The sequence below is a fragment of the Micromys minutus genome (assembly GCF_963924665.1).
Source record: "Micromys minutus genome assembly, chromosome: 6".
Taxonomy (NCBI): domain Eukaryota; kingdom Metazoa; phylum Chordata; class Mammalia; order Rodentia; family Muridae; genus Micromys; species Micromys minutus.
In genome coordinates, this window is record NC_137975.1 from 49,360,462 (window position 1) to 49,482,357 (window position 121,896).

General features: G+C 39.8%; 1 protein-coding gene across 6 annotated transcripts; it reads left to right on the plus strand.

Annotated features, from left to right (window-relative positions):
- The first annotated feature begins 31,431 nt into the window (after positions 1 to 31,431).
- On the plus strand, positions 31,432 to 101,821 carry MINDY3 (MINDY lysine 48 deubiquitinase 3). 6 transcript variants are annotated; one of them, XM_080917572.1, is made up of 15 exons: positions 31,432 to 31,713; positions 40,657 to 40,736; positions 44,200 to 44,260; positions 45,946 to 46,116; positions 49,120 to 49,171; positions 50,080 to 50,194; positions 52,565 to 52,638; positions 53,815 to 53,894; positions 63,375 to 63,445; positions 67,610 to 67,690; positions 77,825 to 77,897; positions 92,535 to 92,607; positions 94,254 to 94,341; positions 98,080 to 98,151; positions 100,882 to 101,821. In XM_080917572.1, the coding sequence occupies exons 1-15, from the start codon at positions 31,620 to 31,622 to the stop codon at positions 101,029 to 101,031; spliced, it is 1,335 nt and encodes a 444-aa protein (XP_080773698.1). In that variant the 5' UTR covers positions 31,432 to 31,619; the 3' UTR covers positions 101,032 to 101,821. The 6 variants fall into 6 exon arrangements, with proteins under 6 accessions (XP_080773698.1, XP_080773699.1, XP_080773700.1 ...); XM_080917573.1 differs by having other exon boundaries at positions 45,994 to 46,116; XM_080917574.1 differs by lacking the exon at positions 67,610 to 67,690.
- Positions 101,822 to 121,896: the final 20,075 nt, after the last annotated feature.

The window sequence follows — 121,896 nt, forward strand, 5'->3', positions numbered from 1 at the left end:
CCCTCTACTGGTGATAAGAAGGAAATGCCTCCAGTAATAGAAAAGACAGGTGGTAAAGACTTAACATTTCATTTTTTTAAAAATTAGTTATTATTCAAAATTTTCTTGGAATATAGTATTTTAATCTGTAAAAGTGCTAGTTTTTAGAGACACCACAACCCAGAAATTAATTAGTGAAAGAAAATATAAAATAGATTGGGGGATACATTTAAAGTTGTTACATGTTATCTGTCAAGTTGCCTAAACAAAGCTCATTATAGTCCTGAATCTTCTCCCCAAGGCTATACAACTCACCCTTGCATAATCCAAATACAATTCCCCATGGAGAAAATGCAAAAACTGTTATTGAATATGTTTTCTAATTACCTAGAATACAGCTATTTACACATGAATAAGATTCATCCCTTCATCCCGTGAGCTTGGTGGTGGTGGGGGGGGGACTACTTCTGGTCTGGAACCTGGAAGACAAGCATCACAGAGAGGCTTAGATCTCCACTTGCTGCGGTGGCCTCCAAGTGGCTGTTATCAAGCCCATTCCGGGAGCACTTCTCCAATCCAAGCGCTCCTTAATAAATTAAAGCTTCTTAGCTGCCAACTTATTGCTGAGCAGTTGATTGACTCCTAAGTACCCTCAATTCATTAGCACCACCTGCTTGACAAATGGAAATTGTTCCCTGTTGTCTATTAGAGCAACTCTAAAACCTCTGTTAGAATTTTATTCTCTTCACCAGCTGGGCTTTCTCTCAGCTCACATCCTGACGAGGGGTCCTGACTTCAGAAATGTGTCCCTCTCACTGACTCTTTCTCCTTGCATTAAAAAAAAAAAAAGTGATTTTATCTTTTCTAAGACCTGCCTCGAGTTTCAGAACCTACCAAGGTAACTTCTATGTCTGGCCATGATCTTTCTTGCTGCATCCTGTGAGTTCTTTGTCATTTGGGCTTGCCCCTCTAAGCTCTATAGTACTTGCTTGGGTTCTGTAACTTAGAGACTGATTATGTGTGCACATAACTGGAGGGCTTACCACTGACAGCCCCTCCAAGCATACTGGTTCACTGTTGCCTCAACAGGCATGGATGAGATAGGCTGAAAAGTCAAAAGAAGACCACAGAAGAACCACAGAGATCAGTGACAACCTCACAATTTCCAAAACTTTCCCAATGCACCCACTCCCTGGGGCCATCCCTACAGTGTGTCCTCTAAAGAGATAGATCATCATTCCTCTCTGATGGAGAGAAACTACATAAAATATTCATGGCAACCACACAACATGCATACCATCCAAAAAGTTGTTAGGGAAAGTATCTTCTTGGTCTTGCCTTTTGATTGATGGTTTGTAAAGCCCTTACCTGGTGACTGCATAGTAACTTGTCTAGCCTACTCCATGGTCATCTCTCCACACCTTACAAGTTCTTAGCTATTGCCTAGAAACTGTACATATTCTGACCTTCCGTACAACCCCTGGACTCTCACAAGTCATAGCATGGTAAACCTATTGATAAAGACTTAGGGGATTCACTATCATCATAAATATCCACTATCAGTTTGTCTGATTCGTCTAGTTTAGAGGTTTTAAAATGCAATAGGCTCAGCATATAATTGCATTGCTATTTAGGTTATCAAGATGCTGGTATATGATTCCTTTCAACACATATCATCACTTCAACAAAAACATATCTCATGAATGTTTTCTTAGAAATTTGGTTGTTATAAGATTCATAATATTTACACTTCTGGCCTCATGATTGACTTGCAGGCGTTCTTAAAATGCAAAAAATAGGATTTGTATGTACAGAAGAGAAAAAATCAAATATTCTTTAAAATTCAAACACTGAAACATTTAACCAAGAAACAAGCAGAATATTAATTTAAAATGCATATACTCCCTATTGCAACTATAAAGCATCTGACTTTAAAATTATCGTGTTCACTTTTTGACATATATTTATCTCTGTCACCATGTCTTTGCTATTTATTATAAGACACCCCAAGGAATGAATGTCAGCCTGAACTCAGCACAGAGCATGATATAGTAACAATTTGTGATCTGATTTGAGATGACTGTTCTAATCTGGTTAACAAGCATGGGTTTGACTTAGGAGCAATTATAAATTAAACAGACAAGTAAATTACCAAAGGAGAGAAAGTCATGTTCAGAGGATTTAATTGGAGATGAACTGCAGAAGCAGCTATAAACTCTTTAAACACTCTTTTTCTTCACTTATTGGTGGCTCAGAAGTCTGGAATGTACAAGGCTGAGGGCTTCTGATCACCAAAGACTAAAAATCAAGGTGTGAACATCTCTGTTGTTCTTTGTAGGATCTGGGAGGGTCCATGCAGAAACCCACGCAGGTTAGTGAAAAAAACCCGTTCCAGATGTTAGCAGTTCTTGTTTGTCAGGAGATACTCTTGACTCTGATAGTGTCCTTACCATCCAGAAAACAGCAGAAGAGCGTCCATTCCTACTCCTTCAGTCTGTCTTCTCTGACTGTCACCAGCTAAATGTAGCTTCCTCTCTATCGGAACTTCCCCCTCCTTATTTCCTGCCTTAGCCAATAGGCCAACAGCATTGTATTGACAGGCGATACATTGCACCGATGATTCTCCGTTCAGCTCCTATACAAGACCACACACACGCAGGCAATTTTACGTAGTCAGTGTAACATGATATATACTTACCTCTCTATCCATAAAGTGGGAAAGACGTTTACGCCTCTGCAGAGACTTCCTTATACCCAAAGAGAAGCAGGTGGCACCAAGGTGAAATTCAGTGTGATCGTTCATAGAACTTTTCATGTTACACATGTCAAACAGAATATTTCGTTGATGGTTGTGGTTTATTTAAAAGGATGAGCATCTATTTATTAACTAACAACTCCAAGAATGTACCCATGCTGTTTTGGGGAACATTGTAAATCAGGCATTCAGCTAACTTACTAGTAACCCTCACTGTGGTGATTGGTGTAACAGATGTGTAAACACAATCGTGGCACAAAGGAGGGAGAAATGGCTTTGAGTCTAAACATAGCAGAAATGGGAGACATTTCGATCCAAATGGCAGTGGCCTTGCAAGTCATGCTGGCCTTTTGCTTTATTCTGTAATTGATAACACGTGTCTATTACTCAGTCAAAGAAAGACACAAGATCTCTGCAAGCACCAGAGAGCGAGATTTAGCCTTGTCAATAGCAATAACAGTACCATGGCATCCACAACATGTGCAGGCCGTTACTGGCCCTGCGTTGGGAGGTGAGAATTTGATAAACCTGGTGGCTAAGCATGTTAATACAATTTTACCATCCCAAAGGCACTAGAAAATCTGAGTCAGCCTGGCGTCTCTTCCATCAGTCCTCCGTGACATCAGTCCTCCGTGACAACTTTCTAATTTGTCATAATCCGCTGTGTCACACTTCCAAAAATCCTGAGAGTTTCCCACCCACCCTCTGCCAGACTTTTCAACTCCTCACAAAGAATTTCCTTTATAGACCCAGAGTTGAAGCTTTGCACACATTTAAAAAAAAAAAAAAAAAAAAAAAACCCTGCACCTTTTATGCCTGCTGTTGCTTCCTGAGAAAAGGTTACAGGAATCGCAAGGAAATTGTAATGAGTGAGCTTCTAAGTTCTCAGAACTGACTACGTGGGGAAGCATCTGAGGTTCTGTAGAAAGTGCATGGCTGACATGAATTATCATGCAGATGTACACCATTCCACATACGCCGTCCTCTTGCTTTAAAGAGGAGCTTGGAATCATTTTTAAATGTCAGTGCTGGATCTGCGCTAACTACAAAGCGCTAAGCATTTGAAAAACTCAGCCTCTCTCTCTCTCTCTCTCTCTCTCTCTCTCTCTCTCTCTCTCTCTCTCTCTCTCTCTCTCTCTCTCTCTCTCTCTCTCTCTCCGAGCATCGGGTTATCATTAGGCTATAGGGAATATATTGCTTTAAATTGTGAACACGTGGAAGGGAAATTATTTCCTGATCAAGGCGAGGAGAAGATCAAGTGACTGACTGTCTCCGTCCTTCCCATGCTGTCTATCTTTCCTGTTCTTTCTGTGCTCAGACCCATGAGTGACTCAGGAGATGCTCTCTGAAGCTTTACCTCAACTGATCTCCTCATGGAATGGAGTTTTCTGTCAAAACCCATGAGCAAAGGGAGAGAAGATGTGTGAGCTTCCACTGTTCCTGGCTGCTGAGAGGACAGGCCAGTGGTATATAAGATGGAGCAATGATCAAACTATGGTTTATAACTTAACATGCAATGATCACAATATGGTTAATAACTAATAAACATTGATCAAAATATGGTTAATAAGCCATAGTTTCATTCTTCTAAATGCTACAAAAAGGGGAAATTTGGTCTATCAATTAATTCATGAAATACTGAATTTCTTTGAAAGAATTTGATTTTGAGTACCTACTATGTGCATAGCTATCATGGACCTCATTGATAAGATGGTGAGAAAGGCACCTTTGTAGATTCCACTTGAGCCACAGAGTGTGATAGGAACCCGCACTGTCTCCAATCTTCAAATACAAGCCCACTCCACATGTGGGAATTTTGGAACTGTTTCCAACATTTCATGGTGTATCTTCTGGTGAGTAAGCAAATTTACTTTTCCTTCCTTTGAGCCCATTTGCTCATTTCCCTTTATTTTCAATTTTTTTTAGAGGTGACTGTCTCTTTCTGAAACCATTGTTGTTCCAACCGTATTTACCATATTTACACTCCAACTCTACTGACTTTAAAGCCTTCAAGATGAAGACTGTGCCTGCAGCTCTTAGTACACAATGTTTTCACACTTGTGAATGGGCACTTGGCAGCCTGAAACGTTTCTGTCAATTACATTCAGCTGTGGGTAAGTGCTAAGGCAGGGTGATGATGCCAGGTACATGTCAAGGGAAAAGAGACAAGGTCCTTGGGTACTTTGCTGAGTCTCATACACCAGTTCCTATGACCTTGTAGAGCCATGGGACAATCTACTACTTTTGCTTTTCCAGAATTTCCCAGAAACATAAAGCCCATTGAATTTTGCAAAATGAAAATGCTATGTCCTGCTAACATATAAAATGGATTTTCCACAATTTAAGGGCTGTTTTCCTTGTTTCAAAAATACCTCTCCATCCCGCCAACTTCTCCGCAATAAAATCTCATTTCTGTTTTGCAAGTTGAAAAATTGACTCCTCTTTATCTTAAAAATACAATATTTAGTTCATTATGAATTAATCAACATGCATAAGAATAGTGTAATCCTAAATTTCACTGTAACAGCCGAGTGACAGATCTATTGGAAAATTAGGTTAATTAATAAACAAAATGCTTTCTGGAACTCTGAAGAATTAAATAATAGTCCTCAAGATTAGAAATCAATTAATGGAGTCTACCAGCCAAATCCAAGTTTATTCACCTGACTCTGGTGGAAGTTCTATGACAGAGCAAGTGGCTCTTACATAGTAAGAGCCACATGAGCTAGCCTGTGATGGTTTCCTTGGTTATATGACCCTCTCTTGCATTTCACACATAAAATCTGGACATACTGAAAGCATCCTTCACGAGTATATTACAGATTCCGGTTTTGTGTTTTTAGGGGATTCCCAAGTGAATGAAAATCTGTGTCTCTGTATTTATATGTTTCTTGTGCTTTTCTTCCTCCTGTTTCTATTTTGATTTGTTTACTTTATCTCATTTTATTTTATTATTTTTCTTCAGCTGCCTATTTGTTTTCAAACAACAGAAAGGAACAGTGTGGATTCTGATGTGAGGAGAGTTATGGAGACTCTCAGAAGAGTTATAAGAGAAAAAACTGTCATCAGAATATATTATATTAAAATCTACTTTTAATAATAGAAGGAAAATAACACATATAATTACCATGGTCAGCAATACTCAATCATTATAATATATCATAGTTCTCATTACATCAGTAAGCTTGCTAACAATGTTCTATTTTTACTTTATTCCCTTATTATTAATTATGATTTGTAATTTAGAAGAAAACCTGCAGAGCACTGTGAAACAAAAGCCTGATCCACTGATCCCTAGGGGCTGATGATTTCTCCTAGAAAATAAAGCTCTGACAGCACGGTTTCATGATGGAGTCAAGAGTAGAAACACTAGGGTTAGGGAGATAGATGGCTCCATAGTTAATCACCCGTGCAAATATGGGGACAGAAGGAGCCGAGATCCCCAGAACCTATATAAAGGCAAAGCAAGCATGGCACATTGCCTTTCCAGCTTCAGAAGGCAGAGACACAGGATTTCCAGAGCAAGCTGGCTAGTAAGGTTAGCCATGTCAGGAAGCTCTCCTTTGCCTGAGAGCCCCTGCCTCCAAGAATACAGTTGGGAAAATGATTGAGGATGATTCCCCTTATCAACCTCCAGCCTCCAATTACATGTTTACCCACATACATATGTACAAAACATTCATGCATGCTCATGTACACCCTAGCCGTATGAATATGGGACGTGGGAATAAAGTAAAAAAAAAAAAAAAAAAAAAAAAACTACCCTGTGTCTTAGTAGCCACTGTTTGATGACTTGACTTGAGGAAGAGTGGAGAGGAACTGTTTTGGGTTAAAATAATGAGAAAGAAGGAGCTCTCAAGGATAAAGAAGAGTACTTTTCCTTGGAATACAGCCTAGTGCAAATCTTTCTCATATCAGTTAGTATATGTAAAGTCTAAAGAAAATAATAAAATCAGCCTTTAACATGTGTGTAAGCCCTTCACGACTGTGACAAGTAATGGAATAATCCACCTTAAAGGAGAAATGGTGACCTTGGCTCACAGTTATTGAGGTGTTAGTCTATGAGCTAAGAACTTTTTGGTGAAAAGCATTTACCTCATGGCTATCAGGTAAGAGGGGGAGAGATTGAAATCCCACTGCTCCCAATAAACAAAATATCACCCACTAGGCTCGAGTTCCAAGTTCAGCCTCCCTCCCAAAAGCACCAAGCTTAGAACTAAGCCTTGGACAAATGTGCCTTTGGGGGTTATAAGCAATGAGCAACAGTCCACAAAAGCCCGTGTTTCACTGTTCTTTGCCACTCCAGTATTGTGTATTCTATACGTTATAGCCCATGTTTATATACATATATGTATGTTATGTATTAGTGTATACAGGCATAGATATATATGTGCAGATTAGTTTATATGTATGTATAGTGCAAGGCACATCATAGTTCATTATGTAATAACTACATTTTGTTATACTTCTATGTATAATGATTGTCTCAAAATTTTTGCATTGATAGAAATAATTCCCGGTTGTGGGCTGGGGAGACAGTTCAGTAATTACAAGCACATAGTACTATTGCCGAGGACCCAGGTTCAATTCCCAGGACCAGCATTGGATGACATAGTACTATTGCCGAGGACCCAGGTTCAATTCCCAGGACCAGCATTGGATGACATAGTACTATTGCCGAGGACCCAGGTTCAATTCCCAGGACCAGCATTGGATGACATAGTACTATTGCCGAGGACCCAGGTTCAATTCCCAGGACCAGCATTGGATGACTCATAACCACTGGTAACTCCAGCTACAGAAGAGACTTAGATGTCACTGTCACCTACACGTGTGTGGATATATTCCCCCCCCCCAAAAACCCACACACATAGCCAAGTTTTTAACTAAAAGAAAGAAACCGATTTCCTTTATTAGTTACACCAGGCTTTTCTGTAATTGGAAACAATAATTAGGCTTGGTGATATGACAGTTACAGGTCTCAGCTCTCCATGTAAACCACAGCACTAATTTTGTTCCCTGTATCATGTGGTTTTTGTTGCTCTTCTCACATAATTATTTATAAACCACTACTGTATGTAAAGTGATTTGCTAAGACACTCTAGGAATGACTATACTTAGGATGAAATAATAATGTTATCAATATTAATGAGAATGATTTGCACAAGGAAAGTGTATGCTTATTCTCTGTACCATATATAGCTTTGTTTAACATTCATAAATAGTTACTTCAATATATGACACATCATTTCTGGTGTTGAAATGTACAGGACTGAGCCAGCAGATACGTGTGATGTACAGGGTCCTTCAAAAAGGATGGGAGAAAAGATTTTGAGTGTTTTTTTCCACAAAGATTTTTTCTTTAATTCAGGCTGGTAGGCATACTCATCCTAATGTGTCCTTGTACTGAAATAACATACAGGCTGAGAAAGCAAAGTGTGTATGAAATCTTACAACATGGGGCTAGAGAAATGGCTTAGGGGTCAAGAGCATTGACTGCTCTTCCAGTGGTCCTGAGTTCAAATCCCAGCAACCACATGGTGGCTCACAATCATCTCTAATGAGATTTGATGCCCTCTTCTAGTGTGTCTGATGACAGCTACAGTGTGTGTGTGTGTGTGTGTGTGTGTGTGTGTGTGTGTGTGTGTGTGTGTGTTTGTGTGTGTAATCTTTTTAAAAAAAGAAATTTTCACAATCTGATCCACTTCAGTTTTTTCAAATAAACTAATAATGTTAATGATGAAAAGAAAAAAAACACATAACACATAACACCCAGAAATGTGTATAATTTTGTGTCATTTAAGAAATGAGTAATTAATAGGAAATTTTCAAAAAGAGTGATGTGAAGACAAAAGCTAGGGAAAAGTAAATGAGAGAAACATTTTCAATTTTAAAATGCTCCATCATTGTACCTTCTGGTGAGAACCAGCATTAAGATATTGTTTTACATCTTTCCCCCCTTTGTTTCACATATGTGTAAGTGAATCATAGATGGTTGAGAAAATACAACATCTGTCTGCCTGTCTGCAGAAAGTCTCGGTGCTTAGTCTACTGATGATATCTAAGAAATGGGGAGTAAGGACAAAATTAGCTTGAATTGTTCACATGTCGGGGGTCAATAAGAAAAGAATAAAATAGATCTGAGATATGGAATAAAATGGGAAAACTGTAACAACAGTGCTGATAATTGAGATGAAGGTGTTGGCTTTAGTTGACAATTTGACACACCTAAAGGCATCCGGGTGATTGTGGCTTGTGACTATGATGAAGTTTGTTATGGGCGGACCCAGCCTATTATGATTGGCACCAGCTCTAGGCAATTGGGCCAGGGCTGTATAAGACTGCAAACTGAGATATATAAGAGGTATGAGCCTGAGAGTGAACCAGCAAGCAACCTTTTCTATTCTATCTCCGGGTTTGTGCCTTAGTTTCCTGCCCTGACTTCCCTTCATGACGGGCTGTGACCAAGAAATATAAACCAAACAGATCCTTTCCTCTTCCCCAAGTTGCTTTTGGTCAGTGTTTTTTTTACTGTAACAAAATTTAACTAGATTAGAGAGAAAATGGGGCTATGGAGGAGGGAAGGAGAGAGAGAGAAAGAGAGAGAGAGAGACAAAGAGAGACAGAGACAGACAGAGAGACACAGAGAGACAGAGAACAAGACAGACAGAGAAAGAGAAAGAAATTTTTTGTAAGCTTTCAGCATAGTGACACATGCCTTCAATCCCAGTACTTTGAGACTAAGACAGAGGTCAGGTATGTGCCTAGTCTTCGTTCAACCTGATACAAGCTCAAAAGAGAGGACCTCAGTTGAGAAAATACCTTTACCAGATTGACCTATATACAAGCTTGTGGGGTAATTTTCTTGGGTGATGATTGATGTGGCGGGGCCCATGCCTATTCAGGTGGTAAAAGAAATTAGTCTAAACAAGCAAATGGAGAGAAAGGCAGTAAGCAGCATTCCTCTCTGCTCCATGCTTCAGTTCCTGACTCCGGGTTTCTGCCTGAGGTCTTGCCTCGGAGAGACGATGGACAGTAACCTGGAAACCAAATACACTCTTTCCTCCTGAGACACTGTTGGTCATGTTGTTTATCACAGCCATCAGAAACAAACTAGGACAGCAGGTGAGTTGCTAGTGTGTTCCCAGAGCACTCTGAACTTCATATGGCCCCACCCATCTAACACCCGTAGATCAAACATTAAGGGAACTTTTGGCAAATAAAGATTCCAATGCCACTCTTGACTTAAATGAAGACAACCAGTCAGGTCAACTGTATATTAATGTGACTGCATGAGTATAAGACCTGTGTCCAGCCATGGACATCCTTCTTTTTAGTGGTAACATCATAAGATCCCCAAATCTAGTGGACATCTAGCAGTTACGTTTGCAATGCCAAAACTCCGATCCTGAGGACAGGCATATATGTGTTTATCCTTGTCCCAAGTCTCTCCAGGAATTTAGAACTATAATTTACAGAATGCCAAGTGGTTTCTAGATACAGCTTGCTGTGATATATAATGCTGGAATCCTGGTGTCAACATAATCCATAACATGGATCATGGAATTAAAAAAGAGAGATGAAAGATGAAGAATGCTGACAAATCTTTAATAGCATCTAGTCTTTTAAAAATTTTTCATGTAGTATTGGAATTGAGGTATTCTTTATTTTTATAACAAATAGCTATTTCATTGGTTGATTGGTTGGTTGGTTGGTCTTTGTTTTTTCTTAATTTGGCTAGTTCAATTTCTATCATCATTTACAAACACATTTACAGTCTCTCTCTCTCTCTCTCTCTCTCTCCCTCTCTCTCTCCCTCTCCCCCCCCCCTCTCTCTCTCACACACACACACACACACATACACACATGTTTAGTAAACTGCATTTTCTCATTCGGTAATAATCAGAAATATTTTACATTAGTAAATTAGTTCTATATCATCTACATTAATTATTCTAATAATTTATTCTACATTGATAAATGTTCCATAATTTATTCAAAGAACTCCCATTCTTGTGTACTTCCTGCTCTCATAAACAATCTTTGCACATATTTCTGCATGCTTATTGGTAATTTTTCCTCAGGATAAATTTATAGCATCCCATATGCTGGATCAGAGAGTATGTACATTTTTTAAGGCTTTTGAAGCACATTGCCAATTTGCCCCTCACATGTGCAACAATTTATCAAAAATAACCACATATATTTAACAGCTCAGCAGAAGTTCAGATAAGTATCTTGCTTTATGGTTCAGTATTTTAGGCACTAGAGCAGGACAATATCTGTTCACACATGAGTTACTTCAATTATTTGTAGCTGTAATTACACATCTATATTTTGAACTTATTTTTAATGAGGACACAATTTTCATCATTGTTGTAAATGCTACTCTAAATATAAAAATGTCAATTTCTTGCTTTGCTTAGGTGTTGCTCATACACTTCCTGGAACATTGTTTGTTATACAGTTTTTAGTAGGTTAATTTAGTGACATTTGTTTTAATTTTTTTATGTTGTCATAATGGATCGGTCTTTACTTCTACATTTCTACCTCTGGTCATAGATTTAGAAATTCTTCTTGGCTGAGGAATAGGTCAGTCCACAAAGTATTTGCGGTACAAAATTGATGACCCAAGAGTTACCCAAAGAACCTACTTAAAAGGCCAGATTCCATAGCCTGCTCTACAACCCCAGTGCTGGCTGATGCAGAGATGGAAAGCCCCCTGTGACTTACTGGCTAGCAGAGGAGGCAAATCAACAGGCACCTGATCTCAGTGAGAGATTCTGTCTCACAAAACAAAGCGAAAGGCCCCTGAGAGGAAGCACCTCTGTTTGATCTCTAGCCTCACCCCCCCACACACACAATTGTCCCCATTAGTCCTAACAGTATATAATCATTCAATGAATAGTCCTGTCTGCTCAAGAAAATATTGTTGGACTTTTGGACCACACTGTTTATGACAACAAAGTGACTATTTTGTCTAGGGTTATTTAATGTATGTTGTGTAAGGAATAAATGAGCACTGAGATCTGTTCCAGGGCACCACACCACACTACTCCCAGCTAATCTCTGTCCCTGTAGTCTTTATACCCCCATGGCTAGGTGCTTGCCCTGGCAGCTGTCTCCTGGCTGACTCTGCTGTGAACTCTGCTCACATTCCCAGCAACTGCCCCTTATGGTTATTGTTACAATTCCCACTAGCCCAACAAAATCAACTCCAGAAACTTGTAATTTATCAATTAGATTTATATCAGTAAATTCCCACTCCACAAAATGTCCACACAATAAACTCAGAGACAATTGATATTGGTATAAACTGCCCAATGAGATAAGACACATTGTCCTGTAATAATCCATCCTTTTTAAGATATTCATAGCTACCTGTGGCTATTTGAAGCCACACAGATATGAGTCATCTTCTTCCTCCTCCATCTTGGCTTCTGCCTTCTCTTGGTTTCTCTCCTCTTCTCCAAAACTCTCTGTCAGTGCTTTACGTTTTCACTGCCCAATCACAGGCTTTGCCTTATCTTGTGCCTACCCTCACCTTAATATCAACCACAAATGTGAAATAGAAGGTTGAGTTTTTCTTTAGTATATTCCCCAATAGCCTTACCCACACCGTAGCTCAACCCAGAAAGTTGTGGGAACTTTAAAAAGAGGGCCCTAGCAGAAAACTTTGGGATATGGAGTTTGCCCTCTAGGTAAAGAGTGGGAGTACATCACTGTCCCTGTTTTCTTTCCATTCTTAAGGCAATGGGTTTGCTCTTCCTCGTAATCCTCTAATGTGCTGTATCACCCCAGACCCCAAAGCAGCAGGGCCATTCTATTATAGACTCAAGAACTGTGAGCCTAACACATTCTTTGCCATTTCAGGCTGACTAACACAACCTTGTTCTAATGCCATTCAGCATATATGTGGTTCTGTTTTTTTATTCTTGAACCCACTGATGAAATGTATTATATTAATTGATTTTCTAGTATTACATCATTGTCAAAATACACTAATAAATCTAATATGTATTGTCATTTTTAAAAGTGCTAAGATCTACATTAATAAATGATACTGGGCTTCAGTTCACATTCTGTATGATTGCTTTTCAGAGTAATAGATACATATGCTAGCTACAAGAAAATTTCACACACAGAGTCTCCTACATCCAATAACATGAGTGGACTTCTGTTTTACTTGTTATCTACTCTCTGGTGATAGAAATCACTTCTCCTGTGTTCTTAGCCTTGTGGTTTTACGGTGGGGAGTGTTCTTTTCATTTAAAAAGCTGTTTTACTTTTTCATACTTGAAATTGTTAAACATACAGAAAATGTGAGATTCTAAACGAAACACCCTGAGCAACTTATTTAGTTGAAACTTCAAGATTGACCATTATTTTACCCCTTTATTGAAAATCTATTCTTTTCTTATACGGTATATCTTTTCTCCTTCTTCCATTCTTACCAGTTCCTCTCCATCTCCCTTCCCACCCAATTCCACTCCCTTTCTGTCTCTCATTAGAAAAGAACAGACTTATAAGAGTCAACAATAAAACATAACCAAATAAAATATAATAAAATAAAACCCATCACATCAAGTTTGGACAAGACAAACAAACAAAAGGAAAGCATTCCTAACAGAAGGCACAAGAATCAGAGACCCACTCATTCATGTACTCTGCAATTCCATACCAAACACTAAACTCATTTCTATAATATATACACAGAGGACCCGGGGCAGACCCATGCAGGCCTGTTAATATTAGTTTATATGAGCTTTGTTCAGTTGATTTAGAAGACCTTGTTCTCCTGGTGTCCTCCTTTTCCTCTGGCTTTTATACTCTTTCTGTGTTCTCTTCAATGGGGCTCTCTGAGCTCTACAGGGAGGGAATATCATTAGGTGTTATATTATAACCACTTTAAAAAAACAATTACACAGAATATATATGTTCAATACAACTACAAAAGCCACCCTATTTGACTTTACCCTGGGTCCTTTGACTATTTAGTTACTGATTCTTGATCAGTCAGGCAGTGTTGGATAAGGGGTCCATCTCAAATTGGTTGATCACTCCCACAACCATTGTGCCCCCATTGTTCTAGCATATTTTGCAGGCAGAACTGTAGATGTAACTTTTATCTACCAGATGTGATTGTGATCTTGAAGGCTTACTGCTGAAAAAGTTCAGCCTTTTTAGTTCTTTCTGAACTCTGGCTGACTGGTTCAATTCAGCTGTTCTGGTTCAAAACTCCTCCCTAAGCTGACTGGTTCAAACTAGCTTCTCTTGGCCTCTCACTGAATTTCTCTGCTTGGCTTCAAACTAACTCTTGAAGTTTGTTCTAATCCTCTGGCTCCTTTTCATTCTCTGGCTTGTTCTTTCTGTAACCTGTTTCTGTAAAACTGTACCAGTAAAACTGCCTCAGAACTGAACTCAACTGAACTCAACTGACCCACCAGAACTGAAACAAACAGCATGAACTTCACAGACTCAACTCAACTGAACTTCACTGCATGGCCTGAACTCAACTGAACTGCACTCCAATGCTGACCCATTCTTTGTTACTCCTAAGTAGCTTCTCTTTTTTGCTTGCTCCCATTGGAGTTGGGTGTATCCTATCACTTACTAATTCTGTCAGATCTTTCTCTGATTCATCACTTTTTCTGTCTCTCCATTAGATGTCACTTTCAAACATGGCTGTTTCCTTCTACAAACTTTACCTTTATTGTTTGGGGTTAAAGGTGTGAACTAAGCATTTCTATATTCCAACCATAGGGATTAAAGATGTGTGATTCCAGTTAGATCACATAGAACCTATAATGTTTTTGAATACGTTGCCTTGCCAGGGAAGCCTTGTTGCTTAAAATTCTTCTACACATAACATTATTATAGTTCCATATATGGTACAATCTAGTTTTCAATGTATCAGCTCTCTTTTAACTTACTTGTTTTGGGGGAAATTAAATACCAAGTATGTCACTTAATTGTGACATTTTAGAAAACATCTCTAAATATTATAACAGGATGCAATGTGATATTTGTGCTTAAAAAGTTCCTTCAAGAAGAGCACCTTACCTGACATGGAGCCTAAGGCCATACCACCATCCTGAGTACAGCTGATAGTGTCCTGCTGGTGTAGATGCAGCAGTCTATGCTTAGAACATTTGGCAGAAATTATCATACATCTTAGTCAAACACATCTGAGATCACTCCTCCAACATGCTTTTCTCATTTCTCTTTTGGTCGACAATCTGTGAGAGTCCTTATCACATGCTTGGTATGTTCCTTCAGAACAGGTCATCTTTTCTTGTCACAGCTTTTAGTTCACTTGCTTACCATTCCCTCTCCAAGACTTCCCCCATAGTAGTTATATAAGTTAATTAAGACTTGAATGTTATTTTCATTGACTTCTGCTGCTTGGAGCTTCTTGTTTAGTAATAAACACCAAAGTCAATATTTCCTGATGCTAGTGTTAGTAGCTTATCTTGGAAGCTATAGAAATAAGTGTTTTAATCAGACAATTTTTAGTCATAATATTATTGGTCTATATTTTGTGCCTTATTTAGTTAAAATGTGTCTTGTACAGTCTGGGAAAATGGATTGGCCAGTTAAATGTTTGACATATAAACATTAGAGCCTGGGTTCATATTCTTGTACCCATTTGTTTGTTTGTTTTATTTTTTCATAAGAGCCAGGCATTGTGTCATGAACCTGTATTCTGAGTGGTGGAAAGGTAAATACAAGATCTGTGGAGTTAGAATATCCATACTGCAAACTGGCTACTAGCAATGCTAGTAGCTCTGTGTTCACTACAAGACTTTGGCTAAAAAACAAGATGGAAAGCAATTGAGAAATATTCCTCAAAGTCATTTTTGAGCTTCCAAGGCACATGTACATTCATGCAGTCACTAACATGAAAACACACACACAAACTCAATATCAAATCCTGCTTCCCAGAAAACCACTCTAAGCAACAATACCACCCAGACTAGTCACTGAAACAAAAAACAAAAACAAACAAACAAACAAACAAACAAAAAACAGAGTTGATCCAAGAAATTTAAACAATGGTAATTTCAACAATGTGTCTCACAGCTATTTTAACTTCAATAAGCATATAGTTTACATAAATTCATATATGTACACACACATATAAAATATTAGTTAATTAGTCAGCCAGTTTGTTGGTTAGTTAATTTTAAAATCAAAGATGGAGTTTGAGAGAGTTGCAGTATCCCACACAGTCTTACAGCCAAACAGACAGTTAAGTAGGTTGATTGGAAAACTCTAATTGTTATGGCCTTTCTTTTGTCTGCATACAACCTTTCTTCAAAAGAAAAATATCTAAAATTATGTCTTTATAAAGTTCAAAAACTCTCTCATGATAAAAGTCCCTAATGGAGGCTGAAACAGAGCCCAGAGGTAAAGAGCACGGTCTGCTCGACCAGAGGTCCTAAGTTTAATTCCCCCAAACCTCATAGTGGCTCATAACCATCTATAATGAGATCTAGTGCCCCCTTCTGGCCAGCAGGCATACATGAAGACAGAACACTATATACACAATAAATACTCTTTGAAAATAAATGAAGTCCTGAAAAATTAAAAAACAAGGAACACACCTCAACACAAGATTATTTATTACAAATGTATGCCAACATTTAGAACTATCATGTCCTTGTAGTATTGGTTGTCTCAAAACTGAACTTCATGTGCTGTGTGAGGACAATGACTGGCCCCTCAAAATCTACTCTGGCATCACTATTAAGCACAACATGGCTGAGTCGGCTGGCCTAGGCTCCAGGTAGTAAGAACTAAAGTTAGGTGACTAAACTAAATTACCCAAAGTGTAATGAAAAAAAAAACTTTTTGACAGCTTGAGGAGGTGATGTTCTCTTTTTCCAGAGGATGTGAAGGAGGATGTGTGCATCATTCTGTGATAAGAAACAGCTCCTGCTTTTACTTTGTTTAGGTTTGGGCCTTGAATTCCTGAGCCTTCCAAGGCTTTTAACATGAAGAGGTGTTGAATTTTGTCAAATGCTTTCTCAGCATATAATGAGTTGATCAGGTAGGTTTTTTTTTTTCCTTTGAGTTGGTTTATATAATGGATTGTGTTGATGGATTTCCATATATTAAACCATCCCTGCATCCCCGGAATGAAGCCTACTTGATGATGATGGATGATCATTTTGATGTGTTCTTGGATTTGGTTTGTGAGAATTTTATTGAGTATTTTTGCATCGATATTCATAAGTAAAACTGATCTGAAGTTTTTATTCTTTGTAGTGTCTTTGTGTGGTTTAGTAATAAGTGTAATTGTGGCTTCATACAACAAATTGGAATTTGGTAGTGTTCCTTTTGTTCTATTTTGTGGAATAGTTTGAAGAATATTGGTATTAGGTCTTGTTGTTGATTTTAACCCTGAGTTTGATTATTTCCTGCTGTCTACTCCTCTTGCATGTATTTGCTTCTTTTGTTCTAGAACTCTCAGATGTGCTGTCAAGCTGCTGGCGTATGCTCAATCCAGTTTTCTTATGGGGAACACATAGGGCTATGAGTTTTCCTCTTAGCATTGCTTTCATTGTGTCCCATAAGTTTGGTTATGTTGTGCCTTCATTTTTTAAGACGTGCAGTCAGCCATCCAGAGACTGCCCCAACTGGGGATCCATCTCATATGCAGCCACCAAACTCAGTCACTATTGCTGATGCCAAGAAGTGCTTGTTGACAGGAGCCATCCAACCCTGTACTGATGAGTATATAGTCTATCATCCTAAACAAGTTGGGTTAGGGACTGATATTCAGAGTACAATGGCACAATGGAATACTAACCAAAGACTTCTGGAATTTTCTACCATTCTCTTTTCTGTCAGGCAAAAGTGTATTTCACTCTTTTCACATGTCAATTGAATTAGAAAAGAAAATCCAGATCTGAACACCAAAGAGATTCTTGCTTCTGTATATCACTCCAATGAAGATAGTGAAGTATTGTGGCATAATTCATGGAGAGCAATACACAAACTTTGATGTCACTGTCATAATAAAAAATGACATTTGAACTATATTACTGTCTCATTCTCCAAATTCCTTCCCCCACTCTGCCAGGAAGTAAGCATAGTTAGTTGCAGTTAAAATTCAATCTGCCCCTAAACATTGTGTAACAAGAAAGCACATGATTTGGAAAGACTTCTTAGTGGGTGTTCTAATGTTTCCTTTGAGTGTAACTTCTGAAAACTCAGTTGTGAAATGAGAGCTTTCAAAGAGCTCAAGTAACAAGAAAATTTGAAAATAAATCCTAACATAGCAAAGGTGAAGACAGTGCCTTTAAGATATTCACGCACTTTATTAATAAAATGAGTCCAACGTGTTGATTACATTATATAATGTGTAGCCCATAACTCAGGTTTCTGATCCTAAATATATCTTGTTCATCTATTTTGAGATTGAATTTCCTATATGCTTACATGTTCATCTAATTGATCCAAATGCTTCTATAATTATTTTGGATCATGTCTTGGTATTGTTACTGTTGACAGTTCTTGGCTTGCTAAAGAACTTTATTGCTTTCAATTACCATTTTTCAGATCACCCAGATCAACAACACAGGACTAATTAGTGTGGAAGATCTAGTGGTTCCAAAAATCCCCAAGAATCATCACAAGATGCCTCAAGCTAATCTATCTATGACTTATACCAGCTCCTTCTCACTGCCTCTGTGTTCACAGTGTGGCTCTGAAAGCCTCCTTAAACTGTTTATGTAAGGACGGAAGGCAGAGGTCTGAGCAAGAGAGAGCTGGTCTTCTTTTCTCTGTGTTCTCTTTATGGCCAGGAAGATGGGGTAAAGGGTCCCAAGCAGGTGTCTTGCAGCAACATGAAAGTCATCTCCACAGTGCTGGGCCTAGGAACACTTAACTACAAAGAGGTGTCTGACAGAGATAATATTAATATTATATTTAACAGCATTTTAAAAGAAGAAATGTAAGTATGCATTGGATAGATCTTTGTTTCCTCAGAACGGGGAAAAAAACAAACAAACAAAAAAACCAAAAAACCTAGAGTTTTTTTTTCCCTAGCGCACAGCAATATTTTAAAATCATAAAAAGAAAAAGAAATGAGATTTAACATGACCTCAAAATATTAAAGCAAATATCAGGATATTTTTCAGCCTACTAAAATCTTTTGTTTGTTTGTTTTGTCTTGTTGTATTTTGGGGCTATTCATTTCTCTTCACACAGAACATTCACATGTCCTACAGTTTCTAGAATTTTGTGTTGGAAGGATTCAATTATTTTATAATATAATGTAACCAGATACGTTTTCAAACCCCCAAATCAAATCTTGTTACAGAGCAAAAGCAAGTAGCTGGATTCTCTTTAAGTGTGGGGTGCTTATAGAGCCAACTGCTGCTCCCCCCCCCACTAAATTCAAATTATAGTCCAATGGCACCACCTGTTGTTGAGATGGCAGAATTGACCTAAGTGACAATATCACATACTGAAATTCAAAGCCAAAAGACAGAGCCTAGGCCTCTACCTGCTGAGCAGATGACATAACAAGACAGTTAAGATATATGGTGAATGATTTATTCAGATGCTGTTCTGGTCGTGGCCTTTGGTAGACACGCCCGGGATGCCTTAAGGACCCATCATATTATGCCCATATGAGAATATATGATTAAGATTAGTTTTCCTCACACATTTAAGTGTAAGCCATAGAAAATAATTATTGGTAACATTGATTGTATGTGGGGGGGGGGGGGTTCCATGTCCGTACAAGAGAGCATAGAAGCCAGAGGGTGATATCAGGATGCATCCTTTATCATGTTCCACCTTATCTTTTGAGACAAAGTTTAGTGAGCTCTTGGAACCATGTGTGTCCCACCCCAACCCCAACTGTGATAGGATTATAGGCATCTGGGTTTGGGGAAATCTGACACAGGTTCCCATATTTTTGTGGCAGGCACTGTAGTGACTAACCTATCTCTTCAACATCAGCATTGATTTTTTAATACAAAATGAATCAAATTGCTCTGAACATAAAGTTCTGCAGATCACGAGTTTTTGGAAGCATTTATTTGTTCTTTATTGGAAACATGATGGACTGAATAAGTAACCAGTAAATGCATTTAAAATTAGTTTTTATGAAATAATAAATACATGCACACCTTCATATACCTAATGAATATTCTCACCAGAGAAGTCAGGCAATAAGGCCAGCGAGATAGATGAGTTTGTAAAGTGCCTGTCGCTGAAGAAGGATGACCCCTTTGGCCCAAGATGGGTGTTGTAACATAGTCTTGTGACTCCAGCCCTGAGGAGACACAGACTCCTCCATTCTGCTTGCCAGACTAGTTAAATTGGTAACCCTCGGTTCCAGTGCGAGACCCTGTCTCAGGAAACAAGGGGGATGGGTCCCACAGAAAAAAAGATGCCTGGAGCTGACTGCATGTCTCCCTGTGTGCCTATACACACAGAAATATACACCACCACAGGAACAGGCACAGGTGCACACACAGGCACATGCACACACGAGAGAGAGGGAGAGAGAGAGAGAGAGAGAGAGAGAGAGAGAGAGAGAGAGAGAGAGAGAGAGAGAGAGAGAGAGCGAGCGAACAGAGACACACTAAAATCAATTTCCTTAGCTTTCCTGGGAACTTACGGGATGTCACCAATTAAAACTGAACTACTTTAGACCAAACACAGCTATGATAGAGCCCTGAAGAAAGTTCCACTGAAGATGAGTGTATGTCTAAAAATATTTACAATGTTAACAGGATGATTTTTTATAAAGAGTAAGTCAGGAAACATCATAAAATCTCAGGCACAGTCAAGACACAATTAGATAAAATTTGTATCATCTAAAAATTGATTGAGATTTGAGAATCTGTGAGCTTGTCAAAAGTGGGAATAAAGAAGTGGGCAGAGGCTTAAAGAGAGATGGTAAAGAACAGAGAGAGGAATGGGAAGTAGGAATGCAAGTGATGCATGGGAGACGGGATGAACAAATGGGATAAACTGTTGTATTTATAAAAATGGACAATAAATCGTATGATTGAGGAAAAATATTAAAATTGAAATAGTCAATTTCCCCCCAGATTGGCAAAACTTTTAAATCTTGTCATTAAAAATTCAAAAGTTCCCTGTCCTTCCCTCCCTCCTTCTCTTACTATCTCTATCTCTATGTCTCTGTCTTTCTCTGTCTTTATGTCTCTGTGTCTCTCTGCCGCTGTCTCTGTGTCTCTCTGTCTGTCTCTCTGTCTCTGTCTGTGTCTGTCTTTCTCTGTGTCTTTGTGTCTCTGTGTCTCTCTGTCTCTGTTTCTGTCTCTGTATCTCTGTCTCTGTGTCTCTCTGTCTCTCTGTCTGTGTCTCTGCCTCTCTCTGTGTCTCTGTCTCTCTCTGTGTCTCTGTCTCTGTCTCTGTCTCTGTCTCTCTGTCTCTCTGTCTCTCTCTGTCTCTCTCTCTCCCTCCCTCCCTCCCTCCCTCCCTCCCTCCCTCCCTCCCTCCCTCCCTCCCTCCCTCCCTCCCTCTCTCTCTCTCTCTCTCTCTCTCTCTCTCTCTCTCTCTCTCTCTCTCGCTGCTTCCTGCTGCCTCACTGCAGACCTCAAACAATGGCCAGAAGTTTCTCAACTGGCCAACACAAATCCACCGCCCCCATTTATAAGTTGTTTACTCCACAGTGTCTGTCAGGGTGGTCTAAATGGAGCAGAAATAACATATTTGCAACCTAAAAGCATGAAAGAACAACAGCAGGCTCTGTGCCTTTCTACTGCAGGCTTAAGATGCCACTAACATGAACCGGGCCACACTCAACTGTCCTGACTAATCTCACCTAAAGCTTCTCTCCTTCATGCTGAGGAATGTGTGGGATCCAAGTGCAGAGAGCATTCATCCTTTGGCAAACATGGCATTCTTTGATCAAAGGCCACCGTGGTGAGCATGACCCACACTGAACCAGAAAGTTAATGATCACACACCTCTCCCACCTCTAGTTTTTCCGGCAGTAGTCCAGCATCAACTTTGAACCAAGAAACATTTAGTTTTGTGTTAGCTTCTCACTGCACTAATATGTAAGAAATGAACTTAAAAAGAGAAACTGCTCTAGCTGACTGTTTAAGAGAAGGAGAGGGAGGTAGAGAGGGAAGGATCGGGGAGGAAAGAAAAGAGGGGGAGGGAGGGTCTGGGGTCCTACAGTCCTTTTCAGGAGCACAGTGTCCCAATGACCTAAAATTGTCCAATTAAGGTTGTTTCCTAAAGGTTCTATTCTCTCCCTAACGCATCATATTGATGACCAAACTCATCTAACATATTGGCAATTGGGACATTTAAAGTCTGGACTGTAGAAAGCTCCTACTTAATAGAACCACGGCACATGGACAGAAAGACTTAGGAAAGCCTCTCAGTTAGAAAACCAATATTTGCTTCCATGCATACTGTTGTTGACTTAGCTCAAAGCACAAAGAACATTACCTTCTGACTGTCCAAATCCATCTAGATTCAGAGACTGTGCCCAACTGAATTCGATATTCCTCCTCCTGACCGTGGAAGGCTGTGTTATTACAAAACTTAGTTCCCTGTGTATTTACTGAATCCTTAACCTGTCCAGAGAGGGTGAGGATATGACAGACTTATAGAAAGACAGTTACCAAAGTGGGGGAGAACATGAGAAGCTATAAGAAAAAAAAAAAACCCTGAACACCAAAGGCTAATAAACTACAGAAATACAGACAAGAGAAGCTAGAGAGGTAGCTCGGTGGTTAGGAACATGCACTGCCTTTGCAGAAGACCAGTTTGATTCAGAGCACCCACATCCTGACAGGTGGCTGACAACAGCCTATAACTCTTGGTCTCCTTCTCTACTTCTTCCTCCTCCTCTCCCTCCTCTTCCTCCTCCTCTCACCTCCTCCTTTTATTCTGTTCCTCTTCTTTGATTTCTTCATCTTCTTTGCCCTTTTTTCTATCAACTTGCCTCACTGAGTAGAACCTCTTTCACGATGTTAAATCTAAGTGATTTTATGGACATCCTCATTTTGTTGGTGATCAAAAGGGAGACAATGGATGTGGTGTCATGTGCCTTTAATTCCAGAACCTAGAGAGCAGAGGCAGGCAGAACTCTATGAGTCTGAGTCTAACCTGGTTTACACACACACTGGTTAGATCTTCCAGAGATACACAGTGAGACCCTATTTAAAACACAAAATATAATTCAAAATTAAAAATCCTCTAAGTTTCTCATTAAATGTGACTTGGCCAGTAGTAATTTACAAAAAGTTTCTTGATGACAGAAGCTACAACTCATTGCTTATATTCTTCTCTCTGATTCAGGCAGTCTATTCACCCTAGATTAATGTAAGTTACTGACAGTTAAGTGGACAACTGTCCCTTTCTACAGAGTTACCATTGAAAAAGTTACAGCTGAATGCTTGAGACATCACAGTTTGTTATTGACCATTCCTATTTTTTTATGGCTGGTGGCAAGGTAACACATCATGGAGGGAAAGAGGCAACCAGTTGATAGAATCTGAGATCGATAACAAAGACCATCTGCTTCATCAGGACCAAGGAGATGTTGGCAGAAAGAAAATGATGAGCTCATCCTTCGTGTTTAGCATTTTAAGACAAAGTGTGAGGTTTTAAAAAAAAATCTTCTTGGTAGCACCTAGTTAAAAAAATGAGAAAAATCTTTAAATTCATTTCTTGAAATTAAAAACAGGACCATATAAAACAGAAATTAAAGAATAAAGAAAGTCAGCCAGAATTTAATTTTCAGGTTAGAAAACTTAACTGTCAGTGCCAAGTCAGACATAGTTCCACTAGTCAACTGCTTTTCCTACTTAAATGACCTTACGGTATGGCATTTGGACTCCAGCAAAGCAAAACAGCCAAACTGCCAGCAGAAGTGACCATATCTATAGTAACCCTTTTTTAGGAATGTATTCTCTCTGCTGATTATTCAGCATTGCGATGGCCACACTATTCAGTGCTGTTATGGGAAGAACGGTCAAAGGCATGTGTCCTTAACCTCCAACCTGAAGGCTGAATACCACATAGCGGTTAATTACTCAAATCCCTAATGTTGGGAGACTTGTTAGTCCACTGCCCAAGTATCCCAAGCGTCTCATTTTGTTAATGTGTCAGCTTTAAGTTAATTTTCAAAACCAGATACAAATTCAGATAAGTGACCTCAAGGGCCATTTCTCCAGGAAGAGCTATATATGGCCTCCATGGCTTTGGTAGAGCGTATTTCTCATCATCTGAGCCCATCACAGAATAGCTGGAGTGGCTCAGTGTCATCAAGAATAGAATGTAATGGAGAACAGCAGGAAAAGCTAGAAGAATGTGCACTTCGAAGGTCTCAGCTCACTTTTCTAGCAGTCTTTGTTGATTCTGGTGGCTGCTATAACAAAATCCCTAAAACTGAGCAGCTCACAAACAACAGACAGCTTCTGGCTTTGGTGACTTAAAGAATATGGTGAAGACACTGGAAATTTGGTGCAATTATCAAGGCCTGTTTCTGATTCATAAGTGACACGGTCATGTGTGATTGTATGAAAAAGAGCAAGTTCTTGGGCCCTCTTTCATGAGCATGCTCATGAGGAGAGTGCTACCCTCATCACTAAAACACCTCCTCCAAACTCCATCTGCCAGTATCATCATCATGTGAGGAGAGAACACTGTCAGATAAATTCAGAGGAGGGAACAAATGACCATCAAAGTTGCTGAACTAGCAGAGGAGAAGGTGACATGCCAAGAGCTGCAAGAAGCCCTTTGGGACTGGAAAAGTAAAGTAAAATAGTATTTCTTTTAAAAATATAATACTTTAAATGTTTGGAAATTATCATATATTTATATCATTTCCTTTCTTTATTTTTCTCTCTTCAACACCACTCATGAGCACTCCACCCCTTGCTCTCTCAGATTCATGGCCTTTTTCTTTAATTGTGAGCACATACATAGGTGTATATACATATTCATACATACATATATGCATACACACGATAGATAGATAGATAGATAGATAGATAGATAGATAGATAGATAGATGGATGGATAGATATTCTTCAGTCATAAATAGAGCCTGCTGGGTCCATATTATGTTATTTCTATGTATATAATCTCAGGGCTGACCATTGGGGTTGAATAACTGTTATAGGGCTTTTCCCTGGGTAGGATGATGTCTCCTGCTGTCTACATTCCTTCCTTCTTTGTCTAGGGTTTAGACCTTGTGAGCTTTCATTTTCTTCATTTCTTCCTGTTAGGAGGCATTATAAAATACAAACATGATCCTCCGGATCAAAACTCTTCTCAAGCTCTTGTTATCTTTTAAAATAACATTTATATTAACAAACAAGAACTGTTAGCATGTTAGCGTGTCCATTGATGTCATCGTTGCTCAGGGCTTGTTTGTGCAGGGGTCACAGAGCAGCCTGGGTAGGGGTGGCATTATTGAGGAACAATAAGGAGGGAATCAGAGGGTACAAGTGGTTTGAAGGGGAGAATGTATGTGTGTGTGTGTTTCTTTATATACATAGACGTATATAGTTTGGCTGAAAGTCTCATGTTTGGGCTGGCAATGCTTCCCCAGAGAGCCAGAGACTAGCTAATGTAGCCTCCACCAGCAGGCATGGGCTTTTCTACTCGGCTGTCTTAAAGCCTGCATAAGGCAGCATGTAACTGCTGCTACACTGTCTTGGTACCCCACACTGACTTAGTCAGCCCTCTATTTCTCTTCACTTCCTGCAGTACGAGGGTCATAGCTTCATGAGGTGCTCATAGCTCTTCTGGCTGACTTTCAGGGAGGACAGAGAGGCCCCTCGTAAAGCCCAAATTTTACACTATGGCTTCCATAAATATTGGATTTTCGAAGTCAATGACCTGGTCTCTCAGCCCTGTCTCCACACATGGAGCAAGGCAGGCCTGACACTTTCATCTGCATGTATGTTTGAGCTTTGCTTCTGTCCACAGAGATGCTGGTCCTACATTTAGGTAGAGTTGTGTCTCAGCTAGTTAATTAGTTAATTAGTCTACCAAGTTCTTTCACTCTGCTTCCAAAATGCCTGAGGAATCTGCTGCTCCTGAAACTCACCTCTGATATGGGTCTGATTCAAACCCTAAGCTTTTCTCCTGGACCATTGCAGCCACTTTGGAACTGGTTTAGCCACTTTTGGACTCTTCATTAAGTGTCTGAGCTCCTCCCTGCCAGGCAGCATCATGGAATACAACTAGTCCCTTCTCCATGGCCGCCCAAAACTTTTCTAAGGTTCCTGTTAGTTTTAAAATGAAGTTTATATTAAAATCCAAGCAGTATTAAACAAAAGGATTAAGGGACTAGGCTCTGAAACCAAACCTCCTGTCTTAAACCATCCCATGGTAAGTCCTAGGTTTAGATCCTGATTTTTTTCCCCCAATTTTTGCCTGATATGGAACAAAGTACTTATCCTTTCAAGAGATCTAGTGATCTACATGACAGGATGTGAGAACTATTCACTGCACTATACACACACACACACACACACACACACACACACACACACACACACACTGACCTGCATAATGCTAAGGTGATAAATATAAGTAGCTGCTATTCTTACTTAAGACACTGTCCCATTTTCGTTTATTGTTTATTAGTATTTATTATTATTATTTTGCTTTAAATTGTAACCCCTCTAATGATCAACTACTGATGCCCTAATGAGATATTTCTGACTAGATGGTTTATGTAGCTGCCATCTTCTTTTTCTTTTTATAGTTCTGGAAGCTAGATTTCTAACACCAAATATCTCTTGGCTTAGAGCAGTGGTTCTCAATCTTCCTAATGCTGTGATCCTTAATACATAACCACAAAATTATTTATGACTATAATTTTGATCCTGCTATGAATTGTAATGTAAAAATCTGTGCTTTCTGGTAGTCTTAGGTGACCTCTGTAAAGTGGTCACAGCCCATAGGTTGAAGGTTCCCTGCTGGGTCACTGGTGGCTCATTGCATCATGTGGTTGCAAGCTTTTCTCTCTGTAGATGGGGAGAGAGTGGACGGAAGAAAAAGAGGGGAAAGGAGTGAGATAATAAATGAATGAATATATGTATTCTGGAGTGTACTTGCAGCAAATAGGATGCTGGTCCCCTTAATTAAGGCCTAATCCTGTGACTTCATTGGACCAGAATTATCTATGAAAGGTCCCACCTCCCAGTGCCTTTGTGTCTAGGCTTTAATTAGGAAATTCAGAGAGAGGCAGTTCAGCTCCTGACTTGTGTCTTTCTCGTTACAGAAAAATCAGAATTGTTCCACAATAGTATTTCATACCTAAAAGGCATATATGTTATCCAATTATAGATATATGCACATATACCCACATACATACACATATATAACTTCTTTTTTAAAATAACATTGTATATACAGTGTGTGTAAAGATGGCTGTCCCGTGACATATCTGTGGAGCTGATTGTCCCCTTCACACAAGACCCAGGGAATGGGCTAAGCTCATCGTGGTTGCAGACAGGATTATTGCTCAGCCATATCGGCAGCCCTATCAGTCAAAGTCCTCTCCAGCCTGAATTTTTCTAGTTTCTTCCGAGTGAGATGAAGAGCCAATTTTTATCCCACCTTTGCTCCTCCCTTAACATTGTTCTTCTCAATCAATACGCTGTATAAGAAGGGTATTTTCATTACTCATATTTTTACACCCAAAGTTCACGATTACTTACCACAACAGTTTGTTTACCTCATTTTATTTCTCAGCCATTCCGAACACCTGAAGTTGAAGACAAGCAAATTTTGAAGTCATGTAAGCTTTCAGATCCTGAGTGGATGAGAACTTGAGAAGTTATGGAAATGTAGGCTTTGATTTGCTTGTGGATGAAGAAGGCAGACCGTGGGGTGATGTCAACAGTGCTGCAGCTGAAGCATTTAGATCTTTCTGCTTCCACTCTAAACTTTATTCTGTTCCGCCATTGGTTTCCTGTCAGGCTTTTCCAGAACACAAACTGTGCAAGAGGGTGCCTCTAATGCTGCCACTCCTGGAGCATTGCAATTAAACAGCGTGTTAAACTTCAGTGTTCATTAGCTAGGGGCTTCATTCCTTTTCTCCCATCCAATCACATTGCCAGGCAATGCTGACATAGTAACACCATACCTGAGTGTAACTGTGAAAGGTCTGAGAGAGTCTCATGGACTCAGTATCATCAGCTGAGCAGAGGTGAGGATTATGCAAAATAAAATTAATTAGCTTTGTTAAGACCTCTGGTTTTACCAGAAAGGAGAGGGTCTTATAAGGAAGCTTTATAAGTCAATGAAAGATGGGATGTAGGATTTATTAATCTTATTGCAGGGTAAGTTTCTGAAGGGTTTTTAAAACTTATTTTAGTGTAATGAAAATACACTAACTTTGGATGTAAGGATTCTCACTGGAGTCTTGCTCTTCTCATGGCTGTTTGTGAACAAACAGAAAGTGAAAATGTGCTTCTTTCATTTGAAAAGAAACTTGGAAGATAAACAGGAAAAACAATTTAACAGGTTAGGGAATTATAATGAATCATCCTCTTGCCATGAGATAGTACATATTATTATAAAAGTACTGGATAAAAAGCCTTTGAATAAATAATAATTTGTATTTCCATTGTAAAGGAAGATCACAATTTAGATGTTTTAAAGAATAAGCCACTAAATAATTTAACATTAATTAAATATTACTTGATAAAATATGTGCTGCTAATTAAAAGTGTAAAACATAAAAAAGAATAAGTAGACTATAAGAGAAGTGACAAGGACATTAATCAGTATCTGCTTGAGGTATGCTTCCATAAGTGTAGATTAAAATTTAGGGAAAAAATCACAGATTAAGATATTTTCCTTTTATTAAAACACACTTTTTATCTTAAAACTGCTACAGAAAAAATAGGCAGTACTTTACAATGTGTGTGTGTGTGTGTGTGTTAAAAGAATCTATACCACACACGGTAATAATGCTCTCCTCAGAGCCATAGACTATCTAACAAAAACCCTAATGCCAAGCATCGGAAACCTTCCATTGTTGGTCACTGGAGTCTAAGAGACTCCCCAAACCATATCAGCTACTATTGCTCTGGCTGCTCTGGCTTTGCCTCCTGAAAGTGAGACCATGCTGCTGAAAACACCATGCATCTCAGATGCTATACTGAGAAGAACTGAGTGGAACAGACCTGGAAACCTCCTCCCTGGAGACTAACTTACATAGTATTAGACGGTGCTATGGAGAGGAAGAAAAGCAACCAATAGTCCTATAAATAGTCCGGAAAAGCCAACAATTTATAACACTGATTAGCCTGAGAAGATACCCCAATATGGCCATTAGTGGCATTTTTATCTTGAAGGTAAGCAACAGCAGAAGAATTAGACATAAGGTTCCCTCAATAGGAGAAAATTTATGCCTGGTACTGTAAACATAACCAACTAACTGTCCATGGTTGGATAGATCACAGACTTTAGAAGAGAACCTTTAACTACTATTTTCACTATCAAATGTTTATTTTTATACTTTCAAGTAACTATAGCTCTTCATGCTTACCAAAGAAACTTCTTTTTGAGACATACTAAAATTATTACACAGACCCACAGCAGCTCAAAATACAGAGAATAAGTAACCATAGAGTGCCCAGCTACAATAGATACATTTTCAATCAGACCTTCTGTCCTTCAGACTCATGGAAAATTGAAACGGTGCAGGAAGATGCTGAGATCTCTAAGATAAAGTGGCCTGATGCTAGATTGTGCTACACAGACACAACAGGAAAGCTGTACCCATGAAGCCACAGCAGTTTCATTCCTTTGATCCATGTTTATTATAATACTACATGCATCTGCATAAGAAAACAGTAAATAACTCTCTACAATATAAGGATAACAACCATGGTTGTAGGTGAAGAGAGTTACAGGTGAAGTACTATGATATTTCACAAGATTTTGTTGGTTTAGACTGTAATAACCGAAGAAAGCTTTATGTAAAATAGCATGGATAATCTACCTTATTAAGTAGCTAACAATTAATGTTTAAAATTACGTTAAAGAAAGCGCTAGGATCCTCAAAATAGCACATTAGTTGTATCTCACATTGAACAGCTCAATGACTTTGCTGCCAAGCCTAAAACATGCCTTCCATCCCTGCGACTTCCAAATAAGTACTAAATACTGCATTCCAGAAACAAGCAAACACCCCAATGCCCACAAACTTTTAAAATGTACATTTCTCCTTTCCATTCCCAATTGTCAAAGCCAACCAACTTTTTAAATGCCACTGATGTAAAGAACAAAGTTTTTAGGGGCTCTGTGACTTCCAAAATAACCATTTTTGAGAAAGTAGACAAAGACAGAATTTTCTAGAATGTGAAACCCTAAAGACACAAAAATGGCTGAAGTCAGACTGAGACTTTCCAATCATCCCAAGGCTGTGAGATACCGCCTGTGCCTGACAAATAAAAACAATGGCCCATAGTAATTCTCTGACTGATAGCCACCTGGCCCTCTAGAAAGCCCTAGATAGGGTCCTTACACATGTCATAGTTAACTCATGCTCTAATCACCCAATTCTGAGAAACAAAACAAGGACAAAACCCCTCAAAGTTTTAAAATATACAAACAAGTTTCTAAAAATGTAAAAACAAAGTTTTAGTGGACAGGTCAGGCTGTGCTGACCAAGCTGAGTTAAGACAAAACAAAAATGACTGCTTTAGGAACAGTTCCCCTACTCCTCCCTGTACTGAATTACAATGATGATGAAAATAGTCAACAACCTTACTGCTAAAGTTTCTCTTCCCTTTCCTCCCGCTTCCTCTCCTCTTTCTGAAAATTACACTGCTGACCAATGGTAAAATAGTAGTTCACCCCCCTCACAAAAGAAGTATAAAGGATGTGTACTTTTTGAGTTCGGGGTTGACTCTCCCTACGAGGATAAGCAATCCCATGTACATGGAATAAAAACCTTTTCTTATTACAGCGGTCTATCGTCTAATTGTGTTCTGTGGGTCGTGCTCCAGAGCTAAGATGCCTCGAAGTCTTATAACACCACAAACAGTTTTCATACTAAATATAATGAAATGCTAATCTTTGAATAAAACCCGGGTCTTTAATCCCAAGTACTGCCAACACAGGGCTCTTAAAATTTACAAGATGAAATCTGCGCTATTTATCAAGTGGTTGGTTTAAGTCAGCTTAGATCCAGCGAGCTTTATAATGCATGTTATACTTGTAGAGGTCTTTTAAATATACAAATGTATTTACAAGAGTAACCAGGTAATAACTTGGTTGGATTTTTCATGGCTTATCAAGGGACTATGAAAGGTAACTTCCAACTCAAGGGCATAGCCTATCCTCTTATAATTCTACTTTTGTGTATTATCCTAGATTTTAAGGACCGGTAATAGAGAGCCTCCAAGCCTGCTACAAAAGTAGAGCAGAAATAAATTTTTAAAAGAAGAAAAAATAAAGAAGAGCAGAGTCGAGGAGAAAAGGGGCTCTCTCTGCGCCCCCTGGTAGGGCAGTGCAAAAGTCAACAGTCCAAGCACCTCCATACTGGACAGCTCCCAAAACAAGCCGAAGTCTCCTAGCACTTTAGAAGCTCTCCTCACTTCCGCTTCCGGGAATTTTTTTTTTTTTTTTTTTTTTTTTTTTTTTTTTTTGTCCCAGCCCTCCGCGGGGGGCGGGGCTAAAGGAAGCCGGAAGTCAAACCGCTTCCGGCAGGGGAAACTCCTAGTTGCGGCTTCGCCCGGCTTGACAGGCGCGGTCTCTGCCCGCAGCGAGCTGCCCTCCTCCCGCTCGGCCTCCCGTTCGCGACCGGCCGCCGCCGTCCCGCTGTCCTTTTTTCGATCCTTCCCTTCCCTATGTTCCGGGACCGGAGTCCGGGAAGCAAAGACCCTCTTGCCCAGTCCCCATCATGTCCGAAGTGACCAAAGAGCTCCTGGAGCTGGTGTGGGGCACCAAGAGCAGTCCCGGACTATCGGACACCATCTTCTGCCGCTGGACGCAAGGTACCAGGGCAGGGCTCACCGCTCCAGCCACTCAGCTAGGGCTCTGGGAGTCGGGCCGGGACGCCTCTCTCGGTACCATCACCTCGGGTACCTGGCGCTTGGCCCCAGCACCCTGTTCTTCACCAGTACCCGCTTGGCTCTAGGCACTCGGGGCACCCGCGTTCTGTCCCAGTAGCTCCGTTTGGTCTTGGCACCTCAACTCCAGCCCCTCTGGAATTCTCACTCTTTCCCTGTGCTCGCGCTTAGTATCCTGACTTCAGTCCCTCTAATATCCGCACTCTTTCCCTGTACCAGCCCTTGGTCCCAGTGCCCCAGCTCCAGCTTCTCGGCTCCCCGCACTTGGCATTATTTCCCTGTACCGGCGCTCAGTCCTCGGAAAACTCTTAATCTTCGTGTACTCGCACTTTCCTACAGAGCTTAATCCCAGTACCCCTGCTCTGACCACCCTCGGGACTCTGCGCTCAGTTCTAGATCCCGGACTTAGTTCCAATAACCGGGCTCAGCACCTCCAGTGCCTGGCGTTAGGCTCTATTGCCACCACTCTGGCATATCGGATACCCTGAGCTATACCCCTGCACCAATTAGTGGTTCTCAGCCTTCCTAATGTTGCGACTCTTTTATACATCTTCTCATGCTGTGGTAACTCCTAATTATAAATTTATTTTGCTACCACTTCAAATTTTAATTTTGCTACTGTTATGACTCTTAATATAAATACCCGATATATGACTCCCAAAGGGGTCGCGACCCACAGGTTGAGAACCACTGCTCTAAATGGATCTTAATGGGGAGAGCTTGGGTGAGGGAGTGTTTGCCCAAGAGCCTAAGTTCCTCTGCTGCTCTGGGCTGACCTGCTGCAGGGATGGGTAAATGGGGGGTGGGGGAGGAGCCCTGGGCCCTGGTGGGCTGCAATGTGTGACACTAAAGAGGGTGCCACTGTCAGGATCATTACACCTTCAGCCTCCCAGTGAGCTTTAAGTTATTAGTGTTTGGTATGTTTTTTTGGAGGGGGGTTGGGAGGGCGGAGATCCAGGTGACTAATGCCGGAAAGCAATTTCATGTTGTAATTAGTGTAGTTAGGTGTGGTGCTCTGAATGGAAACATAATATTGCTCGCTGCAAGATTGTTCGATTATTCGCTTGGCCTCAAGTAGCCCTAGTTTTGAGATGGTGTCTGATATTGTTGGTTACATTCTTTAAAGAAATATGGATTACAGCACTTCCTCCACTAGTCTAATGGTGCTCAGAGCTACTCTTAGAGAGCACTGATAAATGTTGCTCTGGTAGTCATTTGGGATTATGAAAGTAGTCATAGGGCGCTGACTTCCTGCATTAGTAATGTGGTTTGCTTTTGTGGTCAATAACTGCATTGAATTGAGAGCTGTAACAGTCTTTGGAAAATAAGATGTAAGGATAAGACGGTTAGTATAGAGCAAAGTTATACTTGAAGAGATTACATTTGTGAAGTTACTATGTTGCTTTGCATTGCTTTGCTTGTTGAGATAAGCCAACAGAATAGCACATCGTTTTTCAGTGATGGGACAGTTTCAGTTAACTCTTTAGAAAGCTACTTACTTCACTTAAAGAAGTATGCCTTTTGGGTTATTACTAAGCAATCCTCATTTAAAGATTTACTTGCTTTTATTTTTTACTTATAAACATATGTGCATGAGTGCTTTGCTTCGTTGTATGCATATGCACCATATGCATACCTTGTGCCCACCGAGACTAGAAGAGGTCATTGAATTCCTTGGAACTGAAGTTATCTATGGTTGTGAGCCTGCATTTGGGTGTTGGGATTTGAACCAGGTTTTACTTCACAAGCAGCCAGTGCTTTTAGCCACTGTGCTGTCTCTCCAGATCTCCATTTTTGTTTAAAATCAATAAGCCTTTTAATAAAAGACTTGAAGTTACTTTTTTTTTCTTTTTGGAAACAGGGTCTTACCGTGTAGCTTTGTCTGGCCTTGAACTCACAGAGATCCACCTACCTTGACCTCCCCGGTGCTGGGATAAAAGACAGTGTGCCATGTCTTGCAGCTCCAAACTGGCTTTTTTCAGTTTGACAGTCTGTCTTTTGCTTCCATTTTCTTCTGGTCTTTTGCCTACCTCGAGAACGTGAGTTTTCACTTTTTTAGTTCATTGGCAGCACTCGCCCTTTTCTCTTCCTGTAAAGCACACTGGTGGCCTGAAGCCTGGTACGGCAGCTAATGGCAGGCATCTGCGGTGGTTATTAGGTGAAGGGACAGAGAGTCCTGGAAACACTCGAGTCCCTGGAGCCAGCCATGCAGGCGTCTGAAAAAAGGTGTCCTAGACACAGGGCCTTCACCCCTGTGAAGGTCTTGGTGCCAAATGTTCCCTGCACCATTGGTTGGGGGCCAGGAGAGAGGTCAGTGTGGCTAAAGGGGGCAGTGAGAAGGGGAGGGTAATAAACATTCTAAAAGTAATATTGTCATATAAGCCATTAAGAGGGCATTGGCCTACATTCTGAATGAAATAAGAGTCACTGGAAGGTTTGGAGCAAAGGAGACAGAGGCTCTGTATTTAGGTTGATTTGATTGCTATGGCTGAGAGTATACTTGGGAGACAGTGATTAAGATCAGATGGTCCCTGTTGTAGCCCCGGAGGAAAGGTGGAGCAGGGAAGGATATTAGCTTTGGAGACAGCAGGAAGCAGTCATGTTGACCAAGTTCGAGCAGAACCCAAATGTGTGTGTTCTGTCTGACAGAAAGAGTTTTGATCCAGGCGATGGGGACATGCGATGGACCCGGGGTGTTGAGTGCTGATTGTGTAACCTGGTGTGTTAGACTCCCTGCAAAGGGCCAGGGACTTTTCCCTTTCTTGGTGTTCCTCTGGTGCTGCGCAAAAGCTGTCATGGGTAGTGTAGGCACAACTTTTCCTAAATATCTTTTAAAAAGAATTCGGGGACAGTGCTTTCCTGGCCTTAGCTTAGGTCTTCTCAGGAACTCAGGAAGCACACTGTCCCTTCCCCAAACCTTGTTTTATTGTTTCAGCCAAAGCTGTGGTGGAAACAGGTACTGTCTATAGCAGCTTAGCATGGGGAGATCTTTTTCTGTGATGGGGCGGGGCCATATTTGATTAAAATTAGATTTTGTGGTTTTCAGGAATAAGAGACAGTTTGTCATATAATATGAAAAACATGGTTTTTATCTTAATGAAAAGTGAGGAATCATTTAAAAATATAAAATGGCTGGCAAAGAAGCTTAGAAAGGAAAGGTACTTCGTCACCAAGCCTGGCCACCCGAGTTTAATCTTCAGAACTTACAGGCTTGAAGGAGAGAGATAACTTCTGCAAGCTGTCCTCTCACAGAGGCATAAACACACACACACACACAGACACACACACAATTCATTACTAGATCATTTGGGTCAATGTTTGAACTTAGGTTTTCCTTTCATTTAGCATAACTAAATTCTAATTCACCCAACAAGCAATTTTTTAAAAGCCACAATGTACAAGCCCAGGAGAGGGTCAATTACTTTGTGCTTTAAATATATAATATAGTTTTGTTAATTCAAAGATTCTAAATATCAGTAAAATGGTGTTATGTTTTACAGGGTTTACAACCTTGAAAGACAACAGAAGATAAATGTCTCTATTCTAACACTATTAGCTAAGGAAAATGGGACACCACTCAGATATTTGACTCAGCCCAGACCATCTATCTGGCTTATAGTTCTCTAACCAAGTCTATGCCCTTGGCTTTACACTGGTTACTGAGACTTTAGAGCCTTTAATTGTCCAGTTGGTTGGAGGGATGTGTGTATATACAGAGACTGAAAATTTGCAAAATGGTTCAAGGCCCACATTTACATTAGATGCTATAAAATGTGAAACCGAGGACAGCATCACTGTCTTCACTGTTGCAGTATGTTACAAATGTTACAAAACTCTGTATATCAAATCAGTTATGTTACAAAACTCTGTATGTCAAATCAGTGATTAGGTGAGTCATTTTAGATTTAGTCAGAAATTGTTCTTCTCGTAATAAGCAAATTTCTTTTAAATCTAGGAAATAATTTGAGTGAAAAAGCATTTGACAAGAAAAGTAGCATATAGTAACAAACTCATGTTCAAGGGTAGAAATTAAACAATTCACTGTAGTGTGATTGTAACCTTAAGCACTTCTCATGGATCTTGATAGATGCCTTACAGTGATAGGATTTTTAATAATATTTTTACTTCTTTGAATATTGGTGGACTCTTTAGGGAAGGCTAGGATTCGCTCCTGATTTGATGTTTATTACATGAACTGAAAGTCTGTAGAACCCACTCCTTCTCCACACTCACAGCACCGGAACAAACAGTGAAGGTCTCTTGGCTCTAACTGTCTTATCCAAGTGCTGACAAGGCCCATCCCAGCTTAGCAGAAGAGAAGGTGTGGGGACAGGCAGATTCGGATGGTATGGCCGCAGCTTCTTGGCTTCGCTTCTCAGTCCCAGTTGGGACCTGACATCTGGTTGTCTTCATGTGATAGCCAGCACTGCAGTTGTCGCCTTCCATGTCTTTCCATCCACCTTAGCTCTGTCCAACTCTTCATTGACTGCTCTCAGGAGCTCCAGGGTGTTGTGGGTAAACCTAACTGCCATGAGCAGACAGCAGTTACAGCTTAGCTGAGCCCCCCCCCCCCCACCTCCCGCTTCTACTTTTCATCCCTGTGCTCTTGCCCATCTCCTGTCCTGGCGGCCTCTCTTCTCTGCCTCCCCAGTCTCTTATCAGACAGACCTCTCACTTGATCCCCAGGTCCCACCTCTCTTTCTCCCTCCCAGTCACAGGCTCTAGCCATTTTAGCCAATTAATTTTAAACTCGGGAGCAAGGTTTATATAACAGAGGCTGCTAGACAGGGAATTGGATCAACCTGGGGCAACCAGATCTTAGGGTACAGAACTTATCTTTTGAATACATAGCAGCACCAGATCAGCCCCAAACACACTGCCCTCGTGTTTCTCAGCGTCAGCATCCAGACAGGTCCTCAGTTCCCATCTTCATTCCCTTGATTGCAGCCAGTGGCTTTGCTTTTCTTTATTTTAGAACTTTTCTAAGATTTAAATCTGTTAGGCTGCCAGCTTTCATGTTTTCGGAGCTCAGAATCCCATTAACCCCTTAAAAACTAGTGAACTTAACATGAAGGCAAAGAATGTCTTGATAGTGGTGTGAAAGGTATTTAAACTTCAGGTGGGTCCCTTGCATTATAAGTCTCTAGGGGTTAGGAGGGCACATCTCTCAACCTGTTTGGTTGATCCTCTCTCCTGCTGTGCTGCACTGCCTCAGCTCTCTGACAAGACTTCCCCATATCAGTTGCTGCACCAAGCCCCAATATCTCTGTCTGTCTGTCTGTCTGTCTGTCTGTATCATCTATTCATTCACTTTGTTTTGTTTGCTTTGAGAGCAGGTCTCACTATGTATCCCTAGCTGCTTGGAACTCACTAAGTAGACCTACATTGGGCTCAAACTCAGACCACCTGGCTCTGCCTCCTGAATGCTGGGATTCAAAGCACATGTCTCCCCCCCACCCCGCCTCAACCTTCATTCTTTCAGCTTAGTCATCAAGTGTCAAAATAATTCTTCATCTGGAACTTGTACAACAAAAGTTTGCTTTTGCTGTTTCTTCTGTCATTTGAAGTCTGGCTGTTGTCTCTAGCTCTGAGTTTTCTTTTGCATCTGGTGGCAGGCTTGTTCCAGCACTGTCTTAGCCCACGTCACAGCTGACTACTCTTGTATCTAATTGATCTTTTCTGGAACCTCTGCTACGATTATTTCTGTCTTGCCTGTTTTTCTAAGCTGTTATCCTGCCTTGCTGACCTGGCCTCTGCTCACTTTTTAATGTCCCCAGCTTCATAATGTTTGCAGTGCATGTTGGCATTCACTTTACTGACTTGTTCCAGATGATTGCAGTTGCTGTCTGTAGTCCCAAAGCTTGCCCTGAGGTCCAGGATCCCCGCTTCTAGATGGCAGTGATGGCTCCTTTACATGTTTCTAATTGAACTATTTCACACTGTAGAAAGAAACACCCCTGCCTGTCTTCCCTTTCAGAACTTCAGCAAACATTAACAGTGAGCATACAGCATATGGTGAAAACAGCCATGATGCCTGTATAATAAGTTCACATAAAAGTAGATTGTAGTAACTGCTGGCTCTGCGAGGCATGGGAGAATACTTAGGTTTGCCAGGAAGTCTCTGTAAGGAGTTCGCATCTGTATTGAATCCTGGAGAATATGAAGACCAGAGTAGAAGGAAGCATTTCACTGAGAGACAAGCAGCATTCATCAGGCCTTTATAGCCGAGCACAGTGGAAGTAAAAGGGGAGTTAAGGTTTTATTTTACTTGCTGCGAGTATCAATAGAAATATCTTCATCAGGTTGTGACCAATCTGCTTTCCGTTTCTGAAGTCCTCTCCAGGCAGTACAAATGACTAGGCGGGGTTAAGGAGATGAGGAGCTGGGAGGTGTGGCTGGAAGCTTTGCAGTACTCTAGGGGAGAGGGCAAAGTGTCTGATGAGATACAGAACACATTCGAAGTATGTTTTGGAGCCGTGAGCTGAAAGGAAGGAAGAAGCCTGAAAGATGAGTCAGTTTCTTCAGAAAGGGCAAGTATGCATTTTAGGCAGAAGGAACATTATGTACAAAGGCGTGGTGGGACATACCTGAGATCCCAACACTTGAGAGGTGGAGACATGGAAGAATCTCACCAGGGGCACAGAAGTCACTGTGCGGGGCCACATGAGGGCTTCAGATGCGAGTGTCTGGTCTGTATTTGGGGATTTCTTGGTTACAGTCAGTAATGGAAATTGAGGGAGTAGACAAAATTATTAGGGATAGATACAATTCTACGTATTAACAGAGAGAACATACAGAAAGGAAAAAGCCTAATCCCAAGGTCAGGGCCTGGGGAGCACCGGCATTTGAGAGGTGTTGCAGTGAGACCGAGAATAAACAGGCTGACATGCATCAAAAGGGACCAGAATGCAAGAGGCCACACTTCTTGACTCTGGAAAATTAGAGGAATCTTCAACAGTGAACATGGGGAGTGAGCTGCTACATCCAGGGCTGAGAGGCCAAGAACAAGAGGGTGTGCGGTGGGTTTCTAGGTGGAATCACTGGTTTGTTTGTTTGCTTTTTAAACTATGAGAAACATTTAAATGCTGTCTGGAAGAGAGGTTAAAGGAGAGACATGGTGAGGAAGATCTGCATCGTCAGCTTTTTGGTTTTGTTTGTTCATTTTCTTTTTTGTCTGTAGAAACTTCAGAGGCAACTCTCATTTCTTCTGAATTGAGCAGGCTCCATTTACATGTGGTAATCAAACTTTAATTTCACTTTAGAAAGAACATTTGAAAATGGCTCTTCCTCTCCATAGGAAAGTAGCTTTTATTAGGTCAGTTGCATCTCTTCTGCGCACTTAGAAGAGCCTTCGTATTTCCATCCTTTACAAAAGGAGCAAATGTTACAGTCCTTCAAGAACCTTCCTCGGCTTACACCAGTCTATGTAGTATGCACTTCTTCTTTTCCGGTTACCTGTTTGCGCTTCTTCCTCCCTCTAACCCTTCAGTTGCATTACGTTTCCCTCTGATTTATCAATGTTTTCTGCTCTTACAGCCCCTTTCCCTTTACTACTGATACTTCGCTGCCTGAACATTTGCTGCCTACCCTTGTTTCCCAGCCAAACACTCTGCCATACTCAGCCTCCAGTTCATCTGTTAACATTTGACTTGGGCAGAGTAAGTTGTTCCTCTCTGCACCCAGGACACCCTCGTCCGTCTGTTACACTAACATATTCTAGTATTGCCTGTTTACCTGTCTCTTCAACTGGATTATCTGTTCCTGTAGACCAGAGACTGTAGGAGTCTTCTGTATATTCTGAATTACACATATAAAATCTGGGATTTTGAGATAAAAGAAAATGCAGTGTGTTGTCTGGGTTACTAAACATAACTGAAATTCAGTAGCTCCCTACCCTATTGGAATGGAAAGTGGACATTTTAAAAATAAAACCTCTCAGGCTCAGGGAGATAATGTGATTCCCCCCCCCCCACCCCTTCCCTGGGATTTCTACTGGATTCTGCTGACTTCTGCCCCAGGGCCATCTGCATTCCCTTAGCTACTATTAGTTAATGCTGATTAGGAAGGAGTATTTAAACTAAGATAGAGCCAGCCTGGGAACACTCACTACCCATCCTGCCTTTTAGTTCTTAAATTACGGAGTGTGACTCATGCATTGAAATGAAGTGGTCCATAGGCTGGTATTCTGGCTACCACCTAGCCACTGTTCCCTTACCGTGAGTGTTAGTCTTAAAAGGGGAGGGGCTGAAATGAACATCAAAAACAGCCTGGACAAAGAGTTTGAATTTCTAGTCTTCCTTCAAGCATATTCAAGTATGTAAAACTAAGACTTAAGAGGTTGGAGGTGTAGCTTAGCTCTGAGTACATGCTTGGCATGCATGAGCTAATTTCATTCATCAGACCAAGAATTAAATAAAAGTCAGACTTTCATTAAAGTCTACTTTACCTTTCCTAGGTGTGAAATTGTGTGTGTGTGTGTGTGAGAGAGAGAGAGAGAGAGAGAGAGAGAGAGAGAGAGAGAGAGAGAGAGAGAGAGAGAGAAACACAGAGAGAGAGAGAGAAACAGAGAGAGAGAGAGAGAGAAACAGAGAGAGAAATGTGTGTGTGTGAGAAAGAGAATGAGAGAGAGTTGTGAGGTGTGTGTGTGTGTATGTAAGAAAGAGGGGAAGTTGTATAAATATTTTGGAGAGGCAATAGTTGTTTGATAATTTCAGAGTCCTCTTGATTTTTTGGAAGACCTAGCATTCTCTCTGATAACTAGGTATTTTGCTATTGTGAAACATGATCTCAGAGCAAAGTACACAAACAGTTCTTTTATAGATGCTACTGGAATTATTTTTAATCCTTGCTACTTGCTTTCATTTTTAGGGTTTGTGTTTAGTGAATCAGAGGGATCTGCATTAGAGCAGTTTGAAGGTGGCCCCTGTGCTGTTATTGCACCTGTCCAGGTAACATAGACGACTTTACCAACTCCTAGATAAGGGACATGTTCAAAAGTTTAGCACTTGCCTTTGTTTTCTGATGTCTGTACTCTATAGAACAACCAGATATGGCTAACAACTCTTACACACAGTTTTAACTCTCCAAAATAAAGATACAGTCTTTATTTTAGAGAGTGAACGAATCCCTACAATAGTAGTATTTTGACAGTTTTCAAGGAAATGTAAGAGGTATACCCTGATTTTTAAATTAGGAACTAGAGATGAAGATCCCTAATATAATAAGCCAGTTGATCCTATACGATCGATACATTTAAAGGGTATAATCATAGCAATTAGACCATTTATTCTGTCTACAAAGATGTTTCTACAAAGTTGAAGATGAATCCATGCTTTCATGGCCTAAATTTTTTAAGTGTTTAACACAAGTTAGCTTTACATATTACTTTGGGCTAAAGATTGGCCTTTCTAAGTAAGTTGCCACCAACTACAAACACAATTTTAAAAATATTTTTTCTTTGTGCAAAAAGGTTTTGTTCTGTTTTCAGAATGGCCTTGTTTTAAATCTTAATGTTTTTGAATTTCAGAACTGACGAGTGCTATAAACTGTTAAATTGCTGGAATCAACAGCTTTTGTTTACTGTTCTAAGTATGAATATCAGGGTAACCTCAAAGCTATTCATAATTTAAAATGTTTAGTTAATTAGAAATGATGTCAATATTGAACTGGATGCAAAGGATACATTTCATTTCTAAACTCTTGGTTACATAATACATTAGTTCCCAACATTATCTTCCATAGGCTAACATCACTCAATTAAAAGGAAGTAATTTTTCATTTCTGTAAAAGAAAAGTCATCTCAGGAATGCAGAGATAGCTCAGTGGTTTAGAACACTTGCTGCTCTTGCAAAGGACCCAGGCACATGTAATATACAGTCAAAATGCAGGCAAAACATTCATACACATAGAATATATCTAAAAAACAATAGCAGCCTGAATTATTCTAAGATATATATCTATAGATCATCTTGTTTTTATTTCTTCAAAGAATAAAGCTAATTGTTTTCCCATTGGTAAAATTGTTAAGAAAAATGTGTCTAAATCTTGCTTCAAAATGGTTAAGTATATAGAGTGGAAATTTAAAAATAATAATTGTAGGACATCTATATATTCTGTGATTATATGTATTTATATGATAATAAATAATATATGCCTACTTATAATATACATTATATGTAATATTTATATTAAATATACTATATATTATACAAAATATACTACTACTAATTATTATTATTTTCCTGAGTTTGCTGAGGCAACTTTTAGGTTCCAAGAGGAATCTTGTCTGAATCTGAAGACCTTTGCCCTATCATGTGTATTACATTTAGAAGTACTCTCTGTGGTCAGTAAGAGTACAATAGGATTGGAGTTCTGTGAATATAGTTAAACAGAAGATACATTACAGGCATTTAAAATTCAGTGTATAGCAATAATAAACAAGGGAAAACTTTAACATTAAAATTTTGGCTGCCTTGTTATAGACCTTTAACACAGGGGGTTTGCTTTGAGAAACTTGCCAGTATTTATATATTAGTGTTTCTGCTTAAGCATCATAATTAAATCATTAAGAGTAATAAGAGAGCTTAGTAAGTCAAAATATTAACAGTGGTATTTTGAACTATTAATTTTAGACTATTATGCTTCTAGAAAATGCACGTAGGAATAGCATTAAACAAATAATTCATTTATTAAATAATAATTTACCAAAATTTATTAATACTGTGATAAAGGAATACTACCAATGTGACAAGCAGATTGAGGGGTGAATGATTTTAGGTCATCTACCATGTACCAGATCTATATTTAAGAAACCAAAACATTAATGTACCAATGCTTTAAGAAAAAGGATTACTTTAAGCTAAAAAAATTCAACAAATATTACTATTAAAGGATATTGTCTGTCTTTAACAGTGAATTAGTACAAATTGGGTAAGAAAAATACTCCATCCCCACAGGTCAAATGAGCATCACAAAGTAGTAGTTAACAGGCACACTGATGACAAGAAAAGAATAAAGACATTTGCTGAGTAAATGATTTCATTAAATGATCTCAGGAAAGATCAAGCTACAGCTTGATTCTATTTCCTTTTTTATTAACTCTCCAGATATAAAATTGTCAAGGCATATGTTGGTAGAGTGATACTGGCCCTCTTGAATATTGCTGCCTAGTTCATAGTTAACTAAGATTCTATGAAGGTGTTGTAGACCAGGATCAGAATTGTAATAATATAATTTCTTAATGCAATAATGTACATCTGAGAAACTCTTTAAAAGTAACCCTTCATATGATAAATGTTTTCTGCATGAAGAAACTCATCTATAGTAGCAAAAGTTGCAACTAACCTAATGTATTGTAACAAAAATTAAATGTGGATATAACAGGTAAATCTTGGAGCTTCATAGAAATAGTGATTATGGCTATTGATTTCTGGGAAAAACTGAAAATATAGTGCTTAATTTGTGCAGTATAATTCCTTCTTCCAAAAGCAGTTATGAAGAACTAATGAAGGTGACATTATATGCCAACAGCAATAGTGTTAGTGGTGGATAAATACCCTTGCTTTACCTTCAAAGTTGGTAGTGTAGTTAAACACAGGGTAGTTAATCTATGTAATTGTTCATGGTTGCATAGGTGTAATTATATAGCGTTTGTTCGATTTCTGTGGAAGGACAGTAGGACTTCACTGTTGTGGTGGTCACTTTCTTTGAATTGGTGGCCTGTTCTGTGCCAGGCAGTATGCTGAGTTCAGTTTGTCATCGCACTTTTGGTTAATTGATGAGTAAATCAAGACTCAAGCTTAGGTCCTTCTGACTGAAAGGAGTCTCCATCCTGCTTTCTAGTAGCATTTGAAGAGTCCTATAATAACCCCACTTCTTAGACTTGCCCTCCAGGGATTCATATTCAATAGGTGGAGCCCAAGAACCCACATTTAAACAAGTCAACTGCACTGTACCTAAAGGAGGCACTGTCCTGTATTCCGCAGGTTTCTATGACATAGCCAGTAACAGATTAGAAATCAATTCGGTTTTCTTTCAAATCATTTAACTTTTGATGACTCATTTCATGAAGTTATGAGTTCTTGTGAGAAAGTGAGTACTCTAATAGTGGGATTTTTACCTTCCCTCATCTCCCTCCCTCCTCTCCCTCCCTCCCTCCCTCCCTCCCTCCCTCTTACACACTTGAACATTCTTAAAAGTGGCCTAAATACTGCCAAATGAATCTGGTAAAAGGTTTATATTAGTATATTGTAAGTAAATATCTGTATACCATGACTTTTGACTGTGGGGAAGATTTTAAGTGAAACTTCTCAAAAGACCAGAAAGACAGTATTAAGGTTTCTGTTTTTGAAATGAAAGACCTGCATGAGCTGGGGCTGCTGCGAATTCTAACTGTTGTTTAATTGTGTAAAGGCATTTCTTTTGAAGAAGCTTCTGTTTGCCTCCGAGAAGTCGTCCTGGCGGGATTGCTCAGGTATGCTAGCTGGCTTTAAAGTCTTTCCTCCATCTTCTTCTTTAAACCTGCTCTACATCCCATTTATTGTTAGTAATTCATTTTGTAAAAAGTCTGTCTTCAGTAGGAAACAACTGATGGAATATTATTTCTCAGATGTTTCAGAAAGTTTCATAAACAGTGACTTTGTTTTAAAATGTTCATTTTCAGATTTGTCCTAATAAGAGACAGAAGACAGGGTATTATGTGTAATAAGGCTTCTTGCTTAAATGGCTGTTTCTCTTAGCCTTTAGATGATAATATACCCATAATGAATACCCACATGCTCTGGTGTTTGTTTGACAGTGTCTCACTATATAACAAGGCTAGCCTGGAACTTGCTGTGTAGGCCAGGCTATCCTCAAACTCCTGATCCTTCTACTCTAACTACTTGTTGCTAGGATTACATTCTTGCACCACCACACCCCATGTGTTGGTGGTGGCTTCCCTGTTTTCTTTTTTTGCCTTATTGAGCTCTGAGGTAAAGCTTGCTTTATTCCTTATCTTCTATTATAATGCATTGTTAAATGGAAACTCTGAAAGTCACTGTATTGCAGATGAAGCTGCTACAATAATACTGATAAGGGACACCTCCTGTTGACAAACGTTTGCATTCCACCTGGCAGTTTGCAAAGATCTTCCCTCCATTGCAGAATTCTTTGTGAGCCTCAGTCACTAGAAGGCAGGATTTTGTGGTGTGGGTGTGAGCTTTGTGTGTAAGAACATAATAGCTTTCCTTCTAGCCCATGACTGCAGAGTCTCCTCAAGATTCTGAGCTGAGGAGTTAAAGGTGTCCTGGTCATATATTTAGTGTGAATATGAAATGCACAAGTTCAGTAAAGAAACTTTGAGAGTCAGTTATCACTGTGACTTTTAATTGCTGAAAACATTTCCTCCTCAAACTACAGTCTCTCGGACAAATTTGAAAAGCATCACCAGGATGTCATGAAGGCTGTGGTGCGAAGTGAATGAAACCATTACCCTCTGTTAAAAGATAAAAGCTCTTTTATCGCAAACTGTCATATAGGATGCAGTTGCCCAGGCTTCATTTGGAAATTTGAGTGTGATAGTGCATTGAAGAAGGGACACCACTTGAAAGAGGGAAGGACTGTCCAGGTTCTGGAGGAAATGGCCATGTTTGTGCCTTTCAACAGAACACCAGAGCTCAGCTTGCTGTGGGATGGTGTATGGCCTCTGCTTTCTGCCAAGTAACAGTGGTTGCTTCTGCTACAGTAATGGACTGCGGGTTTTGCGTATTGACGGTGTCTTACTGCCTTGCTCTTATTCCTGTAAATGGTTCAGAAGACAGGGAAACAAGGTCCCCAGGGCCCTGTTGTTCCTTGTGTTTAATTCTGCAGGAAAGGGAGCTGAGTGCTGAGGTGCTTGTGACAGAGATAACCGGATTATTGTCTCTCATGAAGCTAAATTCTGCACTTTTCAGTCTTCTTTTAACTGATGCCAGTATTTAAAGTGATAATATTTTAATCTTTATTAAAGAAGCACTCTGTTCTTCTAAAGAGTATTTACAGTCTTCTGGTTATATGGATTTTCCTTATTCTTAGGAAACACCTGATTTTATTACTAAGCCAAGGCATTCTTACTGTTTCTCATGACTCCATTTTCTTTTCCAGACAAATCATTGTAACTTACACTTTGATTGTTTTTAGAGGACGAGCAGAAGGAGCTCCTTTGTCATACCTTGTGTGATATTTTAGAAAGTGCTTATGACAGCTCTGGATCATACTGCTTGGTTTCATGGTTGAGAGGAAGGACGACTGAGGACGCCGCTAGGATTTCTGGGAGTCATGCGCAGTCTAGTTGCCAAGTGGGACATTCTTGTAAGATACCTTTTTATTTCATGAAGTAATTTCTTGTTCTTTTGTTTTAATCTATTGAAAATTTTAAAGGGAAAACACTAAATTTCTATAACACTATCTTCTGTTTCCTTTTCCATTGTTTTATTTGGTATAAGACAGTTCATTTTTGCAAAAGGAGTTACATCTGCCTCTTAAGCATTTTGAAAATAATTGTAGCTTTTGCTTGACAGAATCTCCTTTGAGTATTAGAACTTTGACTTTAAGAATCTAAAGAGCATCCATCTGTGTGCCACAGGTTCAGGTGCACAGTGTTCTTTAGATGAGAGGCGCTTTCCGCACCATTAAATGCTTAGATATCTTCAGCTGCTTTTGGAACAAAGATGGAGGCATTTTCTTAATTAAGCACTGTTAATTGTGTTTCTCAACCTTTTGAATGTTGTTATATATCTGGACTAAGGTAATTTTAGTTCTGTTTTACTTATATCTTAAGTTTTCCACATTTTGACTGTGGTTTCTTTATTTTAAATAATATGTTAGTACCCACTCTTGTTCGTAAAAATTACACTTGAACATTCTCAAAAGTGGCCTAAATACTGCCAAAATGAACTAGTAAATTAGAGGCTCCTGGTGGTAGGGAAAATACTTAGGAGTTGCTTTTTGGTGTGCTTTGGAGGAATAATCTTACGAGTCGGTGACTTTTGATAATCGATAGTTCCCAATGTATAGACTGAGTAGGTGCTTTATTCCGTATATACTGCAACATACTCACTTCCTTCTATATAAGAATGATTGGGTAAGCGAGAGATACAGGCATTAGGAAGTGAGTATCTGTGTGATGTGCATCATTCTGCATATAGACTTGTCTGCAGATGGTGTTCCTTCCCTGAGCTGAAGTGCCCATTTTCCCTCCCTCTACGACTAGAACAGCTTGTGCTTGGCAAATTTTAATAACACATTTGCAAGAAATAATTTTAAAACTTTAAACAGTTGTATAATGTTTCTTTTCAGACCTTTAAAACATTGCCTTTCAAAAATAATTTATTTTGGAATTGATAATGTCATCTAAAGGCAAATGGAAACTATTCAAAAGGATGACAATAAAATGTCATTTAGACTCATTTTTAAATATTTTGCAATTTTTTCTGTGTGGCATGTAAGCATGTTAATAATTCCATCTGAGATCCTAGATATTGAGAAAGGGGTACTTAAACCGTTCAAACGGTTTAAGCTCAGTTAGCAAGTTAGCATTTTCCATCAGCATTATTCTCAGCATTCCACTCACACATGCGTACCACATGCTCACTCTGGAGGGGTGGGGCGCTTCCATGCTAACATGTGAGTGAAGGGCCTCACAACACCCCATTAGTTAATTACCTACAGCACTAATTTAGATGGGCGCCTTAGATTGACTCCTCCTCCAAAAAGGTGTGACGTAGGATTTTCTAGTTCGCTTAGTGCCTCATTTAAAGATGAACATGACACAAAGTCATGTTGGAAATATGCTTTTTTAACTTCAGATACATTTAAAACATTTTATTAACTGAGAATTTTGAGAATGTATCTTAGATGCTGACAGTTGAACTGAACTTGGATTGAAATATTTATTCCATGTAACAATTTGTTTTACCTGTTTTTCTCTGTTCCCAGCTATGTTCCTCCTGTCTTTATTTCCCACCACCTCTGACTGCAAAGCCTTATTATTATTATTATCATTATTATTATTATTATTATCATCATCATCATTATTTTGCTTGCCTTTTGAAAGTACTCTTTCTGTCAACTTTGCAATGCAGCATAAGCAGTTTATAAAACAGTGTAATTTGGATGAGGTTAGTTAGAATTATTTTATCCTCAGAAGTTAAGGATGAAATCTTTCCCCTCGTTGATAGCACACTGTGTGCAGCATCACCTCCATTGGCTTTTGTGGTGTATATATTTTTTGCTTGTTAGTAATTCACATTTGTTTGTTTGCAGTAGTGAATTCTTGGGTTCAATTTCAGTTTGTTTCCCATGTAAACCAGGAGATAAATTAAGCCATTTGGACTTCTAAAGATTTTAGAGTCATTTGAAACATTGAAAAGTTAAAATCAGTCTTATAAAGCTAATGTAAAATTTTAAATTGTAAATACCAATTTTAATTCTGATTTTATAATTATATTTTAGTCACTAGTGGAAATGTATATGTGTGATTTACTATATGATTTGCTTCATGAAATTGTTCATTGAGAGAAAGTAGTCATTTTGCTTAGATATTTTTAAAGACATTATCTTCCGGAAACCAAGACTGAGTTTACGTTTCAGTGCTGGTTAGAGCTTGGTGCTCTTAGGGTTCCCCTGTGGGCCTTAGCTCCCTCTTTTACAAGTGGGGAGGAAGAGGCCTTGACCATTAAGTGAGGGAGGCCTGTGCTTTCAGGAGTGCCCAGCACTTAGCAAAGCCTGAACAAATGCCATCTGTCCTTTAAGTGCGTTCATGGATTTCTTTAAAAAATTTAAAGCACGTAATTTATTAATATAATTTTAACAGTTACTGATTGCACAAATAATGAGGAAACAAACTTAAATCTGTTTTGAACCTGTGGTTTCAGTGCTATGCCTAGTGTATGCATTTAATTAGTGAGCACTAAGCCTAAGGATTTTATATTGAGAAAGATCAGCCCTGATGGTTACTGCTATCCGTAAACTAGGGCATTATTCTAAATCCAGGACACATGACAATGTGTGACAAACAGGCAGTAGTCCCTCCTGTTTTGCATGTTCTCCTAGCTGTGACTGAATTGTACAGAGATGTTTGTTACTTAGTAACCCTTCTGCATTCTCAGCACTATACCCATTTTAGTTCTAACCATAGTAACTAAGATAATGAACTACAAATTTATAGTTATAAAGTTCAGAGTAAACTGAGAATTATAAGGGAATAAGAACTAGGGAAAGTTTTGATTGCTTGAAAGTATTTACAGCCTGCTGTGTGTATCTTGTGTCATTTATTTGCCATGTGTAGTGCTGAAAAGTGTCTTTTATGTATAGCTGCCTTGGCTGTCGAAGAGCTTGGCTTTGAGCGATTTCATGCATTAATTCAGTAAGTAACACTGAAACATTTAAAATACCTACCTTGTGGACACATTGCCATTTTAAGCATGTTCATACTGTAGAAAGGTCCTTAGATATACAGAACACTTCTTAACTTATCCATGAGCTTGATACCTTGTTTGAACATTGATTTGCTTTCAAAAAACTTTATATATATATTTATGTGTGTGTATGATTCTAAGTTCTAAAGTAACTATCTAAGTACATGTTTCAAAACACTAAGTCAAAAATGTCTTCATCATTATCAGTGAAAAAAATCATTTTATCATGTTTTTCTGTTCTGAATGTAAACCCATTTGTAGTGAGCTAAATACTAGGATTATTTTTCTGCCAAATATGCTTCCTGTAATTCTCATTAAAAGCATCCATATTTCATCAGAACATTTAAAGTTTTTATTATAAAACCAGAGGGAGGCTGCTGTGTTTACAGAGTTAGGTGGCATTTTGAAAGTTAACATTATTTCTTTTAAAAGAAGCCCCAAATGCATCCTGTAGTTTTAGCCCTCAGATGTTGTTTGAAGAGCGTTCATGCTTTAATCATAGTTTCTGATTGTTGAGCACCTCTTTGAAGAGGGCCGATTTTTTTTTTTTTTTTTTTTTTTTTTTTTTTTTTGGTCTAAATAGTTGCATAGACTGAAGAACTGGGGCAGGTAATACACCCAGGAGAGCTGGAGGCTCCCCAGCAGTGCTCAGACTCTTAGGAGACTGCGATGTGTATGCTAGGAGCTGTCAGCCGTAGCTTCTATTTTTTTGTGGCTAAACTATTGTTTTTAGAACTTGAAGATACTTAATAAGAATCTCCTGTTTGTATATAGTAATGAGTAAGAATTTGAAACGTTTTTCCATTTACAAATGGAGTAGTCAGGATATTAATACTTAATTCTTCTTCCCCCCCAGAAAAAGATCATTCAGAACTGTATCAGAATTAAAAGATGCTGTCTTGGACCAGTATTCAATGTGGGGAAACAAATTTGGAGTCTTGCTTTTTCTCTATTCTGTATTACTGACAAAGGTTTGTTTAAGACGATTTACTTTCTTAGCTCAGTGCTGTTTTTCCTGTCTGCTATTAGAACTTGTGTGGCCGGTGTTTGTACATCCAGGGTAAGACTCTTGTGGCTCATAAGGACTTTGTTCCTGCCTCCACTTTTACACTCTCCCTCTGCCCTTACAGACTGCAGAGGTGACTGACCATGTTCTAATCGCAGAATGTTGTCAGTCTTCTTGATTTTGTTTTCCTTGATCTTAGCAGTATCTAGCACTTGACCTTTGAGCCCCTGCAGAGACTCTTTCTGACGCCTCCATTTTCTGGATTTCTTTGTTAATCGTTACGCTAGTTTCTCAGACAGTGTCACTCTCTTTATTTTTTTAAAGCATTTTCTTTCATCATTTTGTTTTCTTCTCTATGTATTTTTTCACTCGTTTTTCTCCTTCTGAAATTTAGAATTCCAGAAGAGTCTTTTCTGGGTCCTGTGTAATTGTTCTTTTCTTCTGTGGGTAGCTATTTCTCTCAGCTCACCTCTCTGCACCTAACTCCAACATGCACACCTCTGGTCCCGTCTTCTTTGCAAATGTCAATTTCAATTGCTTGTTACCTTGCAATCTCACTTGGACTATCTCCTAATTATACCTTGTCTGAAATCAGCTTTTTTTTTTTCCTTTCATTTTTTGAGCATTGACTCTGTATAATAGGTATGTGACATCTTTTTTTTAATAAAGATTTTCTATTTTTTATTATAAAAATGGCATATTAATAATTCTATTATGGCCTTGGTTTGGGGCATTAGTTTTTAAATTTATTTATTACATACAAAAGACATTTTGGAAAAATAGAAGATACAACTTAAGTTTGTTGACAGGACTCAAGAGCAAACTCTGGGTAGTAAAAACGATTTGCTGTATGAAGGGTCTTTATAGCTGAGTAGACTTTTACAAACAGTAGGAGAAGCAAGTCTGAAGAAGAAAGGGATTGGGGTGTAATGCAGGTTTGGGGCCCATAAATATTTCAAGCCTGCAGCACTGGGGAGTATACCTAGGGATAACTGTGAAAGATGATAGCCACACTGTTTATATAAGAGGGCTCTTGTGAATTATGCAAAAAATTCTTAAGGATTCATATCATCAGAATTGGAATACAATATAATGTTTAGTATGGAAAAGACAAGATCTTTTTGTGTGGATAGAAGATGCCTGAATTGAATGAGAGTTTGTGATGAAGAGATTTGGTAAGTGGAAACCTAGAGTCAAGGAAACTGAAGAGGGAGTATTGTAGCAGAAGCCTAAATAAAGCAGGATGGCGGCCATAGAATGGAAGAGAAAAGGGAACAAGCATATGTAGACTCAAGAATAAATAATCAGAGAAATGGGCCAAATACTTGACTGAGGTCAGGCGGTTAGGGTGTCAGTAGTGATCGGGCTGTGGTATTGCACCCCGTGAGCTTTTCTTCACTGTTCATTCTCGACCAGTGTTTATGCTCCCTGTGCCCAGACCTTTGCAGCCATTATGTCAGTTGTTCCCTGGGATACCTTTGAACCCTTGCTCTCTAAAGTTATTCGCCCTTGTGCCACTGACTGTGCCTCTTTTCCAACCGTGAATCTTGACTTTGTCGTAGCCGGCTTTGTTTTGTTCTGAAGGGTGACAAGTCAAGATCAGCTCTCTGTTTTCCCTGTGGTATTTAGACAGTCTTTTAACACTTAGATTGCTGGTTGTCTATTCCACCCTTAGCCGTGGCCTCTAGTAGGACAGTCATGGTTCAAATTAGGTGAGCACTGCTGTGATGTCACTGCCCCACCCTTCCCGTGCTTCTCTCAGTCCCCCATCTGTAAGACTGAAAAGGTATCAGGAGGTTGTGTTTAAGAAATGAGAAACTGCCTGTTCTCATAGCCGATACTTTATTTTGTTACTGTATATTTGAATTACCAGTTCAGGGGAGAAAGCATGGTCCTATGTGAACTTCCCACCTTCTTCTATTCTACCTCTGTGGATTTAACTGTGTATCTCTATCTAAACTCAAGTCTATGACTTTATTATAAAGTTTTTTTAATAATCTAAAGTAAATTTAGATTCTCAGTGAGCATATTATATTTTAATTTAGTTAAGCCTGAAGTTAAATGAATACTAACTGTTTTATTAGGTGAGTTCTTCTTCCCTCTTGAAAATTGTTATTTCTGTCCCTTAACCAACATTAGACATACTACCTCTGAGTCTCTTAGTGTCTGTTCTTCATGGAGGCCATGAGAGGGAATGGAAAGTCACCTTCAGGGTGCTGCTTCTTACCATCTCAAATACAAGTCTGGGTAACTGGGATAGTATTCTATTAACATGATAGTCCAAACTGGTCATATTTTATATTAAATGAAGTCAATAAAATCTTGGTTTCTTTAGGGCATTGAAAACATAAAGAATTCCATTGAAGATGCAAATGAGCCTTTGATAGACCCTGTGTACGGGCATGGAAGGTAATGGCTACAGTCTGCTGTCTCTTGTTAAAGCTAGGCCTTAGGAGTGGGAGATGCTCTGATGATGGTATCCCTAGCAACTGTCCACAGCCTTTACTAATCCTGTGCCATGTGCATTGCGCTGCTTTAGTCAGCGTTTGCTGCGAGGCCAGTGCCAACATCCAGGTTCAGGCTGTTTACACATGACTCTTATGATGACAAGTATCTTGGTTATATTGCTAGTGGCAACATATTTTAATAAAATGTTTTTTATACCCATTTATGGCCTTTTGGAAAAATCTAAATTTACCCACACTAACTTAGAAGTAAATATTTTCTTACCTATCTGGGTTAGTTTCTTCTTGAGTTGAAACAATTCTAGTTTTTTTCTTTTTTTTTACCCAGATCAATAGAATAGTGAAAATTAATCTATTCTTGCACAAGTCCTTCCTTTTACATGTGTGTACCTTAGCTGTTAAGGTTTGCCTATCTTCTCTCAAAGACTGCATGTGAGGTATAATTGTAATGGTCGTCATCTGTTGCAAAGAGGAGTGTCTTTGGTGAGGGGTGAGAATTGCATGTGTAAGGATACATATTTTAAATGTGGTGAAGGATTATGCTGATTTATTAAAGTGGCTTTTCTAGATTCTTCTCCAAGACCCATGACTAACTAGCCAGGTAGTGAGGTTTCCAGTGCTGGTTGGTTCTTCAGTACCAAGTCCTAAGACTGTTATGCTCATGCAAGTAATTTGTAGACTGAGAAGTTTATATTTATTCAAGAGTATGCATGGGTGTATGTGTGTGTGTGTGTGTGTGTATGTATGCATATGTCTATATGAAAATGTGTACAACAAAGAAAAAGAGGCAATTAATTTAAGAGCAAAGGGGTACATGGGAAAGACTGAAGAGAGGAAAAGGAAGAAGAAAAATAATATAATTACAAATTCAAAAATGATTACATATAAAAATGTAATACTAAATGGAATGAATTTTTATTCATTTAACTATGGCATCTGAAAGCTCCTAGGTTTCTGAGGTCCAGTGGATATGGACGCCCTCACTGAGGCCGGGCATGGAAAAGGGAAGCCAAGGGTCTGCACAGTTTGTGTTTTAACATAACTTAATGTAAAAAGTCAGGACTTACTTGAAGAACTAGCTTTGTGCCTATTTTAACTGATATTTAATTTTTATTGGTAGCCAAAGCTTAATTAACCTCCTACTGACGGGGCATGCAGTGTCTAACGTATGGGATGGTGACAGAGAGTGCTCAGGAATGCGTAAGTATCTTCTCTGCTGTTTGTAAATGATTAATAATTTAGTGAAACATGAAAGATTTATCTTTATTTAATGGCTCTACATTATGTGGTTGCTAAGGTAAGTGTTTTCTATTACAAGGACCCATTATGGTTTCTAAGATGCTGTAACATTAAGTGCAGGTTTTTGGAAGCCATCTTGGGTCTCAAATCTATGAGCTTAGTCAGGCATGGGTTTTGGTTTTCTCTGGTTTGTTGCTGGGACTGTGGAGCTAACTTTAGAGATGGTAACCTTAGTGGGTGTAAGATATGGGTAGTACTGCGTGCAGTACTGCGTGCAGTGCTGGAAGTTATGGGAAATTATAAAGTAAGTGAATTACTTGTTCTGACAAGATCCTGGCTCTTCTTATTACTTCTCATCTACAGTTCACATGCTGGGCAGATGTAATGTCTTCTGAGGCCTTACATCTACTCACCTTCAGTCAGCGTCACAGTGTCTGTGTGTTGTCACTAACATCAGGTGAAGCACACTGGCCAGGACATTCGCTTAAACAGCTGATGTGCAGCTCTGAATGAAATCCTCTCCTTTGTTACTGGGCAACCTAAATTCATTGGTTTAGTCACGTACCGTTTATGGAGTAAGTGCAATAAGGCTCTTACTGAAATGTCTATCATAGGATAGGAAGCTTCATAGTATCTGTTCATAGACAAACGCTACCAAATAACGGAGGATATATTATGTTTGAGAAAATGTTACTAATATTACTTTTCATTCCCAAATAAATGATTCTCAACCTTTAGTTTGAATTTTCCCCAGATTTAAAAAATCTGTATAGCTAATTCACAGAAAGAATCCAATATTAGGAGATTTTTGAGTTGAAATTACAGAACTCCAGAATTTACAGAACACAATACAACCTTCCACTGTGTCATTTGGAAACTAAAGCCTGACTCCCTACACTAGAGTCAGCGTGATCGACTTAGCAAGAGCCTGGCTTTGCTGACTGCATAGATAGAGAGGTCCCCACAGCAAGCTGTCTTGTTCTGATCCCTGTTCAAGCACATCCTAAGGACTTACCATTCTGATGTACGTGCAAAAGCTTGTGTCCACTAGCTAGTACTAATCTCTTGTGTAATGTGAAGAGCCTTTGATTTCGCCCTGCTCCCCTTCTTCCTCCTCCCAAAGCTTTCTGGTGTCTGAGGAATGTGCTGTAACGTCACATAACTAGAGAAGAAACTGTAGCTTAAACTCACTGTTCCACCTGGCCTCTAACACCGCTACTTCCTGCTGCGTGCTGTGCCCACAACTGTTCAGTCTTGTTCCTTTCTAAGTTATCGAGGTCCTGTGCACTCTGCAGTCTCTCTCCTATGATAAGCCCAGATGGCCGGCACTCCTGACCTAGGTGCATAGGCTCTTACCACTTTGGGGTCCTACCTCAGTTACAGCATTTGTCACACTTCTATAAGCCTTGGTTCCTGGTATATGCAAATTTGTTCATTTCTGATTCTTGAAGTGCTGCCATTTTCCTATGGATAGTTTAAAGTGCAGTTTAAGGGTTAAAACTAAATAATAGCTAGAAGATAGAGTTATCTTAAGGGAATTGCCTGAGTGTATCTGATAATTCCCTTCTGTCTTTGGAATGTTGACTGGAACTTAATTGTGTGTCCAGAAGTTTAAGCATAAAATAAAATCCATACTTTTTTTTTTTTCAGCGTTTGTGGTACATATTTCTGGTAGAGACAAGATGATAGGAAATGTGGAACATAAATGACAAACTATATAGTAGTTTTCAAACAATGAGGCAAGTTATTTCTTTTGCCTTAATTTCCTTTTATTTGGAAGTAATGCCTTCTTCAAATGGCTATTCTAAATACTAAGAGTTCTGTAATGAGTGCAAGGGCTCATAGGAACAGCTCAGTTATCTGTCAAATGCACATAGATGATCTGATGTGTGGTGAATTAAGACATGTTGAAATAAGAACCATAGACATGCTGATGAAGAAGGAAGCTTTCTCACGCTGTGTTTATGTTGGCATAAATAGTCACAGGAATTTTAATATGGACAGATAGTATATGCAAAAGGGCTTTGGGGGAAACATACACATTATATGTTGAGAAGAGACAGACAGATTGGATGGAGTACTGTACAGTATTTTGAGATGTTAAAACCATGACTTTTCAGACCCCAGCTGAGCACAGTTAACTTTAGAAGTTGTAGGTATTGGAACATGGCCATTAGCCTTCCGACTTGTAGGGGATTCTGCTGTGTGCGCGCTGAAGAGCAGTACCTGTGTGGTGAGCACAGGTAAAGGAAAACACTGTGGCAGCATGGGCTCGGATGGGAGCATGCAGGCTGCTCGGTGCTGAACCAGTGGGAGGGAGGACACTGTCAGCATGTAGCCTTGTTAGAGAGGAATCACACAGCATAGACAGTGACAGGCAGCAACACAAGAGGGAAAGAAAATGGCCTATTTCCTTCCCATAAGCAACGTACTTTGGATAGGTTTTTAACCTCAGTATGGTTAAGAACCGAAGACTTGGGTGGTTATTAATTTGCCCAAGGTGAAACAACAGAAAGTAAACTACCAGGACTTCTGACCATGGCAACACCTCTGCTTATTCTGTGTAGAACATCTTCTGTGGTAGAGTTGACAGGAGGTAGAACTTGTAGGACTTTTTATATTAAAGATGAAGGTGAAGTGAAGATAATTAGAAGGATATTAAACTGCTTTAATACTGTACTAACACATAAAGTATGGGAAAGCCCTTAAATCTGAGTATATTTTGACAATATGCTTTTAACCCTTCCAATATACTGCCACCGTGGACTACATTTCCGTGCTAGACATCCTGAAAGGTAGATGTTACCCACATGGAAAGAAGTTAATCCAAAGGTCCTTGTCCACAGTATAGAGTTGAGAAGTGAGCTGTGTAATGTATCTCGTTCTAGGAGAATGGCGGTTTAGACAGAGTAATTCTTTAATAAGATAATCGAGATACAAACCACCTTTTAAGGGAGTTGCCCTTCAGCATTGCAGGCAAGGAGTTTGCTGGTGTGCTTATAGAGGTGAGGCCTTTGATGGGCTTCATAGTTCTTGCTTTAATGATTGTGAGTTGCCTCAGCTGTACACAAGGGAAAGTAGCCAGTCTTATAGGAGCAGCAGGAAACAGGAACCTGAGTGTGAAATAGCCTTGGCAGTAGATGTGCCTTTGAAGGGAGAAAAAGCAGCAGGTTCTGTCCAACCAAGGACATTCACGCCATGGAAGTTTACTGGTGGTTTGAATGAATGCAGTAAATGTGCAGAAGTAAAGGAGAGATGGGCATCCACTGCTTGCTCTAAGGAACACAGCTTCCATGAGCTTTGATGAGAAGAGGTCAGGGGTCTAGAGCAGATTCCACATGTAAGGGCTTTGTTGCTGTGTGTCTGATTTGTTTAACTAGCAACAATCTCCCCAATGGTAGCGGAGGATTTTAGGTGTGACCTGGGAATGTTCAGTGGAGGATGGACAAAGACATTTTTACCTTTATTTATTAAGGTTACTTGTTTGAACTGTCATGTGTGTCTTTTGCCTCAAGCATGTTACCTTGGTAAGCATGTGGTTTCCAGTTTGACAACTGTAAGACAAACCTGTAAGAAACACTGTGTGTGAGGCAGTCATAGTCAGCGTTCCTGCAGGACTGGCTTTCTAAACTAGAGGTGTTGTAAGGATTTAGTCACATGTTGACTTTTTCCTTTGTACTATGCATGCCACCCAGTCAAAATGTAGAATAAGTAAAAACTGAAATACCTGTCTAACTTTATAAAGATATCCTGGTCTCAGCTCACATACTTTCGTCCACTCCACTGACAGCTCATACAAATAGAGTTATATGGTGTCTGGTGTTTGTGGCAGATTTCTTTCACTTTGACAGTGTTTCCCTATACCAGTGCTTTCCTTATATCGATGAGCAAGCAATCTTGAAGTGGATAATGAGCCACGCATACTTACTCATCACCAATTGCTGGACATTTGAAATGGCTACCTGATTGTTCGGAATAATGCTGCCAGGGACATCCATGTGCAAGTTTCTGTGAGGGCACGTGTTTTTAATCTTCCTTTGCTATGTACCTAGAAATTGAAATTCTGGATAGTACATTAACTCAGAAGATTTACTGTTTTGAGGACTATCTGTTTAACAATTAATGGCAACTTTGTCTCTAAAATGTGCCTTACAACTAATAAAGTATAACATATCTTTCTGAGTGGAGACTTCTGTTTTTTCTGTATCCTGGTTGATTGAACATTGTCCATGAACATTGTTCATTTTTAAAATGTGGTCAGATTTTGACAAGAGATCACACATTTTAATTGACATTTGTTCTGCTTCCTGCTGAACCTGAGCTCAAACCTGGTTGATGTGTAATTGTGTAGCTGTGCTGCCCTCTGGGAACTGCGTCCGCTCACCATCTGCCGTGGTAGGGACGGGTGGTTTACCGCAGTTTCTGAGGCTGTGGAAGTCCTTTAGTTCCTTGTAGTGCACGAATCTCTCCCAACCTTTTCTTAAGTAAATTTTGTTTAGTGATATCTTTTCTTCCCAAGGGTTTCACATCTGTAATATTGAACCATCTGATACTTTATGTTTCAGTTAGGATTTGGTTGCTCTTCCCCCATATCAATTCTCTGGATAAAACTAATATTTTCTATCTTCAAATGTTTTTACTTTCTTGTGTCTTCTCCATTCATCATTTTTATATGTTTATTTGATGGTTAAATATAAGCAATAGTTAATGATTATTAACTTAAAGATAAATTAAAAATATGGAAATGTAAACTCTAATGAATATTATCATTTCTATAATTAAATAATATTTTCAATTATGATTTAACAGGATTAATAGATCAGAAGTGCTGCTATCCTGAAATTGTGTTTCTTTCAGCAACATGTTTTATTAGCTAGAGCCATATTGCTAGATAAAGTTAGATATCCTAGTTAAGTCACATTTGAGATAATCATTTTATAGTATGAAAATGCATATATGTTTAACCTGAATAGGATTGTATATTTCAGTGTTCAGAATATAACTCTAAATGATGTGCTGGTTAGTTTTTATTGTCTGCTTAACACAACCTAGAATCACCAAGGAAGAGACAACTTCGATTAATTAAGGAACAGTCCAAATCAGGTTGGCTTGTGTGACGTTTAAATGAGAATGTCCCACAGGCTCAGAAATTTGCCTGTGTAACTACTAGTTGGTGAACTGTTAGAGAGGGAGTAGAAGGATTAGGAGGTGTGGCCTTGTTGGAGTTGCTGTGGCCTTGGAGGAAATGTGTCACTGAGGGTGGGCTTTGAGGTTTCTTTCTACAGTCCAAAGCAGGCTAAGGTTCAGTGTCTGTCTCTGTCTCTGTCTGTCTGTCTGTCTGTCTCTCCCTCCCTCCCTCCCTACCTCCCCTTCCTCCTTCTCTCCTCCCTCTGCCTCTTAATCAGGACACTCTCAGCTACTGCTCCAGCACTATGCCTGCCTGCTTCCTGCTGTAATCATGTACTAACCCTATAAAACTATAGGCAAGCCTTCAATGAAACCCTTTCCTTTGCAAGACTTGCCTTGGTTGTGGTGTCTTCACGGTGATAGAACAGTGACCAAAGCATCCTGTGGCTGTGGCTGTGGCTGGGGCTGGGGCTGTGGCTGTGGCTGTGACAGACTGATGATTGGTGTGGACTGCACCATCCCTTGACAGGAGGGCGTGGACTCTGTATAAGAAAGGTAGCCAGCCATGTGCCTGGGTATGTTCTGCCTCGTAAGGCATCAAGCAGCTTTCTCCTGCGGTTTCTGCTTGAGGTCCCACCTGTCTTCACAGAGTAATAGATTGTGACCTGGAAATATAAATCAAACAGCCCCCTGTTCTCCCCTGTATCACTTTACCTGAATGCCTTAGCACTCTAACATAAATGCAGACTACAGTCACGGGCATTAAGATCCTGTGTAACCTTACCCCAGCTCACTTTTCCACAACTCATAGAGCCATGCTTGAACAAAATACTGCAGTGCACTGTGTTTCTGTCTCTGTGGCTGAGGGCCCATGTGCCTTTCCTACCTCTGCTTGTCTGGTCCTTCTGCGCTCACTTCACATGTCACCGATTGAAGGAGACTTTCCGATTCTCACTGTGAAAGTGGCCGTGACCTCGGGTCTGAGCGTGACCTCGGGTCTGAGCGTTTTACTTTCCCTCGGCTATCCACTCCGCCTGGTCCTCTGCTGCCCAGACCAAACTGTCCTCTTCACCTCTGGGTTGTTTTTTTGTTATTTGATCTTTCTTTCTTATTTTAACAGTGCTTGACACTCAGGGTGTGTTTGCTACAGGTAGGGTGATTATTTGGTTTCTAAAATTGCATCAAATTAAAAAAATCTATCAGGACTCCTATAAACTCCTCAGCCATGGTGAGAGGCGACAATTGGTAGTACAGAAAATAACAACCTAAGTACAAGGAGACTCAGGTAGTGATCCCCAAAAGGGGAGCTAATGGGAGGGTAAAATACTTAAGTATTGTCATCTCTCAGAATATGTATATGAGGCATAACATTTTCAAATGTCTACAGTAGTCCATTTAAAATACCATGCTGCTAAATTCAGGAAATTGGGCCTCCTCCATCTATCTTGGTGATGAAGTGATGAAGTATTCAGATCTGGTCAAGAATCACATGCTTAGGTATCTGGTTTAGATGATATTTTTTTTTCCCTCTTGGTTTTTTGAGAAAGATGTGTGTGTGTGTGTGTGTGTGTGTGTGTGTGTGTGTGTGTGTGTGTGTTAATTAGCTTAATTTAGCCAATCTATAATGAATACATATTTCAGGACGTGTCACATACTATATACAACTTTTATTTTGAATTATAAAGTTGGATATTACCTTTTGGCCCAAAAGTAGTTTTCTTTGCCATCAAGCTAAATAGCAGTTTTGAAAAATCAGGAGTTGAGACGATCTTCATCTCTCTGTTATGAGATAACATAGGCAATGGCCAATTTCCTGTAAGCAAAAAGTGAAGACTGAGACTTTTAAAGATAATCCAATGCAAGGAAGTTCTGTAAATGGTATGAAAATTCTGTTTCACAACTTTGTATACAAATTATTAGATTTAGTTGACTGATCTAAGATGATAGTAATACTATGTTTATATTCTGCATTTTGAAATATTATCTTCCAATGCTAGTCATAGTAGTATTCTCCATATGGAAGGTAGAGGCAGAAGGTCAGGAGTTCAAGGCCCATCCTCAGCTTTATAGTCCACTGGGGCAGCTCGGAGTATGTGAGATATTTTCTCAAAGAGTCAGGAGGGAAAAAAAGAAAGAAACCTGATACCTGAGCATGTGATTCTTGACCAGATCTAAATACTTTATCACCAAGAAAGATGGACGCCTAATTTTCTGTATTTAGTAGTATAATAATTTTAAATGAACCATTATAGACATTGACTAAATCCAAGGAAACAGATGATGTAGTATCTAATTGTAACACTAGGTGGTAGTAATTGATTTTAGAAGTAAAATTGTAGAACCTAGTTCTCAACATAATGTTCTTTTCTTTGAACAGGAAGATTTTGCTACTGTTTGCATTTTAGAAGAAAGGAAACAGGCTGTTTGCTAACCATAGAATACCACTTCTGTCCTGTCTGCTGCCTGCTGTATTCCTATCCTCTACTTGCTGCAACCTAAAGACTAAAATATTTCATTTATACTATTAATATTCCTAAAGTTTATTGGCCACTCCAAAGAGATTTTACTTGTAGATAGTAGATATACTTGTGATAGTACTATTTTCCATATTTGAAATTGTACCTGAGAAAAGCTTATTAATCTATGTTTATTGTCCTACTTAGCTTTAAGTGATAGTCTATGAAAAGCCTTTATTACCACACAAGGTCTGTCTGTCTGTGAGTAGCGTCTTATCCAGAATCTTCTGTGCTTCAGGTGTTGTGGCTTACTACTTCCTTGACCTTACATGGAGGCGTTTAGCTGTCTGCTAAATTCCATTAGTGTTCAGCCAGGCTTGCCCAGCCTCTGCCTCTGAGCTCTACTGCCAGTTGCTTATGTCCACTTAGGAGTCCCAAAAGGAGCTCAACCACAGTTTGTATAGAAGTAAGGTCATGCTCAGTCTTCACACAGATCCACAACATGTTTTTTGAATTCTTCCTTTCAGTTAATCACTGTCTATCAGGTTCACCATGTTTATATGTTTAAGGAGCTGAGTGTGGTGTCACACACCCATAGTTCAGGTACAGAGGAGCCTAAGGTGGAAGCCGAGGGTTTGGGGCTGTCCAGGAAGCTCTGGCAGATTTTTATTTTTTACCTGAGTATATTAATTTTTGTTCTTCTCATCTTTTGGTTTAAATTTTTCTTTTTTTCCCCCTGGCCTTAAAATGTTTACATATGCCATCTGATTAAATTCAGATGTTGCCATTCTTCTAAGATTGCCCTGACATAGAAATATGTTCTGACACACTCTACTCTGTGTGTGTGTGTGTGTGTGTGTGTGTGTGTGTGTGTGTGTGTGTGTACGTGTGTACATGTAGAGATCTTGCAGCACTTGCATCTTTTCCCTTTGCCCTCAGTAATGCTCTTGTCTTTATAAGGCAGAAACTATTTCTTAGTCATCCCTGTTCTGTAGCCTTAAGCACACTGCCGGGTTTCACATGGAATAGAAGGGAATAGCTTGAAGTTTCTATGTTTTGCCAGACAGTGGTGGTGCACACCTTTAGTCCCAGCACTTGCAGGTGAATCTCTGAGTCTGAGGCCAGACAAGAACAGCCAGGACTACACAGAAAACCCGTGTGCTGAAAAACAGATACACGAGAGAGAGGGGGTGTCGAGAAAGGAATGCCCATGTTTTAAGTACTTTGTAGCTATGGGCACTGTTATCTCATAATAAATACTAATACTTAGGACTTAACATGCTCATTTTTTTTTTCACAAAATCAGAGTCAGTCAAGTTAGAATTTGTATGGGTTACTGAGAGATTTTAACTAAAAAGTTAATATTAAACAATTTCATAAATAGTTTTAATGTACATTTGAACCATTAAATTTACTTAGTATAAAGCTATCTGATATCATTTTATAATAGTGTTAACGTGATTATTTGATATAGTATAATTTAATTATTTTTTTTTATTTATTGCACCCTAACCACAGTTTCCTCCCCTTCCCTACCCTGTCAGTGTCTTTCCCCCAACTCTCCTCTAACTCCTCTCTCTCAGAATCCACCCTCCCTTTCCACCTTCTCTCAGAAAAGAGCAGCCCTCCCAGGGACATCAAACACAGCATAACAAGCTACGATAAGACCACGCACATACTGTCACTGATTTGACATCTTAGTAAATATGTGCAGAGGATTAAAGATAGTTTTAGGTGAAAGAAAACATTTTGGCATGGTTTGAATAAAAATATATTTATGTACATATATATGCACACACGCTATTCAGACTACTTATACTAATGCAGTGTTATATTTGGTTTTGTTTATTTTTTGCAGAACTTCTCGGTATCCATGAACAAGCAACTGTAGGATTCTTAACACTAATGGAAGCTTTACGCTATTGTAAGGTAATCTGTCTTGAAGGGTTTGAGTATGCCCATGCTGTGGACAGTGTGTTCACTCTTATGGTCATGAACTTCAACTCCTGGCTGTCACCCCTCACCACTGTCTTATTTCCTTGCTGAACTCCCAACCCAAACTGAGTGCTAAGAAGTGAAGGTGGTTAGTCATTCTTATCTTCCTGTGAAGGGAGTGGGTGACAGAGCGAAGAACTAATAATCTATAGTGTGGAAATATATGGGTCACTACAAATATGCTTTTATGCTACTTCACCTTGAATCTTCACTGCTAAAATTGAGGAGCCAACCTGTACACTCCTCAATAACCATTAAATACTGCAATATTTTAAGTGAGGCTCACATTGGTTTCCTCACTTAAAAGATGCCATATTCTTAGACAAAGGATGATGTAGATTTGTGGCTTTTTTCCAATTTTAAAATGTTTATATCATACAGTAGTTCTGATGGCAGTGACAATTTTTAGTAACATTAACAAGTGTCTTAGCTGGGTGATGTGGTACACAACTTTCATCCCAGCAGAGGCAAGTAGATCGCTTGAGTTCAAGGCCAGCCTGGTTTGTGGAGTGAGTTCCAGGACAACCTGAGCTGCATAGAGAAACCCTGTCTCGAAACCTCTCGCCTACACAACCCCCCAAAAAACAGACCAAAACAACAACTAGGTATTTTCTCCTCTTTCTGTGTGCGGGTGGGGGAGGGAGGCACATGTACATACACACACATTACTGTTTCTGTTACTGTTTGTCAGACATCATTCCTCCTTCATGACAACACATAAACAGATGTAAGAACAATGCAGGAGACTGTACACAATAGTAATGTCTTCATGTTCAGTCATTTTTAATTATATAAATTAATGCTATTCTACGACAGCCTGGGGATCAGAGATTTAAACTGTTTCCTATCTCCAGTACATACACGTGCTCATGTATCCTGGCTCACACACACACACACACACACACACACACACATACACACACACACACAGAGGCACACACAATTTACATGTCACCAAGTTATAGAGATTTAAGGGTTTTTTGTTGTTGTTGCTCTGATAAACTAACCTGAGCAAAGAAACTAAAAGGAAAGGATTTATCTTACTTATAGCTCCAGAGGGTTAGAGTCCATCATGTTAGCAACTGCACAGCATGGTGGGAGGAAGAGGAAGCAGAGATAGTGAGAACAGAAAGTGGGCCAAGGCTATAGCCTCTAAACCTGGCTTCCGGTGATCTTTCAGCAGCGCTCTTCCTCCTAAGGTTCAGTAATCGCCCAAACAGCACCACTGACTGGAGGCAAAGGAGAACATTCCTTCCTCATTTAAACCCATAGCCATGTTGTGTATAATCTTCATCTGGATCCTGTCATCATGGTCAGTGTTGTTCCCTCCATTGCTCTGTTCCAACCACACTGGTGGCCATTTCCCAGAGTCCCAGCTCTTTAAGTAAATGTCCCAACTTTTCCCTTGGATTGATTTTGAGTTATGTCAGAAGAAGCATTTCCTGACATTCTGTCATAGAGTTATTTGTGAGCCTAGCCTTTGAGGGCTGAGCCATCTCCAGCCTGCCCCAGTAACTCTTTCATATCATTTGAGGAATGACTACTCTATGGTGACTCTTCACTTCGTTTTTTTTAATCTTGAATTTGTTTTCTCTTCTCTTCCCCAATGGTAATAGACTTTTACAGGATTATTTAATGCCCCAATGCAAGGTTGCTTATCAATGAGTGATAAAGAGAGCTGACAATCAAGCCACCAATAGCTTTCACTTGGGGACTGGGTGACAGCAAATTGGAGCTGCAGGCACAAATTGTACATGGCAAGAGGGGCGGAGTCAGCCTGGCTCCCTCGGCTGTGCTAATTTGAATAAATCCAGTGGACTCTGTGCCATAAGGCTGTAACTATTTGTCTGGTACCTGACCTGTGGGCATAGATGATCTGAAATATAAGGAGTATGAGGAGAATGAATAAGTATAAATTTAATCAGCTATCCTTAAAGGAGACTGACTAGTTTCTAAAATGCTATATGTAAGTTCATCAGTATGCAAGTTTCCAGTCAACAGGTACATTTCACCAGATAATTAGGGGAATGGCACAAAGGAAATGAATTATGTTTCAATAAATGTTATAAATCTAAAAATTTCTCTATTCTTTGATAGTGGAACAGATTGCTTTCTAATAATGAAATTATTATTTAATCTATTTTGAGCATATGTATTTAAGAACACAAATGAAGCAATACCTATTTATAACCTTCCTACACACACACACACACACACACACACACACACACACACACACACACACACACATACACGAAAGAAAGGGAGAGGGAGATAGAGACTCACACACCACTAGAGAATGATGCTTTTGCAGTGTATTTAAAAATAAGAATACATAAATTATACATTATAAAGATCACCATTTTGGATGTGTATAGTTCCATGGATGTTGCTATAATCATAAGGCTGTGCAACCATCGTCCTTATCTAATTCTGGAAGGTTTTCCTCACCCCCACCCCACCCCCAGCACCGCTCTCCCCAGAGACTCTAAGTTTAACTCTAAACTCTAGCCTTGCAGCCATTTCCTTCTTCCTCATCACAGTTCAACTTTCTGGCTTCATGGGTTCCTTCGCCTGTGTGTTAGTACTTCATTTCTTTGTTGGAAACCGCTCTTGTTTATAGTGCATCAATTTGTTTCTGTCCATTAACTGATGGACATTTCAAATTATGCATTTAAAAATAACTTCATATTATGAAACTCTAACTTCTGTCATGAAGAATGAAGTAACAGGAGTCTTCTCTATTCTTAATGGTTCATATTTAAGACTTCAGAGTGGAAATTTTCAATTTTCACTGTTATAAACACTGCTCTGGGAACATCTGTCTGCATATTGTTTTGTAGGCATATGTCTTTACATTACGGTGTACTCAGGATTACAGTGCCTGGCCACACAGTAATTCTGGCCAACTATAAGAGAGCTGTCATTTTGATTTCCAAAATAAGGACATTGTTGTGTACTTTGGTACACATTTTACTATAAAATGCACTATTAGTTCAGCATTTATTTATGCTTTGTCCCTGCTATAAAGTTTTGCATCCCTGCCTCCTTTTTTAAACCTCTCCCTTCGGTGCACATGCATCTAGACTGTCCAGTATGTGACTCAGTCTAGGCGTGTCAGAACAGCGCTTGTGACTCTGGCTCTGTAGTTGGTGCTTAAGTTCAGCCAGGCCCTGCCACCATGCCTGCCTCTCTGCTCCCACTGAGTGAGGCCTCAGTCTGCTCACCCCCACAGCCACACCCACAGAGCAGCTCACCTTTCCCTCACTCATTCCCTTCTCTGCTGTCCTCAAGGGAGCCTTCCCATGCGATGACTGTTCTGCTGCATGTTAACATACCCGCCTCAGCCTTGCTTTCATAGGACAAAGGAATTAAGTTTTCTGCCCATGAACACAAGAGTCTCTGTTTTCCACTTCCCTCACAGTGAGAGTAAATTCCAAAGGGTGGTGTTAAAACAGGGGCTGCTGGCTAAATGGAAAAGGATAATGTGCCCTGAGTGGGGCAAGTAGCTTCTTACAGTGTCTCAGGCCGAGGAAGAAGAGCAAACTAGATGGGTGAGATTCATTCTCTTTAAAGGCAGTGTCCTCACAGAAGTGCAGACTCAGTTGCTCTAAACATGACAGGTTGTGTAAATCTGTTGTATGTCCTCAGTCACAAATGAAATGATGCTTACAGGTTTTTTTGGCACAATCTTATATATGGATATATAGCCTATATATATATACATATATATATATGTACACACATATATATGTATATATATATATATATGATTTACAATTGTTTAGCCTTATAAAGTAATTATAAATTTATGTCTCTAAGTTTGTGCCAAGTTGAGATCCCAAAGAGACTGTTCTATCTGGGAGATATAGCAAAACCTGAGAATGATTTCTTGATCTTAAGTCCTTAGTTTCAGCTGTGACACATGCGTGTGAGATTCAGTATAAGCTTAGGTTCCTTGTGCACTCAGCATCTAACCTCTGTGGGTAAGACGTGTTAATGAGACACCTGATATGCTTCACATATTTCTGCACAAATATTTAAGGGACAGCATAAAATATTTCATTTATTTGTTTTACTTTGCTGAATTTATTCTAGGTTGGTTCTTACTTGAAATCTCCAAAATTCCCTATATGGATTGTTGGCAGCGAAACTCACCTCACCGTATTTTTTGCCAAGGTATGCTTATGGGGAATTTTTTTTCCCACAATGATATTAGGCAAACAAGTAATACTGTGAGTCCATATTTAGTTTAATCTTTGTGCAGATGACAATCCAACCAGTAATAAATGGAATGTTTTTACACTACAGAAAACACTGTTGCTTTGCTCTGGGGTTGGAGTCACCTCAATGAACTCCTTCCTGGCTCCCTAACCTCTGCTGACTTCAGAGCTCTGGCTTTTTATTTTGTTCAGAAGTTGCCGAGATGTGGAAGAAACCACTTTAGCTTTATTTTAGATTCTTATGTAAAATGGTTTCTAAATCTTACTTGTTAACAAGACATAATATTTTCCACAGTGGCGTGGTAAGAGCTTTGGCATCAAAACCCCTTCATTTAAACCCTAGCTTCTTTGCAGCATCTTTTGGGCTCTTTTCCTCTCTGTTTGCAGTGGGGCTTTATAACAGTACCTAGGTCTTAGAAGTACTGTCAGCCTTAAATCTAAAGTATTTAGTAGTGTCCAGCACAAGGCAAGTGTTCAGTAAATCTGAGCACTTTTTACCACTGTGGTCACATTCATTGTTCAGAAAAAAGTTATCAGACATCTCTGATACTATGAAGAACAAACTGTCAGAGGTTGAACTAAGGAAGAAATATAAGAGTGTATTCTTGAAGTTCCCTACACCAAGTGTACTTTTCTAATTATTCCAAGAGACTTTGGTAGCATGTTTTTTTTTTCCAGTCTAAGTTTTCTTCTGTAAGAATTGTATAAGTTTCATTGAACTGGTAATCTTATGTTTTATTTTTTTCCTGCTTTTCTTGTGTTAGCCAAAGTCTAGCTTATAGGTAAAAAATACGGTACATGTTATTTTTACTTAACCTGTAAACAGTACAAAAATACAGGCCATCCCAATATATTATTTTGAGTTTTAAAGTTGCTGTTCATTTCCCTTTCAAAGTATGGAGGATAAAATCAAACTCAAAAAGCAGAAAACTTAAAATCCTGAACAAACATTTCATCAGCATATATTTCTAGAGAAGATAATCAGTTTAAATTTACATGGGTAGTGCACTTTTAAAACAATTACTTTATCCCCACCCCTATTCTTTAACATTGGGAACACAGACATGAAGCTACACAGGTGTGGAAGGGACTTGAATTTGGGGGCCAGATTCTTATTATACAGCCAGGCTGGTGCTGTACAAGTCTTCCTGCCTCCGTGGAAAATTACTTAAATTGTAAACTATTAACATTCATTTGGGTTCAATTTAAAATATTGTAAAATATAAAGCATTTGTATATTCTTCACTACATAGAAAATGCTAGAAGCTTTGCTGTTCTTGGAATTATAAAACCATTCAGCATTTAGTTTGATCTTCTTAAAATACTTCATTTTTGAGCATTCAAGTTTTACCTACATTTTCGCTGTTATCTTTTGTTTGTTTGTTTTGATTTTTGTTTGTTATTTTGTGGTTAATTTATTTACTCTGTATGTCCTATGGCCCCAAAGAAACATAAGTTTAATCCCCCACCTTTTATTAGAAAAAACTATAATGTTACATGAAATTGTCCTGTAAAGTCATTTCCATAGACTGGCTCTGTGTGTAGTGTTCTGGGTTTTTACTGGTTGGAGTTAGGCCCTTTGTTCTTTTCTCACAGATTGTAGCAGCCTATAAGGAAGCATTGTTCCTTGTCTGCAAATGGTTGCATACCTTATGCCCTGTGCATAGGCTTTAGCTGTGTTCCTTTATTCCTGTGCTCAGTTCTCAGATGGTTTCTAGAGATAGTTGAATCCTGAAATGATGCCAGAAGCTGTGATTACAGTGTTAAACAAACAGACATTGTCTCTGCTCTAGCAGAGTATGGACGAGGCCATGGCTGATTAACACTCAGACATTTCCAACAGTGATGCCATGAGGACTCTCCTGAGTGTAGGAAAGCTGCAGTGTTTCCTAGAGGAGCTGATATCCAAAGTGAGCACTGAGGCGGCAGCGGGCTTAAACTGGGGACGAGAGGAAAGCACTGGCTGCTTGGGAGTAGTCGGAGCAAACGAACATCCTCAGAAGGAGAGCAGGGAGGCAGGCGTGAGGTAACACTGGGAAGAGAGTGCACCATGTTACTCCTTAGCCCAAGAGTACTCAGAGCCACTACACTTGGTAAAAAGGTCAGGACTAAGTTCAGGGACTGTAAGAACAAGCTTAAATTTGCATTTTGAAAGATTACTATGGCTAATTGCAGAAATCAGACATGTTGAAAAATAACTTAAGTGATCCTTCAAACAGATTTTTATCACTTTCATGGTAAGTAGTGTGTATAATTGTTTTAATTCAGTCCAGGGTAATTTTTTATTACCCTTTGATAGTTTCATGCATGCATATAATGTGTCTTTATTAGCACACACCCTCATTCCTTCCTCTAACTCCTTCTGAATGTATCCCTTGCCTCTCTATGCCCCTCTCCCATTTTTTTTTTTTATAATAATTCAGTGAGGGCAGTTTGAGCTGCCCATATGTGGATGGGTGTAGCACATCCACTGTGGCATGGACTATCTACTGCAGACCACCACCCACCCCCTTCCGCCTGACAGTCTTCAGCTCCATGCAGCTTCTTATCTAGGGTGAGCCAGTACAGTCTTGTTGGGATTAAGTACTGGAGCAGGAGCCTCTGTTACTTATAGGAGCAGAAATGACTGAAAAACATCTGTTTCACCAAAAACAGGATGACCTGTGGTCAAATGTAGATCCAAGGTGATTCTCTGAAGCTTACAAGAATTTGTAAGTTTACAAAAAGAGATAAATTATAGTTATGTCCATAAAGTATTTAAGATTTCCTTAAACTTATTGTGGTATCTTTTAAATACCAATTCCAAGAGTTGTAAATAACAGAATTTATTCAGCTTAGGTTCCTATATAACTGAATAAAGGGACTTTAAAGAGTAGTTATAAACAAGCGGCCTCAAAGTATATATGATCGTTAAGACTGCTGTGGTGATTTGAGGGTAGGTAGAAAAAGGTTCTCTCTTTTGAAATAACCTGTCATCGGTCTAAGAATAACTGACCGACCTTTGGACTGATTGGAACTTTTAACAAAGAAGACAAGTGGAAGTTGGTGATTTCAGTTTAGTAATTACCATGTTGTATATTAGATGCCCAGTGACTCAGAACTTAACCTTTTTAAGCTGTTGAACCACAAAAGAGAAATCAGTTTATATAAGATTGTAAGAAAATTTTATTTACACTGGTTTTATTAAAAATCAGTAAGATGGATAATACCATTTTACGAACATATTAGAGAAGTATATTGAAAATGTATTATATATTTTATGAAATTTTCTCTGTTTTTAATTTGAACTTTTCACTGTGTTTTGTAGATCATCTTTCCTGATATACTATGGGTCCTTTTAAAGATCTAACTAAACATGAGCTTGTATTAAAAGCAAAGGTGGTATTGCTATCACTGATACAGTATCCTAAGGAGTTTGCTAGAAAAACTCATAAAAGCTGAGCCTTGTCTTAAGGGAATGTCACAGAATCTCCCGGCAGGAGCTTTGTGGGAACTGCAGAGTGAGGCGGCCGAGTTCCCAGGGGCCTTCCAATAGGGATGTAGGCAGGCGAGATACAGTAAGTAAATGGACCCTTCCTTTCAAGAAAGAAAGACTTTTTCCTGCTGGCTATCTGAGCTTTGGCAGAACAAACCCTCTATTCTGCTGAAGGGAATATGCCCTGTGCACATGAGTCTGCAGGAATTCCTCTGTGGTACCTCTGGTGCTAAGAACTTGCAAACTCACTGCACAGGATCCTTTCAAAGTTTACCCTTAAAGAATTAGCACCCAGCTTAAACTTCCTTTGTCTTTTTAAATTGTTTCCTTTTGATATCAGAAGACAAGGCCAGTTCTTACTAAACAAGGCCGCACACTGGATGACCATGTGTTTCGTGTTTTCTTTGTGGAAGTAACTGCACCCACACTTCCTAGTCAGCGAACCTTTGATTCACCTGTGCTTGCAGTCCAGCTTGGCTCCTTGCATGAGATGTGCTTGCACACTTAAAGGCAAGGTGTGACAGGCTCAGTGGTTGGGCCTTCACCCTCTTGGCTTGCTCTTCTCCGACCATTATTTTCACTTGTGATTCTTTGCCTCTCTTTGTTAATTGGGTTTAGGAATGAATTACTTGGAACATTTTCTTCTTTGAGAACTAATTATGGAGTAAATTTGAATTAATAGAACTTTACATTTGAAAAGTATATTCTAGATATTATTAGATGATCTGTTTATTGTGCATTTTAACCTTGGGCTAATCATTGCTAAACAAACATTTTAAAAAATGTTAGTGACCTACACAACTCAGGGAGTTTTGTTTTCAAAAGAACAGGGTCTAAATTCTTGTCAGTCATTTCAAATTTTCTTTTGTTGTTGGTGTGATTTTGTAGCCTTGATCTGGTTTGGGGCTATAAAATGTTATATTCTCTCTCTCTCTCTCTCTCTCTCTCTCTCTCTCTCTCTCTCTCTCTCTCTCTCTCTGTGTGTGTGTGTGTGTGTGCGCACGCGCACATGTATGCATAGTGTCATCTTTGATCTTTCCTATAATAAAGTACATTTCCTTTCAGGTAGGAGCATAAGAATACACGTTAGTGTTTGAACAGCAGTTCCATGGAGGAGCTTAGTTGATGGAAAGGAGAAGCACGCGCACTGCAGTGCGTCCCTGGGACTGGGTGCTCATTTACTACCACAGTGAAGTGAAGGGAGGGACACCCTGTCTCCGGGTGCTTTAAAACTTCCCAGTTCTGTTTTAATAAGTAAAATGTTTTATAGTCTTTAATATTTAGTGTTCTGAGGAAAATTCACTGTTGTGTATCTTTAATTATTGGATAAAACTCTTGAGATTTAAAACAATGAGCATTTTGTAATAGTTTGTTTCAGTATTTTAATGAAGTTAATTATCTCATCATCTGTCTTAGATTTTACTATTTCTGCTAATGTTTATATTTCATAACTTACCCATTACAGAAAAAGAAAAGATTTAAGAAATTAAAGCATTTATTTTTTTTACCTTAAATTATAATTTGTGTGACTTAACATGTTTTCCAAAATAAATATAACAAATAATTTTACCAAAAATTTTTGAAAGTTTGATAAGAAGTCTATACAAATTAGCCATTTTCAATTATTTTGGTATTAAAAGCATGAAGTTTTAACTATAAGCATCCCTAAGCTTAGCATGTTTTAAGCTAATTTTATTAATTTAGGATTCTGCTAATGATTTGTATCACCACAAAACAAGGGAACCTTTCTATTTTTGATGACTTTGGCAGGACTCTGGAGTAGACCTTCAGCATCCCCTGCACTGTCTGCTGGACGCTTGCTGAGTGGGTGGCTGGTGCGGATAACCAAGACCCTTCTCCATACCGATGTACCTGCTTCTGAGAAGCAGTCCCCGCCCCCTTGTCTGTTGTCATAAGAGAATGCAAATGATTGCCTCAAGAAGATAAGGCATCCTGGGCTGAGGGTTTTAAAGCTGTTCCGTCCTGATAAAGCCTGATTTTCTTTAGTCAGTAGTTGAGTCCACAGCTCTAGCTATGTAACTGGGGGAAAAGACTGTAATCAATAGAGGTTATTACTGGAAGTAGCTTTTATTTTATATAAATCTTACATAATAGATGACCATTCCTAAATGTGCTTACTGAAATTTTGGCCCACATTTTTGGTCTAGTTTTGACATCTTTAGCAATGTGACTGCCAATTCTTGTTTTGTTTTGTTTTGTTTTGTTTTTAATTCTTAACTGGATTGTCTATGTCAAATAGAGGAAATTGAAAGAGTATTTTCTAAACTTCCCTAAAGGCAGACCAAGTATAAGAACAGTCTTGATATATAGGAGAATCATTACAAAGTAGGTACCTAGAGCATTAGAGAGGAAAGATGTTCCCATGGGTTGATTACACATGTACAACAATGGAGAGAGGACTTCACATTGCTATTACTGACGAATGATTACAGTCCCTGAGTTCTTCATAGCCTCAGACATTGCCTCCCATTCCACTGTGCATGTAGAGCTTAGAGTTGTGTGGAAGAACAACCTCAAAGTCTACACTGACTTTGGCTTTGCTCTTACAACAGGAAATGTGCCTCACCGCAAGTGCTGCCATGGAGAGAGCCTGGGGCTTTTTGCATGTTTTTTGAAGATGAAAACTAAAAAGCAAAGGCTACTACCTACCTGGCTTTAAAGGATACCATGTGTTTTGAGAACATTTAATGGTTAATTAAGAAATAGTTCTTGATAGTTCCCAAATGATTTTAGTATAAATAACGAGATGAGGATGAAACAGATTACGAAGTAGCTTTAGCCTTTACTTAAAACCTAAAGAATTTCGGAGGGACTCTGGACGGCAGTATAACATGTCGGCAAGCTAAAGCCTATTAACCTATTTTTACAAATGTATTACTTTGTGTGTATGCACACACAGAAGTTGGAGAAAGACTTTCAGGAATTCTCCTTCCACCATGTGGTTAACAGGATTGTGTTCAGGTTGTCAGCCTTGGTAGCAAGCACCTTCCTCACCAGGCCTTCTTGATGTTGTTAAGTTCAATTTGCATGCCCGCTTTTATTTCTGGGCTCTGTTCTGTAGTGCAGGTCAGCATGCCACACTGCTTTATTGGCACCATCCTCTTGTCCCCATTTGTTCTTTGTGCTCATGGTTACTTGGCTATTTAAGACCTTTGGTAGCTCTTTAATGAAATCTTAAGATTCTTTTTTCTATTTCTAGAAAAAAGATATTAGAATTTTAATAGATACTGCATTGAGTCTTCAAATCACCTTGGGTGGTATGAACATTTTAACAATGATATTTCTTCTGCTCCGTGGTTATAAGAGACTACAGATGGTGTAAATAAAATGTTTAAATGTATAATAACTGTTAGTTATTAATATGACCTAAGAAGCCCCCAAATAATCGAGGCAGAGTCCTATGGAATTTCTTGATCAGTTTTAGCACAATTATTAGGTGAGTTTACTTTAATCTATTTTTCTGTACTATAGACTGTTAATTCTCCAGCTGTGTCCCCCAAGTACTTGCTGTCTGAGTCTTGCTTGGGTTATTTCAGCTCTGTCCTTAGTGGGCATTTCACTGGCTTTGTTCCTGGTCTGTCACATCTAATGAAGACCTCTGTTCTCTCCATCTTATTTCTCCTTCTCCCCTTTTTCCTTTCTTCTTCCTCTTTCTAATGGTCCCTATGTGCAGCCCCACTTCTATTCTCCCCAGTAATTGTCTGTAGCCACTTCTATTTAATCGGTAGCTTTAAATTGGGAACAAGGCTTATACAGCATCATTTGGTGTATATGAGGATCTGTTTGTCAGAGGCAACCAGATCTTGGGGGCCAATATTTACCATTTGAATACATAGCAGTGCCGGACCAACAAGATCATTCACATACAGGATTGTGTTACTGGCATATCGGATACTCCAAAATAAATGTGACACCTCATACCAAAAGGATGAAGGATACAAACTTTATTATCTTATTAGATTAGGGGAGGGCAAAAGCATATGACAGAATTCAGAATTCAGTATGTTTAGATGAGAGAAACTCTCACCAAAATTTCTATAGAAGTCACTCACCTCAGCACAGTTAAGACCTTGTGCAGGCTCTGCACGAGTTCCCAACAGTGAAATACTGGAAGATTCTTTGAGCTCTGGAAGAGGACAAACTTCTACGCTCAGTCCCTATGTCTTTCACAGTATTGAATGTTTCTGCCAGAGCAGTCAGGCAAGAGAAAAGGTAGCCAACCTGGAGTAGAAGAAACAGTCAGCCGATGGTTGTGGGATCTTACAGAGGAAATGCTACTGTTTGGAAACACCACTGAAACTAGCAAATAGAGCTAAAGTGCAGAATGTGTCAGGCACCATTTATAACAGCTACAAATAAGTACCAAGGAGTAACAAAAACAAGGGCTTAAAAGATCTCTACTCTGAAATTGGGAACCATCCGCAACCAAAATGAAAAGAACATATACATGTGGGATTTTTAAAGTACATCAAACTCATCTTCTCAGCACTAATTGATACTACAGAAGGTTGGGTGAACAGGCGAATAGGAAACTGAGTGTCAGCTTGCACAGTTGAAACCTCTGCTTTCAAACTGTTCCGGGCCAGCACTGCACATGTAGTCATCAGCTAGTTCCTACAGACCTCCTACAGAATCGAACTGAGGGAGGGAGGGAGGGAGGGAGACAGGGAGGGAGGGAAGGAGGGAGGGAGGAAGGATGGAAAGATTATAATAGTTATAAAAGGCCTAATGCTTACACTAGAATAAATGTAGAATATAGACAGCTAAGGAACAATACTATCTCCAGTGTTAACAGTGGCTCCCAGAAGGGAGAGAATCCTAACTTTAGCCCAGTAATACATTGAAGGCTATATTGGTGAAGTGAGTTTTAAGAAACATTGTTGGAGAGGCATGAGATGTCCTTAGTTGGAAGAATGCCTACCTAGCATGGGTGAAGTGCTGGATTCTGTCTCAGCATCTTATAACTGGGGAAAAGTGTGTGTGTGTGAGTATATATATATATTTCCAACACTCAGTGGGCAGGTGCCAGAAGATCAGAAGCTCAAGATCATGCTTAGCTTCATAATGAGTTCATGGCCATCCTGCTATGTGTGAGACTGTCAACAAATAAAACAACGTTTGAAATAAGTAAGCAAGCATGACTTACAACTCTTCAGTACCCACCAGAATTACAAATCATTCTTCCCATGATCCAGCAACCCACAGTAGATCTCGCCTACAAATACAGTGAAGCCTGCATAAGACTGTTCCTTCACATTTTTTTGATGCATTGTTTATGATGGCAAAGCATTAGACAGATCCCTCCTATCTGGCAAGTACGAAACTGAATCACCAACTCAGGACAGCATCTAAAGTGACACCCAAGATGACAGCCCTTGGCATGTACAGAATAACACTGCATATGCAGGAAAGGTCTCTGGGGTGGAAAAAAGAGAGCAGACACGACTGATCATGCAAAGCAGCATGGCCTTTACTCTTCTCTTATGGAGTGCATGGTCTTTGTAATTGTTCCCGTTCCTGATGTGCCATAAGAACGGAACATGCCGTTCCATCCTGAGGAGGGTAGTCCCGGGATCAGGTAGAGACTCCATCACTGGTTCATTAGTTCCTTCCTTTATAAATGAAATAAGGGTGGTGAGGTTAGAAGGTAGAATATCTTTCTTTAAAATTTGACCATAAAATATTTTAAATTTAAACATTTATACCTCAAAGCTGTTGTGTTTTGTTTTCTGTGTCTGATTTGGTTTGAGCTGATCTTGCTGTGTAGCCCTGGTTGAGGGTTTGACATGGTTTAAAGGGATGCCTGTTCTCTGATGAGGTGTGTCTCATTGAACACAGATAGAATTGACAGCTCAAACAGAGGCTATGGCCAGTCATCAGCAGGGCCCTCAACTCTGCACTCTCATCAGCAGAAGGAGGATGTCAGTGTGGCTTAGATGTGTGCAATGAGGCCATATAAAGAAGCAATAGCAACAGAGCCCTGTGTGTCTCTGCTGCAGTTTTGATGACCCATGATGCTCACTGTGGTGAAGAAACTCCATCTGTGAGGAAGAAGGAGCAACCCTGCCATAAGAGCTCTTTGGAAGCTAAACTGGCCATGCTGCACATGATAAATGTGTTACATTGCTCTTTTCTAATGTGGTAACTGGCATTACAGTCCTATGTATGATTACAATTTAGTCTTTACTATTAGAAAGATGCAATAGTTTGGTTCCTTGAAGACTAGAGTATTTTGTTTTATTTTCTATCATAGTTTTGTTTCATCGGAAACTAGAGGATATTTTAAGCTATGTATTTCTTTACATAAACAGTAGCATAAAATACACTTACAGATAATAGGTTCTCCGAATATTGAATTTTATAGTAATTGCTTTTATAATGTTGCCATGAATCCTTTTAGTACTCTGTGGCTTACATCGCATTTCTAGCCTCGAGAAGTAAAATTGAGCACTAGCGAGAGTTGGTGATTTCTCTGGCCATTCACCTGTGCTGCATTTATTCTGATTACAAATGCCATCTTTTCTTCCACCCTGGAATGTTCACTGTTAACATCATGACGTTGCATCTGGTTTACAGTGTTCATTTTATTTTTAGGATATGGCTTTAGTTGCCCCTGAAGCGCCTTCAGAACAAGCCAGAAGAGTTTTTCAAACCTATGATCCAGAAGGTAAAGCATCTTGTCAATTCATTGCATACCTTTATGTTTGAAATATTGATACTTGGGTTTTATTCAAAAGATGAGTTGGATTATTGAAGGGAAGATAGGTAGTTTGTTCTTTAAAAACAAAAAGAACAAACCTTAGGAGAAGCAGCAAAAATGAAAATCAGAGAGACCAAGCAGCAAAGCTAGCAGGCTGTGGCTCCCATCAGATGCTACCACTGAGTGATGTTTCTGGCTTTCTACTTATACTAGATGCCAAAGGTTCACTTAATAGTCCTCCTAAGTTCCTAATCTAAATAGACATTGAATGACCAGATCGGGGCTTAGAGAGATGGCTCAGCAGTTAGAGCACTGTGCTCTTATCGAAGATCCAAGTATGGTTCCTAGCACCCCTAGGTAGGCTCACCTGTAACTCCAGCTCCAGGGCATCTGACACTGTGGCCTACACACAGACACACACACACACACACACTCAAAAGTAATTGAAACAAAAATCTTAATCTAGAAGAATATCCTCCTGATCATTTACCTTCTGATCCCACATTTATTCTACTGAAATGAGTTTTGAATATCGTACATGTATATCATATATGTGTCCACTGAGGAGTTTTGATGGCCTTTTGTTTTTGTAGTTAGTTAAACATTATGCCTCAACCCTGCATCTGCCTCCCTTACAGACAACTTATTCTGATGTAAACTACCACACAGAAACCAAAGTTGTTAGGTGAAGAGGAAGAGGCAAATAGGGGAGTCTTTTGGAGTTCTTGTCTTCTGTCTTCACTCTTGACACCTGTCCTTCCTCCTAACAAGGCTACTTTCTAAGGGTTCTGCTGTCACATGCTTTGTTGACGAGAAACAAAAAGGACTGAAAATGAACATTCATGGCAGTGCTAAGCCTTGCTGATGAGAGAAGGCTTACACCCTCCTTAAGGTCAGTCGCTACAGGAAGCAATAGTATTCCAGAGAGAAGAGCACATTTTGCTTGCTTACTTTTTATTTGATATTCTGGTTTATATGACCTTGCTTTACTAACACACATAAAAATTTGGAGCTGAAAGTCTTCTTTCCTAATATTTTTTCTTCTAATAGAAACATGAATTATACCGCTCAATATGAGTTATATTGCATTCCTCACCATGACAATAAAGTAAACAAATGGACTTGAACTGGCAGGCCAGCCATCTCCACTAGCACCTCTTCCAGGGCACCGCATCCTACACCTGCTTTGGCTTTTCTGAGACCTGCTTTTCTTTTGTATGTATACGTGTGTATGCCAAGCATGGAGGTTGGCTAATACCACGTGTATGCAGGTACTCTCTGAGGCCAGAGAGGGTGTCAGATACCCTGAATCTGGAATTAAAGGTGGTTGTCAGGCACCAATATGAATCTCTACATTTTCTGCAAAGCAGCAAGTGTTCTTAACTACTGAGCCCCTGAATATTCCATCTTCCAAGCATAACAGTGGCTGGTATTTGTGTGGAATATTACAACTTAGAAAGCATTTTACCTCCATGAATATATTAAAGCCATGGCATGCTTCAATTTAATATTAAACTTTTAATATTTATTATTTAACACTAATGTTAATTTAATATTAATTTAACTGACTAGTTATTATTAACATTAATATTGATTAATATTAATATTAATCAGTTGATGGTGATTTAATATTAATTTGATATTAAAACCACAGTCATGTGGCTGGTGATATGGGCCAGTTAGGGAAGAATTCGCTATGCTGGCATAACAAATTAAATTTAGCTTCTAAACACCCATGTATAAAGGAAGCCACGTTGGTGCATGCCTGTGATCCCACTGCTGAGGACACAGAGACAGGAAGATGTCTGAACCTCACAGGCTGGCAAGCTAGCCAAACTAAATCATCGAGCTCTAGGTTCAGTGAGAGGTCTGCCTCAATAGTAAGGTGGTAAGGGAGTGAGGAAAACACCCAGCATCTGCCTCTCACCTACACACACATAAGTGTACACACACACCCTTATGAATGCACGTATACACCCAGAATGACTTACACAGAGTCTTTGCCATGAATTTAGGAGATAGATACTATTACCGTTTCTTTCAGTGTTGTTTAACTATCTTTGTATGTGTCACTTTCAAAGGTACATGTGTATTTTTAAGGACCAAGAGTAGCTTCTAGATGTTCTAGACCCATCAATCTTGACCCCTCCAAGCATCACCAGTGTCTGTTTTACAACTAAAGTCACAGAGATGCTCCAGTGGCTCTGAACTTGTTGGCATTAGACTACTGCTAATAATTTGGTATTGACTCCATTTGCTTGAGCAATTAGAATAATATGTATTTTAGATTCTTCCAGATTCTAGAAGCCTGCTACTTATTTTGATGTCAAACAAAGTTATAAGATCAAAGGTGTATTTTTAAATTGCTAATTTCTCATTTGGAATATTATCAAAATTTTAATCTTAGCAGTGCCTTATTATGCCACTTTAATTACTTGGCAGGGTTTCATGATTAAATCACAAACTAAAAAATGACAATAATAAACAGCTGCTCAGAGCACAGTCAGAACAACTTACCAAGGAGTAAAAACCCTTAGGCACAAGCCTTCAGGCAAGCCTGCGGTTTTATCTATTGATCATTTCCTGGATTTGGATATGGGCTTGGCTCTCAGGTAATCACAGTAATGGGGATTTTTCTAGAGGAGCCATAAAGTTAAAAGAATGAAGCTATCTTGACAAAAGTGTCCAGACAAAGACAGCAGAGACATTTTGTATTATGCTTTCTAGATGCCGAATATCAAGTAGAGATTCGTGACAGCCAGTAAGCAAGAAGACTTTTCCAGATTATTGTTTCTGTCTGCTGGTGGCCAAATAAAATCTGTTTCACATTTAAAGGCTCTGGGCTTTTAGCTGTGACTTAACTAAACAAAGTAATTTTTTTCTACCTTTCCAGTTCATCTATGCAAACTTATGGGCTTGAATGTCTTTAAAAGTGCTTTCAAACAAGTTATTTTATTCTCTAGATGCCATATTATTTATAGTTGCACAAGTTGTAGTTACACCAACCGTATACATTAAAATCTGTTAATTTTTAATTATCACAAATGATCAGGAGCCTTTAAAACAAGGTCAGTCTGTCTTGAAAATGGTAAATGATGTTCAAAATGATTACAAACTAGACAGGCCCTTATACAATCCTGACCAGCCTATGACTGTAAAGTGAGGCAGGCCCCGTGAGCTCCCTCTGTTGTGTCCCCTTCTCAGCACTCTTTCCTTCCATGTTAGCATGCTTACTGTTACCTGTGTTCAGGCTTGTTTAGGCAGACATGCTGTTGACACTGCTTGGGTATAGTTTCCCTGACATTTCTAGGAGCTGAACTCTCACAGCAGATTTTTGTGCCTCTGGCTCATACAGTCTTTCTGTGCTCTCTTGAACAATGTTCCCTGAGCCTTACATACAGTTGTGTTGCAGAGATCAGTTTGGAAGTGTTTCTGTATAATACGTACATCATCAGCAAATAGGGATAGTTTAACTTCTTTTCCTGCTTAAACTTCTTCAGTTTATCTCTCTTGCTTTATTGCTTCAGATTGTGCATCACATACAATATTGAAAAGGAATAGAGATAGTGGCCAGCCCTGTCTCATTTCTGCATTCAGTGGATTTCTGCCAGTTTTTGTCATCGTAGGAAAAAGTTAGCTATGGGTTTCTCATATATAACTTTTATTATGCTGAGTGTCTTAGTTAAGATTTTACTACTGTGAACAGACACCATGAGCAAAGCAACTCTTATAAGGACAATATTTAATTGGGGTTGGCATTCAGGTTCAGGGGTTCAGTCCATTATCATCAAGGCAGGAACAGGGCAGCATCCAGGCAGGAGAAACTGAGAGTTTTGCATTGTCTTCTGAAGGCCACTGGAAGAAGACTGCCATCAAGGCAGCTAGGAGGAGGGTCTTAAAGCCCACACCCACAGTGACACACCTATTCTATCAAGGCCACATTATCAAATGGTGTGACTCCCTGAGCCAAGCACATACAAAACATTATATTCCACTCCCTGCCCCCATAAGCTTGTTCAAACACATGAGTCTATGAGGCCAAACATAAACATAGCATAATGCAAAATACATACAGTCTATAGCCGTCTAAACAAGATTAAAAGTCCAAAGTTCAAGGTCTCTTCTGACATTCATCCAATCACTTATCTGTAATCTTCAGAGCAAGACAGGAAAACATCTGGGCAAACTCCAAACTTTGCTTCACCATGTCTGACAGCAAATTGGTCTTCAGATCTCCAACTCCTTTTTCATCTTTGTTGACTGCAACATTCTTTCTCCTGAGCTTGTTCCATTCCCCATTAGCATTTTTCCTCAACAGATAGTCCATGGCTCTGACATGTTTAACATCTTCAACTTCACAACTCTTGTTCCAATGTCTGGGATCCACACATGATCTTCTGGGCTCCTCCAAAGGCTGGCGTCACTTCTCCAGCTCTGCCCTCTGTCGCATTCTAGGCTCTGGTTGACTCCACTCCACTGCTACAGCTGTTCTGGGTGATCATCCCATCTGGCATCTCCAATACAGTGGGGTCTTCAGGTGCAACTAGACTTCACCAGTAGCCTCTCATAGGCTTTCTTCATAGTGTCAAACCTCAACTTCTTTGCATGGCCCCTTCAATCCTGGTCCATCAACTTCAAGTGAGGCTGCATCTTCATTCACCAATGACATTCCCTGGCCTCTCACAGTGTCAAGCCTCAGCTGCTCTCCATGACCCCTTCATGCCTTCAAAACCAGTACCACTTGAATGATTGTTACTCATTACCAAGTCCAGCTGCAGCAGGTGTAACCTTGACTATACCAGTAACACAGCTTCTTTGTGCTCTCAGAAAACACTTCCCAGATTTCACCTTAGTAATGCTGGTCTCTTCTTTTTTTTTTTTTTTTAACGACTTTATTTTGCAAAACAAAGATAAATGTACAGATTTTAAACATTTTTTACTTAAAATTATACATTTTTGTCAGTACTGTTTTTCAGACATTAAAATAAATTTTACATAAAACCATGTGAATATATTTTTTAGTCAGTACTTGATTTTTTTCAAGGGCTTGACAGTATGCATTGAAAACCTACTAGTTACAATAAGCATAAAGTACATGTAAAACAAAACGCAACATGGAAATAGTCAAAGTCTTCTTGTTTTGTGAATATATGTATATTTTTTGTTTTCTTTATTTCTTGGACTTCATACAGTCTGTGAGTTGTTTCTGGGGGAGTGCAAGCCTCTGGAGTTAGCATCCCACTATCAGTGACTGCATATTATGTCTGTTCTTTTGTGACTGGGTTATCTCACTCAGGATGATCTTTTCTAGATGCAGCCATTTTCTTAAGAATTTGGTTAAGTCATTGTTTCTGGTGGCTGAGTAGTATTCCATTGTGTATATGTACCACAATTTTTGTATCCATTCGTCTTCTGAAGGACATCTGGGTTCCTTCCAGCTTCTGGCTATTATAAATAGAGCCGCTATGAACATTGTGGTGCATATATCTTTGTTGTGTATTAAAGTGTCTCTGGGGTATATGCCCAGAAGTGGAATAGCTGGGTCTTCAGGTAGTACTATATCCAATTTTCTGAGGTATCGCCAGACAGATTTCCAGAGTGGTTGTATTAGCTTGCAACCCCACCAACAGTGGAGAAGTGTTCCTCTTTCTCCGCAGCCTCGCCAGCATCTGCTGTCATCTGAGTTTTGGATCTTGGCCAATCTGACTGGTGTGAGGTGGAATCTTAGGGTTGTTTTGATTTGCATTTCCCTGATGGCTAAGGATGTCGAGCACTTCCTCAGATGTTTCTCGGCCATTCGGTGTTCCTCAACTGAAAATGATTTGTTTAGCTCTGTACCCCATTTTTTAATAGGGTTATTTGATTCTCTGGTGTCTAGCTTTTTGAGTTCCTTGTACACCTTGGATATTAGGCCTCTATCTGATGTGGTGTTGGTAAAGATCTTTTCCCATTCTGTTGGTTGCCGTTTTGTTTTCTTGACGATGTCCTTAGCCTTACAGAAACTTTGCAATCTCATTAAGTCCCATTTGTTAATCTTTGACCTTAGAGCTTGAGCCATTGGTGTTTTGTTCAGGAAATTTTCTCCTGTGCCTATGTGTTCTAAGGTTTTCCCTACTTTCTCATCTAATAGTTTCAGTGTATCTGGTTTAATGTGGAGATCTTTAATCCACTTACACTTGAGCTTTGTACAAGGAGATAAGAAAGGGTCTATTTTCATTCTTTTGCATGTTGAGTGCCAGTTGGACCAGCACCATTTGTTGAATAGGCTGTCCTTTTTCCATTGAATGTTTACTGCTCCTTTGTCAAAAATCAGGTGACCATATACATGAGGGCTCATTTCTGGATCTTCTATTCTATTCCATTGATCCACCTGCCTATTTCTGTACCAGTACCATGCAGTTTTCAGCACAATTGCCTTGTAATATAGCTTGAGGTCAGGGATAGTGATTCCCGCAGATGTTTTTTTGTTGTTGAGGATGGATTTCACTATTCTAGGTCTTTTGTTATTCCATATGAAATTGCACATTGATCTTTCCAATTCCATGAAGAACTGGGTTGGAATTTTGATGGGGATTGCATTGAATCTGTAGATTGCTTTTGGTAGGATGGCCATTTTTAAGATGTTGATCTTTCCAATCCATGAGCATGGGAGATCTTTCCATTTTCTGAGATCCTCCTCAATTTCTTTCTTTAGAGGTTTGAAGTTCTAGTCATACAGGTCCTTCACTTGCTTAGTTAGAGTCACACCAAGGTATTTCATAGTTTTTGTAAGGATTGTGAAGGGTACCTTTTCCCTAATTTCTTTCTCCACATGTTTGTTCTTTGAGTATAGGAAGGCTACTGATTTGTTTGAGTTAATTTTGTATCCGGCCACTTTGCTGAACTTGTTTATCACCTGTAGGAGTTCTCTGGTGGAATTTTTGGGGTCACTCAAGTACACTATCATGTCATCGGCAAAGAGTGATGTTTTTATCTCTTCCTTTCCGATTTGTATCCCCTTGATCTCCTTTTGCTGTCTAATTGCTCTGGCCAGGACTTCCAGTATTATGTTGAATAGGTAGGGGGAGAGTGGGCAGCCTTGTCGAGTCCCTGATTTTAGTGGGATTGCTTCAAGTTTCTCTCCATTAAGTTTGATGTTGGATGTTGGTTTGCTGTATATTGCTTTTATTATGTTTAAATATGGGCCTTGGATTCCTGTTCTTTCCAGGACTTTTAACATGAAGGGGTGTTGGATTTTGTCGAATGCTTTTTCAGCATCTAGTGAGATGACCATGTGATTTTGGTCTTTAAGTTTGTTTATATGGTGGATTACATTGATGGATTTCCTTATGTTAAACCATCCCTGCATCCCAGGGATGAAGCCTACTTGGTCATGATGAATGATGGTTTTGATGTGTTCTTGGATTCGGTTAGCAAGGATTTTGTTGAGTATTTTTGCATCAATGTTCATAAGTGAGATTGGTCTGAAGTTCTCTTTCCTTGTAGGGTCTTTGTGTGGTTTAGGTACGAGGGTTATTGTAGCCTCAAAAAATGAGTTGGGTAATATTCCATCTGATTCTATCTTTTGGAATAGTTTGGCGAATATTGGTGTTATATCCCCAATAAATGTCTGATAAAATTCTGCACTGAACCCGTCTGGACCTGGGCTTTTTTTGGTTGGGAGGCTTTTGATGACTTCTTCTATTTCTTTAGGTGTTATAGGGTTATTTAGATGGTTTACTTGGTCCTGGTTAAACTTTGGGACCTTGTATCTGTCTAGGAATTCGTCCATTTCCTCCAGATTTTCCAATTTTGTGGAGTATAAGTTTTTGTAGTAGGATCTGATGATTTCTTGAATTTCCTTAGTTTCAGTTGTTATGTCACCACTTTCCTTTCTGATTTTGTTAATTTGGATACTCTCTCTTTGCCCTTTAGTTAGTCTGGCTAGGGGTTTATCAATCTTGTTGATTTTCTCAAAGAACCAACTCTTTGTTTTGTTGATTTTTTTCAATGGTTCTTTTTGTTTCTATTTGGTCTATTTCTGCCCTAATTTTGATTATTTCTTGCCGTCTACTCTTTTTGGGTATATCTGCTTCCTTTTGTTCTAGGGCTTTTAGCTGTGCTGTCAGGTTGCTGATGTGAGCTCTCTCCAGTTTCTTTTTGGAAGCACTTAGGGCTATGAGTTTTCCTCTCAATACTGCTTTCATTGCATCCCATAGGTTTGGGTATGTTGTGTTATCGTTTTCGTTGAATTCTAGAAAGTCCTTAATTTCTTTCTTTATTTCTTCTTTGACCCTGCTATCCTTTAACAGAGCATTGTTTAGTTTCCATGTGTATGTGGGCTTTTTGTTGTCTTTGTTGTTGTTAAAGACCAGCCGTAGACCATGGTGATCTGAGAGGATGCATGGGAGTATTTCAATCTTCTTATATCGATGAAGGCTCATTCTGTGTCCAATTATGTGGTCAATTTTCGAGAAGGTGCCATGGGGTGGTGAGAAGAAGGTGTATTCTTTTACTTTAGAATAGTATGTTCTGTATATATCTATTAATTCTAGTTGGTTCAAAGTCTCTGCTAGTTTTGCAGTGTCCTTGTTCAGTTTCTGTTTCCCTGATCTGTCCATTGGTGAGAGTCGGGTATTAAAGTCTCCCACTATTATTGTGTGGGGTGAAATGTATTTTTTGAGCTTTAGTAGAGTTTCTTTTATGAATGTGGGTGATTTTTTTATTTGGAGCATATATGTTAAGGATTGAGAGTTCCTCCTGACAGATTTCCCCGGTAATGAGTAAAAAGTGTCCTTCTTTATCTTTTTTGATAACTTTTGGTTGGAAATTTACTTTATTCGATATTAGAATAGCCACTCCAGCTTGCTTCTTGGAGCTGTTTGCTTGGAAGTTTTTTTCCCACCCTTTTACTCTGAGATAGTGTCTGTCTCTGTCTCTGAGATGAGTTTCCTGTATGCAGCAAAAGGCTGGATTTTGTTTATGTATCCAGTCTGATAGTCTATGTCTCTTTATTGGGGAGTTGAGACCATTTATGTTAATAGATATCAAGGAATAATTGTTTCTGTTTCCTGCCATTTTTGCTTTTTTGGGTTGAGTTGTGTCTGTGTTTTTTTCTTCTTTTAGTTTTCTTGTTTAGGAGTTTTCTTGTTTTTACTAGGCTGTATTTTCCCTCCTTGTATTGGGTTTTCCACCTATAATTCGTTGTAGTGCTGGGTTTGTGGTCAGATATTGTGTGAATTTTGATTTGTCTTGAAATATCTTTGTCTCTCCATCGATGGTGATTGATAGTTTTGCTGGGTATAGCAGCTTGGGCTGGCACTTGTGCTCTCTTAAGGAGTGCATGATGTCTGTCCAGGCTCTTCTAGCTTTCATAGTCTCTGTTGAGAAATCGGGTGTGAGTCTGATTGGTCTGCCTTTATATGTTACCTGACCTTTTTCACTTACTGCTTTTAGTATTCTTTCTTTACTTTGGGCACTTGATGTTTTTACTATTATGTGTCGGGAGGTATTTCTTTTCTGGTCCAACCTATTTGGATTTCTGAAGGCTTCTTTTATGCTCGTGGTCATCTCATTCTTGAGGGTAGGGAAGTTTTCTTCTATGATTTTGTTGAAGATATTTACTGTGCCTCTTAGTTGATACTCTTCTCCCTCTTCTATTCCTATTATCCTTAGGTTCGGTCTTCTCATTGTGTCTTGTATTTCCTGGACATTTTGGGTTAGGAGCTTTTTGTTTTTTGCATCTTCTCTGGCTGTTTTGTCTATGTTTGCAATGTTGTCTTCTGCCCCCGAGATTCTCTCCTCGATCTCTTGTAATCTGTTGGAAATGCTTGCTTCTGTGACTCCTGATTTCTTTTTTTGGTGTTCTGACTCTAGGGTTATCTCTTTTAGCGTTTTCTTTATTGTGTCAATTTCTGTTTTAATTTCCCTCTTCCATTCCTTTATTTCTTTGGTTCTGTTTTCGTCTCGTTCTTTGAGTTCTTTGAGTGTTTTTCTTGTTTCTTCTTTAAAAGCTTCTGAATCTTTTTGCTTTTCCTCCCTTTCTTGTTTAATTAACTCTATCAGCGTCTTGAGGCATGATTTCAGGTCTGTGTCTTCTTTTTCTGGAGTGTTTGGAATTCCGATGTTTGCTACTATGGGAGAGCTGGGTTCTGGTGTTGCTAGATTGTCTTGGTTTCCTTGGGATATACCCTTTCTCTTTCCTCTTACCATTTTGTTGTCAGTGATATGTTCTTGTCTTTTCCTTGTATCTGGTCTGTGTTCCTGGTACACTTTCCGTGTGCACTCCGCAGAGATCTCTCTACTCCCCGGCAGCCCAGGTTCTGGGTGGCAGCTGGGCCAGGCTCCACTCTGCGTCCTGAAGTTGCCTCCGGGTGGAAACAGACGTTCCTAAGATCTGTTCCTGGTCACAGATGCTCAGCCTCTACGAGCCGCCTTTCAGGCTGGCAGGTGGGCCAGGCTCCGCTCTGCGTCCTGAAGTCGTCTCCGGGTGGGAACAGAAGTTCCTAAGATCTGTTCCCGGTTACTGGATCGGGGAGGACAGGGCAGGTCAGGGCAGGGGGTGCCCTTTCCGTGTGCACTCCGCAGAGATCCCTCTGCTCCTCAGCAGCCTAGGTCTCCCACTCACCAGTTGCTCAGCCTGTACGACTGCTGGTCTCTTCTTAATCACCACCAATTTCTTAGCTCTAGCTAACCAGCATCGATTGTCCCAGTAATCTATTCTTGACTCTACAGCCAGAGTTACATGGCCAAAGCTACCAAGTTCTGCTGCTTGCTGGGGCTGGAACATGGCCCCTTTTTATATTACATTATCACCTGTTTTCTGTTTTCTAACTTTCATGCTTGGCTGTCCTGTAAATTGTTCTGTAGATTGACCTTGATCTCATTGACCTGCAGGTCTGTCTTCAAAGTGCTAGGACTAAAGGTATGATCTACCATACCTGGATTTAAACTTTTCTCTATTTAGAACTTGTTAAGTTTCAGGCTGGCCTTGAACTCTGCTTGCCTCTGTCTCCAGAGATTAAAGGTATACACCACCTTGCTTGAGTCTAAGCTTTTCATGGCCACTGTGCCTCAAGATTCAGATCAAAAGCCTGTGTCTTTCATTTCTAGATTGTAGTTCTCTCCAGATTAATTATACAAATGAAAACAACAACCACTTAATGATAACATCTAATATGATATAACTCTTCCTTGTTCAATGAAAAACACATAAACAATAAGCTTAGCTGGGTGGAGTCTTGCCACAAAGTTATCACTCTTTCAATGTGTTCATCTCCTTGAATACAGGATTGAGCTCCATTTCACTTCCTGGTACCTTTTTATTACTTGAACCATACATTTTATATTTTTTCTTTCTAAGCTTGCTATTCTTATTCAAAATGCTCTTCATGAGACTTAACCAGAATACAAAGACTCTGTTGGGGTTTCTTGAGACTTCCTTTGTCAATGCAGTTAATATAAATATCTTTGCCTTAGCCTTGTGGACTCTTCAGACAAGAGCAAAAAGCAGCTGCATTCACCAAAATATCACAAGAACAGTCTCTTGGCCACATATAAAATTCTTCTCCTCAGAAACTTCTAGAACCAGGCTTCCACAGTTCAAATCACCCTCAGCAACAAAGTCTTTCATATTCTTACTAGGATGGCCCATTAAGCCCCAACTTAAACCATTCCACTTAGTACAAAGACCCCAAATCCATATTCTTACAAAAAAAAACAAAAAAAAAACAAAAAAAAAAACAGCAATACCCAAGTCCCTGGTACCAACTTCTGTTTTAGTTAGGGTTTTACTGATATAAACAGACACATGACCAAGGGAACTCTTGTAAGGACAACATTTAATTCAGGTTGGCTTACAGGTTCATAGGTTCAATCCACTATCATCAAGGCCAAAGCATGGCAGTGTCCAGTCAGACATGGTGCAGGAGGAGCTGAGAGTTCTGCATCTTCATCTGAAGGCTGCTACCAAAAGACTGACTTCCAGGCAGCTAGGACTAGTTTAAGTCCACACCCACATTGACACACCTACTCCAGCAATGCCACACTATCAATACTGGCCTTGGACCTGGGCCAAACATATTCAAACCACCACAGTGGAGGTATGTTCCCTCTAGTCTTATCCTCTAGTCTTTTATTATGAAAGAATATAGGAGTTTGTTAAACAATTTTTCTATATATTGAGATGATTGTGTGATTTTTTTTGTCATTAATTCCACTTACATGACTTACTACATTTGCTGACTTGCTTGTGTTAAACCATCCCTACATGTTCAGCATAAAACAACTTGGTTATGGTGGATAATCTTCTTGATGTGTGTCTACACTTGGTTTGCCAGTGTTTTATTGAAGATTTTTGAATCTGTGTTTTCCAGGGATAATGGCTTATAGTTTTCTTTTTGTGTAGGCCTTTACCTAATTTTGGTATTCAAGTGGCAGTGGCTTCACAGATGGAGTATAGGATGATCCTGCTGTGTGTGTGTGTGTGTGTGTGTGTGTGTGTGTTCTGTTTTCTTTCTGTATTTTTTATTTGAGAAGGGTTGGTTGTAGATTGCTGACAGTCTGGTAGAATTATGTCATCCCTCTGGTCCTACAGAGTTTTTAGTCCAAAGGCTTTTTGTTGCTGCTTTTATCTCCTAATTTGTTATGGTTCTGTTTAGTTTTGTTGGTCTCCTTTTGGTTAAGTTTCCAGTATAATGGAGAACATGTTTTTAAAGTATTCCCTTATAATCTGAATTTTTTTTGGTGTTTATTGTAATATTTACCTTTTCACATCTGATTCTGTGAATTTGGATCTGTCTTCCTTCCCTTTTTTTTTTTTTTTTTCCTTTTCTTTCTTTCAATGAGTTGAGCCAAGGGTCTGTCTTGTTATCTCAGAGAACCAGCTTTTAGATCTGTTGTTGAACCAAGGGTCTATCTTGTTATCTCAGAGAACCAGCTTTTAGATCTGCTGTTTTCCATGTTTCTATTCCTATAATTCCTACAGATTTTTGTTGTTTTTTTTTATTTATTGGTTTTGAGTTTCATTTGTTCTTGATTTTCAAATTTTTGAGATGCATCATTAAGTTGTTTGTGCTCTGCTTATTTTACTTGAGGCACTTGGAGCTCTAAAGTTCTCTATGAGAACAGCCCCTACTGTGTCTTCATTTTGTTCCAGGAACATTTTTATTCCTAACTTCATTTCCTGTTTGACCCATGTATTGCTTAGTAATCAGTTATCTATTCACTGTGAGTTTGTGTACTTATTAGAGATTTGTTTGTTGTTTATATATAAGTTTGCTACATTATGGCCAATTATTTCAACCTTTCTAAATTTTACATTGTGTCCCAGGTTGAGTTCTACTTTAGAGAAATGTCTAAGGGCTGCTGAATAGGATATATATTCTTTGACCTTAGGGTGGAGTATTCTGTATCTGTTAAGACCATGATATTATTTAATTCTGATGGTTCTCCTATTTTTTCCCAGAAGACCAGTCTCTTAGAGAAAGTGGCATGTTGAAACCACATAATACTAATGAATTGGTGCTAATCTCTGATCTCTGTCTGATATGGACATAGCAGGCTACGACAGAGAACAGGATGTGTGGGTCAGGTTGGGCCTGAAGGTTGGATTTTGCTTAGGTAGAATGAAATCATATGAACTCCAGGGAGGCCAGACTGATACACAGAATATGTCTTGAATGTGAAGACAGATCTGGGTTTGGGAGAGGTGTAAGGAGCAGACAGACCATCAGATGGAACTCCTATCTAGATGCTGGTACAAGATGGATAGATTAGATACCAAGAGCAAGGAGCCTGCAGATTGTAAGCAGGTGACAGACTCCTTTGTTGAGCCTGGAGTCTGCAGACAGCTTTTTTTTTTTTTTTTTTTTTTTTTTTTGCCTCAGCTGCATTTCAGCTCTAGCTTTTTCCTGCAGGTGTGTTGGTGTTGTTTGGTTGTGTTTAGTTGGAATGTTTTTAAATTTAATCTGTAGCTATTAGTTAATGGGAAGCGTATTTCAAGATTATTTTTTCTAGTTTTACACCATCAGTTATCTCAATAGAACTAAATTACTACGTTGTAGTAAAATGAAACTGTAACATACAGAATTTGTGCTGAGTGGTAGTGACTCATGGCTTTAATCCCATCACTCTATAGGCAGAGACAGGTATGAGTTTGGGGCTAGCCTGGTCTACAGAACAAGTTCTAGAATAGTCAAAGATACACAGAGAAACTCTGTTTTTGAAAACAAACAGCCAAACAAAAGAATTTGTTGTACAGAATTCTTTTCACTTGATTTCTTCATGACAATTTGAAGATTTAGATAATTATTAAATAATGTTGTCATTTAAGTGGAAAGAGTTTTTACCCACTTGCAGGTTTGCAAAGCTCCATTATTTAAAAAAAAAAAAAAGTTTAACTTTAAGGTTTAATTGGAGTTCTTAAGTCTTTTCTTTTCCTCCCTTGAAGATAAATCTCTGACTGTATCTAAGAAAATTCATCTGAGCGAGTATCTAGGAGCAATGAGCTTTATCGCAAAGGCATACATAGTTCTTCAACTCCTCATATTTTTATGATGTGATTCTCTCCTCCCCCACACCTGATCAGAAATGTTCTTATTCCCACTTCTCTTTACTGTTTTCCAGATAATGGGTTCATAGCTGACTCACTTCTAGAAGATGTTATGAAAGCCTTGGACCTTGTTTCAGATCCTGAGTAGTGAGTACATTCAGAAAAGATCCCATCAAGTTGAAACATTATATACATTTTTACCCCTTTGCAAAAAAAAAAAAAAAAAAAAAAAAAAAAAAAAATGCTAAGCCTATATAACAAAACAATAAAATTGTAAGGGAAAAGGCCTAATCCAGTCTGAGGACAAAGGTTAGCATACCTATTATACATATGGCTGCTTCTTGACTCTCTATTGGTTGTCTTGCTTTTTAAAATAAGACTTTGACTATAATTTGAAAATTTTATATTTAAAAAGACGTTGGTTTTTGAGATTTTTATATGTGTAATTTCATTGAAAATGGTGACTGCCTGTGTCTTAGAATCCAATCTAGTGGCCTTGCTCAGACCCTCCATCCTGTGCACAGAGCTCTCTGATGATAACTGGCTCTCATAGTCATCATGCTCTAGCATCTCCAAGAGCTGACAGCACATGTCACTGAGCCTGGCGAGAGACCTCACACATAACTCTTCATAAACATTTTAAAAGCTTTACCCCTGATCACATCGCTCAGGTTCTATTTCTAATAAAACAAACAAAAACCCTATAACTCTCTTAGTCCAAACAGGTAGAGGAAAGGGGAGAGACAGACAGACACCTGAGCTGGGTTCACAGCTCAGAGGACGGTTTCCTGACAGAGAACTTCCCAGGAAGGGACTCCTTAAACCCTTTTGTCTGGCTCCTGCTACAGCTCTTCTCTGGCTGGCTGTCCCTAAAGAGCTTAAGCCACAGACTCCCCCTGAGCACTGGTGAAGTCTCTGGGGAAGTTGATCAGCCATGATGTCCTTTAACTCCCAAATATGGCACTTTGCTTGTTACATAATAGGCTAAGTTTAACTTGGCATTTAGAGTTTGAAATAGCATTGGGAGAAAACCTCTAAATAGACCATTGACGGTTTCACCCTTTGATCTTCACCCTACATTTCCCCACCTCCTAGACCTGCTCATCCGTGACACTCCACCAGCCTCGGTTACACCTGAATCGTAGGAGCTGGACATACAGAGCTCATTCACCTCAGATTGCTCCTGGACCAGCAAGGGCCCTGGCATTCACTGCAGTTCCCTAGACTCAAGCTTTTATGTCTGTGGCCTTCAAGCTAGATTGTCCACGGTTGCTAAGCATCTATCTCATCTAGTTCTTAAAGTGACATTTGAAAAGCATGTTTTTATTATCTGATCTACCATTGCCTCTTGGCTTGCTTCTTTTCAACTCATGGAGCCTAAAATAGTTTTTAGAAAAGTAAATGTTCCATTTGATTGTTGAATTCAGTACCTAGGGAGCAAAGAGAATCTGCCTTTGGGAGGTTATACCCTGAGTTTATAAGCCCTGGTTTTTAAATTACTTTACCTAATAAGGAACAATATTCTAAAGTCATCATCATAATTTAAATTTTAAATAGTAACAGATTACTCTGATTTAAAAATAGCCAAGTTTTGGCAAATTAAGTGTCATTCCTGTGTATTTGTCATTAGAGTTCTAAAAAGAACAGTGCTTAGGATTTTGGCATCCAAATATGTAGTGCCAGAAATTTAATCATGAAAGAACAAAATAGTTTTGTGGGGTTTTGTCTTCTTTGGTATTCACTGTTTTTCTTTTTCTTTTTTTCTTTCTTTCTTTTTTTTCTTCTTCCTATAGTATAACTCTCATGAAGAGTAAATTAGATCCAGAAGGATTGGGAATCATATTGTTGGGTCCATTTCTTCAAGAATTTTTTCCTGATCAGGTAACATATTCAACAGAATATATTGACTCATTTGTTCTTTTGAGATTATCGTCTGTGAACAGGAATTTTTTTCCTAAAGTGTAGATGTGAGACTGAGAGAAAAGAAACTCTTACATGAAGGCCTTCCCATGCAGAGGTCAGGAAGCCATGCATGACCCCATCAGGCTGTGTAGTACTCAGAAAACACGAGTGTCAGTACACTGACGGAGTGCCTCGGGTGGGTGTCTGTAAAGCAGTGCACGTGCACACACGCACTGATATATCTATGAACCCCTCTCGTCAGGTATCCGCTGTACCAGGTCTGTGTGGAACAACTGTGTAGTCCTCAGAGTGTGCATGTCAGCACAGTGATGTATGTGTGGTACATGTGTTCGTGGAGCCATACACTTCTTTAATTTAGTGGTTTTATGACACTACAGTGATGCAGTTCTTCGAGGGTGTCCATGTCCAAGGACATTATCTGACAGGTTGCAGAGAACAGTGTAAGGCTAAAGAAGAGTCAGACCAGAAGTGATGTAATAGAGAACCATCCTGCTTCCTCCCACACCTGCGCACTCTCGGGACCTGCCCGTAGCATGTCTTAGGACATTGCCAAAGAAGGGAATGGCAGGGGCTCCTAGGAATGAGCCTGAGTTCCAGAAGGAAAGGGTGAGCAGGATGGCTTTGTTGAAACGGAGCAGCACTGGCCCCTCTTGGATGGGACGGGCCATCCATTGGGCTTTGGTGCCTCAGCTTCCTGGGCTCTGTTCTCTCGCCCTTGGGTTGTGCCTGTGTTGGTGGCAAACCACTTCTCTACCATGCACTGGCCTTTTTCTTTGGTCTACATGAAACTCGTTTTGCCACTGATTTTGCATCATAATCATGGTCATATCGTATCAACAGTTTAAATTGTTCCAATAGAAATGCCAGTTTCGCCCAACTATGTAGTTATTTAATTTTGATGAGCTTGCTAACTCAGTATCTTGGGTACAAATGTGACTTGGAGAGTAATCAGCGTTAGTGGCACTCAGTCTTACTTAATAGTTAACTCAGACTCAGAGAACATAGGTTCCTGTGGGTTATTATGAATAATGAAAGTGGGTAGTAAAATTCAGAAAGCAACCAATATTCTAACTGCATAGGAAATAGAACTTTGGCAAATAATTTATGAACAAGACAAAGCAAATTTTTTTTCTAACATGGACAGAACACTGCTGAGTTATAATGTCCATTGTATTAGCGCTGGGCTCTCCTCAAAGTTCCTTTTTAGATGTGTCAGTAGATGGTCAATTATAGCATCATAAAGGTTTGAAACAATATTTGAAGCTGTGATTTTTATCCCAAGAAGGCTGCAGCCAGGACATTATTGGAAATACTGATTGTCTTAAATATGAAACATGTTTGTCTTAGGGTGGGGTTGAAAACTGCTTGTTCAGTTGTAAGACAGTTACAGTTCTTTCTGCATGTGTGCTAATTACAGGCTGATGATTAATATTAGTATGACTTATTAGCTCACGGCATTGGTAGTTTTATGTTGTGTGAATTCCTTGAGGATTCATACATTGTGTGCAACCATTTTCACCTCAGGCCTCCCCGGACTCCTCCCATGCCACAGTGATGTGTCCTCTCTTCCTTTTATTTAGTGACCCACTGACTTATGTAAGGGCTCCTGTCTTTGAGGTAGAAGAATGTTCTGGTTCCCTTCTACTCCACAGGAACAGACTTTTCTCTCGAGGTGGTTGTCTGTGTAAAGTCCATCTGTCTATCCGCTTCCTTCCCTGTTACTCTGAGCATAGCCTTCCTCAGAGCCTGACTTTTCTCACGGCCCCCAGGGAACTCATTTTCTTTCCTTACACAGCACGTGGCCCTGCTGCCTTTTTCCTTTGGAGCAGTATGTTCCCAAAACGTAGTGTGTAAGAGCAAGTTAGAAAAGCGGGACCCTCGAGTCTCTCCATCGATCTAGGGAATCGGGAGCAGGAGAGACAGCACGGCAATGCTGTCCGAGTTCTGACTTAGCACAGCTGCCTCCCTCAGAGGAGATGTTCCCATTTCTCCCTGTTCCCACCGTGTGGACACTCAGACCCCTGTGCCACACTTACACCACTGGTCAGTGCATGCCAGCACATCCTAACACTAAGAGTAAGTAGGTGAATTACAGAAACAGGTTAGAATGGCAACAGGGAACATATGTAGGTCAGTCAGCCTTACCATGCTTTAGCTAGCTACAGTGGAAGGGATTACGTTGTTAGGACAGAGAAGCCAAGCAGGGCAGCTGGTTTACAATGAGAACAGCAGAAGCAGCCATCTTCACTAAACAAACCTTATCTGCCTTAAAATGGAGTCCATTTATCCCCTTAATTTTGGTAGTGAGGATGAGGAAACGTATGAAAAGGTTTAATGTCATTCCACAGGTGACCCAGGAGTCCATCATTATAGGTCTAAGTACCCCAGAGGGAAAGTGCTTCCTACAACTGCACTGCCTTTGTGGTGTTGCCCTACATCACCGACTAGTTATTCCCCTAGAGAATTCAAATAGTATTCAAGGAAGGAAATGTTTGATTTTAAATTAAGTTGTCAAGATCAAGAATCAAATCCCTGTCATCTAAGTCATCACAGTGATCATAAGAACAATTGAGGGCACAGCCACCTATGTGATGAGAGCTTAGACTTTAGCTGGAAAGTAAAGTCTTCCAGAATAACAACACAATGACAAAGTCACACGACATTACGCTCAAACTAATGGAGAGCGCTTTTACTTACAGCTCCCGGGATAGTAAGGTGACCAGCTCGTGCGTTCAAAGAAAACTTTACAGGAGATATTCGGGCCAGGTCCTAGAAAATGCAATAGCGACATTTTAGAAAGAAATGTGTCATTCTTGTCTGAAGCAGAACTCAGAAGCTGGGGTCACACTGAAGGGCAGAATGTGGCCTGCATTATTTGGAGATCCTTCCTTGCTCTTAGCATAAGGGGGCGGTGAGGGGGGAACACTCCCAAAAGGGAAGGCATAACTCACAGGAACTGAAAAGTTTAGTTTGGGGAGGGGAAACTGCTCAAGCCTAGAGGAGCCTAAACCCTTCCCCAGCTCCCCCACAGGCCTCACTTCCTCTCAGCAAACCTGCATTCTCTTAGCCCATCTTTTGCTGGAGCTAAAGCAAGAGTTGCCAGCAGCTCACCTCCCCCAGACCCAGCTTGGTTCATATCCATCCTTCCTTATGTCAGGAATGGCCAGGAAACTGAGCTGGAGAGTAGAAAATGGTCTAAGGAAATGAACCAGGAGCAAGGCACTTTGAGTGGGAATAAAGTCTTGTTAGGCCTGATGCGCTTTGATTCCTGTGAAATGATATGTTTTAATTAAAACTTCTGATTGAATACAGTAGCCAAATTGAAGGGACTGGTGAATATGTCTGTGGTTTAAATAGGGGTGGTGTTACTTTGTTCGACATTGAGGAGCAAGCGTTTTACAGAGATGTATTATAGGAGATATTTGTTAGGTGCTGGTCCTTTTTAAAAATGTAATGCACACATCTACTTACGAGACATGAGCAAATGCAAAAGAGCTTATGGTGCCCTGCTGTCAGAGGCAGCTCTCTCTTTTCCCAGCTCTCTGGCAGCTAATTCTATACACACTGTCTTTATCAAGTGATTTCCCAATAACAATAAAGATTAATAGATTTTCATTTTCATGTTCGTTGCTCATTAGAAATTGCTTTATAAAAAGATATAACAAAGTTTTAATAGTCCTTTATTTATTATAATAGGGCTCCAGTGGTCCAGAATCTTTTACTGTCTACCACTACAATGGATTGAAGCAGTCAAATTACAATGAAAAGGTATGAGAATTCACATACTAATTTGTCCTCAGCTGGGTTGATGAACCATATTTGGGCATGACTGTGTCTGAGTTCCCTGCATTTGCTACTTCAGGATGCTGTTCCAGGAGGCCCCCTGCTGTGACACATTAAGAACCGGCTGTACTCAGTTTTACTAATATGCAACCTACCTTCAAGCTGTACCTGGATCTATAGAGCATTAATTTCACTGTGACAAAATAACATATGTTTACTCTGTATTCAATGTTGCCCTGGAGTGTGGAGTTATTTCGAAGTCAGCAGGTCTGGTTAATCCACAGAAGATGTTATCCACCCACTTAAATGCACACTGACTTGTTTTGGTTTTGTTTTTTTGTTTTGTTTTGTTTTGTTTTGTTTTGTTTTTTCCAAAATGGCTGTATTGAGTATTTATTTAACTAGTCTTTAGTTTCATGCCACCTTCTGGGGTCAGTATTGTCTGTATATGGCTGCTTTGCAGAGAGGCCTCAGCATAGGTAAGCAGCTTATCCAGGGCCAGGAAATGGCAGAGCTGGAATTGAAACTTGTGGAATGTAGGCCAGAGCCTGTGCTTTTAGCCACTTCTCTTTGTATCTCTCTAAGTCATGGACAAGGCACATGGGTGCCTGTGTCTGACTGTACCAGCCTCGTTCAAGGCAAAAGTTTTGTCTGAGCACTTCCCTCTCTTGAGTGAAATGCCAGCTTTTGTGTTCTTGTGGCAAGTCTATTGTCTCTACATTTATTCTGAGGAAAACCATGGTCCGCCTAGCCAATATTAGAAGAGTTGCCCTCTACAATTTGATCTCATGTTGTTTGGAGGATGGTGACAGAAACTAGATCATGATGTAAATTAGATATTAGTAAAACCAAACTAAAAGGCTAGATTTTACTTTTATTTTCATAACTAATATAAATCAGAACCTGTCATAGTCCCCAAACTCTTCCCATGAGTTTATCGCTCTCTGTAATGAAATATACTCAGTAAGAGCCCCGTGTGCTGTCTCATTGTGTACTAATGAGTGCCCACCTGGCTATTGAAGTTTGCCTAGCTTCGTCATCATGAAATATTAATTCACTGGCACAATCCCTGCAAGTTAGTCAAATATTATCCATATTTTACAGATGAGGCCTCTGAGACAGGGAAATTAAGTGAGTCACCCAGAGTCACACAGCAAGTCATTGACAGAGCAGGGATTAGAACTCAGTTCCTGATTCCCAATCCTGTCCTTGGTCTGCTTGACCATGCTACATGTATATAGTAAGTCTTCACATCATGCTGTGACAAACGTCTGACATACTAACACAAGATCAGAATTCAGGACATATGGAATATTAACGTGACATACTATGTAACAACCATAAACGCAACACACGCATGCCATTTGTACAACAGTAGAAGGTCCTGAGTTATGCATGGACTAGAAACAGGGCTGAGTACCCAGGCAGGTACCACTCAGGATACCAGATTTCAAAAACAGGAGAATGCTAGTCCAGCTGCAGACACTGTGGAGGCGCAGACTAGATCGCACTGCTCTGCGGAGGGCTTCCTGCTCCGATGCTGTGAGCAACTGGAGAAGCCGGTCCTGCCTTGACTTATATTCCTTTTAGACAACATTTTTAAAAGGAGCAATTTTGTTCTGAAATTGAAAATTGTGGGTTGTAACTTTAATATGAAAAATATATTTCATCTTAATACCTTTGGACTTCTCTAAAAAGTAAAATTCATAAACCAAATTATGTGACCTAGGAATAAAACATTCTTTACTATGTCAGTTGTGTTTTTAAGGGAACTCTTGTGGAAGGCTGATAAGCTTGTTTCTTTTGGCTCCATGTCACGTAGCTTATGGCTTTCATGTTAGAACTTAATTGCCATCGTGTGTATCAGACACTGAGTGGGTGGAAATAACTATACACAATCTGGAGCGGGCAGTCCATAGCCTGCCCTTTAATTACATATTTAATATAAAGTTAACATAAAGTTACATGTTTAACATACACATTGAATCCTTGGTAGTGAGTTAGGGTTCTACTGGTATGTCAAATAATTTCAATATTTTCTTTTTAAAAATAATAAGCAAAATAATGTTTTCTGGTATCTTCCCAACAAATTATATCAAATATGATTATTGCCACAGGTTAGTCTGTTCTGTCACCCTTCCATGACTCTTGTGTCTGTCCTCACATCTTTTGTGATTTTTTTTTCCTTCACGATTTTCATACAATGAAAACTACACTCAAGAGCTGCATTTCCAAAACCATTTGGTCCAGAGAAAGCAGATTCCATTAACATGCACACACATCATCTTCACATCTGAAGTGTACAGTGCAAGTCAGAGCTTGTGCTATGCTTTGTTGAGTAGCAGGAATAACCGATTGCTTTGGTAGTCCAGCCAGAGGAAATGCAGCATGCTGTGTGGACACTTGGGGGAAGGCACACCCTGTTGTCCATCATTTGAAGAGTAATCTTTCATCTAAAAGGATATGCTTACGATTCACCTTTTGTTTTGATCTGGAATTCTCAAGTTTACCAGCTGACTAACAATTAAAATTTGTGTCACCATCTCATTCATGAGTTTATTTTGCAGATGCTATAGTTGGGTATAATTCCTATCAATTAGATGTAAAGTTCCACGTACTGAGGTCTTAGAAACATACTTGTCTGTGAAGCTGTCTGTATCCACAGGGGAACTTGCTATGAACATTAACTGACCTTCTGGTTTTTCCCCTCGACAGGTAATGTATGTGGAAGGGACCGCAGTGGTTATGGGTTTTGAAGACCCCATGGTACAGACAGACGACACTCCTATTAAACGCTGTCTGCAAACCAAATGGCCGTACATTGAGTTACTGTGGAGCACAGGCCGCTCTCCTTCACTCAACTGAGCCGCCTGAGGATTTGGAAGGAAGATGTCAAACCCGGTGTTGAAAGGCGGATTCATGACTGGCTACATAAAGCTAAACACTGGTATTGTTGATTAACTGTAAATAACAATTAAAAACACATTTTCAGTGTTTAAGATGCGTTTAAATTATTTGTTCTAAGGCTTTATGTTAAAGGTTATCCTATTTTAATCCTTTCTGTGAAATTTACTAACAAAATTAAGCTTTAATTAAAGTTCATCGCTTCTGCAGTCAGATATTTGGTTGTTACCAGATTATATAAACACAAATTATAGCATTTTTATAATGAGATCAGTCACAAAAACCTGCTTAGAATATCATTTCATTCATTTCATTTTACCCTCCATACCAAAATGCAGAGGTTAATTTCTGTTAATTTTGTTTTTCATTGCTAAAATCTGCTTTCCATCAGAAATACTAATAAATCACAAATTATCAGCTCTGGTCCTTTGGTAACTAATTTAACTTTTAACTCTAGCATGTTTACCAAAAAACAGACAAACGAACAAAAGGATACTCTGTATGTATACTATGTGGGAGCTTGTATTTGTTCACAGGATGATGGGGAAGAGTCTGCTTGCTGGGTGGTCTTAACACTATCACTTTCTCTGTACTGCTAAATATACTTCTCCACCTTTGTTCCTGCAAGCCAGCTTTCTTGTATATTTATAAGTGTGGTACTGCATGAGAACATCTGCTGTTACATTAGCATATTGCATTATTTATTATGGCCCCGGTTAATATCGTAAATAAACACTTTTCTTTAACTGCATCCTTGCCCTTTTACATTAGTGACTCATGATCACCAAGTGCTTGTAATGACTTCCGCCTTCAACTCTGCAAACAAAATGTTCCTCGTGGGTCTTACTGCTGCTGCGCGAAATGGTGAAGCATAGTACTGTGTAAGAATTTTACAAATTTCCACTCGACACTTCAGATGAGGGCTGAAGGGCATAGCTTAGTAGGCAGGGTGCCTGTCACTCAGGAAGCCCTGTGTTGAGTCTTTGGTACAGCTATAAAATCAGTATTAAATGAGGGTACAGCTGTGTAGCCTCAGCACTTCAGAGTTGGAAGTATCCATCAAGAGTTCAGGGTGAGATAGAGGAGATCAGCCTCGGGATACAGGAAACCTTGTCTTTAGAAAGAAGCTCTGCAAAGTACAGAGACACAGCTCCATCTGGAGCTCAGCTAAGATGCTTCAAAGCCAGGACTGGAAGCATCTCTAGATGTGTTGATTTAGTAACAGGTGTATCTGGGCCCTTAAAAGGAAATACCAGTTTTCAATAAATACAGACAAGAAGAAAGTTTTTAAATGGAAACCTAAAGGAAATCCCAGGAAGTAAAGCAATAAAATAGGCAAGGATTAAATCTGGACCCTGTTACGCACCTCACATGAAAGTTAGCATTATGTAACCACAAGGACACTTCTTCAAACTAAACCTTTTAAAGAAAGTAATAGAAGAAGTCATAGGATAAACTTTGGTAAAAATGAAAGGGTATAATATTCACTAAAATTTTTTAAATGTACCCAGGTACCACCATCAAGACAATTCAAAGGTGATCCATATAATGAGGGAAATCTGTAAATTTGTAAATCCTAACTCAGTTTTATAGCACACAGAGAGAACATATAACTTGGGTGTTTTCAAATGTGTAGATGATTTGAAGAGATATTCTGTCAAAGATGATGTTCAAATGGCCAATAAACGTGTAAGATTCTCACCTAAAGTAGGAATAAAGACATATATACCCAAAACTAAGAAAACTCATTAAGCAAGCCAAATCAGAAATCAGACCATAGCAACACCTGGCAAAAATGCAAATAGAAACCCCCTTCGTCTTCTGGGGGATAAAATGGCAAAGCCACCTTAGAGAACAGTTTTCGGGATCCTCAAAAGTATAAATACTGAGACAGCATATGACCCAGGACGCCCCTAGCTATGTTCCCAAAAGAAATGAAAATGTGTGTACAAATATATACCAGAGTAATTACTGTGGCAAAAAAGAGTCAGCCTAAATGGCTGGTGATGGGTAAACAAGTTTAGTAGACACATCAAATGTATAGTATACATACAGTAGAATGGTGTCTGTAACGATACATGAATAGCACACATGCTAAAGCAAAGGGGAATCTCGAAGACATCCAAGTGAAGCCAATCACAAGGGACATCCACAATTCCATTTATTTGAAGTGTTCAGAAGAAATGAGCCACACAGAAAGTGGGCTAGCGGGCACTAGTAGCTGGTGGGATGAACAGGTGGGCAGGATTGGGGGCTGAATGACTGCTAATTGGTATAGGGTTGATTTGGAAGGTCAGAAGATGTTCTAAAATTAGATTGTGGCCAGTCATAAAAACACTGATCTATGAGGCTAAGCAGAAAAGGCAATGAAATCAGATAGATATTGTAGAAGAGGGCAATTCCATTGGCTCTCCTTAAATAGAATTATAAAAGTTGACTGATTTTTTTTAATGAGAAAAAAAATAGAAGAAAGCATAAATGCTATTTTCTATTAAATATTAAAATGAATCAAGGGAAATTACAAGTTATCTTTTGCAAAAAAATAATCTTTAAATCCTTAACTGTTTGAAAAAATGCAAAAGAACAGAATTGACAGCAAAAATCCTATGTTAGCTATAGAGAGTTAATAAGTAATTAAGCACATTCGCTACAAGGAAACACCTTACCTGAATGGTATCATTGGCAAATGCTCTTGCACACTTGCTTGTTATATGTCCTAAATCCTAAATATATGTGTGTTTGTGTGTGTATATATATATCATATAAAACAAACTTTAAACACATATGCCCTACATATATGTATATTTATACACACACATGTACATTTGGGTATATATAGTTTATCCACTCTTTCATATGTTCTACACATGTGAATATACATATTTGTAAATACTTTATCCAGTGCAAATAAAGAATCCCTGCCAATCATAAGGAAAGGGGCAGCCAAGTTAAAAAGTTATGCAGACACTTTAATCAGCCCTGAACTGAACTCCTTTGAACCATGGTAGTCGAAGCTTTGAAAACAGTTGACATTACCCATACTGACTATACTGGATAGTTTTATGTCAATTGGATACAAGCTAGAGTCATCAGAGATGAGGCAGCCTCAATTAAGAAAATACTCCATAAGATTATGCTGTAGACAAGCCTGTAGGTCATTTTCTTAATGATTGATGAAAGAAGATCCAGTCCATTGTGAGTGGTGCCACCCCTGTGCTGATGGTTGATCCTGGGTTCTATAAAAAAGCAGGCTGAGCAAGCCATGAGGAGCAAGCCAGTAAGCAGCACCCATCCATGTCCTCTGCATCAACTCCTACCTTTGATTTCTGCCCTCACTGCTTTTGATGATGAACTATTATATGGACCTGTGAGTGAAATAAACCCTTTCCCTCCCCGAGCTGCTTCTGGTCATACTATTGTATCACAGCAGTAGCAACCCCAACTAAGACTGTACAAGACACAAGGGACCGGTACAGTTCAGTACAGTAAAGACAGGACTTGTCTCACATGGCTGCTTGCTCCCCGAATACCCATGAGTAATTCACTTACTATAAACCTCCTTTATATGTAAAGTGGTTGAAAACAGCATCCCATCCAAGCCCGAGCATTGATGGGACTTGCTGTGCAAACTAGGTAAGTACCAAAAGAAGCCTTCTGGTGCTCATTAGAGGGTGCCTGTCCCAGATGCTTACCTTGTCATCATGAGGAAGCGTGGGGCTTCTGTACACACCCACACACCAGTCATGCCAGCTCAGAGTCCAGTAAAAACTCAATTGCTTTTTTTTTCTTTTTTTAAATGAATTTATTTATTTATTTTATGTATATGAGCATACTGTAGCTGTCTTCAGACACACCAGACCCCATTTCAGATGGTTGTGAGCCACCATGTGGTTGCTGGAGATTGAACTCAGGACCTCTGGAAAAGCAGTTAGTGCTCCTAACCACTGAGCTACCTCTCCAGCCCCACTTATTTTTCTTAAGTATTTCATCCACATCAAAGTTCATAATGTAAGGTTTTATTTGAATGTGTGTGTGTGTGTGTGTGTGTGTGTGTGTGTGTGTGTGCATGTGCATGTACACGTGCTCATGTGTGGCAATTTGGGATGGTTCACCCTATTGGTGACTGTATCTTAGAACAGTTATCTAAGCAGGGAAACATTTCCACCAGAAATTTGCCTCAGTATAAAATAAATGAGGTTTTCCCTACACCCGAGTCAGAAGTACTACTTAAAATGCTCACTGAAGAATCTCACCCTGCCATTGCATTACACTGTGCAGTAGTGCTTTCTTTCCTGCCAGTGCCCTTCTCGTCTTGTTTACACTACACTGATGTTACACATTAAAACAATTGACCAAGTCTAAACATATTTTGAGTGGCAAAGCAAATGTGAGCAATTTCCAGCCGCCTCGTGAAATTAAAACATTTTGTCTGTAAATGAACATACAGTTTTAATGAGGGACATATACTGCATGAAAAGCCACTGTGCTCTGGGGAAACAAGACGAAGGGGACTTATCCTGCTTCTTAGATGGCCCATTCACTGCCCACACCGTATTGTCCCACATGGCTGAGTCCTCAGATCCTCGCCATTGCACGGCAACTTGTGTGTGATCACAGCCGAGAGTCAGGCTCTGAGTCCACTGAGAAGGCAGGACCCTCAGGGAGGTCACCATTTATCAGCCACATCTCCTGGGACTTAAGCTTTCTGACCTGCTGTCTTCACCTATAAAAAATCAATTATTCTGGCTCAAAGTAAATACTCAGTTAAGTATCACCTTACATGGCAACCAATAACATTATTTCTCACTGAAACTGACATGGTGGGGGGAGGGTGACCTTTGTAAAAGGTCACATGCATATGTATTACGAAGTAGACAATAATGTGATATTGAAATTGTCAAGTCTAGAAGTAGGCTTTGGCCTCACTGACTTAATCTCTGGGGGAGCATATTAGAGGCAAAAGCCAGGTCTTACTTGCATCTATAGTTCTGGTAGCTTATGGGACAGAACTGGGACTCAGCAGTGGTGCTGAACTGAGCACACACACACCACAGCAGAGTTACACCCGACATATGACCCATGTGTTGGCCATTTCAATCTTCACCCTGGTCTCAAGGCAAATTATGTAAGTTGGGTTTTTCTTTTAAATTGTAGAGAGTCTCCATTGTCTACAAGGAAAGTGGTACCTAGTGTAGCCCTGAATAAGAGCTGAAGGTGAGAAGAGGTGTCATAATGGAACTCAGCTGATTAGCATCTCATCTCGTGCTCCCTGAATAGTGAGGATGAGTGTGGCAGAGAAAACATTGCTGACGTTTAAGGCAAGGCTAGTTGCAAGACTCAAGAAAAGGTGGGAAGGGAAGCTCTGAGTACAGGGCTACTGTCTCACTACTAACCCCGAATCTACCTACAAGAGTCCGCAGCTTTCGGGAAGGAGTAAAGTTTTATACTGGAGCAGCCATGCATAGTGCAGGAGGGTATCCATGACAGTAAGAAGCTTGAATAGCCTGAGCCTGTCTAGGGCCTGCCTGCCTCCAGGAAACTATTGAAAAGTTGGTATCATCACCAAGACAGCAAGAATAACATTAGTTGGGGGACTGGGTGGCCAAAGCTAGATATCACCAAAGAGAAAGAATAAAATGGAAGCCTTCCAAGCAGTCAGCAGGAGAGCAGGCACCCCAAACCTCAAACATCTGTCTAAGTATGAATTAATCCACTTCAACAGCCTGTGAAGAATGGTTAAAAAACTGAAATGACAATTTCTTAATTTTTGGTAGGAAATACACTAGCTCAGAATTCGGTACCATGTATGGGCACACATTGTCATGAAAGCTGGAGTGGACACAGAAAGCCAAGTGCAGGCTGCTCTATCTGCAAACCGAAAACAGGAGGCTTCTCAGAACACTTGCAGCAAGCTGATAAGACCTGAGGTCATTTTCCGTGTCAGAGAACACCCTCTCTCAGTCACTAGGACAGCCCACTACAGACAATACTAGATGGTTAAGACAAGATGACATCTCTGATCTGGTCTCTTCATGTGTGTGACGTGTGTGGGCATATACAAATCAAGGGTCTTCCTTTAATGTCAATTTATTATTTTATTTTACTTTATTTTTGAGATAGACTCACTAAACAAGAAGCTCACCAATTCATCTACATTGATTGACCAGTGACCTTCCAGGACCTGCCTTTCTCTGCCTCATAGAGCTGAGATTAGAGAGACACACTGCTGTGCCTCACTGGAGCACTGGGGATATGAACCTGGGGTCCCAATGCTTGTGGAGCAAGCTTCAGTCATGCATGTCCCCAGGTCCCTAAGTCTCTTCTTTAAGATACTGCATATGAACTGAGTGGGGTACACACTTAAGGGACAGAGCCGGGTAGACAGCAGAGAGTTCAGGGCAAAACACCACTCACAGTCTTCACAAAGGTCTGTGCAATTATGCTCTCAAAATCAAATACCACCAAGTTAACAAGGACATATTTTGCACTCGTTTAAATTTGTGGTTTCTGGATGAAATTCAAGGATACTGGTTTTAGCAGCAAAATATTTACATAATACAAGCTAATTACCCAAATAACTAATCACATGCCCCTCTTGATGCCTCCTAGAATGAGCTGTGGAGAGTGACGCTTTCTTTTTTTCATGTCTCTAAATCTTAGAAGAAGTGTGCCCTAAGTAGGGGAAATGCAAAGCAATGCCTGATTCCATATGTCATAATATTAAGAAAATATAGAAAGATGAAAACGAATGCAGGAGCTGCGACTACGGGAGGGGAAAGAATGGCTGAAGCACAGGAAGGAAAGGGTCTAAGGACTTGGCTGAATGCACTGCTGGATAAACACAAAGGAAATGCTCCCAAAGTTACACTTCATAGGGCTGGAAAAAGTGGAGCTCAAGAAAGCAAATAATCTAGAATGAAATGGGAGGGCTGAATTATTGGAAGGACATGCACGCACACACACACACACACACACACACACACATACACACACACAAACTAAAAAGAAAGAAATAAAATGAAATAGTAATCAAGTCATGAAAAGATGTGGCAGAAAGCTAAATGAATATCAAGAGAAAGAAGCCAGACAATGTGATTCCAGCCACATGACATTCTCAAAAAGACAAACACTATGGAGACAGAGAAAAGATCAGTGGTTGTCACAGCTGGGAGATGGGAGTGCTGGATGAGTTTACAAGAGATATTTGAGGCACAGTGAAAATTATTTGCATGAGAGTACCATGGGACCCAGAAACACATTCATATAAAGTATGTATCACCACGAATGTGCATCCAAATGCAACATGTGGTCTCTAGGTGGTGAACAGGCATCACACAGAAGTCTCAGTCATACTGTATGTGTTATACTGTCTAGGAGTGTCTTGAGCCAGAGAGGCAGCTTTAAGTCTCATGCTCCCTGAGGCTTATTCTTAGTATAGAGGTTAATGATTCCATTCAAACATACATCACTCCTAATCCTCACAAAGCTCTCTGCCTCATTTAGAGTAGAAGAACAACACCCTTACTTGGTCGAAATGATCCCACAACTGTGTCAGTTTCTGTCCTTGGCGCACACATTTTAAGTACAAATAATAAAAATAATAAATAATAAAATAAAAGACCGGTTACCCCCAATGGTCAGGCCATCACCTACAAAGTCCTTCATGGTTTCCACACTGAGTTACTGCTTAATGGCCACCTCTGTGTTCTGGAAGGTAGGCCTTTGGACAAAGGGTGTGTCACTGTGAGTTCTCAATGCCTGTTATCTACCATTGAAATGTTTGAAATTTAGCCAACAAATTACAAATGCATTCACAGTAGAAATCTCCTGTGAAGGTGAAATGGAAGAGAAGCTGAAACAGGAGACGTGGAGGCTGCTGGCTTTCTTCCTAGCCCCCCACCTTTGCCACAAAACAAATGGCACCCACCACCGTTTTACTGATTAAGGAAGTTTCTGCCCCTCCTCGGTACTGTGCATGGCATGACCAACCTAACGTGCTCTCTGTATCTTTGATTTATACTTGACTTTTAAAGCTTACTTGCTTACTGCAATCTTTATGAACCAAAATAAGTTCTTGTCATGCATGGAGTTGATTATAAAGCCCAGGAAAGCCTGAATCTCACAAGGGCTTTGTCTTTCAGTGGGCTATTTCGAGTGCCTTTGTTTGTTCACTAAGACCCAGAATCTGAAAGGAGAAACATAAACCCTGTGCTCCCAAGGATTTGGGGAAACTGTAGCACAGTCTATCAAACTCAATAAACTCTTCAGACGACCGTCATCAGTTTACAGCCAAAGCAAGCTGCAAACAGACTTTTTGTCAGACATCAGATTGCTGCCTCGAAGATGTGATTGCCTGACCACTGGGGGTAGTCGGTCTTTTGCTTTTTTGCAGAGTCACTAAACAAGATAAAAATATAGGTACTGTTGCAGTAAAGCCATACCATTGATATATTTTCATCTTTAACTACTGAACATATTTTCAAAATAAGTCATGGAAAATCCCATTAAACCAGCAGAATTCCAGACTTTATGATACCTTTCAAATGGCAGTGACCTCATTTCTACAATCTCCCTGTCTTCCATGCAGACAACAGGAAGAGCTCCTGGGCTTGGGGGTGAAGGGTATGCTTAGACCCTTCAACATAAAAAACAATGAACATTTGGCTTCTGTGTTGTATGTACAGCAACAGACAGAGGATGAAGACTAAAGCCAGCCTGTTACTGCTATTAAAAACACAGGGTTGAGGCCCATTGTAGTTTCACACTCGTTTCTATGGGAGCAGGCAAACAATAACACAGACGTCTCCTCCTCCACACTGAAGCTAACAAGCCATGTGGAGGAAGTCACTTCTGCCTACATTAGTATCTATAGGACCATCTTTGCTCTTCCTAAATCAGTTCTAAAATTAATTAGCACTCTGTCTGTCCATCCTGTTCACATCCTAAATCCCAATAATTACTGTTGTGTGGTACAGTTCCAGAAAGAGAGCAAAAGTGCAGAATGGGGTCTAGGAATGGGACCACACACAAGTTTACACATGTGTGTCCAGTTGTGTCTATTCACATAGATTCCACATCCAAAGCAGAAGGATGATTTGTTTTTTCATGGTATCCATAGGAGGAAAATTATATTATCAGATCCCTGACTTACACCCTTACCAATGATGCCAAGTAGACTCAACACAGTAAGGGTACTGCTAAAAGTTCTAAGACACCTTCTATATGGACTTGGGGGAGGGGTGAATTTCCAACGTTGCTTAAGTAGGGAAATGATGGGACTGTTGTATAAAATTTTTTATCCTTGCCATATAGAGAAAATAAAAAAAAATTTAAACAAATGACAAACTAGAGAAAAATACGTAACAGTGCTGTCTTAGTTAGGGTTTCATTGCTGTGAACAGACACCATGACCAAGGCAACTCTTATAAAGGACAACACTTAATTGGGGCTGGCTTACAGGTTTAGAGGTTCAGTCCATTATCATCACGGCAGGAAGTATGGTAGTATCCAGGCAGTCATGGTGCTGAAGAAACCAGAGAGTTCTACATTTTGATCCAAAGCCAGCCAGAAAGATACTGTCTTCCAGGCAGCTAGGAGGAGGGTCTCAATGCTCACCCCCACAGTGACATACTTCCTCCATCAAGGCCATACCTATTTCAACAAGACCACACCCTGGGCACAGCATAGTCAAACCACCACAGATGGCTAATGAAGATTTTACATCAGTACTCAGGCAGGAGAATAGACTTTAGATAACACGGTATTCGTTATTTAAAGACCCACTATAAGCCTAGCCTTTCTTTTGAAAGAACAGAGACAATGATAGCGAATGTATCACCCTCACTTGAAGCCCTTAGTAAGAGCAATTATATTGACTACTGGTGATGTGATGACTCCGTGGGTAAGAAAGCTTGTTCTCTAAGCATGAAAACCTGGGTTCCAGTCCACCCCCTCAGGTGTGGCTGCTTGCATCTATAACTCCAGCATTGATAAACAGGCAGATCCTGAGAACTTGCTGGCCAACTAGCCAGCCTAGCCAAAAGACTGAGGTTTCAGGTTTAGTGAGAAACCCTTTCCCAGGGCAACAGAGTGGATCGGGACTGGAGAAGACACCTGCCTTGCTCTATGTTCCTTGTGTGTAGGACATGCACATATGTGTAGACAATGAACAGGTAAGTCACACATGCAAAAACATAAAAATTGGGGGAGAGGGAGGGATGGTTGAAACCATTCCTATGTAGGTATGCACAAGTCCATTTATGCAAACCAATGCTCATTCTGCTCAGGACTATCCAATAAGCAACTAAAGCTCAATATATCAGGAAATGCGTTGTTGAGGTTTTGTCTTTTACTGTGTATTTTAATGTTCAGGACAGGCCCCTAAGACCTGTAGTCTGCATGTAGATGTGTGACCCTGCCCCCATGTTATTTCTAATTGGTAAATAAAGATGCCAATATCCAATAGCTGGTCAGTAGAGACATAGGCGGGGTTTGGGTACATAATAAGTAATAACTCAGAATGATCGATAGAAAAATAGATTCAAACAACATAGAAAACAGTATCTGCCACACTCTTGTGCCACACTCTTTCTAAATATAAAGGCTGTGTGTGTTTTTCACCCAGGAACTAAATGGTCAAAGGCAGGGTAGAAATCCTGGGTCAGGATTAAAAATTACTACAACATGCCCTAACCTGGGAAGCCTGGGACATTTGGTTAGTTTAATGCACACATCCATAGTATCAGATTCACAGGCTGTGTATCAACTACTGCACAGTAATGAGTTCTGGAAAAGAAGATTCTAGATTTCCATATTTTCTTTCTTTACTATTGTTTGTATATTCTAAATATTCCACAAATAGACACATTCCTTTAATGAGAACACATTTATTTATTCCACTTTGAACTCCTTAAATAGACATAGGTCTAGAATGTTATTCTCTATGGAAGGTTTTCGAAAATACAGACTGAGTCAAATATACTACAAGGAAATCTTCTGCTCCTCAGACACAGTGGTAAAAGTTGCCATATGTTTAAAAATGCTCTCTGGGTCCGGTCTCTATGATTTGACAATCACCCTGGGAAATGCAAGTGGTTTCATAAAAGGAACATTATACAGTTACATTGTCGTGTGAAAGTTCTAGTGCTTTCAAGAAAAACTGAAGGCTGCCTCTGTATCTGGTTCACTTAATAACTACATTCCCTGTGTCATGTTATCAAGCTACAACGTATGCATTCAGACCTTGTCTGCCAGTTGTCAAGACTGTGTGCTGATGTTGGCAACAAAATGTTAACTCTTGTGAATTTATTGAACCAAGTCTGTCTTCTTGCATCTGTTAGGAAAGCATTCAAGTTCCGTACCATCTATACAGTCATTTCAGCCATGTGGAATTACTCCTTGATCATGTTTTTTATTTTTTTCTCCTAATGAAATTTTTTTAGGGTTTTAAATTTTTGACAGTTTCATACTTGTATGTAATGAATTTTGGTCATGGCTACTCTCCATCAAATTTTAACATCTTACTTACTGTTTGAGAGGTTCTAACTTAAACATATACATAGAAGGAGTGTGTGTGTGTGTTGTGTGTGTGTGTGTGTGTGTGTGTTAGAGAGAAAGCAACAGAGACAGACAGACAGAAAGAGAGAGACACAGAAAGAGAGGAGACAGAGAGAGAGACACAGAAAGAGAGGAGACAGAGAGAGAGACAGAGAGAGAGAGAGAGAGAGAGAGAGAGAGAGAGAGAGAGAGAGAGAGAGAGAGAACAAAATGAATTATTTCATGGTTCTTTCAGTACCCAAGTCTCACGGGCTGTTGCCAGCTGCATGGCCCCCAGATGTGACAGAAAAGAACAAATGTGGAGGGCAGCCTCGCTTGTGACTAGGAAAAGCTTTTCCATCCGTACAAAGGTCTGCCAGTGCCAGCCGGATCCTCCTGCCTCTGTTCTCTGTGCTGGCAAGCTGTTAGGGGCTTCACTAGGGTCTTTCCTGTTACTGTATTTTTGAATGCTTCCACATGGGACAGAGCTGCTCAGAGGAAAACATACTTTTTTCAAATACCCAAAGACTGTGGCAGCTTCTCAAATCCTGCTTCTTAGAGCTGTCTCTGTCTCTCTCTCATAAACACACACATAGAATCTCTAGCCCATGGAGAGGAGAGAGAGACAAGGGAGAGAGGGGGGATAAAAAGAGGGGGAAAGAGGAGAGAGGGAGAGAGAAGGGGGTGAGAGACAGAGGGGGAGGAGATCATGCATCTGGCCTCATGAGAACCCAGAGGTTCAGTGCAGTCTAGAAACCCAGAGATTCTGATTTAAAGAGCTCACCTACATTGGAACAAAACAGGCATGTAGCCACAGGTTAAAAGCATCTGAATGTAGGATCCTGTTCTGTACTTTACACATTATCTCAGGCCTTAGAAAACTGCCTGCCTTTATCACTGTTATGGTTTCAATAGGGAGCCCAAATCATACACCAGGGATTGCTTTACTACTATATAAACTCCTCCCTGCCTCTGCCAGAGACAAAGGGTTTCTTCAGCAATTGCTGCTAATCAAAAGCAAACTGAGCTTTGGGTTTAGCTGCTTTCAAAAACAAAACAAAAGCCAGCAGCACCCCAGGGAATACCCTCTCCCTTTTTCCACTAGTGCTGTCTCTCAGGTTGCCCTCCCCCTCACTGTCCCTGTTCCTTCCCCCACATCTGCAAACTCAAAGAGAATGCCACAGGTACACATTTCAAAGAACTCAAGATAAGCTTACTTTCTACTTGTTTGTCTGATTCTAGAATTGAGATGAAATGTTTAATGACTATCATCACACAGAAGACACAACCTCGTAGGCCCAGTTTTGTACCAGAAAGAGCACCATACACTCAGAGACAAAGCTGTTCTACCAAATAGTGGTGGTGGCATTGGGGTTGGGGGGGTCAGAAGCTAGGGGTGTGCAGGGGGAGTAGTGAGAGCTTGGGGTGGGGCATCTGAAAGGAAATCACCAGACCACCTGCGTTACAGTTATGCTAACTTAGAAACCCAAGGCTAGGTCACTCTTAAGCCAGTGAATGTGGGCAGCCTACCTGCTGTTAAAAGGACATTATCAACACAGTTCATTAACTCAAAACTAGCTTCTACACACCTAGATCTATCTCCCTGAGGGTCAAAAGTGGCATGGATGGATATTCTTGGGGGCTTCCAGACACTTCATCTTTCTCCCCCCACCCCTTCCTTCTAGTCTGCTGTGTAAGCCTAGGAATTTACTTTCCACCAAGTCTTGACCATGGTCAGACCTCAGGGCCTTCTACCTTGAGCTCTTATCTTCCTCCCTCTTCCACCTCCTAGGCCATTTTACTCTGATGTTACTCACACCCGACACTGAGACCTCACATGTGATCACAGGCTCTAGAGTAAAATGGATTTATTGTTTTCCTCAAATCGGGGGATCTTGTTTATTTAAGGTAGGCTCTCATAAGGTTTGGAAAGCACTGCTTAACTAAGATATTCTTCAATTTCTAATCCTCCTGCCACTGCCTCCCTAGCAATGGGATCATGGGCATGCACCACTACACCCTGTTGACATGCGGCCGGGGACTGAGCCTGGACTTCATATGTGCTTAACAAACTAAGCTGCATCCCCAGTACCAAAACAGGAATATCCACACCTAAGGCCCTTCATTCCCAGCTACAAGAGCAGCAGAAACCCCGCCCCCTCCTGCCTGCCCCCCCCCCAACAATGCCTCCCCACAGATGTCACTTTCTGCACCACATGGGAGGTCATGGCTGCGCCAGAGGACAACTACTTTCAACTCAAACTACAACAGGAAGCGATGGCTTCCACCAAACAACTGCATAGAATTAGCAGGCTGACTAAGAGATCCCCACTGCCCATCAGAAAATAAGACCTGCAAAGAACACTGAGACCAAGCTAAAACGAACACTGATGTACTGTGCAAAACATTCTGAAAGTCTTTTCTAGAAATTTCCTGGAAAATATTTATCTCTTAAAGAACTGGGGACAATTCTGTAAGCAAAGACTGTCATGGATTTTTGGGCTGAACTAGTCAGTCTTTGAAGGAGGAAAAGCCATTCAAAGAGATATACAGCCCAGATGAGGCAAAATGAAACCTGGGACCTGGAAAATGAAGATTCTAGACAAGTGTCCCACCTACTCTGGTTAAAAATATGAGAGCTCATGGATATTCTGAGAAAATAAATATGTACATGACAATATTAACTTCTAAGAGTTAACAATCTAGTAAGGTAAAAATGTCATATAATAAATCAGACAGTTAAGAAATAACTCAGAGCAAGTGCCAATAGCTTAGAGGAACCAAAGGGAAAAATCCCAGCAATGGTAATTATCATTCTGTAGATTATTTTCATATATGACAAAAAAACCACACCAAGTTTCAAATCAGGGTTTCTAACAGAATTTTGCTGAATATTTGGAACCTAACTTGGGTGTTGGGCCTGAGCTATGATGCTCTGCAAATGAAGTTGGGAAGATATTCTGGGATGTTACTTGATCACTAGAGACCCACAAATCATCACCACTAGGAGAAGTCTCAGTCAGATCCCTATGGAATGAACAGTTGGAAACCCACTCAATATCCATGGCTAGGACTGGAGAAAGGGGGAAAAGAAAGGAACAGAAGAGTTTTCGAAAAGAAGTCACCAGTCAAAAGAAACCTGGAGAAACGAAAGACCTTAATTGGGTCAGGCGTAGCCCTGGAACAGCCCCCTAGTCAAAGTAATTGCAGCAGCTTCTATTGGAAGGAATTTACTCTTGGATTCGGGGGCCTGGATTATGAAAGGGGCTCCCTGAACTCAGATGCCACCTCCTACCAGGTCAGACTGTTTCCCCCCAGGATCGGAAGGTTGGCAATTCCTAGGCTGACTCAGGCCAGATCCTAATATTCTCTAGAACATTTTCTAACCGCATACTTTCTAGTGGCTAATGTTAATGCCACAGGGTTCTCAGAACCTTTTCCAAAACACACTCAGGGATGGAGAAGGAGGAGAAGGAGTCCTGAGTTTTTGAAGGAGCTGTGAGATGTTGGGCTGTGAGGACTTGGAAGGTCTCTTGTACCCTTGCAAAGTCTGAAGCTGTACTTCCGGCAGCTGGCATGACTGAATAGCACATTGGGTCTGGAGACAAGCCCAGACCCACAATTGTATTTCTTCCCACACCATGTCCACACCCTACAAGGGTCCAGCACTACTTACTAAACTCCTTATATGTATATGGTGACAACCTCCTTAATCCCAGCCAGCTGTTATGGTAACAGCGGTGCCAGGGATGGCAGAGGACCAGCAGAAACAGAGCACTGATTAATACCAAAGGGAGTGTTTTGGCCAGGAAATGAGTCACTGCAACTGAATTCTGTTGAATACATAGAGCATTTGCCCTATCTTTTTTTTTTTTTTTTTTTAGAAAGAGGTGTCACTCAGAAGTTATCATCTGAGCATGAAATGATGCAGCCCACATGGCTAACAGTGTATTCAGTAGGCAAGGAACATATGGGAACAGACTTGGAAGGTCAAGAGCAGCCTATTTACTCTGACATCTGTCATCTGGGGAGTCGGAACTACAGACCACTGCGGCCTCCTGAGTCTGCTGACCTAGAATATTCAGGGGTGGAAGGTTGCCACAAAAGAATTTGTAAAATGTTCCAAGTCATCCAGAATTGCCAATGATGTGACCCTCTGTTTCAGAACAGTTTTCCAACATTGAGATGCAAAATGGAGATTGAATTCTAATACTCTATAGTGAGTTCCAGAGTAGAAGTGTTGGTCAATGAATTAGGGGTGGTATTCTAGAGTTAGGGCATCTGGAGGTAGAGTGTGTTTAATATTTAGGATATCTGTGGATGCAGAAGACAGGGAAGCTGTTCTTTACACAAGCATTGGTGGGAAATGAATGTACCTTACCCATGATGCAAATATGTCAAGGCCTCAAATTATGTTTGAGGTTCTGTTTTTTAGGAAGTGCACGGAAGAGCTGAGAAGATAGGTCAGTGGGTAAGAGCGCTTGTTCTGCAAACACAAAGACCTGAGTTTGAATCTCCAATGCCCATGTAAAAATCCAGGCAGGTCTATAAATGACTATAATCATAGAACTGGAGGATGGACAGCTGGCTTAGCCAATACTATGAGTATCTCATTCAATGAGAGACCCAGTCTCAAGGCAACCAAACAAAGAGAAAGCAAAAAAACTCAACCATCATGCTCTGGCCTCTAAATGCTTGTAAATGGGTGTACATATCCATACCTCACACTTATGCACTACACACACATATGCCACATACCTACCACCACCACACACACACACACACACAAACAAATGTGAAATAAATAGATACAAGGGCAAATTTAATCTGTGATCAAATATTTTCTAAAGAATTGGACAAACTCTTTGGGATGAGAATTCAGAGAGTGAAATGTTTACAGTTGCATATTAAGTCTGACTGCCTGAATTCAATCCCCAGAGCCCAAAAGTTGTCCTCTGCCATCTACAAGCAGGGCTGAGGCATGTGCATACTAGACACATGTTCACATGCACCATTAATGTGCTTACAATAATACTAATACATACAATGTAGAATGTATGATTGACCAGTGATGCCCTGCTCTGGTCAGACTGACCAGAAACATGCTCATTCTGAAGCTCCACCCCCCAACCCCCCCCCCCCGAAAGCTCACACTTTGATAATCAAGCCCTGCTCCTCTGAAGGCTCTGGGGCTTTAGGAGGTGGGGCTCCTAAAAGCCAAGAGACTAGGCAGAGGTTTGTAGAACAAGACACCCAACATCCTCCTCTGTCCTCTGCACACATGTACACAAGCATGCACACCTGTACATACATGTGCACCCATACATACACTATATGTACACATGTAAACGTCTCTTTAAAAAAAACTCACTCTGATGCTATATTTACTTTGAAGTGGAAAGGCTTTTGCAATGGAAAGAGTATTATTTGTTTTCCCCCAAATAAGACGAAACAGCTTCTGGAAAAGCCCTTAGTAAGAACGTGGATCTCATCCACCTTTATGACTTTCACAGAGGTGGATATGGAGGGGAGACAGTCTGTCTTGTGGGAGAATTTGGCAAAAGATCTCATCCTGACTTAATCTGGTTACAATTGCTGTAGAGGACTGATCCCACACAGCTAACAAGGGCTGTGCTGGTGGCAAGTAACTGTCATTGTGGCTACTTAAAGGGCCCTATCACACCCTGAAGGCTCTGAAGTCAGAACATCGTTTTACAGCACTTGTAAGACTTGAGGCCATTAGAGCAGATGTAGGAGTAGCCATCAGACCCCACACATGCTTCTGTTCAGCGCCTTACAAGTTCTGGAGGGCAAAGAACTTATCTTGTCCTCTGCCGAGTGCTCAGCGCTTGCCACTTACCCACCTACACTCGGAAAACACTTAATGGCCAATTAAGTAAAAGACAATGCAATCTTTCCCCAAATATTCATATATCCTCATAGTGACTGAAAAAAGTACCAGACTTGGGGAATTACGAAAATCAAGAATATTGGATCTGTATGTGTGTGATCCACTGAATACAACTGTGATTGTAAAGACATAAAAAGAGAACTCTGCTTGTCCACCTATCAGATATGTCTGAAGGATGGTCCAAATACTTAACACCCACACAAGGCAGGCGAGTGTGGCAGAATACCCACTCCACCAGACCCCTTGCTTCTTAGCCAAGTTGGGGGAGGGATCTGGGAGAGGCTACAGGGCTAGATTTTAACTATTTGGGGATAAATATTGTGTTGCACATTACTTGATGTCCACAGAGCATGCTCACAGGATGCTTACAATTGCCTACGTTCTCCATTTGGTGTGGCTTGAATGTGATGTGTCCCTCGTAGGCTCACATACTTGAGCACTTCATGTTCAGGGATTAATTAGTACTGTTTAGAAAAGTTATGGAGCCTTTAGGGGGTAGAGCTTAAACTGCGTTTGCAGCATATTTCCCCACAACAACACAAAGTCACTACAACACCATTCCCTCCTGCTGAGTAAAGATACCGGGATAGGGGAGAAGTGAAGATGTTCTCTGGAATGGGAGAGCAGCAAGATGGCAAGGTTTACAATGGCGTCTCAGAAAGAACTGAGGGGGGATTTCAAGGAGTGCCTGGAGACTGACAAGGCATCTGAAAAGAACCTCTAGCAAGGCATTCTCAACCTGACCCTTAGCAGTTGAATGACCCTTTCACAGGGGTCACCTAAGACCGTCGGAAAAACAGACCTTCACAGTACGATTCCTTAACAGTAGCAAACTTACAGCTCTGAAGTAGCAATGAGAATGAACTCATTAGGGTCACCACGTGAGGGCATAGGTCACAGCATGGCAACCGGAAGTGGAGAGCCACTGCTCTCCAGCAGATGAAGGAAAGGCGAGCACTGTGCATGAAGCTGATCCGGCGGCACATATGCCATCAGGAAGCCTAAGGCAGGGCGATCGTGCCTTGCAGAGCAGCACCCATTGCATACTAAGAACTCGTCTCAAGGAGCGGGAGGCACGAAAGACAACTAGATGGACACTGTGTTTATCTTGCTCACATGTAACAGGTTATGATATACAGAGAGAGGGCTGGGCAGGAAATTGGGTTTAAAGGAGAATTCTAGGAATAAAGAAAGACAGAACTTCCCATCCAAATGCATGTGCAGCCTGTGCCCTTTAAGTAATGGTAGCGTGGTTTAAGGATCATAACAAGAAGCAATAATCGGGGTTTATCACCAGCTCTGACTACATGTCTATGTGTCTTTAAATAATACCTACATGTATCATGTATTTAAAGCTAAATATTTCCTTAATAACTGCTAAGGCATGAAGTGAGGAACTCAGAGATACATTTAGATTATGCTTTTATCATCCCAAGATTAAAACATTTGGTTCAGACAAAGAGATTTTCGTAATTTGAGGTGCTGCTATGAAGTAGGAAACAGGAAAAACTAGATGGAAGAGGAATTAAACTGTGAAGGAGGGGGTGAAGGGCAACTCAGAAAGGGAGGAGGGATAAATAACACTGAAGTGGTTTGAAAAATCATAGGGAAACATTTATGTTGGCTAAAAATACATATTATATATAATATATGTAATAGTATATACATTATATGTTATAGGTTATAGGCTATACATTATAGATGGCAGATTATAGATTATATTATATCATATCATACATTACACATTATTTATCATACATCATCATGTATCATATATTATATAGCATACATCATGTATTACATATTGCATGTTACATATTATGTCATATGTTGTATATTTTACACACACACACTCACACACGCACACACACATACACACACACACACACACACACACACACACACACACACATATGAAGCTAGACCATTGGGATAATAATACGTCCCCGAAGACATATAGACCATCTAATAAAGCTGCAGTGCCAGGCATGGGAAACCTCCATTCAAGTTGCTGGTCAAAGGTGTTGAAAAGACTTCCCAAGCAATTTAGGCATTGCCACTTTCCTTGGCTGCCTTGCAGAATTTGAAGATAGAACATGATTATTAAAGACACCAGAAACTTCAAACAGAAGACTTAGAGGACTCAGGCTAGAACTGAGCTAGAAGTCTCCTCTTTGACTATCTCTCATAGCAGACAGAGATGCATGTTAGTAGCACTACCCAGTTAAAGCCTACAAGCTACAGAAATGCCTGGCTGGACAAGCTATCCGCAAGGATGCAATGGCACTTATATCTTGGGAGTACCCATCCGCTTGACTCATTGGAGTCTTTGGACTCAGTGCTTTCTCTGTAGGAGGAAATTTATGTCTGGTACTGTAAACCTGGCCAACTACCTATGGCAGATGAGGTTGTGAATCCTAGAGGAGAACCCACTACCTCCACTTTCTTAAGCCAGTATGATTCCCAACTGCATTCTAAGTACTTATCCTTACACCAACAGGTAAGAATTGGTCTCACCCCTTATCAAAAAGAAATTTCTTTTTGTGGTAGGCAGAGACCATGCCAGAAAGCCACAAGTAGATAAAAATGCCCAGAACAACAGACTCTGTGGTGCCCATCTCCAGTTGATAAATCTCCAACATAATCCCTATCCCTGAGGCTCAAGAAAGTTATGGAAAAAACCACGTTGCCAGGGGACAGATAGTATCTTTTGTATATAAAACAAGAAAACTGAATCCATAATTTTTTTAAGAATATTGTCCCCTAAATAAATTCTGAACATCTTCACCACCAGTTGCTGTGCCAATCTGAGAGGAGGAATCCCTCAAGTCCCCAACCCTACATAAGGAACTACAGGCAATTAATGGCTGCTACAACAGTGTGGACCAACATTCTTCATGGACAAGGCAAACGGAAAGTTATTTAATCCAAAGTGAAATCAGCCCAAAACAAATAAACATAGCAAAACCAAGTAGACTTACTAGGCTGTAATTTATATACACATATATGGGCATATATGCATATATAACTAAATAGCATTTATATACAATATAATTACATAAGCATGCACACACACATATAGCAATATTTAGTAAAGAAGAGGTTATTAGTTGGAGAGGGATTAGAAGAAACAAGAGAGTTGCAGAAGGAACACTGGAAATGCTATAAATACAGTACTAATATATAAAATTCTCAAAAACTTTTAACTAAAAACACTCTCCACCTCTTCTAAATAAACCACCTAACACTTCATAAGTATAATATACATTAATATGCCTTAGCATATTAATATATTACTAGTGAATACATACAGTAGAACATTGAATCATGGGCTCTTTAAAGTAACTTTTATTAAATTTCTTTATTGAGTATGTGCCACA

Excerpts from the sequence above, each read along its gene's own strand:
- MINDY3 (XM_080917572.1), top strand. The coding sequence starts at position 31,620 with ATGTCCGAAGTGACCAAAGAGCTCCTGGAGCTGGTGTGGGGCACCAAG. Across the intron at positions 40,737-44,199 it reads CTGTTATTGCACCTGTCCAG|GCATTTCTTTTGAAGAAGCT; the intron begins GTAACATAGACG and ends AATTGTGTAAAG. Across the intron at positions 92,608-94,253 it reads CTTGTTTCAGATCCTGAGTA|TATAACTCTCATGAAGAGTA; the intron begins GTGAGTACATTC and ends TTCTTCCTATAG.